Source organism: Trichosurus vulpecula, chromosome 5 (assembly GCF_011100635.1).
Source record: "Trichosurus vulpecula isolate mTriVul1 chromosome 5, mTriVul1.pri, whole genome shotgun sequence".
Lineage (NCBI taxonomy): Eukaryota > Metazoa > Chordata > Mammalia > Diprotodontia > Phalangeridae > Trichosurus > Trichosurus vulpecula.
Window position 1 is genome coordinate 16,671,313 of NC_050577.1, and position 144,179 is coordinate 16,815,491.

At 44.3% G+C, this 144,179-nt stretch overlaps 3 protein-coding genes and 1 non-coding gene across 5 annotated transcripts; 1 reads left to right on the top strand and 3 right to left on the bottom strand.

Annotated features, from left to right (window-relative positions):
* Window positions 1-55,463: 55,463 nt before the first annotated feature.
* Window positions 55,464-57,507, bottom strand: LOC118852051 (cytochrome c). Of its 2 annotated transcripts, none has more exons than XM_036761685.1 (3): window positions 57,370-57,507; window positions 56,501-56,691; window positions 55,464-56,392 (listed from the first exon to the last, which is right to left on the bottom strand). In XM_036761685.1, the coding sequence occupies exons 2-3, from the start codon at window positions 56,667-56,669 to the stop codon at window positions 56,244-56,246; spliced, it is 318 nt and encodes a 105-aa protein (XP_036617580.1). In that variant the 5' UTR covers window positions 56,670-56,691; window positions 57,370-57,507; the 3' UTR covers window positions 55,464-56,243. The 2 variants fall into 2 exon arrangements, with proteins under 2 accessions (XP_036617580.1, XP_036617581.1); XM_036761686.1 differs by having other exon boundaries at window positions 56,501-56,677; window positions 57,370-57,484.
* A 10,786-nt stretch (window positions 57,508-68,293) lies between these two features.
* C5H7orf31 (chromosome 5 C7orf31 homolog) lies at window positions 68,294-111,263 on the bottom strand. The gene is made up of 10 exons (XM_036758748.1): window positions 111,085-111,263; window positions 109,059-109,212; window positions 100,967-101,143; window positions 96,722-96,793; window positions 92,456-92,485; window positions 89,023-89,207; window positions 84,634-84,722; window positions 74,006-74,180; window positions 73,272-73,363; window positions 68,294-69,204 (listed from the first exon to the last, which is right to left on the bottom strand). The coding sequence occupies exons 2-10, from the start codon at window positions 109,190-109,192 to the stop codon at window positions 68,362-68,364; spliced, it is 1,797 nt and encodes a 598-aa protein (XP_036614643.1). The 5' UTR covers window positions 109,193-109,212; window positions 111,085-111,263; the 3' UTR covers window positions 68,294-68,361.
* LOC118852521 lies at window positions 71,604-71,711 on the top strand. The gene has a single exon (XR_005010593.1). It is a non-coding gene; the product is annotated as a U6 spliceosomal RNA (small nuclear RNA).
* Window positions 111,264-128,822: 17,559 nt separating the features above from the next.
* On the bottom strand, window positions 128,823-132,162 carry NPVF (neuropeptide VF precursor). Its single transcript, XM_036760472.1, has 3 exons — window positions 132,025-132,162; window positions 129,674-130,077; window positions 128,823-128,886 (listed from the first exon to the last, which is right to left on the bottom strand). Exons 1-3 carry the CDS (start codon window positions 132,160-132,162, stop codon window positions 128,823-128,825), a joined length of 606 nt encoding a protein of 201 aa, XP_036616367.1.
* Window positions 132,163-144,179: the final 12,017 nt, after the last annotated feature.

Here is a 144,179-nt window from a genome sequence, read left to right on the forward strand (position 1 = left end):
TCTGTTCAAATCCAAGGCAAAGTGTATAACATCACAAACGTAAGTCTACACTCCAACCACTGATGGTGAAGAAGCCAGAGTCGACCAGTTCTATGAAGACCTATAATGTCTTCTAGAAATAACACACACACACACACAGATGTCACATGCATCATAGGGGATTGGAAGGCTAAAGTAGGAAAACAGGCAAGTTTGGCCTTGGAGTACATAATGAAGCAGGGGAGGAACTAATAGAGTTTTGTGAAGATAACTCGCTGGTCATAGCGAACACTGTTTTTGGACAACCTAAAAGGTGACTCTACACCCTACACTAAAAGGTGACATCATCACATGGTTAACGTGGAAAGCAGATTGATCAAATACTTTGCAGCCAAAGGTGAAGAAGCTCTACAATTATTTAAAACAAGACCTGGAGCTGCCTGTGGCTCAAATCATGTGCTTCTTATTGCAAAATTCAGGTTTAAATAATTGAAGGTAGGGAAAACTAAGAGACCACACAGGTATGACTCGAATAACATCTCTTATGAATATGAAGTGGAAGTGAGGAATAGATTTAAGAAATTAGATCTGGTAGATAATACACCTGATGACCTACGGACAGGTGTTCACGATATTGTACATAAGGCAGTAACAGAAAGCATTTCAAAGAAAAAGAAGAGCAGGAAAGCAAAATGGCTCTCTGATGAGGCTTGATAGATACATAGCTCATGAAAGAAGGAAAGGGAAAGGAAAAGAGGAAAGGGAAAGGCACACCCAAAGGGATGCAGAAATCGAAAGAATAGCAAGGAGAGATAAGGTTTTCTTAAATAAGCAATGCAAAGTAAAAGAACGAAACAGCAGAATGGGAAAGACCAGAGATCTCTTCAAGAAAATTAAGATATCAAGGGAAATTTTGTGTAAAAATAGGCATGATAAAAGACAAAAATACTAGGGCCTTAAGAGGAGAAGAGATAAAGGAGAGGTGGCAAGAATACACAAAAGAACTATACAAGAGAGATCTTAACATCACTAATCACCATGCCAGTATGGTTACTAACCTAGAGCCAGGCATCCTGGGAAATGAAGTCAAGTGGGCCTTAGGGATCATTGCTAACAATATGATTAGTGGAGGTGATGGAATTCCAGCTGAGCTATTTAAAATCCTAAAAGATGATGCTGTTAAAGTGCTGCACTCAGTATGACAGCAAATTTAGAAAACTCTGTAGTGGCTACTGGATTGGAAAACTTCAGTTTACATCCCAGTCCCAAAGAAGGGCAATGCCAAGGAATGTTCAAATTACCTAATAATTGTATACATTTCCCATGCCAGCAAGTTTATGCTTAAATTTCAGCAATATGTGAATTTAGAATTACCAAAAGAGCAGGCTGGTTTTCAAAGAGTAAGAGGAACTAGAGACCAAATTGCCACCATTTGCTGGATTATGGAGAAAGTGGGAGATTTCCAGAAAAAAAATCTACTATTGCTTCATTTACTACATTAAAGTCTTTGACTGTGTGGATCACAACAAAATGTGGCAAGTCCTCAAAGAGTTGAGAGTACCAGATCATCTTACTTACCTCCTGAGGAACCCATATGTGGGTCAAGAAGCAACAGTTAGAACATGAACATGGAATAACTGATTGGTTTTAGATTGGAAAAGGTGTATGACAAGGCTAAATGTTGTCACTTTATTGATTTAACTTATATACAGAGTACATCACGTGAAATTCCAGGCTGGATGAATCAAAAGCCAGAATTAAGGTTGCCAGGAGAAATATCAACAATCTCAGATACACAGATACATCAAATTCCACTCTGATGGCAAAAAAATGAAAAATAATTAAGAAGCCTCTTGATGAAGGTGAAAGACGAGACTGTAAAAGTTTGTTTCAAGCTTGACAAAAAAAAAAAAAAAACTAAGATTTTGGCAGCTGGTCCAATCACTTCCTGGTAAATAGAAGAAGAAATGGAAGCATTGTCAGATTTTATATCCTTGGGCTCAAAGATCATTGCAGATAGTGACTGCAGCCATGAAATTAAAAGATGCTTGCTCCCTAGAAGGAAAATTATGGCAAATCTGGACAGCATACTAAAAACAAGAGACATCACCTAGCTGACAAAGGTCTGTGTACTCCAAGCTATGGTTTTTTTCCAATAACAATGTATGGCTGTGAGAGTTGCACTATAAGGAAAGCTGAGAGCCACAGAATTAACACTTTCAAATTTTGCTGGAGAAGACTTTTGAGAGTCCTTTGGACAGTAAGGAGATCAAATCAGTCCATACTTAAAGAAATTAATTCAGGTTATTCATTGGAAGGTCAAATACTGAAGCTGAAGCTTAAATACTTGGGCCACATAATGAGAAGATGGGACTCATTGGAAAAGACTCTGATATTGGGAAAGATTGAAGGTAAAAGGTAAAGGGGATGGAAGAGGATGATGAATAGATAGTATCATGAGAAAAATGAACATATTCATGGACAAACTCTGGGAGATAGTAGTGGATAGAAGGGACTGGCATACTATCATCTATAGGGTCATGAAGAGTTGGACACATTTGAACATCTGAACAACAGGATCATTGTGGGGACAAGATGAGATAACATGTATAGTGCTTTGCAAACCTCAAAGTGCAATATAAATGCTAGCTGTTACTCTGATCAAAACAATGATCCAAGACAATTCCAAAGGACACATGATAAAAAAAAAAAAACTCTTTACCCCCAGATAGAGAACTGATGATTCTGCACAGATTGAAGTATACTTTTTTAAACTTTCTTAATTTTTCTTGTTTTTTTGTCTGTGTTCTCTTTTACAATATGGCTAGGTACGGAAATATGTTTTCCTTAACTTCACATGTATAATTCACATCAAATTGCTTGCCTTCTTGAGGAGGGAAGGTTAGATGGGAGAAAGAATTTGGAGCTCAAAGTTTTTAAAATAAATGTTAATTTTTTTACATGTGAATAGGAAGTATTTAACAAAATAAATAAAAATAAATGCTAGCTATTGCACTTAAAAAAACAGATTGTTGTAGTCATTGTGTATATCATTTTCCTGGCTCTACTGACTTCACTCTGCATCAGTTTCTATAAGTCTTCTCATACGTCTCTGAATTCTTGATGTTCATTGTTTCAAATGGCACAATAGCATTCCATTACACTCATGGGCTATAATTTGTAGGCACCATATTCATTTCCAAAAGAGTTTCTGTGCATATTGTGACCTCTCTATCATTAAACTCCTTGGGACATACTCTTTGGAGTAGAGTCTTTGGGTCAAAGAGAATAGACACCTTAATCACTTTTTTTTAAAAACACATAGCCCTACTTTCCAGCACTAAATCTGTAATTAAGACTATTAATTAGCCTCTCAGTGCCGCGATCAACTCTAAACCTGTAAATCATATACAAATTGCCAATCCACATTGGTGGAAGGATTTTCTGTACTGGGAATGACCCACATCAATGCAACCACTAGTTCAGACCAAACAAACAAATAAACAAACAAAAACCCTCCAAGTTCAAGCTATTGGGCCGAATGCTGGAGATTCAAAGGCAAAGAAAAAAGAAACACCTCAGTGCCTGACTTCAGGGAGTTGCCATGGGGGGAGGGGAGGGGCACACAATAATACATAGATAATAATAGCTAGCAGTTATAAGAGAACTTTAAGGTTTGCAAAGCAACTCACAAATGTTCCCATTGCATCCTCACCATATCCCTGTGTGGTAGGTGCTGTAGAGTCGCATAGCTAAGTGTCTGAAGAAAGATTTGAACTCAGATCCTCCCGACTCCTAGTGCAGCATGCAATCTAGCTGCCTCATAGATGATTAAGTGAGAGGAAGGAGAGAGTTAAGGGGTGGGGGAGGGGCAGGGAGAGTGATTAGTCCCTGAATAGAGCCTTGGGGGAGGGGAAGGATTCCAAGAGTTGTGTAGGGGCTGAATTCTAGGCATGGAGATAAGCCGAGATAGGAGATTGAATGCCACCTTTGGGGAGCAGCTGGTAAGCTGGTTTGGCTGGAAGTGAGAGTTCCCAGAGCAGAGTAAAGGGGGAAAGGGCTAGAGAGATGGGTTGGAGCCAGATGTTAGGGGGCTTCAAAACACAATGACCTGCCTAGGGAGGTAGTGAGTCCCCCATCCCTGGAATTCTTCAAGCAAGAGGCTGGATGACAGACAAGTGCTATGGTTGCTGTTCACTCATGTTTGGACTAGATTGCCCCATCCAGCTCTAGGATGCTATGATACTTCTATGATTCTTTAGGGGGTATCTCACACTGACTTTTACTCTCAAACATTGCCCATTCAAACAATTGGTGCGAAACCATTGGATCTCAGAAGCCCTGGATTCGAGTCTTGTCTTTGCCTCTGACATTCCCTTGCCTTTGACAAGTCACTTTAAGGTTTGTAATGCCTTAAAGACCCTCCCCTGTAAAATGAGGGACTTGGGGTGAATGACTAAAGACCTTTCCAGACCTCAGCCTCTGATCTTGCATCTAACTCTCATAAATCAGATGAGCTCTTGTGGTTACAGCACCAGACCAATGGGGCCAAGGTCATGAATTTGATTACTTTGTGGGGACTGGGAAGAGCACATACCCACAGCCCAGACAGTTATCAGCATTACTGGGAAACCAATTCGAAGGGCATGTCAACCGTGTTCTCAAACAGAGGACAGGAGGCTGTTAATGTTGTTTCTCCTGACAACATGGCTCTGACAAATGAACAATCTCGTTAAGGTCCATAAATCCCAGGGAAACCAAAGATGAAAAAGAAAGGAAGAGAAAAGATATGCAGCATCTGTCTCTAGGAACTCACAGTTGGTCAGCACACGTTTATGAAGTGCCTACTATGTGTCAGGCACTGTCCTGAGCACAAGAACTTCCCCTCAATGAAACTGAATATTAGATAATTTATAATGACCAAGCTTAGCCCCAGAGAAGAGAAGTGAGAAGGCACCTCCCCGTGAATCTTTGAAGGGTTAGGGATTTAGGAATGCGGGAACGATGAATGAAATGTCAGACTTTTTTGATACATTGGCTGCTTTTGATGATCTGCCTTTCCTCTCTTTTTAATTTTTTTCTTGTAGGAGGGTTCACTGGGGAGAAGACGGAGACATACATTAAGAAATATAGCTGACAATATTTGTTAAAAAAATTTTTTAAGTCACTAAACTATTCATACCCTTTAACTAAGCAATCTTATTTCTGGGTATATAGCCCAAGGAGGTCAAAGGCAGAAAGAAAGGTCCAATATATACCAAAATATTAATAGTAGTCTTTTGTGGTAGCAAAAAGCTAGAAATAAAATAGGTGCCCATTGATTTGGAAGCCAATGGAATATCACGGCGTTGTAAGGACTTGTATGTCCTGATGCAGAGCAAAAGAGGCAGAGTCAGGAGAAAAAGTTACACTATGACTACGATAATGGAAAAGAAAACAATTCCAAATGGCTACCATTTGAAAGAAATGTAATTCTCAATATTAAATCCAGAGACTAAACGACTGTGGATGCTGAATGTATTATATATATATATATATATATATATATATATATATATATATATATATGCAAATGGAGACATCTGCGCAATCAGGCAGCTTTGTGTGACTGCTCTTCTTTGTTATGAGGGTGGGTTCCAGGGAGCTCGGAGTATGATGTATAGGGAAATGATGATGATATTTAAAAAAACAAACCAACATAAATCCCAGATCCCAGAACTTGGGTTGGAAGGGACCTCAGTGACCATCTTGTCCAAACCACACATGAAAGGAATTAAAATTATTACAAACTGAACAAGCGATTGCCCAGCCTTAGCTTGAAGACCTCCTCTCACGGTCTCTTAAGATGGCCCATTCCACTGTTGAACGCCTCTTAGTTGTTAGGGAGTTTTTCAGAATATTAAGCCTAAAGTTATCTCTTTGTAGCTTCTGTTCGTTGCTCCTGGATTCTGTTCTCTGAAGCTGAGAAAAACAAGCCTGCTTCTCCCTTCCCACGACAGCCTTTTGTGTCCTTGAAGACAGCTCTCATGTACCCTGAATCTTCTCATCTCCAGGATGGATAACCCTAGTTGCTTAACCCAAGTCCCATAAGACGTGGACTCAAAGACATTAATAAAGACATTGCTGGAAAAATCTTAAACTAACTGCTTCTTAGAGACAAAAGATTTCTCTTTTCTTGAAGAAGAGAACAGAAAGTTTATTCTTGATTGGAAAGATGAAAAAACAGCCTCTTGAGTGCTAAACTTAGAAACCTCCATTTATAAGGGAATGGGAAACATCACTGAGAAAAACACCAGCAGATTTGTGATAAGGATGCAAGAAAAATGGGAAGTGAAAGAGGTTTGCTTGCAAGCCTCAGGATTTCTGATGTCCAGAAGATCAGAGGATTACAGACGTCGAGCTGAAAGGGACCTCAGAAGTCATCACATCTACAACGCATCCACAACAGATCAGGAAACTGAGGACTAGAGGAGATAAAGTGACTGACCCAAGGTCACATACATAGTACGTGAGAGCCAGGATTCAAACTCAGGTCCTGTGATTCAACATTCAGGGCTCTTCCCTCCCCCACACTATGCTTCCAGATTTCAATTTTTTGATTCACTAGCTATCTTGTTGTCTTACCCCATGTGTTTTGTACTCTGATGAGCAGGACAAATCTCTTTATTGTATCAGGCCAATTGGTTACAGCAGCTCCATAACCAGGCTAAGAGCAAAGAGAAGTTTGCTTCGGGCACCAAAATTAAGAGGGTGCTAACCATGTTTAACTGAGCTTAGCACCCAGTTAATAAGAATAACTAGTTTGGAAAGGATGCTCCCAGATGACAAGCCCTGCTGCCTTGTGGTCGGACACTCCAGGCTTTTCTCCCTCCAATGCCGGCAGCAGCCTCACATTGGCTTGGGGTCTTAACTCGAACAGAGGAGTTTTCTGGCAGCAAAGTCTCAGAATCCCTCTCAGGTTGGTGCCTTGGGGCATCTCACCCGTAGTGGATTTTCTGCCAAGGTTGGAACCCAGGTGTCTCCCTGTCTCTGACAGCTTGACTTTGTCAAAATGTCCAGTTACAGTGCTAAGTTACAACAGGGTGTTAATAGGACATATGACTAAGGTTTAACTCCAGGTGGGCCAGGTGTTTATTTATTTATTTTTTTGCTGCTGTTGTTGTCTTTTTGCCTCAGGGAAACAAATTCATCCTTACTCAGCCGAATCGAAAGCATACACTATTGGTTTGCCAGGAAGCCATAGCCAGAGCCTGGATTATTAGCATGTAGGAAGTAGCAAAAGCCCTGCCATACCATGTACTCCATGGAAAATCTCATCACAGACACTAACTGTGTGACCTTAACAAAGTCACTCATCGCTCTGTGCCTCAGTTTTTCTATCTGTAAAATGAAGATAATAGCACATATTGCTCAGAGTTATTGCAAGGATCAAATGAGGTAACATTTGTAAAGTGTGTTGTAGATTTTAAAAGCACAATATAAATGCAATTTTTTTTAAATAAAAGAACTCAGGATCACCTCCATGTCATTATGGCCATGAGACTCTTGGTGGAAGAAGATAAATACTCATAATTAGATATATTAAGCTTTGTATCACTTTAAAATGTACAGGCTGCTTTCCTTGCAAAAACCCTGCAAAACAGAAAGTACACATTTCATTAACCTTATTTTGTTTTTGTTTGGTCTTTTTCCAAAATCATATTGGTGTAAGGAATGTCCAATGTAGAATTGCCTCCCATTGGTTCAGCATGGCAGCTCAACTGTAACTTATAATCTATATCTATACAATTTTGAACATTCATTTTTTTAAATTTTGAGTTCCAGATTCTTTCTCTCCCTTTAGCCCATCCCCCACCCAATGAGGATGCAAGTAGGGTGTTGTCAATTATACAGGTGAAGTCCAGCAAAACCTATTTCCATATTAGCCACATGTACCTTCTAGTCTTGAAGAAAGTTATCAAGAACACCAGGAGACTGGCTTCTGAGGTTACAAAGCCAGTCTGTGAAAAAGGCAGGCTTTCCTGACATGGGGATAGCCCCTCCATTTCTTATGCCACAGTGCCTATCATCTCTCCAATGATCACACAGCAATTACATGTAGGAGCTGGGGTTAGGATTCCATGTTTAGGGTTCTTTTCTCCTAACCTAAATGATTAGGAGTGTTGTTTCCCACCACTACTATTTTTGATAAAAATGACTCCAAAGATAGGCTTGTCTTATAGAGGTATACCCAGGAAAGATGGTGCCACTATCCTGGTTTTTAGAACAGCTGCTTTTCAGTGACAGCATCATGCCCTGAGTGTGACATAGAAGAAGATGCAGCTGTTGCTTCGTGATTACAATGAACACAAGAGTGAAATCCCAAATGAGGATTCAACTAGACTGACCTAATTAGGACTAGGTTGTGTACATCGAGGAAGTGCTTGGGACTTTTGGAACTAGAGACCCTATCTTTGTGGCTTCTACATCACTGAGATAAGTCCTTGTGGGCTGCAGTGATAGGACTGAATGGTCATACTCCTAACACACTAGGGGCTCTTCCATCTTTACCCCAGCTCTGGGCTGAGGGTCAAGGTAATAATAACCACAACTATAGTATATAAGTGTGTGTGTGTTTACACATGCACACACATAGATATTTATAGATCACCTTACGTTTTCCAAATCACTTTACATATGTTACTTTCGTTGATCCTAACCATGCTGCTCATGGGTATAAGTTGATAAAAATGGACAATGGAGAGAAGACAAAATTACTCAACTGTCATTTTGCTTCTGTTTTTATTTTTCTGCCAAGGACCCAGGGATAGCACAAAAATTACCAACACGGATTTCAGAGCCAAGATTCATGAGGAGATGGAAAGAGAAAACCTAGTAGCCCTTGACAGATTCATAACATGTGTCATGAATAAACTACATCTCAGGGACCAAAAGAGGTGGCAGATGGGATTGGTCAGCTCCCAGCCCTGATCTTGGAAAGACTGTGGAAAATAGGAAAAGGACCACAGGATTGGACAAAGGCAAAAAGGGAAAGTAAGATCATGAGTGCTGTGCCTGTAGCCCAGAGCGCTTGACTTTGATTCCTGGCAAAAATTTAAGATGTATTATTAGTGAAAGAATGGTTAGGGAATGTCTAGAAAAGGAGGCAATGATTCTAAAGAATCAGAATGACTTCATTAAGAAATAGACTGACTTAATTTCCATTTTTGCCGGGAGTGACTAGGCTGGTAGGTGAGGAACAACCCTGTAGATGCAGTTTACCTCAGTTTCAGCCAAGCATTTAACCAAGTCTCTCATATAGTACATATTGACAAGATGGAGGGAAGTAGCTGGAAAATACAATGATTGAATAGACTTGAAATAGCATGAGTGGCCAGACCTAAAGATGTCAACTAAAAAGAAGCTTCCAGTGGATTATTCCAGTGATGTGTCCTTAGCCTGGTGGTGTCTCTTTTCTATTCTTTCTTCTTTCTTCCTTCTCTCTTTCCCTCCCTGCCCTTCCTTCCTTTCCCTCCTTCCTTCCTTTCTCTCTCTCTCTCTTTTTTTCTTTCCCTCCTTCTTTTCCTCTGTTTTTCTTCCTTCTTTCCTTCCTTCCTCTCTCTCTTTCTTTCCTTCCCTCCTTCCTTTCTCTGTCTTTCTTCATTTCTTCCTTCCTTCCTTCCTTCCTTCCTCTCTGTCTCTCTATCTCTATCTCTGTCTCTGTCTCTCTCTCATAGCCATCATGCTTATCTAATTTACAGACAGCACAAAGCTGGGAGGGGATAACTAACACATTAGGTGAGGATGGATGGGTACAAAAATATCTCAATTAGGAGAGCTTGTTGGGCCTAATCTAATAAGACCAGATTTCAGTGGGAATAGATGTAAAATCCTATATTTGGATTAAAATGAGTCAATGCCACAGTCACAAAATGGCGGTGCAGAAGAAAGGCAGCAGGCATCTGAAGAGGCCACAGGCATGGGAGTGGCCCGCAAGGTCAATGGGAGTCCAGTGCTATATGGCAGCCCCAATGCTGATACCATCTTAGGCTCCATTAGGACAGCCACAGTGTTTAGAGAATAGCATTCTATAGCGGTCAGATCATACCCCAGGTTTGCACTCAGTTCTAGGCACCAAATCCTTGTAAGGACATTGATAAGCTGGGTAAGTATTCAGGAAAAGGCATCCTGGACAGTGAGGGCTCAGAGGAGGATTGGCTGCAGGCATCAGATTGACTTAAACTGAAGAAGTGATGACTTAGTGAGGACAGAGTAGCTTTCTTCAAGTATGTGAAGGGCTGTCAGGAGGAAAGAAATGAGACTTTTCCTGCTTGATCCAGAGAGCAGAACCATGAGTAATGGAGGAAAGTGGTATGATTTGAGTCACTGGAGCCTCCCCCAAGCAGAATGGGCTGCCCAAGGAGGCAGGGGGCTCCTCTTTAAGCTGAGGGGTGGGCACTCGAGCAGAGCACAGAGCACAGAGCAGAACCTGCTCAGGTCTGACCTCTGAGGCCCCTTCCAGCTCAGACACTCTTCGAGGTCCCTTTCCCTTTCCATTAAACCAAGGGGAGGAAGAAGAGATCACCTTTAAGGTTCCCTCTGAGATCAAACTGTCATGATCCATTTCTACATCCAAGTACTTTGGAAGCCCTGGCTTGAAGTGAGTCATCCAAAATTTGCAAACGCGGACTGGTTTTAGGGATGGAGAAGCCTAGGATTTTTCCCATTGTCCCATGTTGGTCTCCTCTATCAGAGTAAAAAGAACTGACATCTCTAAGCTTTACAAATCACCTCACTCACACTATCCCCTTAGAGGGTCACAATAATCCTGTGAGGTAGGCACTATGGATAGGTTACTGCCATTTTACAGATCAGAAAACTGAAGATCAGGGTCATGCACCCAGTCCTTACATATAATATAATATTATATATGTATATATATGCAGAAGCCCTTCATGACTCCCTCTCTCACTACATCATACTGTTTCTTTGACCTGGTTTTGATATGATACCCTGACCCTATCAGACTCCTCATTCTAATTCCTACCTCTGTTACCACCTACATGACCTTCACCTCTCTGGGCCTCAGTTTCTACATCTGTAAAAATGCAATCACTGGACTAGATGGCCTCTGAGGCCCCTTCTGGTTCTTAAAGCTATGATTCTATCATCAGTTTATTTCTTTTCAGGGCCCACAAGACAGCTCAGGGTGCCAGGTGAGTTTTCCAAGCCATTGAAAAAAGACTCATATCTTATTGCCTTTTAATTCCCCTTCCTCCCCCACTTTAGCTTCCTAGGTCAGAGCTGCAGGGGTGAGTGTTGGGGCCCAGGCTTCTGAGGCGCTGGCCTTGGGCTCCCATATCCTGCCATGCTTCTCCAATGACCTTGATACGTTGAAGGTCGTTGTAAGCCAGGCTTTGCGTAACTGGTAGTTTTCCTTCTCTCATTATTAAGGGATATTTTGAAACAAGAGAACTCTGCATATTTACTTATTTAAGTGTAGAGGAGGCCTGGGGGTGGGGAGGAAGGGATCCCATTTCAGGACTGTGGATTCTGATGTGGTTCTTTCACCAACACGGCTGAAATCTCTGGCTCAAATTTTCTAGCTGGTCTCATTGTACAGGTCCCCATGAGTACTGGCCATCCAGAATATTTGATTTAGGTTGCTGAAGGTTATCAAGCGTCTTTTGTTACGGGGCTCAGAGTGAACATTTTATTCTGTCTTCATTTTTGTTGGGATATAGAGAAATTGTATTGAGGCCCATCTCCCAGCTCAAAGGAGACACTAGTGTGGGCAAATAGTTCAGGGAAACGGATGCCTGGGTGCTGCCACCAAAAGGGGAAACCCGATCATTTTTTGAGCTATCAGATGTTTTGTCGTGACTCCATCCAACCCAGCGAGGCGGGCAGTGAGTGGGGCTTGGGACCAGGGAGACCTCTGAGTTCAAATCCCACATCTGGCATTGAGTATCTGTGAGCCCCTCCTGAGCCTCAGTTTCTTCAATCAATTTATTATTAATCAATAATTTCTAAAGTACCTACTGTGTGCCAGGTACTATGCTAAGTGCTGGGATACAACGACAAAAGTGAGAGTTGCTACAATCGAAAGGTGAAACATTTCCTGAGCCTGAGGAGGGAGAGGGGGAGGACAACATAAATCCATATGTCTTTATAGGTATATATATATATATATATATATATATATATATATATATATATGCATATATATATGTATGTCTATATATGTACATGTGTGTGTGTGTGTGTTTAGCCATGCGTATGTGGCTATTCTTGTGGGTTGTCATTAATAATAATAGCTAACGTTTATGTAGCTTTTACTAAGTGCTTTAAAATCACAGCCCCATTTGATCTTTACAACAATCCTGGAAAATAGGTGCTATTATTATCCCCGTTTACAGATGAGAAAACTGAGGCAAACAGAAGTCACATGACTTGCCCAGGGTCATACAGCCAGTAGGCAACTGAGGCTGAATCTGAACTTGGGCCTTCCTGGCTCTAGGCCTGGCGCTTTATCCACTGTACCCCCAGGTGTCCTAGGGCTCCTACACGATACCCTAGTCACAGGTCCAGTCCTTATCCCTTTATAAAACATGATATGCAAGCACAAGACAACCTTAAATGGGAAGACAGCTGTCTCACCTGTAAAATGGGGCTGATATCCATAGGGAGAGACAGGAAGGATAGAGAGCTGGCCAAGGAACCGAAGACCTGGGTTGATTCTCACTTCTGACACATAGTGGATGTATGATTTGTCACATGTTCTCAATGCCCTTAAGCAATTCTCTAAAGACTAGAGATCACTTAAGCAGGTGTGGATCTGCATTGGTGGAGGGACTTTCCTTCTCAGGAGTGCCCTCCATAAATGCCACCAGAAACAACCCCAGCCCCATGGAACCCACTTTCCAGGGCTTTTCTGAGGTTCAAATGAAACGTGTGTGAAGCACCAGGTCAGTTATCATTACTCTTGTCACATTCCCAACAAGAGCTGGAAGAATGGGAGACTAGAGAACCTCCCACCTGCCAGTAGCCCCAGCTCTTCTCATGCAAGCAGCTCCGCCGAGGCTCCTAAACACACACGGATGCTTCTTGAAGACGGATTTGGGGGCCCATTTCTGATGCGATGCATAATCATGAAATGTGGCGTGCCTGTCAGCTTCCCTGAGAAGGGGTTTGGGAGAGGTTATAACTTGGAAACAAAGCTAATTAAGTATAGCTCGGTGATGAAGATGGAACACTTTCTCTCCTCATTAGCCATCCCAATGGTCTTTTCTTCCTTTTTATGGAGACTAATTTAAACTGCTGCTGATGTGTTGACACCAGTGCACCCTGAGAAGACCATTTGGAAAGGTTGTGGGGAGAGTTAGGGGTGGGGTAAAGATCAAGGACTTCCTCCTTTGGGCTTCAGAAGGCTATGGCTAACCATTCCCATCCTAGAGGCCTTGAAGGTGACAGGAGCAGAGACATACAGCAAGAAGAGACTTCAGAGACTGTCCAGCACAGCCACTTAATTTTGCAGATGAGGAAACTGAAGACCAAAGAGAGGTTGAGTAATTTAAGGTCATATACCTAGAGCAGAAAAGGACCTGAGAAGCCATCTGGTTCAACATTTACAGTGGCAGAAAATGAGGCTTAGGGAAGCTGTGACTTGTTCAAACTTGTGCAAGCATCGGAGGCAGAATTTGAATCCAAGTCCTCTGACCCCAGAGCCAGGAATCTTTCCCGTCAACCACACTGCTACCTTTACAAAGTGCCCTCCACACAGCTTAATGTTGTTAAGTATGATCATCCTCACTTTGTAGATGAGGTAACCAAGTCTCCAGTGGATTGCTCTGGTCACCTAGTACCCAAAGGCTAGTGCTGGGATTTGAATTCCCAGTCTCATCAAGGCTTGAAGCCCTGCAGGGATAGGAGCTCCCAAGGCTCCACCCAATCCCCAGTGGGCTCCCTCCACCTTTGGACAGCTCCCATTGCTAGGAAAGTTTTCCTGAACTCGAGGCTGAAATCTCTACAACTTCTCCCTATTTTTCTGAGCTCTGCCCCATTGAGGACTGGCAGAACAATCGTCATCCAGCTTCTAGGGGACAACGACCGCTCTCAGGTCTCCCTCTAAATCATCTGTTCTCCAGACTCAATGAGGAACCAAAGATTGTAACTGGGACATTAGAGGGCATAGAGTGTGACTTTAGGGATCACATAATCCAACTCCCTCTAATTACCGGTGGAGAAACTGAGGCCCAGAGAGGACGGCATGAACTGCCTAAGGTCAAGCAGATAGGGAGTGGTGGAGACGGGAAGGAATCTCAGAGCAAGAACAGTCTAGGAGGTGGGAACCGTGGCCTCCCTGGTGAGCCCTCTCTCCCCTATTAGATGATTATATTGCATCTTCTTTGTTGTGTTCCTAGTTCATGCTTGTTAAATTGAATTATGAGGTCAATGAGAGTGAAGGTACCTGGTGCACAGAGCAGAGACACACCCACAATTGTTTTCTGTGCCCCATACCTCCCTGAGGTCATGTTGATGGTATCCACCCCAAGCCTTGGTCACAGAGGGGTAGCCAGCATGCCCAGGCCTGCACTAGGAGAAGGAAGCCCCTCCTCCTTCCACTGGCCTTTTACAAGGAAGGGCTCTCCTTGTCCTGAGTCGCTGTGACTCTGCCACTTGGCATGGATTCAAGTTCACACCTTCATTCCTGACTTTTCAAAAGAAGACCAGCCTTCTTTTTTTCTGTCCAAATGTTGGACACAAAAATACCTAGAGAGATCAGAGGATTGTTTGACCCCTTGAGAACCCTCTCTGCTCCCCCTCATTCCTCCTAAGAGGCTCCCCAGTCCCGCAGTGGCATTACACATCAGATTTTCTGGAAAGCCCCAAAGGATCATCTATTTAGCCATGGTGGAGACCTTTGGGATCAGCTGGTACAGGCCCTCAAGTTATTCTGGGTGTTTATAAGATCAGTTATGAGCTCTCTGGGTTTTATGTCAGGCTAAATAAAGTGTCTGATAATATCTTATTTACCTGAGTGCTTGCATGGGACTTGTGGGTCTTTTAGGAAATATATATGTGCATCATATTTTCATGTTCTGTTTTCAATGGAAACCCAAGACAATTAGAAGTCAGAAGTCAGAGCCCAGTGGGCATGTGGGTTACATATATCTACAGAATGTATTTTAAAATAGAGAAGTATACAAAATACAGCTTACTCAGATGCCCGTCAACTGTGTGACCCTGGGCAAGTCACTTAACCACCATTGCCCTCAGTTTACTCATCTATAAAATGCGGATAATAGCAGCACCTGCCTCCCAGAGTTGTTGGGAGACTCAAATGAGACATCTGTAAAGCACTTAGCATGGTGACTGGTACAGAGTAGGTGCTTAATAAATGCTTATTTCCTTACTGCCCCTCCTCCCCAAATATATATGTCTGTATGTATATATGTATGTGTGTATATATGTGTGTATGTGTGTGTGTGTGTGTGTGTGTGTGTGTGTGTGTAAAATTACCTTCCCTCATTCTGGACACAAGACACTCTTAAAAAGCAAGTCAATAAAATGGATTTTTGTAAAGTTGACCACTTTTTCCTATGAGAACTGGCTTATGAATTGGGGCTGGTGTATCTGTCAGAGGGCTCACCATCAAATAAATCACAGTCATTTCCAACAACAGGCTATGAAAACAGATACAGCAGCTACAATCTCAACAATCCTTCAAAATCAGGTTATTGAAATGAACCAAGCCATGGGCATTTAGAACTAAGAGAGACCTTCAGGATCTTATTCAATTCTTTCATTCTATGGAGGGGAAACTGAGGCTCAAAGAGGGGGGTCACTTCCCCAGGGGTTATTTTGGGACAGAGCTAGGATTAGAATTAACCAATTAATCAAAAAACATTTGTGAAGCACCTACTATGTGTCAGGCACGATACTAAGCATTGGGGATACAGAGAAAGGCAAAAACACATCCCTCCAGGGGCTCTAATGGGGAGGGGGAGGGACAACATGCCAACCGCTCAGTAAAAAGAAGCTCTAGACAGGATAAAGTGGAGAGTCTCGGCAGAGGGAAGGCGCCAGCATTAAGGGGGATGAGAAAAGACTTCTGACAGAAGATGAGATCTTAGCTGGGACTGGAAGGCGCCAGGGAGCTAACAAAACATTGGAGGCATACTTTAGAAACTCAAGAGCCATGTGACAGAGAGAACTGTTCCTTATGTGGGGACATGTTCAAGTTCACTGATGTCTGTCAAGTTCATAATAACATAAAAGGACAATTTAATTTAGGAAAAGAAGGTGCCAAGAAGAGTTTGGCCAGGTACATTTTCCCTCCAACATTTCCACCTTCAAGCAGTAGGATCATGCTTAGCCAGGACAGCCTTACTGAGAGCCTTGGTGCAGAGAGAGTTGGAAGAGCAGGAGCCTCTGATTCTAGTCTCTGGCTCTCTCCAGGTCTTGCTTTTGGCTTTTTTCTCTTCTTCATTGACAACATCAAAGACAGCCACGAAGGAGAAGGAGGTCTCGGAGGAGCCCTGGAGAGATGCCTCCAGAAGGGAAGAGGCTGGCCTATCACCTTTTTTTTTTTTTTGCCAGTCGCCAGCTAGCAGGTACCCTCTTCCTCCTCCCCTCCTGCTCAGATTGGGGACTAGCAACTGAACAGTATTTCTGAGAAGTGGAATACAGAAAAGAGGTGATTAGACTGAGCTGGAAGGATAGAATAGTGAATGGAGAGATACATGGAAACAGAAATTGCAGGTACTTATGTAGGAGAAAGAGATTCAGATAGTAGAGACAGATAAAACATTTAATAATTAATTAGCATACGCCAAGCACAGTGCTGGGTGCTGAGGATGCAAATACAAGCTGGCAAGAGAACCCCTGCTTTCTTTGGCGAGTCCCCCAAAATGTACTGGATGAGATCGCCTGAAGCAGACCGTTGTCAGAGGGGTGCACATCTCAGGGGTGTGCTGGTTGGCCCTTTGTCAAGAGGGGGTGGGGAGCTCCTCTCATTGGCCAGTGGGGACTGAGGCTGCATTGAAGGTGACTGGTAACTGAGACAGTTCTAGACAGTTCTGAGACAGTTTTCTCTACCACGGTGACCACAGCAGAAGCACATGGCAGTGAGGGACATGTGCTTGCCTGCTGGAGTCTCCAAATTTCCTAATTCCCATTGTCTTCTTTCTTCCTGTTTCCCACTCCACCACATTGACCACCATCTCCGTTCAGACCCAAGCATTTATTAAACACCTACCATCCCTCACTCTAGTCTAATCTCTGTCTCAGTCACTTGTTTTATAGATGAAGAAACTGGGACCTAGAGAGAGAGGTTAAGTGACATGTCTAAGTAAGAATCCAGATCGCTGAGCCCAGGCTACCTTCATCTACTCTGGATACATCTTCTATCACTCAGTTGTTTACATGTTTTCTCCCCACCCCCTCCAACTTGAATGTAAGCTGATTGAGAGCAGGAGCTATTTTTTTGTTCTACTTTCTATCCCAGGACAGTACCTGACACGCAGTAGCCACTTAACAAAGGCTTGTTGATTGACTTACAAATCCACTGCTCTCTCTGTTTTATCATGCTCTGGCTTAATTCTGCCACCTAGAGTGAAGAACAAGTCTAAATTCTTTTAAGTATGTAGGATCATCTATCTGGAGCTAGAAAAGATATCTTAGAGATGAAGAAACTGAGGGCTAGGAAAATTAAGAGACTTGGTCAGGGTTATACAGATTGTAAGCAGCTCCAGCAGGATTTGTACTCAGGTCCTTTGAATATCCCTTCAATGCTCTCATGTCCTACAAAGTCTCCTGGTCTCCAGATTAAATGTCACCCATTCTTCTAACTGATTTTCATATGACGTGATCCCAAGAGTCTCTACCCCCCCCCCATTGCCCTTTGGATACTCTCTTAGCTCATAAATGTGCCCCCATCTCTCTCTTCCCTAATGTTTCAATTATTCTGTCAAGTGGTGACAAAAATAATAACCACAATGCCCTACTTTTAGCAGGACTGTCTACTTTTCAAAGCCTTTCATATACATGAAGTCATCTGGGGCTCATATGACTTCCCCCATTGGGGAATGGAGGAGCAGTCAATAAAAAGATCATAGAGCATTTGGTAACTTATTAAAGGTTTATTAGCGACAGCAAGCAACAATAATCCATTGTGGAGATGACCCTCCAGCCAAATAGCCCTGGCCAATTTTAAGAAGTTCCACCTGAAAGAAACTGTAATGACAATTTGTTAACACCCCCTTTCCTCCCTCTCTCCAGTTGTGTTTGATCTTTTCAAAGACCCTTGTTCTGGAACGGCAGAAAGGCAAGAGGTGCTGGAGCCTGCACAGGGGCAGCCACCGTCTCCCCACTCTGCTTATGCAGAAGGAGACACAAGAGTTTATTAAAATTTCATTGCCTTAGGTCTCCCGCAGGAAGCAGTGACATTCAGCATGTTGTTAACTACTTCTTGACCTTGCAGGGTATTTGCTGAGCCGATTTCTCTTGAAGAGACCTCCATCTCTCTTACTGCCTCCCCATAAGGGAGGAAATAGTCCCTCCCTAAGGGGGCTCCCATCCGTGTAACAGCCCTAAGTGGAGTCCACAAGGTAAGAGGTTGATAACCCCCAAAACAAAACAACCAGCTCTCTGTGGAGGTGCCCTTGTTCTCAATGAGATGGCCATGCTCTTATATCATCTCTCTTCATACTATAAGAGCCAACAACCTCTCCTTTCTGGTGGCCTGGCTTGTCAGTGGGTCAGTCAATAAACATTTATTGAGTGCCTGCTATGAGCCAGACACTGTGCTAGGTGCTGGATTTTTGCCTGTCACCTACCCCTAGGTTGAGTTTGCATCCCGACCTAATGAGGTTCACCAGGATTTAGGCCAGGTTGTTGGTCAGTCATTTTTTCAGTCATTTCTGATTTTTCATGACCCCATTTGGGATTTTCTTGTCAAAGATACCAAAGTGGTTTGCCATTTCCTTCTTCAGCTTATTTTACAGATGAGGAAACTGAGGCATATAGGATGAAGTGACTTGTTCAGAGTCACATGGCTAGTAAGTGTCTGAAGCCAGATTTGATCTCATGAAGGGGAGTCTCTCTGACTCCAGGCCCAGTACTCTATCCATTGTACCACTCATCCACCTTTGGGTCCAACAGGTCCCTAAAATTGCCTCTCCCTGTGATGATCCATCCTTCAAAGAGCTGTCAAGTTGGTATTCCCAAAGCACTGATCTGACCACTGCTAGTCCCCTGGTAGGATCCAATACAGCCTCCTGGTTGGTTTGGAAAGCACTTCCCAATCTGGCCTCACTGACCTCCTGTGCTCCAGCCAAGCTAGCCCGATGGCCATGCTCTTTGCCTCAGTCTCTTGGAGGCTCCTGCTTCTTTCCAGATTCAGCTCAAAGGCCACTAGATATAGGAGGCCCACCTTGACCGCTCCCCATGTGCCAGCGGCAGTCCCCTTCTACCAGCTCACACACACACACACACACACACACACACACCTGTGTACATATTATTTCCACCAATAGAACATAAGCTTCTTGAGGATGGGGCTGTTTTGTTTTGGTTAAAAGGGTGAAAACAAACAAACAAACAAAAAAGAAAGCCCATAGTTGGAGAATATTGTAGAAAACCATCACCATGCAGAATTACTTACTATATCTGACTTGAAATAAAATGTTCTTCTCATAGTATGAAGGCTTAAAATATAGCTCATGCCATGTACACATGCCAGAGTAGCCCCCACTGGACACTTTTCTCACCTTCAGGGATGTTGCTAAACATAGGTCACCTTTTCAGTGTGAGGGCAAGGAGGAGACTGATTCTTGAATTCCCCATAAATGCAGAATTTTGTGAGTAATGAGGTCAAAGGTGAGTTTCTAGTTCCACATATCCTTGGGAGGAAAAAAAAAAGCATGATGATCTGAAGCATCTTGGCAGGGTGGGTAGGGCATCATTCTTCAGTCAGGAAGATGTGGTTCAAATCCTCAGACACTAGCTATGTGACCTGAGGCAAATCACTTAACCTCTCTGGGTCTCAGTTTCCACATCTGCAAAATGAGGGGGTTGGACTAGATGACCTCTGAGGCCCCTTCCAACTCTGCCTCTATGATATTTGCTTTTCTCACTGCCCTAGTCATGGCCTACAGTGGGATTGCTTCCAGTTGAGTCTTTCACAGAACATGATAGACAGAAAGGACCTGCGAGACCAGTCACCCCAGAATGCCTTCTATCATAAAGGAAACAAATATTCATGCCCATTCCCTGGAAGACCTTCAAGGAAGAGGGAGCTAGGAACCCCTGGGACAATATGTTGCTCCTTTTCCTTTAAAAAATAAACCATTTTAAAATTAAACAATGACTTTTTTGAGACAGGTATTCCTAACTCAGCCGGGCTGGGAGATCAGGGGCCACTCATGACCCAACCTCACTGCTGATCAGCAGGAGACCTTTGCTCCGTTCCTGACTTTGGCCTGTTTACCCCTTCTTAGGCAGCCCTATGCCTCCCCCCTACCCCCACCCCATGCTGGACTTGGGGCAGACACCCCACAGGCTTCAGCCTTTACTGCAACTGAAGAGATCCATGAACCTCAGCCTCCCCTAAGAGCGGAGATTACAGGTGGGCTCCCCCATGCCCTGCTCTCCTTTTTCTTAAGGGAAAAAAGACTACATTCTGTTCTGAGACAGCAGATACTTCCAAATAAACACCTAGACAGTTCCTCTCCATGAAGTACATTCTTCCAAAACAGTTACGCGAAATTGTCTATCAGCCATTAAAAATTAATGTGTGATGGTAGCTGATGGGACTTAACACGTTCCATTTTTGTAGATCCTTTCTTGTTAAGAGAAAGGAAGGATGTGTGCTTTGACATCATCACCTATTGGCCACAGTGGGCCTGGGCATGGTTCCTTCGCCATGTTTATTCCTCTCTGGGCTCTGCAGACTCCTCATACAACCTGCCACTGTTTCCATGGATGATAATTCTTTGTGGCCATTTCTCAGGGTTTGAGAATATTCCATGTCATTCACAGACTGTGTCTTGTTCAGCCATGCCCCAAGCTCAGCAGCCCATCCCACCTTGGAATGGCTCTGACTGGGAACAAGTTAGACTCATCCTCCCATTAATCTGCTGTCCCTTTGCTCTCTAGACTTTCCTCTCCCCCAACCTCCTTCACCATCCATCTCATCCCCAACATTTACAAATGGCAACCACAGCATTTGGACCAAGAGAACCACGAAAGGCATTTGTGGTCACAGAAGATGCAAAAGCACCAGAAGACAAAGAATGAGGACTGCAGATGGGCAGGGGGCCATTGGCTTGGGACACACGGTAACCTTTAATACTGGAAAACAGGAAGCAGAGAGTGAGAGGTGGGGCTCCTTTAAATATGTGCTGTGGTCCATTTGGGGGAGCCTCTGCCTCGCAGAATCATAGATGTAAAACAGAAAGCGATGTCAGAGGCTATCGTCTACCCCCCTCATTTTAGGAGAAACTGAGGCCCAGGTAGGGGCTAAGTGACTCACCCAGGGTGACACATATAAGATAATAGAATCATATGGTCCTAGACTTTGGAGCTAGAAGGAATTCTAGAGGCCATTGAGTCCAACTTCCTCATTTTACAGATGAGGTACACAGAGGTAAAGTGATTTTCCCAGAATGGCACAGCTAGGAAATATCTTAGGCAGGATTGGAACCCAGGTTCTCTGGTTACATAGCCAGTGCTTGTCCCATTGTACTAATAGGAAACTAGATACACTTTCATCTGGTTGTTGTTCAGTCATTTCTGTTTTGTCCAACTCTTCATGACTCCATTTAGGGTTTTCTTGGCAAAGATGCTGGAGTGGTTTGCCATTTCCTTCTCTAGCTCATTTTACAGATGAGGAAACTGAGGCAAACAGGGTGAAGTGACTTGCCCAGCTAGGAAGTGTCTGAAGCCAAATTTGAACTCAGATCTTTCTGTTTCCAGGCCCGGTGCTTTATCCGCTATGAATCACTAAATAAGTCCTCCCTAAATTTAAAGAAGACAAGAGGGGTGGAGAAGTAGGTAGACATTTGACCTCTGTGTCACATATTGGCTGTGTGACCCCGGAAAATTTCAAGCTCTCAGTGCTTCAGACAAGTCTCTAAAGCCTATGGGTTTTGAAGACGGTACAGACCTGCATTGGCAAAAGGAATTTTCTCACTGGAATTTCCCTATGCCAATGATATCACAGGTTCAGTAAAAAAAAAAAAGTCAAAATTGAAAATAAAATTGTTTAGAAATGCACTTAGGACCATTAAAAATTAATATGGGTGTCAACACAGTATGAGAGAGAAGGTACTGGAAGTATCCCAAGTTCTTAGCTTAATCTCCCACTTGAGTTATGCAGAATAAACAGAAGACTAAGCCTTGAGGAAGATGCAGGGGAAACACGAGAACTTGGAGGAATTTGCTTTGTTGATGCCAGGACCAGCCTCTTTCTCCAAACAGAAAACAAGATGGAGGGACTTGGTCTTACTGTGTAGTGTAAAGTTTTTGTTTGGTTTGGTTTTTTCCTGTTTGAATTGAGTCAGAGATAATAGTTCTGGTGTTTTCAAGAGGCTCCAAAGGTCTCCTGATTTTGAGTACCTGGCAATACTTGATGCTTGTTGAATGAGTGGATGGATGGATGGATGGATGGATGGATGCATAGATGGATGGATGGATGGATGGATGCGTGGATGTGGTGGTTAACTTCCTGCTAGACTAATGGGTATAGACAAGTAAGGTGGCTTCAAGGATTCTACCAAAGCTTATGTGAGATATCTCCATAGGTTTGGGACTACTGATAACTTGGACCAATCTGACCCAAAGGCACATATGACTTTTGTCCCCCATATTTTTGCTTAGAATTTTCTTCTTCAACAAGTATTTATTAAGCACTTATTATGTGTTAAGCATTCTGCTTGGCACGAGGGATACAGACAAAAGTGAAGCTTACATTCTAATGAGAGAGAGAACATACACGTAAATAGGTACATACCAGATACATACAGCACAGATAGAAGGTTGCCTTCGAGGGGAGGCATTAGTAACTAGGGGCACTGGAGAAGGTCCTCGCAGAAGGCAGGATCTAAGCCAAATCTTGAAGGAAACCAGGGGTTTTAAGGGGCAGAGGAGAAGAAGGGAGGCTAGCCTGTAAAAAGACATAGAGATGGGAGGTGGACCCTCACATTCAGACTCTGAACACAATACAACAATGGTTCGTCTTTCCAGTGAAGGCTGTTAACATTCATCATCTCATAATGCAGTGTGGTGTCCTGGTTCTGCTTACTCCACTGTACGACTGTCCATGAGTCTTCCTATGTTTCTCTGAATCCATCTTCATTGATTCTTAGAATACAGTAAGAGCACATCATGTCTGTGGTTTGGACTGATACTCCCTGGATCTGCAGGTGTTTGTCTCCAATATTCTCCTTATCCTTAGTAGCTGGCCCTTGTTCCCTTTCCTAAGGGACCAGCTCCCTGATAACTGACTTATGGGGGAAAACTCTGCAGCCTCCCTCTTCTGAGTAGCAACCATTTTATAACACTTTAAAGTTTACAAAATACTTTGTATATTGTCTCATTCGATTCTCAAAACAAACCTGAGAAGTAGGTGGTATTATAATCTCCATTTTACAGACTAGAAACCTGAGGTTCAGAATAAATGTCTCACCTAAGGTCAAACACCAAGTTAAGTGTCTGAGACAGGATTCAAATTCAGACCTTTGTCACCCAAAATCCAGCATTCTATACAATATGCCACCTAGATACCCTAAAGAGTTCTTTTGTATGCCGGTACTCCAGCTCGTTTCTTCATTTATTTCTCTTTGTCTCTGTGTCTCTCTGTGTCTTCTGCATCTCTGCCTTCCTCTATCTCTTTCTATCTACCTGTCTCTCTCTTTGTCTCTGTCTCTGTCACACACACACACACACACACACACACACACACACACACACACACCACAATTTCCCCTGGGGGAGGGAATTAGCTCCACTTTCACTTTACAAGCACTTCTCTCTCTTCCATTCCACACAGACTGATGGCAAATTATAATCCTTTACATTTGAGCTCCCCTCCAGAAGGGCCAGTGTGTTTTTTGCTGGCATCAGCACTTCCTGATGGGTCTAGGGGCTCCAGGGTTTAAACACTCCACTCTCTCTAATAGTTCCTTCATTCCCCCACCCTTCCTGCTGGGTAGCTGGGTAGAATTAATGCAATTACAAAGGCCTATGTCTTGAAACACCTAGGGAAAAAAGGGGAGAAGCTTGCCTTCTTCATGGTGATGCTAATGGCTTCTTCGAGAAAGTTATAATTCCTACTGCAGTTTCTAGAGCACTGAATAGAAAACAAATCATTTTTAGCTTATTAGATTAAAGAGCTCAAGATCAGGGAGGAATGTACCTTTATCTTAGAGTATTCTTACTGCTAAGCAAAATTCTTCCTTTTGACATTTTCTCAAGCCTTACCATTGTTAATGACGCAAAATATCACTTGCCAGGAGCCAGTCAAAGGAATAGATTCATGAAATATTGGGACTGGAAGAGGCCTTAGAAACCACCTATTTCAACACTGTGCACCTCTCTCTCTTCCATTTTATTCATTTTCATGAACCTGAAGCCTAAAAGGGTTAATTGATTTGAGTAAGTGAACAGTGCGAATTAGGGGGCCAAGAGGCAGCATGGAGTAATGGTTAGGACAATGGGCTTCCAGTAAGACCTGGTTCCAATCCTGCCTCTGATACTTACTTGCGATATGCTAGACTTAGCTGGAAAAGTCATTATCCCTCCCTAAGTCTCAGTTATAAAATAAGGAGGTTAGATTTTATAGCCTCTACAAGCTCTAAATCTCCCATCTTAGGATTCCAGTGACTCAACAGTCACAGCGCCTTTGGGGAGTGTGTGACAGCCCCAAAAGTAACAGGGATCTGTAAAACAGAAAGTATCCCATGCCCTGCAGTGTCCTGTAAAAGTAGAGTATTTGGAGGCTGAAGCAGCTTTCTTGGAGGAGAAGGGAATTGATCCTACACGGACTTAGTGAACTCAGTAACAGATGTTAGCCACTTTATGAACTGACCCTGCAGAGAAGGGAAAGTGGAGAGATCAAATGAGTCTTGAGAGGAAGAGATCTGAGAATTGATTAATCAGTTGATAAGCATTTATAAGTGCCTACTATGTGCCCAAGCAGAGTCTGGTGCATGTTGTTGAGTCATTTCGGTCCTGTTCAACATGACCCCATTTGAGGTTTTCTTGGCAAAGATACTAGAGCACTTTGCCATTTTCTTCTCCAGCTCATTTTACAGATGAGAAAACTGAGGCCAACAGGGTGAAGTGATTTGCCCAGGTCACACAGCTAATAAGGGTCTGAGGCTGGATTTGAACTCAGGAAGTCGAGTCTTCCTGACTCTAGGCTGGGCTCTGCTGTGCCACCTGACTGCCATAGTAGGTGCTTAATAAATGTTGATTGGCTGACTGATTGGGGATACAAAGATAGAAGTGAGAGAGTCCTTGTCCTCACGGGGCTTAAATTCTATCAGGAAAGACAACATCTGTGTAATGGAGGGACTGACCCATGGGTCTCTGTCTTCACACTATGCTCAGATTTGCCAGAGCATACACTATCTTCTTGGTCAGCTGCCAATGCAGCATGTGGAACTTCAGAAACTGGTTCTGGCCATGATGACTCGAGGTTAGTACTAGGGTGTGATGAATAGCCTTCTCACTGGCTTCAGAGCCAGAAGGTCTGGTGACTCAGGAGGCACCGAGCCAGAACTGAGCTTGCTTACACAAAGATCGATGAACCCCTCCCTCCGCTCTTTTTGGGCTCTTCCTTCCCGGCAGAAAGCAAGGCAGGGTCTGCTGGGAGCTTCCCCATTTGGGAGGGGGGCAGCTGCCTAATCGCCCACCCAGCCACCACCTATCTGGCAACGCGTGGCATCTCTTGTGTGTTTATCCCTTCTTGATCTTAGGTGATCTTAGGAGAGATGAGTGGTCAGGGTACGAGTGGGACCAGAGGACCCCATAAGCCATTAGATGTCCGGCCTTAGCTAGGGGCAGAGCAGCAGTTGATGACGTAGCCGAGTGACCTGCTTGACCCAGCCCAGCAGTGGCTTGACCCCTCTGCTGAGATGTGGAGCCCTCCAAGAGCCAGCCCAGAGGAGCAAGGGAGCAATTCACCTACTGCCAACCCCTTACCCTGAAGTAAATTTTAATAATAATAATAATAATAATAATAATACAAAATAATAGCTTGGATATACACATACATACACACACACACACACACATATATATATACACATATATATATATACATATATATATATACATCCTATATACATACTGTATATGTCTATGTTGCTTTAAGGTTTACAAATATTATCTCACATTATCCTCACAACAACCCTGGCAGGTGAGTGTCATCATTGTCCCCATTTTACTGATGAGGAAAGAGGCAAATGAGAGACTAAGTGACTTGCCCAGAGTCACATGGCCAGTAGGTGTCTGAGGGCTTTCTGACTCCAGGTCCAGTGCTCCAGATGCCTCTAGTTTTGTCAACTTAAGACTCAATGACTCCCAGAGCCAGGAGCATTGAGAAACCTTTCAGAGCCTGGTATTCTATGTTTGTGCTTGCCAGCCTTTGTACTTCAAGTTTGAGCTCATTCTTTCCAGTAGTGTGTGTGTGTGTGTGTGTGTGTGTGTGTGTGTGTGTGTGTGTGTAAGGGGAGAGGGTAGCTCCAGCTTTGGAAGACTGTTTTTTAACTACTGCTCTTGCTCTCCCTTCTTAGTAACCACCTTTCTCTAAAAGCTACTTGATATCAACTGGCTGATCAATATCAAGGGAGATAATGGATGGGGGCTTGTGAACAAAAGAACTAGTGATCTCAATCTCTCAGGGTTGCTTCCTCATACTTTAAAGGGAGAAGCAGTTGGCTGTCCTCTGGTATTGAGCTGGGAGAGTCATCTCAGAGGGATGTTACATGTACGGATACAAATACATGTGGAATATATATATAAAGGGAGTATGGGAGGAGATGTATGTCTCAGTGAGGTGTGTCTCAGTGAGTGTGTCTCAGCAGCAAAAGTTGAACATGTGCGGAGGCAGATACTAAAAGGTAAAGGGCTGAGCCTGAAAATGCAAAATGACATTTTCTCCCCTGGAAAGACTGGAGGCTAAAAGCCTTTAATTGCCTATGAAGAGCCCAGAATGTCCTTGATGGCTTCCAGGGCACACAGGTTGCATTCTCACTTTCACCCTCGTCACTCATCCACACGAGATTCCCAAAGGCACATGGGCAATGAAAATGACTGAACCGGAGCGAATCACCCTAAGGCAGCATGGAGGGATATACAGAGCGAAGAGGCTTTTAAGCTAGGAAAAGTTTGTCCTTTCAGCTCCTGCCTGGAGGTGACAAATAGCTTGAGGACTGAGGCTCTGGGGGATCAAACAGAAGAAAAGTCTGTGGTTCCTAAGCTGAACATCTCTGCTCCAGCTGAAAAGGCTCAGCACCACTCTGGCCAAAGACAGAGCAGTAACTCCTCCCAGACAATGGCCAAAGCTGGGAAGGAGATGGCAGCTGTCCCTCTCAGAGGATCAGCCCCTCCAGTGGAGGCAGCCCGGGTGATAGCAAAGTGTGCCCTAGACCCCCGACATCCAGGACCTGTAGTGCCATTTGATGGGAGATGGAGGAACAGAGAAAGCTGGCTTGATTAACGTGAGGTGGTCATCCAGTGATGTATATAACGAGTACAAACAATGGCCTCATTAGCCATTACTTTACAAAATTACATTTTAAAATATGGTTTTATTTAAAAAACATTCTTAGCTCATGGGCCTATAGGCCCCCTGTAATTTGCCAACCCCCGATTTAAGTCCAATCTCCTCATTTTACAGTAGAGGAAACAGGCTCTGAGTCTTCTGTGAATTAGAAGAAAGGAGGGAAGGGAGTGTTTAGATAGACCTACTATGTGCCTGGCACTGTGCTAAGTGCTTTACAAGTATTGTCTCATTTAATCCTAACAACAAGCCTGGGAGGTCGATGTGATTGTCATACAGACGAGGAAACCTAAGAAGTCAGTGGTTACAAGACTTACCCTGAGTCACACTAATAAGCCCAGAGTCTCTAACAAGTAAATGAGGCTTTGAATCTGCATGAGGTCTTCTCGACTTCAGGCCCAGGGCTCTAACCACTGTGCCACCGACAAGCCAACCGCACTCTCGGTAAATTCCTAGGAATCACATTCCCAAAGAGACAAAGAAAACCAAAAATCAAGAGTGGTAGAAACACCATGAGAACGATCTTCCTGCCTTGATTCAAACTTTACATGGCAAACAAAAATCAATCGATATCTTTAAGCACCTACTATGTGCCAGGTACCGTGCCAAGCGACAGGGATACAAAAAGAGGCAAACGACACAGTTCACCATTGTCTATGGGATTAAGTCCAAACTCCTGACAGGGGAGGCCCTCCACAGCCAGGCTCCACCTCAGGCTCCTCCTCCAAGCCATCCCCCACCCTCCTCACTGGACCCATCGCTGGCCAAGATGGCGCCAGTCTCTGGGCCTTTCCTTGTGCTACTCACTAGTGTTGCCCGTCATTAGCACTTTCATTTTCTTCTTCAAGACTTGATTTTTCGAGATTTTACAGGCCCCGAGTCATCACGGCTGAAACCAGCTTCTTAAATTAGAGTTTAATTGGCCACAGACAGGGAATATTGTGCATGCACTAGACCACCAGGAAGGGCAAATCTAAGCATGCTACATGGTCACTTTTAATATGTAATTTATCTAATCATGTATATGTAACTGTAAATTAACTTTTTAAATATATAATTTTATAGATTTTTATCATCGCATGACCTGGAATAATGTTTCCTGATACAACATGTTCTGAGTAGAAAAGAGAGCCAGGCTTGGCATTCAGGGAACTCTTCTGCTGCTCTTTAGCCCCGGCAGAGGGGATCCTGCTGGACTTTGTGGCTGGGGTCCCCGATAAAGGGCTCCACAGGCTTCTCCCTAATTGTGATCTTGGCCAAGTCATCCTTCCCGGGATTCAATGTCTAACAAGGGAAGGGAGGAGGCGGCTGCATCAGGTTATCTCATGGCCCCTTCTTGTTCTAAATCTCCTGCTGAAAACCACCTAGCCACCACTAATCTGTTAACTAATTGTGACTCTAAGTCTCTTAACCTTGAGTTTTAATTTCCTACTCTGTAAAAGAAGGAGGAGGAGGGTCTTCTGGCGCTGAGATCCTGAGAGATTCTAACTTTAGCTCTCTCCCTAATCAGCTCTGACCTTAAATAAATCACCCGAGCCTCAGTTTCCCCTCTGTAAAATGAGAAGAGATGAATTTTAAGGGACTGAGTCATTTAACCCCTGAGTCTGTTTTCTACTCTGGAAAATGGCCATAAAGATACATTCCCTTTTTGCAGGACAAGATTGTCGGGAGGAGAGGAGAGCATAGAGCAAGATGGAAATGTACAAATGTGGTACATAAAATCAGCAGCCTCCCGTCTGAATGAGCTGCTGCATGGCAGCTCCAAGAATACCAGTGGAAACCTAGAGCAAAGCAGGCCTCTGTTCACAGCTTTGAGCCCTAATATATGGAATATGAGTTGTCCTTCAGCAATTGACTGCGGTTAAGTATCAAACTTATGTTTGTTGTGTGTTTGCCTTGGGTCTTCAAAATGCCATCTCCACCCTCAGTGCCTTTGCATAGGCTGTGCCTCATGCCAGGGATGCACCCTCTCCTCACCTCCACTACTTAGAATCTCTTCCTTCCAGTCTCCCCTTAGTCTTTCCCCCTAGTGTGGTCTATTCATTTATAGCAAACACTCTCTGGGAAAAATCAGTTTGTCTTTTCCCCACCAACTTACCTTTCTCTGAAGACAAAATCCAAGATGAGAATACAGAGAGCAAACAATCAAGAATGCAGCATTGCCTTGTGCCCTCTCCCTGCTGATCACACTCTCTTCCTGGTCACTGTCCCCTCTCCCCTCTCTGTGTGAGAACTTCTCAGCCCCCTTCACTGTTTCTTCCTTTGATCATGCCCACTACCCAGGGGGGTCTCCAAGGCTCTTTCCTGTGGCCTCTTTTCTCCCCCTCTATCTCTTTAGCTGATCTCCTCAGCTCCGTGGTTCATTATCATTTCTATGCAGAGATGTCTCAAACTCGACAAGTCCAAACCACATTTCATTATCAGTCCCTCCAAAAACATGCCCATTCTTTGAACTTCCCCATTACTACCAGGGACGCCCCCCCCCCCACCTTCTTCCAGTTACCCAAGCTGGCAATCTCCCTGTGACTCTGGCCTTCATATTCCCACGCAGCCACACAGCCAAGCCATTGCGCAATGTTCTTTCTACCTCTTGTGGGTAAATCCCCTCCTCTCCACTCCCACAGACACCACCTTGTACAGTTCTCATCACCTCTCACTTAGACTACTGCAATAGCCTTCTAATTAATCTCCTTGACTTAGACCTTGCCTCAGCCCTATCTATCCTCCACCAGCTGCCAAGACGATTTTTCTAAAGTATAAGTCTGACCATGTCCCCACCCCCCCTTCCCTCCGTAAGAGCTCCAGGGGCTCCCTATTGCTTCCAGGATCAAATATAAAATCATCTGTTTGGATTTTTAAAGCCCTTAATAACCTGGCCTTTTTCTGCCTTTCCAGGCTTCTTAAATTTGACTTTTACCTCCATACACTCTCTGATCCAGTGACAATGGCCTATTTGAAGTTTCTCAAGCATGACAGAACATCACTTATCGGCAAGCCTTTGTACCAGCTGTTCCCATGCCTAGAAGCCTTTTACCCTTCACCTCTACCTCTAACTTTCCTTGGTTTCCTTCTAGATTCAGCCTAGACCCCCCCAGCTACTAATGGCTTCGTTTCCCTAATGACCTTCCATCTAATCTGGATATATCCTTTACATTTCTATTTATTTACATAGGGCCTCTCACAGTTGATTAGGAGCTCCTTCAGGGTAGAAACTATTTTGGCCTTCCTTTGTACCCCTAGTACTTTGCATAAAGCCTGGCACACAGTAATTCCTTAATGAATAACAAATACTTGTTGACTGACTGGCTGACTAAAGAGAAATAGAAACTACCAAAAAGCAGAAGAAAGTGAAGTGGGGATAATTTCACCAGGTCCCAGCACAGCAGCAATTTCTGTCCAGGGAGATAATTCCTCAAGTGAGTCAGGGAGCCTTGTATACAAGGTTCCAACAGCTCAGAATTATCTTCACTTTAGGGTGGCAGTGACAGGGCAGCAGCAGTATTTCAACTGATTGGCTGATGACAAAGCATATGGCCATACCTCAGGGCTCCACAGTTTCAAGGCTTACCCCATTCCCTGTAGCTTCCACTTCCCACAGTCCTTTAGTCTCTTCTTCTTCCTGGGAAAACTACATTTTCCATCAAACCCCGCTGAAAAGAGGTTATACAGTAAATTGAACTAGTGTAGTGCATAGCACACTGGCCCTGAAATTATAAAGACTAATTTAAATCCTGCCTCAGACGCTCACTAGCTGTGTGAGGTAGGCATTGGATTTGTGATTTTGCTGGTAAAGGGAATGCCTACATCAGGTGAAGAAACGCTACCAGGGCAAGCTGGCACCTTGTCTGCAACACATAGTCTTAGAGAGTTGTCCGGGGGGCACTTAGAAGTTAAGTGATTTGCCGAAGGTGACACCATGTCAGATGGGAGACTTGAGTCCAGACCCGGATTCAAGGCCAGCTCTCTGGCCACTACTCCATACTGTCAGTAAATCACTTAAATTTCTCTGGGCTTTAGCTTCCTCATCTGTAAAATCAGGGGATTGGATTCAATGACTTTCAAGTCCCCTTCTAGTTCAAAACTGATGATCCTATAGTTTCAGCAAATGGTGCTGATTTTCCTTGAAGCATCCACAAGGTTTAAGATCAAAGCAGAGCCAAGGAAATTAACTTCAACAGTCAAAACATCAAGTTAGCAAAGCAGGCAGCCTCAATTTCCTTCCCAAACCTGCTTATCAGAAGTCTATTTATCTTTCTAAAAATTCATCTAGAATAGCATTCAATATTTCAAGTGAAAAATATATTTTCCACCAAATGATGGATGATTGAGAAATAGATAGATCAAAACAGTCTTTCTTCATCAATCATCTGGTGATGGACTTTTTGACATGTGGGTTGGTCCTTGGATGATAAGTCTAAGATCTGTCCCCAAGTCTGGGCCGGAAGCGTTTCTGTCTTGGGAGGCCCAAGCAGAGCTGGCATAGCCTTCTAGACCCCAGGGCCACTCCCACCCCGCAGTGGGGCCTCAGAGTCTAGACTGATATCAAGGTTGAAGAAGGGCCTTCTAAGTGGGAGGACAGGATGTGCAAAGACATCTTGATGTGAGTGTGAGAGTAGGCAAATCTTGTGGTTTCGAATACTGGAAATCAGGTGACCCTACATTCTGTCCCCAACACCAGCACTGACTGACTCACCGCTTGACTTGGGGTCAGTTGCCTCTCTTTCTGCTTTATTATCTCTCTAAGTGGAGGTAAGAATATGATATAGGAGGTCCCATTCACTTCTAAAATCTAAGATTCTATGGCCCCCTTAATTCTTGATGAACTAAAAAAATGGCTTCAGATCCTTTTGGCCAACACATATCTTCTAATGAAGTCTCCTTACATAAACTTATGGATGAGGGTTTGGGGTGGGGTGGGGAACAAGGACCAGGCCTGAGCTACTGTGAGCTAAGTTCTAGTGCTTACTTAGACACCTCATAGGAAAAGATAAGCCATTATGTAGAAAGCACTTAGAAGTCTCCAGGGGGGGAAAGGAGACACAATTTCAAAAGATTATGATTAGAAAATAATACATTCTAGAAATTACGGATGGTGGAAGCAGGGAGGAGGTTAAGGGAATCTGCAAACATCTTAGAATCAGAAGATCATAGATTTAGCACATATTACAGTCGAGGAAACTGAGGCAAGTGATTTGTCCAAGATCACCTAGGAACTAAGTGACAGGGTCTCTGGCACCCGATCCAACACTCTCTCCTCCATTGCCTCTATGCATTGATTAAGCACATACAACAAACAGCAAAAGTCAAACACAATCCTTGTTCTCTTGGGGAGATGAAACATGTTACCAAAGAACCAGACACCTAAGTGGAGCACATAAAGTTCCATGAGGTCCTGGGGAAGGGAGAAATGGGGGTGAGGGGTGAGGGGGTGGGGCAGAAGAGATTTGTCAAGGCTCAAGAAAGGGGGTGAGGCTTCAGCTGAGCCTTAATGGACAAACGGCACCAAGAGGCCTCTCCCAGCCTCCCTTGCCTGTTTTCACATAAGCGAAAGAAGGATTGAGCATCCAGGGAGGGCCAGTCTCAGCATACCAGCCAGATTCCAAACCTCTTTGGAACCTACACTGCCTCATTTGAGGTTTTTTTTTCTTCCCTACTTGTTTACTCTATTATTGGATAAAAAAAATGGGACAATTAACTCTTCTGTCTCACGTAGTTTTATTTATGATTTCTTGAAATAGAACTCTGAAAAACCAGACTTTGATGAAGCCCATGGGCTTTCAAATGGAGCTGCTTGACCATGCCTTTAAACCCAGCTCCCTCTGGCCCTCACTGATTGGCCAGTAATGGGCCCCAGCTCAGACCTTCGGGTTTTGATGGCTCGGAGTGAGTGTAAACAGCAATTTTTTCTGTTCTGGCCAGAAGCTCAGAGGGTCTTCCTCTCCCAGAGTGATTCTTTTGTAAAGACAAACTAGGTTTGTTTGTTTATTTTTCAATTTTTTTGTTTTAATTTTTTTAAATTACTGATCGGGCGTTGCCTCAGACAAACTGAGACCCAGGAAAGACCTCAGCTCAAAAAGGCCAAGGTCTGCCACTGCAATGGGGACCATCCCCAGAGACTTTGACCTATGTCTTGCCACTGGACTCCAATGGCTCTGAAGGAGAGAGTGCAGCTGATGACTGCACAGCTTTGCCTCACTTAAATCCAATTCACTTGTGGGTCAAGACGTTACCCTGCTGATGCCATTGGTCCTCTTCAAGAATGAAAGATGAGTAACAGGAACATCTCATTTGAATAGGGAGCCGTTGACACTTCCTGAGTAGGGGAGTGACAGCTCTGTTTATTAGGAAGTCAAGTCAAATTGAAAAGCATTTGTTAAGTAATTACTATTTGTAAGGCACTGCGCTATTCTCAGGGGATACAAATACAGGGAGGGGGGGAGATAGTCCCTGCCTTCAAAAAGCTTACATTTTAATGGAGGAAGATAATATATAAAGGGTAGCTAGGTGGCACATTGGATAGAGTGCTAGGTCAGGAGTCAGGAGGATCTGAGTGCAAATCCAGCCTCAGACCCTTCCTAGCTATGTGACCTTGGGCAAGTCACTTAACCTTGTTTGCTTCAGTTTCTTCATCTGTAAAATGAGCTGGAGAAGGAAATGTCCAACCACTCCAGTATCTTTGCTAAGAAAATCCCAAATGCGGTCATGAAGGACAGGACCAAAATGAATGAACAACCTAAAACATACCAAAGGGATCTGGAAATTGGTGTTGGGGGAAGGGACTGGCAGAGTACATGGTGGCAGAGTCTGGAGCATGAGGCTCTTCCTCCAGATGGAGATTCAGGGAAGAACTCACCAGTGGAAGGAAGATAATTTTATCAATTAGGTGAAGTATTGACTGGAGATTCTGAAGTCAGTAAGACCAGTGAGAAGATGACAATTGACCAGACCAGAGGCCACGAGGGACTCAACCATGGTAGGAGCCATGTGAGCGAGATGGATGTGAAAGATAACTGTCGAGACAGAGCCAATAAGACTTGGAAATCGCTTGGATATGGTGGCGAGAAAGAGGCAAGAGCTGAGGATGACTCCAACACTGGCAACCTATGGTGGTCACCTCAACAGAAATGGAGCAGGTGGGAAGGATAGGGTTAGGGAAAGCTGATGAATTGTTTGGAAGAGTTGAATTTGGGATACTAACAAAACACTCAGGTAGGAGTGTCTAGCACGAAGTGTGTTGTTTCTTTCTTAGATAAATATCTCTCCAGCTATAACATTTTACGGATGAATCCACTTAATTAAAACATGAAGATCCCAGACCTTCTTGCTCTTCCTCCCTCACTCCACCCCCAGTTCCATGCCTTTGCCTTGCCTGTCCCCCATGCCTAGAATTCTGTCCTTCTTCACCGCCTACTTTCTAGCTTTCTGGGCTTCTTGTAAGACTCGGCTCAAGTCCCATTTCCCGCAGGAGCCCTTTCCCAGAGGTCCCCCTCCCCCACTTCCCACTGCTGGTGCCTTTCCTCTGAGATATCCTTCCACTCACATTATATGCACCTAGTGACTGAAATGTTTTCCTCATTAGAATGTAAGCTTTTTGAGGGCAGGCACTTGCCACCATACTTCATCCACTGCGCCATCTAGCTGCCCGTATTAATAAGCATTCAATTTCTCTCCCTCCCATCTCTTCCAGAATAAGTGATTAGTAAATGCTTGTTGAGTGACGGACTGGTCTTTCTCTGCCATCTTCAGTTCTTATAAAGAGCTCTACCCAGGCTCAAGCCAGAAATGCAGTTCCCGGGGGACCATCCAGCTTCTTGCCTCCCCCACAAATTGTTCATCTGGGTGACCAATAGTTACCTCTCTGTCGGGATGAGGATTTCTGCCTCTGGCGATTGCAGGAGAAAGTACTGAGGTAGCTTAAAAGGCAGAAGAATGTGAAGACAGGCAAGTCTTTCATCCCTTCAGGGTTCAGCCAGGGACTGCGCCATCCAGGGCTATTTATAATACCTGTGAGAGAGGCCAGGTGCTTTGGGACTTTGAGATCAGAATGAAAGCCACAAACACAAAGATGCAGTCTCTCAACTGCGCAGAGAGGAGGTTAGAGGAAATTGAAATGTGCCGTGGTTTTAGTCACAAAAGTCAGATGATGGAATGTATGAACCTATTTAGAAACCTCAGGAGGCAAGTGGATTTTGTGGGTTCTATATGTCATTTTTAAAATACTTTTTTTTTTCTATCCTTCAGGTCACTGTTTTTCTGTAATTACCAGGAACCACAGAATGTCATTGACTTCAATTCATCATTCAGGGCTCGGTCCCTAAGGGAAATCTCACCTGGATTATGAGCTGGAGGGCAGTTCAGGGAGCTGCCAGGTATAGTGGACATCAAGGGTCCTTACTTTGCCACTTTGTAGTTGCATGACCGTGGACAAGTCCTTTACCTTCTCTCAGCTTCAGCTTCCTCATCTGACAAATGAAGGAGCTGTACCAGAGGTTCTCTGAGGTGACTTCCAGCTCCAAACCCTCTGGGAGCAAAGAAGGCAGCTGTACTTTTTATAGGATGACTCCTGGGAATTGTAAGCTGTCAGAGTTGGGGGCGGGGGGCCTTAGTGGTGAGCCATGGGAAACATTGGAGCTGAGGGGAAGGATGATGCAGCCATTGGCTGGGGGAAGGAATAAGGGAGTGAAGCCCCCACCTCCCCCCGCCCCCAGCCCCACTGCCCAGAGAATGCTGGGAGGGAGCATGCAATGCAAGGAAGGCTGGAAGGCAAGGTCAAGGGGAACACAGGGAGACACAAGCAAGATGGCACTCAGTAGCAGAGTTGGCAGTCTTGTGCACACAGGCTGGGCCCACCACCTGTTGGTCAAGGCTCATCATAACTAAACCACAGTGGTAAACCAGGAAAGTCAGAATCCTAATGGCTCACATTTGTATGGATTCTTAGGGTTTGTGAAGCCCCAGGCTGGGGTTCCTGGTTCTAGTAGGTGAGTCTTTGTATGATCTCGCTGGGACTTCCAGCTTTAAGCCATATCCTGGATGTCTCTTCACTATGTCCCATGATGGGTCCATGTGCCCGTCCCTCTCTCCCCCACTTCTGGCATCCCTCTGTGTGCTGCTTTCCCTTATTAGATATAAGTTGTCTGAAGGTAGAGACTGTCTTGTTTGTGTATAATTGTATCCCTAGTGCTTAGCACTGGCACATAGTAAATGTTTAGTAAATGTTCTGTCTCTCTCTCTATCTTATCTATCTACCTGTTTCTCTTTCTCCCTGTCTCTCTACCTACCTAGCTGTCAGTCTGTCTCTATCTTATCTGTTTATCTATCTAAAGTGTGTTATGTATATTATTTTGTTTCATCATCACTACACTTCTGTGAGGCAGGTGCTATTTTTACTCCATTTTACAGATGGGGAAACTGAGACACATAATGGATAAGTGATTTTTCCAGAGTCACACAACTAGTAAGCACCTGAGGTGAGATTCTAATCTAGACCTTCCTGACTCCAAGTCCTGCGGTTTGCGTGCTCTGGGAGGGAGCATGGACAGGGAGCTGGACCTGAAATCCAGATGGGGGTTTGAATCTTGCCTCAGACACTTGCTGGGCCAGTCACTTCACCTACCTCTGCCTCGGTTTTCTCATCCATGAAGTGGGGATTAACAGTAACACCTGCCTCACAGAGTTGTCTCGAGGATCAAAGGAAATAACAAACCCAAGCTGTTGTTGTCATGTCAGTGGCACGGTCTGAGACATGTCATTCGCTTAAGTCCACTCCGTGTTCCGTAGCAAGTGAATAGGACGTGTGTAAATATGTGAGGTGTGGAGGCTTGGGGGTCATAGTAAGCCGTCACTGTAATCAGAGGCAGGGCAGCGTCGTGGATGGAGTTGGCTTCGGAGTTGGAGCGACCAGGGTTCAAGTCCAGTCTCCCACACATGCCGGCTGTAATGAGCCGGGGCAGGTCCCTGCTCTCGATGCTCCAGGCTGCTCTCTGAGGGGCGGAGTCAGTGCAGATCAGCGATATGAAGTGCTTCCAGGAAAGCTAATGGGATTCTAGGCAGCTTTACGGGAGGCCAGGCTTCCAGGAGTAGGGAGGTGATTGTCTTGTTCCCCTCCACCCTGACACACATCTGGAGTCTGATGATCGTCCAGTGTGGGGAGCCACGGTTTAGAAGGACTCCGGTACCCTGGAGGGTGGCAATCAAAACAGTGAAGGGTCACAAGGTGGTCCTAGGAGGAGCGATGGAAGGACCTGGGAATGTTTTAACTGGAGAAGACCCAGGGGCCTAAGAGAGCTGAAGGGCCTCCATGAAGAGAAAGGATGGATCTTGTTCTGTTGGGGCCCAGAGTGCGGGAAGCAGCACAGAGGCCAACCGAGGCTGGACTGAGTGTGAGTCCTCCCTGCCTCCTTGGAAACCCCGAAGCAGAGAACGAGCGACCCCTTGTCAGGTATGTTCTTATTGGGGATGCCTTTGGGGAATGGGTGGGAGGAGACGGTCCCAGAGGACCCCTGGGTCAAACACCGGGACTCTGTGGTCTTCACTGGCAGAAGGGTGGCCTTATCACTGGTTCCCTACACTAATGAAAGCGTACATCCAGCATGGGGCGCTAGCGAGAGAGCTAGCTTCAGTGTCGAGAGGAGCAGATCTGCCCTGGGTGTGCATGCGTATGGGCACTATGTGTATGTGCGTGTACACACACATGTATGGATATGAACACATGCACACACACACCATGGTGCATATATGTATATGCATTATATGTCTGTGTATATGTAGCATGCCTGCTGGTGTGTGCATGCATTGTGAATTGCATCTGCATATGTACACGCACAAACACATGTACACACATGCACAGTGCACACACACGCATGTATACATTCTGCTGTTCTTCAGTCGTGTCCAACTCTTCATTACCCTGTGGACTATAGCATGCCACTACTCTGCATGGGGTTTTCTTGGCAGAGATCCCGGAGTGGTTTGCCATTTTCTTCTTCGGCTAATTTTATGGATGAGAAAACTGAGGCAAACAGGGTGAAATGACTTGTTTGTCTAGTAAGTGTCTGGGGCTGAGGCAGGAACTGAACTCAGGAAGTTGAGTCTTCCTGACTCCAGGCCTGGCACTCTTCGCACTGAGCCACCCAGCTGTCTCCTGTGCCTACACACACACACACACACACGTACACACGTGCGTGTTCCAGGGAAGTCCCCAGGTAACCCTACTGGCTCTTGCTCAGAAGGAGAAGCAGCTGGTTCTGGCGGTAGCAGAAGGGGGCAAATCAGGCCTGAGATCTTACTGAAGCCTCAAGTGCCCCCCAAGGCTGGAGAAAGCCCTTTGTCTCTCCTGAGAGGCAGCTCAGTGGATAGAGTACTGACCCTGGAATCAGGAAGAGCTGAGATCAAATCTAGGTGTGTGACCCTGGACAAGTCACTTAACCACTGTTAGCCTCAGTTTCCTCATCTGTAAAATTGGGATAAGAAGACCTCCCTCCCAGGGACATTGTGAGGACCAAGTGAGATGATGTTTGGAAAGTTTTACAAAACTTAAAGTGCCATGTAAGTGAGAGCTATTTGTTATCATTGTTACGGATGTTTATTATTATTATTATTATTAAAAGGTTGGAAAGGTGAGGCAGAGTCCTTGCCCTAGAGCTATTTTTACAGCTCCGGTGAATTGGCTTCCTCCATCCCCTTACCTCCAGTGTGACTTTTTGTGGACTTGCTTGTGGAATCAGGGCCACGGAGGGTGGTATGACCTCCAAGTCACCTTTGATGTCTCTTCTCCTTTTGGCCCTCATGTCAAATTAACCCCATACCCCGTGGATTCTTTCTTAGAAATATTTACCACATCTCTGCCTTCCTTCCTATTCCCGAAGCCCACACTGGAGTCCAGGCCCTTATTTTTAGCTGCCTAATTTTTTTTGCAAATTGCCCAATTCTGCTTGCAATTTCTCCCTTCAGTTCATCTTGTATTCAGTTCACCACATTGATGTCCCTAAAGCTTTGCTTTGATGGTATCACTCCCCTGATTAAAATGTTTCAACTTCTCTGCTTGGCATTCAAGGCCTTCTGCCATCTGACCCCACCTATCTGTCCAGCCTTATCTCTCACTACTTCCCGATATGCATCCTTATACTCTAGCTAGCACTCTTCACAGCTCTTGGCACATGGTAGGAGCTTAATAAAGGCTTGTTGACTGACGAGACCACCTGGAAGCTGACTCACCTCACACCCATCAGATCAGCAAAGACAATGACAAAAGAAAATGATGAACGCTAGGATCTGTGGGAAAACAGGAACATCACTATTGGTGGAGCTGGGAATGGGTCCAGCCACTCTAGGAAGCAACTAGGAATGATGCCCTTTGACCCAGCTATACACTGCTAGGCTTCTACCCTCAGAAGGTCACAGAAAGAGGGGGAAAAGTCAGCTCTTTTGTGTCACCAGGAAACTGGAAAGTAAGGAGATGCCCATCAACTGAGGAATGATCAAAGCAGTTGTGGTATATAAATGTGATAGGGACTAGTGTGCTGTGAGAAAAGAGGAAATGGATGATTTCAGAGAGACATGGAAAAGCTTGTATGAACTTATGGACAGAGAAAGAGAACTGGAAAAAACATTTATCCTCTAATATCCATATTATGAAAACAAACAATTCTGAAAGGTCTGAGAACTTAGATCAATTAAATGGTCAATCATGATCCCAATTGGTAAAGAAGAATGTTGCCCACCTCATGACAGAGAAGATGGATTAATATGCAGAATAAAAATGCATTTTTGGATGTGACCAATGTGGGAAAATGTTATACTTGACCATGCTTATGTGATGCAAAGGTCCTTCCTTCCTCCCTCCTTCCCTCCTCTCTCACCCTCCCTCCTACTCTCCTTCCTTCCTTTCCTTCTGTTCCTTTCCCTTTCTTTCCTTTCTTCTTTACTTCCTTACTCCCTCCCTTTCTTCTGTCCCTTTCCCTCTCCTCTTCTTTCTTTCCTTCCCTCCCTCCCTTCCTCTCTTTCTTCCTTCCATCCTTCTTTCCTTCCTTTTCAGTGGTTAAGAGATAGGAAGAAAAAAAATAAATGTTCAAAACAGATTGCCTTTCCCACTTCCATCTATCGAAATCTCAGCCAGCCTTTAAGTCCAAATTGAAATGCCTTATTCTCCATAAAGTCTTCTCCGACTGCCCCAGCTATAAGTGATCTCAATTTCTTCTGAACATCTACAGGATGCGTTTTAGACTTCTTTCTGGGACTTACCCCAGACTTTGAGCTACCCATTAGAAGCCCCCACTTAGATTCTCCACCCAAATCTCAAATTCAACATGTTTCTAAACAAAGTTTCTTGTCCTCTAGCCACGAATGCCTGATCTCTTGGCTATGTTGTGGAGGGAGCTGGGCTTGGAGTCAGAGACACCTGGCTTCAAATTCTCCCCTGTCCTAGGTTAGCTTTGTGATTGTGATTAATTCACTCCTCTGTGCCAAGGGCAGCTATAAGCTACTGATACATTATTGATTTTCATTGGTGATGGAATTCACACACTGGAAGTTACCCTCAAGGATACAATTACAGATCTGCTAAAATAAATTCAGAAGAATTCTTGTCCCTTCTCGTCGTCCTGTAATACCACCGATGGCCACAAGGGGGGAGAGCCCTGCTCAACAATCATCCCCTCATCTCTGGAGTCTCCATGGTTCAGTCTCAGGTCAGTGGCCATCCCTAGTCACCTTTCCCAACAAAGGCCTCTCCATATCTGCAGTTAGAGGAGCTGGGTTCAAGTCCTGGATCTGACACTTACCTTCTGTGTGACTTTGGGCTGGTCACTTCATTTGTCCAGGCGTCAGCTTCCTCGACAGCAGACGAAAGGGCTGCACGAGATGCCTCCAAGTCCCTTCCAGCTCTTGAGCTGTGACTCTGATTCTCTGACTCTGCGCTTCTTCCTGGAACAGCGGGTGCCAAGAGCCTGCCTTGGCCACCTGGGCACAGTTAGAGCGTAATGAGAAACAGTCCTGATTGGACTTCCAGCGGCTTCATTAAGCACTTTCAAAAACTGCCCCTTTGCCACTAGATCCAGTAAAAGCTTATTCATCATGTGCAGCTATCCATCAGATGCCAGGGCCTACTTTGGTACCTTACCACTCCTTGCTTTCGGTGCAATAACTAAATTAGTGCTATCATTGCTACTGGAAAGGGTGTGACAACTGGCTGCCCTACAACCCCCTCACAATTCCACTAATCCCAGTCCCAAATCCCTTCCCTGGCCACCACTCTATTGTCTCACCCAATTAGAATGCAGGGCAGCTGAGTGGAATGGTGAACAGAGCTCAGGGCCTGAAAGGACCTGAAATCAGGAAGACGCATCTTCCCCAGTTCAAATCTGGCCTCTGACACTTACTAGCTCTGTGATCCTGGCCAGGTCACTTCACCCTGTTTGCCTCAGTTTCCTCATATGTTAAAAAAAAAAGCTGCAGAAGGAAATGGCAAAGCTACACCATGATCTTTGCCGAGAAAACCCCAAATGGGGTCACAGAGAGTCAGACACAACCAAACAACAACAACATTATAACATAAGCTCCTTGAGGGAAGGGACTATCTTTCTTTCAGCTTATTTGTGCATCCTCAGTGCTTAGCACAGGGCCTGGCACAAAGTTAGCCCTTAATAAATGCCTGCTGACTTGACTTGACCATTCTAGAAAACAGGTTTTACATTAAGGTGCAGCTAAGTACAGTCTACCACTTGCCAAAGTTGATTCATCCTTTGAAAAATATGACATCGCCTGAAATATCTAAACCTATTTTGGTTAAATGTCTAAAATTTGGGCTTCAGTCATTTATAGCCTGGCTGAAGGAGACTGCTGTACAGCAAAAGGGAAAGGAGACCAGATTGGCCTCGAGAAGACTTCAAGTCCGGCCTTCGCCTGTGTCGTCTTGGGCCAGTCACTCGACCTCTTTTGGTCTTAGTTTCCCTTCTGCACAATGAGGAATCTGGACTAGATGAGCAGCTCCCAACCCAGAAGCCATGGCTCCCAAGGAGGCAGGTTGATGTAAGGAATCCACAAATCCAGCTGGGCACCGGCCTTGTTGGTAAGGTCTCTCCTTAGCTCTTGCAAAATCTGTAGGGTGTTCAGCATTATTCATGTAGTAGAGTATGGATTTTACACACATACACACACACACTGCTGAATGTATGTAGAAACATCTGAGATTAATTACATGTAAATTCAATCTAAAGCATTACTGGATTCATACTGGCTTTGGTCATCATCATTTTTCTCAATCATGTGATCATAGACTTTGGGTCAGAAGGGACCTTAGAGACCATCTGGACCAGCTCCTTTATTTTATTTTATTTTGAGGTAACATTTATAAGACTTTTGAACAAGGAAAAATCAAGTGTGTAAATTACAGCTTGGGGATTAACATTCTAAAATTTTGTTGTTCAGTTGTATTTGATTCTCCATGACTCCATTTGGGGTTTTCTTGACAGGGCCAATGGACTGGTTTGCCATTTGCTTCTCCAGCCTATTTTACAGAAGAGGAAACTGAAGGAGACAGGGTTAAATGACTTGTCCATGGTCACATGGAAGTGTCTGAGGCTGGATTTGAACTCAGGAAGATGAGTACTCCATCCACTGTGCCATCTAGCTGCCCCAACATTCCAGAATAGTTGAGTGAAAAAGTCATCATCCCATTCCCTCCATTTCCCCTCCAGGAGTAAACAAATGGACTTGATTACTTTGGTGGCTATCAAGATCCTTTCTCAATGGGAGAAGGTTGGCGCTGGAGTCAATCACTTCAGGTGATTGGGGAGGCTTTTGATATAAACAAGATAAGAGTTACTCTTTGTTAAAAGGTTGGGTACCATCTTTAATCCCATCTTTCTTTTTTGTTTCCTTCCTTCCCTCCCCCTCCCTTTCTTCCCCTTCCTCTCTCTCTCTCTCTCTCTCTCTCTCTCTCTCTCTCTCTCTCTCTCTCTCTCTCTCTCTCTCTCCAATAGCTGTCATTTCTTTTCCAACTTTTTTCTCACTCTTATTCCATTTACAAAAACATTTTAACTCTCTCCCCCCTCTCTTGATTCATCTTTCCCAGGAATTCTATTAGAGTTTCTCCCTAAACTATGTTTTCCCCAAGGAATTGCTTATGGGTGTTTTGGAGTCATTCTTTTTATTCTGCGTTTGTGTCTTGAGCATCCCTGCCAACATGCTCACTATGGTTGGTGTTTTTTTTTGTTTGCTCATTCTTCCAGCTCACTTTTTGACTTTGGATGTGATATTGTTGCTATTCTTCAGTCATTTTAACTCATTCAGTCATATCTGACTCTTTGTGACTCCATGGACCACACAGCACACCAGTCCTTTCTATCCTCCTCTATCTCCCCAAATCTGTCCAAGTTCATGTTCATTGCTTCCATGACACTAACTCTCCATTTCATTCTCTGCCATACCCTTCTTCTCTTGTCTTCCATCTTTCCCAACTTCAGGGTCTTTTCCAGCGAGTCCTGTCTTCTCATTATGTGACCAAAGTATCTGAGCTTCAGCTGCAATATCTGTCCTTCCAATTGAGTACTATGAATTAATTTCTTTAGGTATCAACTGATTTGATCTCCTTGCTGTCCAAGGTACTCTCAAAAGTCTTCTCTGGCACCACAATTCTGAATCGTCAATTTTGTAGCACTCTGCTTTCTTTATAATCCAATTCTCATAGCCATTGTTACTGGAAAAACCATGGCTTGGACTCTACAGACTTTTGTCAGCAAGGTGATGTCTTTTTTTTTTTTTTTTTTTAGTATGCTGTCCAGATTTGCCATAGCTTTCCTTCTAGGAAGCAAACATCTTTTAATTTCATGGCTGCAGTCACCATCTGTGGTGACCTATGAGCCCAAGAATGTAAAATCTGGTAATGCTTCCATTTTTTCTCCTTCTATTTGACAACAATGATTGAACCAGTTGCCAAGATCTCAGTTTTTGTTTTTGAGTTTAGGCTTCAAACAAGCTTTTACACTCTCTTCTTTCTTCCTCATCAAGAGGCTTCTTAATTCTTTTTCATTTTTTGCCATCAGAGTGATATCGTTTGTGTATCTGAGATTGTTAATATTTCTCCTGGCAACCTTAATTCTGGCTTTTGATTCATCCGCCTGGCATTTCACACGATGTACTCTGCACACAAGTTAAATCAATAAAGTGACAACATAAAGCCTTGTCATACTCCTTTTCCAATATTAAACCAATCAGTTGTTCCACGTTCAGTTCTGTTTGCTTCTTGACCCACATATGGGTTCCTTAGGAGACAAGTAAGATGATCTACTACTGCCATCTCTTTGAGGACTTGCCACATTTTGTTGTGATCCACACAAAGGCTTTAGTGTAGTCAGTGAAGCAATAGTAGGTGTTTTTCTAGAAATCCCTTGCCTTCTCCATAATCCAGCAAATGATGGCAATTTGGTCTCTAGTTCCTCTGACTCTTTGAAAATCAGCCTGCTCTTTTGATAATTCTCAATTCACACATTGCTGAAGCATGGCCTGCAGAATTTAAGCCTAACTTTGCTGGCATGGGAAATGAATACAATTGTTAGGTAATTTGACCATTCCTTGGCATTGCCCTTCTTTAGGACTGGGATGTAAACTGAACTTTTCCAATCCAGTAGCCACTATAGAGTTTTCTAAATTTGCTGTCATATTGAGTGCAGCACTTTAATGTCATCATCTTTTATGGTTTTAAATAGCTCAGCTGGAATTCCGTCACCTCCACTAGCCATATTGCTAGCAATGCTTCCTAAGGCCCACTTGACTTCATTCTACAGGATGTTTGGCTCTAGGTCAATAACCACGCTAGCATGGTGATCAGTGATGTTAAGAACTTTCTTTCATGGTTATTTTGTGTATTCTTGCCTTCTCTTCTTTATCTCTTCTCCTCCTCTTAAATCCCTAACATTCTTGTCTTTTATCATGCCCATTTTTGCATGAAACTTTCCCTTGATATCTCTAATTTTCTTGAAGAGATCTCTTGTCTTTCCCATTCTATTGTTTTCTTCAATTTCTTTGCATTTCTCATTTAAGAAAACCTTATTTATCCTCGCTGTTCTTTGAAATTCTATATTCAGTTGGGCATATTGTTCCTTTTCTCCTTTACCTTTCACTTTCATTCCTTCATCAGCTATCTATCTGTAAAGCCTCATTAGGCAGCCATTTTGCTTTCTTGCTCTTCATTTTCTTTGGATTTTTTTTTTTTTTGTTGCTCTCTCCTGCACAATGTCGTGAATCTCTCTTCATAGTTTTTCAGACACACTATCTACCAGACTTAATCCCTTAAATCTATCTCCTCCATTTCATATACATAAGGGATGCCATTTAGGTCATAAGCATACAATCTGATGGCTTTCTCTACTTTCTTCAATTTAAGTCTAAATTTTGCAGCAAGAAGCTCATGATCTGAGCCACAGTCAGCTTCAGTAACTTACTTCTCCACCTTTGGCTACAACATATGTAAGCAATCTGATTTCCACATTGACCATGTAGTGATGTTCCTATGCAAAGTGGCCTTTTTGTTGTTAAACAAAGAGTGTTTGCTATGACCAGTGAGTTATCTTCATAAAACTCTTTTGATCTCTGCCCTGCTTCATTTTATGCTCCAAGACCAAACTTGCCTGTTACTCCAATTACCTCTTTTTTCCCTACTTTAGCATTCCAATCCACTATGATGAATGTGACATCTTTTTTTTGGTGTTATTTCCAGAAGTTGTAGGTCTTTATAGACCTGATCACTTTGGCCTCTCTGATATCAGTGGTTGGAGCACAGACTTGTATTACTGTGATATTGAATGGTTTGCCTTGGATCCTAATGGATAACCTGTCATTTTTGAGATTCTACCCCAGTACTGCTTTTCTCACCCTTTTATTGAGGGCTACTCCAGTTCTTCTGAGGGACTCTTGCCTACGGTGGTATATGCCATGATCATTTGAGTTAAATTCACCCATTCCCATTCATTTACGTTAACTGACAGCCGATGTTTAAACTTTGCATCTGCTGTTTGACCACACCCAGCTCACCTTTGTTCACAGATCTTAAATTCCAGATTCCATACTGATCTTTATAGCATTGGACTTTTTCTGGTCACCAGACACATCCACAGCTGAGCTTCCTTTTGGCTTTGGTCCAGCTGGCCAATTCCTTCTGAAGCCACTCTTCCCCAGTAATGGGCTGGACACCTAACTTGAGGGATTTATCTTCTGGTGTCATATCTTTTATCACGTGAGGGCTGGGCTACACCTCACTTCTGGAGGGAAGGTCTTGGTTGCTGCTTCCTTGGAGTATTGAGTGTCATGTTATTCCAGGATCTCAGGGACAGGCTGGAGACTTGCAAGTTTTCAGTGCCCCCAAAGGGGTCTGACCCAGGGCAGGTCTGCCCCCTGGTCTGAGCTCTGCAAATTCCTGTACTGGTTTTGGTTCTGAGTAAGAGTGGATTGCTGTTGGATTTTGCTCCTATCAGGCAGCTAGAAAACTGTTGGTTCATAGAGGCATAATTGTAGGTTCCCTTTTGACCTGGGATTCCTGCCCTGGTGATTCTTCTATAGGCTGAGCTAGATTCTGGAAGTGAGACCCTGCTCTGACCTTGGGGTCTGAGTCACATCACTACCCCAGTGGCTTCTGAACTTCCTACTTCCCCATACACAGTTCTGAGCCTCCCTACTGAGGAATACCACTCCTTAAACAAGGCCCCTCCCAGTCCAGGCTGGATCTGTAACCCAGAACTGGGTAGTGGGGAGCAAAACTGCTAGTTAGCACCTGACCCATCACAGTACTTGGTACGGGTCTGATGGAGCCCCAGGAGGCCTCTGGGACCCTCCTTTCACCTCAGTGCACAGGTTCTCCCTAGACTGGTGGGTACTCCTGTTCTGACCCTGTTCCCAGTGTCCCAGTGTCTACAGAGCTCTCTGGCTGTCTGAAATGGCCCAGAGAAGGGCTCACTGCGACTTTTACTGGATTTCCTCAGCAGGGTTTGGTCTGGTGCACTTTCTGGATCTGTTTGGAGAAGTTGGTGGAAGGGAGTTCACTGCACTACTTCCTGACACTCTGCCACCTTGGCTCTGCCTCTCTCATCTATCTTTTTTCTAGTCCAGCTCCCTTATTTTACAAAGGAGTAAACTGAGTCCTAGAGAAGAGACCTGCCTGAGGCTATCTAGGTAGAGACTCCAGTCTTGCTGACTTCACTAAATTATGCCGCCTTTCTGAGGGATGGATACTAATCACAGTTACCATTCGGTTGGATGACTGTGAAATGGTTTGATGTTAAAAGGATAGGACCTCATTACTCGGAGATCATTCAATGACTCATAGGATGGTAGAGATGGAAGGAGCCTCAGAGGCCAGTTAGAACAACCTTTCACTTCGCAGATGAGCAAGCTGAGTCCCAGAGAGATTATTCAGTGACTATCTGAGGTCACACAGTGTGGCTTCACACACAGTATTTGAATCCGGGATCCCAGAACCGCCGCACCATGCTTGTATTTTTAAGCACCTGTCATGTCAAGTAAAGGCTGGGAACCTGGAGGAGACACGAGCTGAGGTCCCCCCTAACTCTGAGCCCTAGGAAGCCGCAAGGCAGAAAGAGCATCATTAACGGTTGCCGCAGGTGAGAAAATGAAATACAGCGGTGACCGAGCGCCCTCTGCTGTCCGCTTGGTGCTAGAACGAGGACGAACGGTGGGATGCCTAGCGAGGTCGGAGGACTGAAAACGTATATTGGGGTTCATGGCTCAGAGATCTTTGTGCCTGTTCTTAAAGGAACCACGGCCCAGGGAAGGATGCCCGGAACAGGCCCAATGAAGACGACAAAGTCAGCCTTCGAAGAGCTTCACTCTCTCCCGTTCTGTCCCCTTATTACCTCCTCCATTCATTGCCCCTTCCCCTTGCTCATCCCATCAGGCAGTCAGTCAATAAGCATTTCGTTGGCACCTACTATGTGCCAGCAGCCGTGCTAAGGTCTGGGAATATGAAGAAAGGCAAAAACAGCCCCTGCCTTCATGCAGCTCATAGTCTAAAGGCGGAGAGAATGTTCAAACAACTCTGTGACAACAGGATTTACACTGGGACATTGGAGGTAACCCCCTCCTCTTCCCAAAAGCTTGCTGATTCTTTGATTGAACTCAGATCTGGATTTGGAAATAACTTCTTTCTTTAAAAGTATATTTTATTTTTTCCCAATTACATGTTAAAATAATTCTTTTAACTTTTTTTTTTAAGTTTTGAGTTCCAAATTCTATCCCTCCCTACATCCCTCCCCTCTGCCCTCCCTGGGATGGTAAGCAATCAGATATAGGTCATACACGTGCAATCATGTAAAATAGAGAAATAATTTCTCCAGTCATTTTTCAGTTACATCTGACTTTGGGTGACTAGATTTGGGTTTTCTGCTTTTTGTTTTGGCAAAGATCCTGCAGTGGTTAGCCATTTCCTTCTTCCATCCATTTTACAGATGAGGGAACTGAGGCAAACAGGATTAAGTGACTTGCCCAGGGTCACACAGAAAGTAAATAAGCTTATATTATAAATTTCATATTTATAAATTGTACATAAAATATACATTTCACAGTTATGAATTTTATATAAAATATACATTTCGTATTTATAAATGTTACATAAATATAAGTTTATATTTATAAATGTATATATGTATAAATTTTACATAAAATATAAGTTCTATGTTTATATTTTATATAAAATATAAAATTTACATCAAATTGATTTAAATAATGATTAACATAGTGTTTGGTGGTTTGGGAAGGCCTTCCCAATCATTATCTTACTGAGTCTGCTATAATCCCATGAGGATTCAGACCAGGCTCTTCTTACAGCATTGCATCATAATATCCTGTCCTCTTCGGGCAATAAGTAACTGGATTGGTGCTAGATATTAATCTCCCCATTTTACAGATGCCAAAGATGAGGCTCAGAGAGGATGAGGCACAGGGTCCCAGGGCTAGTAAGTGTAACAGGGTGGGTCTGAACCCAGATTCTCCTGACAGAAAAAGCATCAAGTGCTTGAGGTGGAGGGGAGAAAAAGCAGACTCCCCAATCCAAGTCCAGGACTCTATCCACTGCCTTTCTTCCCTAATGTGAGTTTGTTTGGTGTGTTAGCTCTCCTACAGGATCTGCCTTTTAAAAGAAGAGCTCAGGAGAAACTGAACGGATGACTCTCTAAGGGTGGAATTCTAGGCACTGTGGTATCTGGGTGGAGGCAATACTGGACCTCCGTGTCCTTCACATCATTCCCTGTAGGAGAGACATTGTGCTAGGGTGGAAAGAGCCCAGGTCGTCAAGGGGTCAGGATTCTGCCCTAGAGCTGGGAAGGACCGCAGGCCGTCTAGTCCATCCCCACCCCATTTTACAGAGTCAGAAACTAAGGCCCCGAATTACACAAATGACTCCACCCACTTAGGGCAGAGCACACCCTCTGCTCTGGAGCCACACATTCTGCCCTGACCCAGAGGAAGAGCTTGCCTTAGGATAAGAGCCCTGAGACGAGCCTTGAAGGAAGCAAGGGGGCTCCATGAAGTGTCCTGAGCTGGAGCAGCTTCTCAGATAGCCCGAGACCCCAACAACGGCGGGAAGACTGGAGAGTGTGGGTTAAGTTCAGGAACAGTTAGGAAGCTGACTTGTTCAGAAGGGTTTGGAAAAGGAAGTGAAATGAAATAAATCTGGAAAGGTAAACCAAGGCCAGATTAGGGAGGGCTTCTGGTGGGGGTCTGTTTTATCCTAGAGACAACAGGGAGCAGTGAAAGATTGCTGATCAGGAGAGTGATGTAGTCACACTTGGGCTTTCAGAAGAGTGTGTGGTCCACCAGGTGAATCAGAGGGGATTGGGGTAGGGGTGGAGAATGGAGACCAGGAGTCAAAAGAAGCTAATCATCTAGGCTAGAGGTTATTAAGTAATAGGGCTTAACCAATGTGTACAAAGAAGGGGACAGATAAGGAGAATTGTCAAGATTTGACAACTGATTACATATAGAAAGCAGGGTGGAGCTGAGAATGAATCCAAAGGCGAGGACCTCCAATTTTATGACTGGGGCTTTCTTTCTCTCTCTCTCTCTCTATGTGTCTCTCTTTCTCTCTGTATCTCTCTCTGTGTTTCCGTCTCGCTTTGTCTCTGTCTTTATCTCTGTCTCTCTCTCTGTCTTTCTGTCTGTTGTGTCTCTGTGTGTCTCTCTGTCTTTCTCTGTGTCTCTGTCTCTCTCTCTCTCTCTCTCTCCCTCTCCTCTCTCTCTCTCTCTCTCTCTCTCTCTCTCTCCCGGTCTCTCTCTCCCTCCCTCTGTCTCTCTCTCTCCTTCTCTCTCTAACTCCCTCTCCCTCCCTCTCTCTGTCCCTCTCTCTCAGTCTCTCTACCTCTCTCTCTCTCTCTCTCCCTCTCTCTCAATCTCTCTCTCTCTCTCTCTCTCTCCCCTCTCTCAATCTCTCTCTCTCTCTCTCTCTCTCTCCATTCCTTTCTTTCTCTTCCTTACTGATGCTCTCTTTTTTTTTTTAAATTGCTTTTATTTTCCAGAGCCTCACAGGGTTGTGAAAATCAAGCAAAATTATGTACGTGCAGCCACTTTTTGTGCAGCGAGGGGCTTTCTGGAGAAGTCTAAAGTGACTGGACTTAGTTTCCCAATTGACCTTTGCTCTCTTGCATGGTCTACTCCTTTGAAGCTCTGAATGAAACAAAATCAGCTTATTTTTATCTGTAGAAAGAACTCCTCTTAAAACGCAGGCAGCCAAATGAAAAGAGGCTTTAATAGAGCGAGGATAGTCCTGAGGGTAGCGATGCCAGTTGGCCCGGCAATGACAACATAAGGGCGAGAGACTGGAGAGGAGATAATTTTACCACATCCCACAGCATGATGGACAGGTCTGTCTAAGCAAACAGCACATGCTCTGAAGGTTGATCAATCAGTAAGTGGGTCAGTGACCCAGACACCGTTCCAACTGCCCGTGATTTCATTCATCTCGAGCCCGTCCTTGCCATTGGCTCACCCCTGACCTGCACCACCGTTCTCTTCGTAGAACCGAAATTCCCAGACTTCCCTTGTCCCCAGAGGCTTTTCCTCTAACTATCTTTCAAGTCCTTCTTCTGGCCTGGAAAGACTCTACTTCTCCTCAGTCCCCTTGGACTTTGTAAACTGTGTCATAGGCTCCATGCTAATGCAGAGCAGGGATTCCTAATGTTTTTTCTGTGTTACTGACCCTTTAGGAATCTAGTCAAACCTATGAATTCTTTGGAATGTTCTTAAATTTTCATAATTGAAGAAATGCAAAATTTTAGTTAGTAATTAGTAAAAGTAAAGATGAATTTTCCCATCCAAGTTCATGGGCCCCCTACAATCTATCCAGGAGCCTTCTAAGAACCCCGGAGAACTTTCATCTGATGCATTTGCTGGACTGGAGGGAGAGCTACCTAAATTGCTTTAGCTGTCACAAACATTCCAAATAATTAAGCCCTGGGAAGGCATTTCTTTGTTCTTTAATATGCCATTTTGGGCTAGAATGTCAACAAAGCTTTCTTAATAAAATGGTTACACCAAAATAATCCAATCAAATCCAGCAAAACTGTGTGCCCATTTGTGTGCTAGCTGCAGGACTTCAAGGATGAAAAGATCGCTGCCTTCAGGGTATCCACAGGATTGGATTAATTTGGTGGTAACTGTTTTATTAAGAAATCTTTGTCATTTCAGTGCCTTCCCTCAGTTAATTATCCCCTATTTATTCTGTATAACTTGCTTTGCGTTGGTTGGTTTTGCATCTTGTTTCTAGTTAGATTGTAAGCTTCTTGAAGGCAGGGTTGTCTTTTGCCTTTTTGTATCCCTAGGCACATAGTAGGTGCTTATCTTAGGGACAGCTAGGGGGCACAGTGAGTAGAGCACCAGCCCTGGAGTCAGGAGGACCTGAGTTCAAATCCATCCTCAGACACTTGACACACTGTGTGTGACCTTGGGCAAGTTACTTAGCCTCAATTGCCTTGCCTTCCCCCTTCCAAAAAAAGAAAAAAAAATCCACTCTGCATTATTCACTGTAAAGAAGTGCCCTACTTTGTAGCAATGGACTTTACCACTTTAGCTTTCCAAGTGACCCGGTAGTGACCCCCAAAGAGGATTCATCCCTACCTCATTTCCTCCTCTTTTCTGCTCACTCACTTGGTGACCTCATTAGCGCCCACAGGGCCAATGACTGCAGCTCTATGCAGATGACTCCCTGAATTTTTCTCCAGCCCTGCATCTTCACCCCACCTGCTGCACAACTTCACCTGGATGTCCTGTTGGCTTCTCAAACTCAGTGTCTCCAAAGCAGAACTCCTCTCTCCTCCTAAACCTGCCTCGCCCCGACCAAGGCGCCCACATCCCTCCAGGTCCTCAGCATCCTCCTCCTCTGTGCTGCCCCTTCCCCCACACCCAAACTCCTCAGCCATCTGCCCCTCTCTCCACTCACATGGCCAATACCCTCCTCAGTTGGTCTCCCTGCTTCCCGTTCCGCTCCTCTGCCTCCAGTTCCCAGCAAAATCTGAAAGCACAGGTTGGTCTTGTTATTCCCTTACTCAAAAATCTTCAGTGACCCCCACTGCCTCAAGGATAAAGTGCAAACTCCTCAAAATTTGGCAAATTCCACTTTACTTTTCCAGATTTCCAGCCAAACCGGCGTCCTTGGGGTTCTTGGGGCTCAGGATACTGTTCCCAAGGCTGGGGCACACTTCCTCCTCCGGTCTCCTAGAATCCTTGGCTCCGGTCCCTCCTTCCACGGGAAACCTTGCTGATCTCGATCATTAAGTTCTCTCCCTCCTAAATTTACTTTATATTTGAGTACCTGTGTATGTGCTGTGGAATCCAAGCTGCTTTAGGGCTGAAGCCTGTCTTCTGGTTTTCAACAATATTCCTAGCACTGGTGTTTAATCAGCATTGGCTCCAGCAGAGCTACCTTCCTAGAAGTTACTAGGAGACAGTCAAATGAAAATCTAACTTGGTTAAATTAAGTAGAAAACCTGGGGAGGGATATGAATCTAGGTTTGAATGAGAAGTGAAGGTCAATTGAATCTAGCAAAGGGAGGGACAATGTCAGTCTTTCTCCAGGCCAGTCTTGAAGAGGCCGATTTAACTTCCAGACAAGTGACCTGTTCTATAAAAAGAAATAGCCCAGAGTAAAGTTAGGCATTTATCAGGCCACTATCACTTGATACTCCCCTTAAAAATATCCAATTCCCTCTGTTCCGGTCCTATGTCCAATGAGCAATCTGTAAATCTGACTTGATTTCAAGGGATCTATTCAAGGATGAAGAGGAAAACGGCTTGGGGTCCGGGGCTCTTTCCCCAACTGGCTCTATAACCCCAGATTGATCAACTAATGTCCCTGCTTCAGCTTACCTACTTGTAAAATGGGGGATGGGCTATCCTTCAGGACTGGCACTTTGTGTGACTCACAGCTAACACGTGGGCATATCTCTTTATCATCTATATATAATTGATAGAAGACTAGACATGATTAATAAACAAGGTTCATGTGGTTTAAAGTGCTATACAAACCGGAAGCCCAATCTCCATTCAAAGAACGCTTTCACTCCATGAGGGTGTGTCTGGTTAGTAGTGGAATTCCTCAGCTGGGCTGCCCCAACACCAGCCTCGAGCAGGTCTCAAGCCCCTCCCACTCCACGAGGTAATTTGTTCTAAAGCTTAGATCTGACCTCACTCAAGGAGACTGACTGGCTCCCACCACCTCCAGGGCGGAAACAAACTTCTCTGGCATGGTAAGTTCTTCCTAACCCGGGCCCTTCCAGTGTTTCCTGAGATTACTCTTTGAACTGGACTGCTCACTGTTCTTCATTCCTGACACTTCACTTCTCAAGCTCAGTCCAAGCCCCTTTTGCAGATCAGAAAACTGAGGCCCGAAGAGGTTGATTTGTCTCTTCCAAGGTCACATGCCTCTAGCGGAGGCAAGATTCCTGCCCTGAATCACCGGCAGCACCTGCTCTGTGACCTAGACTAGACAATCAGGACCTCAAAACTCATATGCTCTCCCTGAGATTAAGGATACACCCAACGTAAACATGAGCTCACTAGCAGCCTTTGTACATTGATTCAAACCCACATCACGAGTTGGGGTGTCTCTACGTCTACCCTCCACACCCCCAGCTCCTGCACCATCTGGTCCACCAAGGCATTAACAAGTCTCCAAGATGGTAACCCTCTATCCATTTTCTTACAGTGTGAGATTAACTTTCCTTTAAACACATTTAAAGTCCTGATGCTGACTCTTCCAGAGCACCAGCTGGTCTAATTGAAGTTTCACCCTAGGTATGCAGAGTCTGAACGATTCTTTTTCCCAGATTCCTGAGGCAAGTCTTTATATTTTAGCCCTGGTCCAACTCATCCCAGAATAGTAACTATTAAGTGAAGGGCATAAACTTTGTTTCCTCTTTCTAGACAAGTGAGCCAACTTTTGGGCTAATGATGCTAAGAGGTAAACCCAAGGGAAGCAAGGCTTTGCTCAAGATTAGTGGGCACCAAGGAGGACTCTGGGAATGAAAATGCTTGGAGCTGATTTTCCCGAGAATTTCAGTGTTTGTTTCTCTGATTACAGCCATTGAAAACCAAACCGGGTTCCCGGGGTGTTCTATTTCCTGTTGCCCAAAAGATCAATTTAGCTAAGCACAATAGACAACTTACCAAGGTCACTTCTGTAAAAATTCAGAGAATGAACCAATCGAGAGCATTCAGGTAAAGTATTCACAAGTGTTTAATTCTTATGACCACATTATTTACCAGAGGTACTAACGTTACATCTTTTACAACTGAACCCTCAAAGTGAGTATTAACACTACTATAATATAGGACACATCTGCAAACTTTAAATCCAACAGTCTTAAAAGGTGAATCCTAAGGTACAACTGAGCTTGAAGCAGGTACTTAACTCAGCAGAAGGTCCTATCTCTAGCTCAACTCCTGTGTGCCTCTTCACAGTTCCAATTCAAAGATCACTCATGCACTGTGATGGGATGGTCTTTACTCAGGATTGTTAGACAAAATACACTGAATGTCTTTGACCATTTAAAAGGAGTATTTAATCAAATCACCGTAATTAAGCCGTTAATGCATGGAAAGTTAGGGGCACAACTTTTTCCAAAAGATAACCCCCCACACCTAAACATACCACAGGTAAAAAGTTCTTATGAAAGTTTCTTTCAAGCAGGCTTTCCCTATTGTTTAGTAAAAGCAGCCAGATTCAATCAAAACTTTCCAAGACAGAGGTGGAGCACACTGCCTGATAAAAAGTCCCTAATGTTTTAAAAGAAACAGAAAAGTGATAGCTTGGTTGTGGCTGTAATCATGACCATTCCTTTATTAGGACTGCTGAACAAGATTTTTAAACAGCCATTCATGATCAAAATTCTCTGTTTGAAAACAATTTAAATAGGGTTGTTATGATACATGTAAAAAAGACAAGAAATCTCCTCCGGAGACCTCTCCTTTTCATAATAAATAAGGCGGCAGGCAGCCATCACTCATTGGTGGCCTGTTTCAGGTAGGCTATCAAGTCTGCCCTCTCTCCCTTCTTCTTGATACCCGCGAAGATCATCTTGGTTCCGGGGATGTACTTCTTGGGGTTCTCCAGGTACTCCATCAGCGTGTCCTCTCCCCAGACGATACCTACAAGAGGCACAGGGCACGGACTCATTATTGGCGCTGCTTGGCCCCTTGCCCCCCATCCACGCGCTTTTCCATCCGACCCCGATGCCGGGTCCCCCCGCCCCCTACCTTTGTTTTTGTTGGCATCTGTGTAGGAGAAGCCCGGGGCCTGGCCGGTCTTGCGGCCTATGAGCCCGTGGAGGTTGGGGCCGGTCTTGTGCTTGCCCCCCTTCTCGACCGTGTGGCACTGGGCGCACTTCTGCACGAAGATCTTCTTGCCCTTCTCCACGTCACCCATGCTGAATCCTGGAAACGTGCACCTGGTGAGGGACGAGATGCTCTGGCCTGCTGGACGAGGGTCATCACCCCTGCTTTCACCCGAGTGACCCCCGGCCTGACCCCCCTTTATCTGCGGGCCTCGTTCCTCACGGGCCGGAGCTGGGGGGCCCCCAGGCTGGGTGATCTTGGCCGTGTCGGCTCACCCCGGCTCACTCATGGAGGGCCAGAGCAGGCGTGGCTGGAGCCCGGTCCGGAGAGAGCCCGGGGTCACTGCGGGTCGCTGGCCGCGATCTTGGCTGAACCCCGAACGGGCTCCCAGCCTCAGTTTCCCCCTCTGACGATGCCGGAGGGGGGTGGGAGGTAGGGGCGGGGACGGCACCCCGTGCTGGTCCTGGGGGCTGCATTGGGGAGACCCTGAGGACAGGAGGGGGCTGCCCCTCTCCCTAGGCCAGTCCTGGGGGGCCGGAGAGGGGACTTCTCCTAACCCTCCCCATCCCTGCGTAGGTACACCGCGGCGGGGGAGGGGCGAGCCGGACCCATCCTAGGGAGAAGTAAACTGAGACCCGAGGTCGCCCTCCCAGCCAAGGTCACGTCCACGTCCTGTCACGCGCCCCCGTCCCCGGCCCAGCCCCCGCGCGGCCCCAGGTCCCAGGGATCGCGCCAGGCCCGCCCAGAGCGTGCGCCCCGGCTCCGAGCTCCACCCCCGCGGCCCCGCTCACCGACTCGGCCCGCAGCCCCGCGCTCGGTCAATCACTCGCTCTCCGCCGTCGGCTGGACTCGCGCTGCCTCTGCCCAAGGACACGCCGTACCCGCTCCTATGTAACCGGCATCCGTGCAACCGAACCCGCCGCCCCCGCCCTCTCTGTGACGTCACAGAGCGCCAGCCAATCCGCGAGTCGGACGGGCCCGGCGCGTGACCCGGCTCCGGCGGGCGGCCCTGCCAGCAGGGTAGGCTGCGCTCCCAGGATGCCTTCTCCCACCCTATCCCGCGGCTTTCGCTAACCGGTAGTGACGCCATGACGTACGACCGGACTTGTTGAGAAAGTACTGAAAGCTTGGGGCGCGCTGGGGGCAAGGGGGGTCGCGCACGCGCATTCTGCACCCGGCGAAGCCGAGACTGCGGCTCCCGCTCGTCTTCGTCCCGTTCGCTTCGCAGGCTGCGCATGCGTCTTCTCTGACGGGAGAGGCGCGCAGCGGGGTAAAGGGAATCCTCACGTGTTCGTGCGTGTTGGGATTAGAACCCAGGTCCTCTGACTCCGAACCTAGGGCCGCTGGCTGGGAAATCAGGACGCTCTGGGTTCAAATGCGAATCCTGACAGTCACGTGCACTGTGTTACCCTTCAGGTCATGTAAAGTCTCCCTGGGCCTCAGTTTCCCCATCTGTAAAGAGGGCATAAACTAGATGCCTCAGAGGTCCGTTCCAGTCCCAAACTCTGGGATCCCCCTTCCATGCCCTGGGGTGCCCGGGGCGCCCCGGGATGACCGTCAGATAATAATTAGTAATAATAATGATAATTAGTGACCACATCCAGACGGCTCCGGGCTCTGTCCTGGCCGTTCCCCAGGGCTGTGAGCTTCCTGAGCGCCAGACAGACTTTCTTCTTTTCTGTGCGCTTACCGTGGGTCCTGGTACACAGCAGGTGCATAATGCATGCTTATTGATTGCTGGATTATGTATATGTTCCATTTGCTTTACAAACATTGTCTCATTTGAGCCTCGCTGCAACCCCGGAAAAGTTGGTGCTTATTTTACAGCTGAGGAAACTGAGGCAGAATGCGGTCAAATGACTTAGCCAAGGTCCCAGCCAGTAAGGGCCTGAGAAGGATTGGAACTCAGGTCTTCCTGCTCCCAGGTCCAGTGCCCTGGCCAGAGGAGCACTTGCGTTGGCTGCCATTTTCAGACTGCATCCTCTCCATGCCTAAAAATAATGATTGAGGGCTTGTGTAAAGTGCCCACTGTGTGCTAAGCACTTGACAGGATTTCATTTGCTCTCACAACATTTCTGGGAAGGAGGTGCTGTGGAGATCCCCACTTTACAGAGGAGGAAATAGAGGTTATGCGTCCAGGGTCACACAGCTGGGCAGTTTCTGAGGCTGAATGGGAACTCTGGTCTCCCTGACTCCAGGCCTGGGGCTCTAGCCGCTGCCCCACTTAGCTGCTTACCCACCTTGGGAGACTTCCTGGAGGTGAAGGAGACAGGCTCAAATACCCCTCCCTAATTAGTTACACCAAGATTCGAACCCCAGACCTGTGCCTTCAGAGCACTTGTTGCAACCTCCGTATCCTGCTACTCCCCCAATTACCCAACAGGATCAATATGCTAACCTGGGCTTTAAGTTGGGAGGAAAAATGTCATGGGGGGTGGGGGATCAAAAATGCCCCCCAATCCCTAAAGCTGTTCAAAGAATAACGTTCACCTTAAAATTGACTCCTACTAAATGGACTTGTGTGACAATCATTTCTGTATCCTTCCCCTCTTCAGATAATTTTTAAGAATTGAGTTTTTTCGTAACTATTGCTGGGGCAAACGTACTTCAAAGTAGAGAACTCTTGACCCCCTGACTCCAGACACGCCTGCATAGCCCCCATCCTAGAAAGTTACTCCTGTGGAGAAGGGAGTGGCCTTCCCAGCCATCCCTGCCACCCACAGGGCAGGCAAGCCAGCCTGGCACCCTGAGGCAAAGGCGGGAGGCAGCAGGCCAGGCACGGCAAACCACCTGCCCCTTGCCCACCATCTCCTCTCAGCCCCTGATGAGACAGCCCAAGACCCTTGGGAATGGCGAGGCTTCCAGCCCCATGTCCTCAGCATAGTCTGGAGAAACAGCCATCTGTGGGGATGCAGCCAGGGGACCAATGTCCCAACTAAACACCCACAAAATTAAGTCCTTGTCACCAAAGTCCTGGGCCCTGTCAAATCCTATCAGAAACTGCTAGGATATCATTGGTGGGAATGCCATTAAAGCTGATGCACTAGGGCCTGCTTTGCCTCCACACCTTAAGGACCTGCCTGCAGGCGTTACCTTCCCCTGGTGTTATATAAGAATAAGAACTGGATTACAGTAGGGATATCCCCATTCTTAGCACAGTGTTTTTGTACACACTGTGTGCTTAATCAATGCTTCATTGACTGATCTTGGTGGGCAGACGGGAAAGAAATTGTTTCTCGTATTTCATGGGAGGAGATTCGAATTGGCATCACGCTGACCTGTTCCTCGCATGTGACACCCCCCCTTTCTGTCTCAATTCCTTTGTTTCCAGTCTCCTAAACTGAGCGCATAGGCCGCCCTCACCTCTGCCTCTCAGGATCTCTAGTGTCCTTCAAAACTCAAGTCATGCTTCCTCCAAACCCCGGGCTCACCTGGAGTGCCTCTTCTCACCTCAAACTATCCCATATTTGTTTTGTATATATATATATATATATTTATATGTGAAAGTGGGGTCATGATTATTGCACGCGCGCACACACACACACACACACACACATCACACACACACAGCCCTTATATGCATATCTGGGGAGAGCACACCTTGGATTGTTCACTGAGGACCAACAAGACCTTGACACCTCTCTAGGAAGAGCAGGAAGTCTGTTTGAATTGGCTGTATGGCATCAGAAAATCAAGCGAGGAACGAGCCAGGATAGAGTTTCTCAACAACCCCCCAGAGGAGTTGTTAAGGTATACTATGTACTACACTATAGGGGAAGGGTGTCTTGGCTTGGTCTTCTTCCCACCTTGTAAGTTCCAAAGGGAAGGGTCTGGAGGATGTGGACTTCCCATTTCTGCAACATGTCTCAGCAGTATCCCAGGATCAGTGGATGGCAGGGTCTGTGGCAGGAGTTAAAGATAGATTGGCCATAGATTCAAGGCTCCACAAAGAGCCCAGCAAGGGGAAAACCAAAACTACACCACGCCTCATAGGGACATCCCTTCCAGGGACTGAGTTTCTCTTCTGCTACATGTTCTTCCTCAGCTCGAGCCATTTCCCCCTGGATTTTGTATTTACTCATAGAACAGTGTGTCACAGATTTCAACTATGCCATTTTAGTAAAATACCAATTTCTAAAAGTTAATGAACTCTGGATAACTAATTGACATTAATGATCATGGTAGAAAGAAGCGCATGGGTGGGGGCTCGTGAGTTATAGCACTAGAAAGGCAATCCCCAAATGTCCAGGGCTTACCCTAGAGCGCTGAGGCTTGTAGCATCTATCCTCTGAGGACCAGCTGGTCACTGGGCAAGGGAGCTGGGAAAAGAGCTCCAGAGCTGGCCCTACACACGTGTAGACGTCCTTTTTTCCTCATCGATAGAATGTAAACTTCCTGAGGGCAGGGGCTATTTTTTTTTTCCTTTACATCTTGGCACATAGTAATCACTTAACAAATGTTTGTCAGTTGGTTAAAGCTACAGATTGCAGAAGCATTCTAATGTACCCATATTCAAAAATTGCAGAAGCGTTCTAGAACGAGGCCTTTAGTAGGAAGGACAAGCTCTCTGCAGGCCTCTCAGCCTTAGGCCTCCCTCCTCTATCCCTGTCTATAAATTAAATGTTTTTTAAGGACCTATTCTAGTCTCTTTCCTTAGGGAGCTCATTCACTCTGTGTGTGTGTGTGTGTGTGTGTGTGTGTGTGTGTCTATAAACTCAGAACTTCCATTGGACTCATAGAACTATATACCCAGCCTAAATCTCTCTGGTCCAGTGGATAGAGCACTGGGCCTGGAGTCAGGCCCAGTCAGTCTTCCTGAATTCAAATCTGACCTCAGACACTTGCTAGTTGTATGACCCTGGGCTAGTCACTTAACCCTGTTTGCCTCAGTTTCCTCATCTGTAAAATGAGCTGGAGAAGGAAGTGGAAAACCACTCCAGTGTCTCTACCAAGAAAAAAACCCCACATGGAGTCATGAGGAGTCAAACATGATTGAAAACATCTGAACAACAAACCTCCCCTCAGAACACCACCCCTACTCCAGCATATTCCATGGGCCTCTCAAATTCAACATGTCCAGAATAGAACCCGTTACCTTCTCTCCGTCTCACAAACTTGTTCCCTGCTCCCAGATTTCCTTATTTCTAGTTGCCTCCTCTAATCACTTACTACGTCTTGTCCATTCTTTCTCAAGTACATCTTTTGTCTCTGCCCCTACCCCTCCACCCTCACACCCCCACTCCCGTTCCTAGCTTCACCCCCTCTTGCCTCTGTACTGGGATGAAGCTGTGACCTTATCCACTCGGGCACTCTACCCCACGCTGCAAACTGCAACCCATTTGTGACTTAGTATCTGAAGCTTCCAGCCAAGGTCTTCCTCACTCCAAGCCCGGTTGTCTCTTGGCTACAACAATGATTTTCCTTTGCAGGTGGTAAAAGGTTGGACGTGACCTGCATTTTGTCCCTTTTGCTGATGTTCATAGTGTTTGGAGCTTAAGGGGACCTCAGACGTCAAGTCCAATCCATTTTATAGGCCCAAAGCAATGAAGGGATTCACCCAAGGGCCCACACTAGGCAGGATTTGAACCCATTTCCTCCGCCTCTCATCCCAGCCGTGGTGCTCCAAGGCTAGAATCGAGGATAGTCACTATTGGTCTCTTTGCTTCATGATTTAAAGATGGTGCCAGCATACCAGCATGGGTAGGAGAGCATTCCATTAAGCCTGGTACATGACTTAAATTTTCATTTCATGCTTTGCTTCTTTATTTTTTATAGTCATTTTAATGTTGTTAATTAGACAGCAATAACCATTGAACACACCCATTTTGTCATATGAGAGTGCCATTTAATTGCTATGTGATACAGCAGTAGGCTTTAAGCTAGACATCTTGAGTGTTTCTTAGGTGCTTTGTTGATTCACATGCTTGTGAACATCCATATTTGAGGCTGAGAAGCATTTATTGAGTCAATAAAAGAATTTTCCCTTCAAGGCAAAATGTTCTGGAAGAGACAGTTGTATGGCTGTTTTTTCATAATCTAATTAACATTGTCTACACATTAAGTAAAAGGTAGGAAACGTAACAGTACTGCATAGCAAGGCTTTTTATGTGAGGTTTTTTTTTTTTTTGTGTTGTCGCTCTTTTTAAGAGACCCAACCCTTTTACTCTGGGGAGGCCTTGGAAGCCTCTAATCTTCAACACCAGAGACAGCGTGAAAATGTCAAATGTCAAATGCGAGCCAGCATGAAAAGGACGTACCTGGATCTATGTGACAAATGCACAAGTCTTTCATACATAGTGATTCCATCCAATAGGTGCTGACTTTGGGAAAGCGCCGTCCATTGCTGGGCCCTGGAGTGACAAAGAGGGCTGTGGCACAGGGCCTGTTTGCAGGCGCTTCCCATTGAGCGGGGCTCAGGGGAGATGGAGATGGAAATCCCCGATATAAGGCAGGTGGAGGTATGTGTGAGGAGGGAGCCTTGGAAAGAGCCAGGAAAACTCTGAGGCTGGAGAAATCCCTCTTACCTGAGGGAGTCAGGGCAGAAGCGGAATGCATGGGCCTTGAAGAAGGTTGGAGCAGCGAGGAGAGGAGGTGGGGATGAAGCGACTTTCGATGATAGAGGATGGCATAATAATAGTGGTAGTCGTCATGACTACCATGTGTGCAGCACCTACTATGTGTCAGGCACTATACTGAGCACTTTACAATCATTACCTTCTTTGATCCTCACACCACCCTGAGAGGGGGGTGCTATTGTTATCCCCAGTTTACAGATCAGGAAACTGAGGCAAAAAGCAGTTAAGTGACTTGCCAGAGTCACATAGCCAGTAACAGGCAGAGGCAGAGGAAGCGGCATGGAAAAGAGGATAGACGGGGTGAGATCAGGGGAGGGAGAATGATTCAGATTGTATGAAGCACAGACCACGTGGAAGGGAGTCGTATGAAATAAGACAGACTGAGGCTATGCCCATTTAATGACTGAGGGCTAGTTAAGAGTTAAGACAAAAGATGGGTCAATTTATCACCACAAAGATGTCCCTCTGGAAGGTGAAGACACTCAGAGCTTCTGGCCTGGACAGAAAACAATTGTTATTTATATTCATTCTAAACTATCAAAATCTAAACAATGAGCCACTGAGGCTTTTAGTGAGGCTTTTTAGTTTGATTGGCTCTTAGTGGCCAATCAAAGAAAGGCAGAGTGATTTGGCTTTAAAGATTAGATGAAGAAGAGTCAGTTAAGTCAAGTGCTTTTTAAGCACCTACTATGTGCCAAGGACTATGCTAAGTGCTGGGGATACAAAACCCTCCAGGAACTCACAGTTAAATGGCAAAGATGACAGGCAGATAACTTCGTACATACAAGATGTGTGTGTGTGTGTGTGTGTGTGTGTGTGTGTGTGTGTGAGAGAGAGAGAGAGAGAGAGAGAGAGAGAGAGAGAGAGAGTTCTGTTCTTTATCAGACTATTACAATAATCTGGACAAGAAGAGATATAACTTTAGGGTGGCTTTAGTAGGAGTGGGAAGGAAAAGTCAGACCTAATAGCTGTGACAGAGGTGGAAATGATAGGATTTGGAAGCTGAACGAATGCAGGGAGTGAGAAGAAGCAGAGGCACATGAAGAATCTCTAAAGCACTTTGCAAACCTTAAAGGTGTTATCATCACCACTATCATCCTCACCATCATCATCATCATCACCATCATCATCGTCATCAGCTGACAAGTGGTAGGATCATAGAACAAGGGATCTCAAGCTGGAACTACTACCTAGGAAACACTTTCCTAATTTTACAGAAGAGGAAGCTGGTGTCCTGAAAACTGAAGTGCCTGACCCGAAGTCATACAGATCACAAGAGCCAGGGCTAAGATTTGATCCTAGATCTTCTGAGGCCAAATCTACTGCTTTTTCTATTATGTTATTTTGCCTTCTTGACATTTTCTACTTTTCAACCAGCTCCAAATAGCTTTGATGGTTGCTTTGTTTTATACTAGAGTTAAGGCACAGAAGTGCTATTCTCTTCTTATCATTATGTTTTTCATGATTCCCCTTGAGATTCTGGTAGAACTTTGGTTCCTCCAAATTAATTTTGTTCTCATAAGCTCTATAAAGCATCCTCTTGGTAGTTTGGTATAGTATTAAAGCTGGAAACCAATTTAGGTGACATCAATTTTATTACATCAGAGTGTGAAAGAAATTGATTTTTGATGGAAGAAGAAAAACACTATGAAATTAAGTATATACTCCCCCCCCACCCCTTCCTGCCTGTACTGCTTTATAGAGTGAGAGGGTTAAGATCAGAAATGACTGCTAAAAGCATTTGTTGTACAGAATTGATTTAATAAAGAATCTGTTGTAATTAGATCAACAAAGGATTCTTCACTTGACCATCTCACAATATGTTGAAATAAGTATTCTTCTATGGGATCTTTCTTTGTATAAGGATGGGGATAATTAGATGAGTGGTGGGCTGTCCCATGCTAGTTAAAGTGATAAAATACTAGGCTCGGATACGTTAATGAAGTGATAATGTATCTCAATTAGTAATCAACTTTAGAGCGAGGATGAAAAAGTCCTTGATATCTGTTAGTGAGGTAGAGGAAAGTGTTCAGGTTGGCTAAGGTGTGACCTATGGGTCTTCTATAAAAATAGCAGAACAGTTTGGAACCAGAAAAATTTGAATGAGCAATAAAGAGAGAGTGTTCTAGATAGCTTCCCAAAAAGGCATTGCTTCTTTGCTTGGAGCAGAATCCTGGGCCTTGGGTATAGTTTTATTTTCAATCTCCTCCCTCTTGAACAGAAAAGTACCTCATGAATCGTAGAAGCCTGGAGGACTTCCCAACTTCCCATAATTGTCCTTGGATCAGCTGAAGGCAGTCTATATCAGGAGCCAAGGATGGACTGGATGCAGAGTCAAAGCTCTCCAAAGAGCCCAACAGAAAAGCTATACCATATTTAAGGAGAACATCTTGAGGTGTCCAACAAAATGGCTCCCAGTAGCTGTGAATTATTCCTTTGTCACACATGCTGTCTGAGCTTGAGTCCACTAATCATGCTCTCTCTCTCTCTCTCTCTCTCTCTCTCTGTCTCTCTCTCTGTCTCTCTCTCTATCTTCCCATATATATTTAATGTATGTATATATTAGAGAGTGTGTATCACAGACTGGGGGGGGGCTGTTTTGTACTATTTTTTTTACTATGTCTCCTTACTAAATACCCCTTCCTAAAAGCTAATCTAATCTGGCTAACTAATAATTATTAAGAAGCACACTGGTGGGGGCTCATGAGCTATACTACCAGAAAGACAATCACCAACCCCTCAAGGATAACTTTAGAGAGGCCTGACTCACCAGTGGGAGTGGGAGCTGGGATGATCCAGGCTATGATACACATGGGACCTTCTTTTTAGGCCCTTTGCATTTTGGGGGACCTACTGGAAAAATTCTCCAAAAGGAACCTTTATTGTTGGTTACCCTAATTTTTAGGTTGTTTTCCTTTTCTTTTGTTTTCAACTGTAATTGAAGTGTGTTTTCCAATGTAATTCCTTAAAAATACCACTGCTTTCTTTATAATAACTTTTGCCCTTTGAATGATTAAGTGCTAATATCTATGGTTACTAAATCTTTTTTTAGAGTACTGATATCCATGCTGATATGAGAAGAGCAGATTTTGGATTCCTAAAATACTCCTAGCTTTTTTCTTTTATTGTTAGGCTGTCCTAGGCCGATCATTTTATTGTGACTCCTCCAGACAACTTGTCTGGAGCCTGGAGGGCCATAGAAAAGGCTCACAGGAGACAGTTTTATTAGTTTTATTTCTCACCTGAAAGGTCAGGAGTTAGATCTGGTTGACCCCCGATTCCTAATCATTAGGGAGCTCTACAAGTTCTGGTATCTTTGTAAGGACTAAGCTTTCCTTCTGTGCTAGGAACCTACTTTCCTTTTACTTTTTAAGTAGGTCACTCTTAGACTTTTTAAGAGGCAGCTAGGAATTAATTTATTTTTTAAAAAAAGAGGTAGCTAGGTGGCGCTAGCCTGAAGTCAGAGAGACCTGAGTTCAAATTTGACCTTTGACACTTGAAGTGTGAATCTGGGCAAGTCACTTGATATCTGTTTGCCTCAGTTTCCTCAACTGTAAAATGGGGTGATAATAATAATATCTACCTCCCCTAGTTGTTGTAAGTATCAAATGAGTCAATAATTGTAAAGTGTTTAACCCAGTAAGATATTTGTAGTGTGTATGTGTGTGTGTATATATCTGTGTGTATGTGTGTACATGTATATGTGTGTGTATGTATGTGTGTATGTGTGTGCATTTGTGTGTGTGTATATGTGTCTGTATATCTGTGTGTGTGTGTGTGTGTGTGTCTGCGTTATGAGTAGAGGGGTCTTTTAATGGGAAAGGGAGAGGGTGAGTCACCAGGACTTTCTGGAGCAAGTACTAATTTGATTGCAGTGACAGAGCCCAGAATAAAGGGGCCCTTCCATGAGAGTGGGAGAGAGTGAGGAGCCCCGCCTCCCTGGAGCAAGCTGATTAAAGTCTTTAAAAGTGCCCAGCCAAATTGGTTTGGTTTCCTCATGTGAAAGGTGAGGTGGTGGCTTCTAGTCAATCTCAGGTCCCCAAGTCCTATGGGCAGTGCCCCAATATTAGGGGTCAATCCTTCCCCCTGAGAAAAAGACTTGATTTTCTTTTCCTAAAAATTGTTTTTGGGTCTGGGAAGGCATTTTGCCACTAACTGATCAGAAATTTGCAAAATGATACTTGTGTTATTAAATTGTATCACGGTGTATTTGGAAGTGTGTAAGAATGTTAATTAACAAGAGTTGATTAGAAACTGTATGACATAAGACTTTTCCTAATACTCATTCATACGAGTCCCTTCTGCTGGAGAGGCGGAAGTTCTGAGCTGCAGTTGGACTAAAGCTGATTGGGTATTGGTACCAAGCCCACTGCCGATACGGAGAGCCCCTGTATGCAGAGGGTCACTAGGCTACCAGCTCAAAGACGCAGCAGGTGAAAGGTTTTCCATGACGATTGGCAATGAGGTTAGGCTTGAGTGAGGCTGCCGTACTTCTAGCTGGTTGAGACGCGAAGACTCATGAAAGGGGGGGGGGGGAGAGGAAGAGAGAGAGAGAGAGAGAGAGAGAGAGAGAGAGAGAGAGAGAGAGAGAGAGAGAGAGAGAGAGAGAGAGAGAGGAAGCAAAGATGGAAGGAAGGAAGAAGGAAGGGAAGGAAGAAAGAAGGAAAGGAAGGAAAAGAAAGGGGAAAGGAAGGAAAGAAACTAAGGAAGGAAGAGAGAGAGAAAGAAAGCTTATTTAGAACAAGGCAATGTGACCTTGAGGTTTTTGTATATCTAATGCTTAAGCATAGCACTTGCTCCACAGTGAGCAATGAATGAATGAATGAGAGAAAAAGCATTTATTAAGCCCTTACTGTGTGCAAAGTGAAATGCTGGGCACTGGAAATACAAATAGAAACGCTTAGCAATAAAGTACCTTTCATTCAATCCATTTGCTTCTGAGCCTCAGTTTCTTTGTCTGTAAAATGAGGTTAATAATAACTGATATAGTCTCTCCTCCCAGGACTCTCAAAAGGTTCAAATGAGCTAATGCATCTAGAGCCCCTCTGCCACCTTGAAGTAGGACAAATATGTGGATTGTTCTTGCTAGTAACAAAGCTATTGAGACATCACATAGAAGGCAAAGTAAAGCCACAAGGAGAGGATTCTTATATATATTTTCTAATGTTCTTGCCAGATGCTAGGTTTCCACGGGAATGAAGAAATATATCAGTTAAAGAAATAATAGGCATTATAGTTATAGAAATTGTGTCGCATTCCTAAGTGTTCGTTATCCCGGAGGTCTTTCTGGTGTTCTGTGACTGATTCCTGAAACCGTCTTCGTGCATCTGTCTTGGAGAAAGAATCTTGGAGTTCCAGGAGGCAGGTCTGTGGCCGAGCCACCCTAACATTGGGGTGGGGATCTTTTTCTTCCTGACTCCCCGAGTCAGGAATCTGTGGATACTCCTGTGACTTGTTGATGAAACGGTGACAGGGAGAAAAGGGAGGTTTTTGTTCTGCCAGCTCTGGTAGAATACTGGGCTTGCTGAGGCCAATGGGGTTACGCCACACTATATACTGGTCTAGCGGGCTGCGTTTCATGTTGTCATAGTAGAGAAAATCCTCAGGCTCAACACACATTGGGAAGGTAGGCCTGATCGATAGCTGCCTCCAGTACAAAGCATCATTCCTGTAAGTATCTGTGATTTTGGGGCATGGGTTTGGTTCATAAATCTTATAGAAATCATCCATGTCTTCTTTTGTCTTGCAGTGAGGTGGGAAAGCATATGGAGATGGTGGCATTACCCTATCTCTGATCATCTCTTCAATTTCAGAAATTTGGATCTTGCGGGCCACAGGTCCTGTTGGAGTACTCCCCTTAACGAGCATCATCTCAGCATGACTGGGCACCACAGAATGTACCCTGCACAGGACGCTAGGGGTGCATTCGGGACACAAAGGTAACCTCTGTTCGATAACTATGGAGTCTCGGGGTCTGCGGCCGTGCAAAATACGTGCAATACGGCCTTCCAGAGGTCTGGTGGGAAGAAATGCTGGGTGGGATTGTTCTTGCTGTGGGTAAGGAGAAGACAAAGAAGGGAAGAGATTGGCATCACAAGTCACTGGCACTCAACTGCTATCACTCAGTTTTTATAAACTATTTGGGGCTTCTAGTTTCAAGAGCTTTATATAAACTTTATTAAAATTGTACCACTTAAAATAACATATCCAAGGACATTTAAATACCTGAATGGGCCCCCTTCTCATTTATGGGATTTTGATGGTCTCTTCAACTATAAGAGATTATTTTTATCCATCGCCAAGTATTTCTTTAGAACCTACAATGTTCTAGGCTTTGTGCTAGGCAGTGGGTGCGATTGCCCAGACCAAAAGGAACCATCCCATGCTCTCAAGGAGCTCTCCCTTCTATTAGGATGACAAGAGAAGGCCAACGAACCAATAAATTGAGAAGAATTTCTTAGGGATTTGCCCTTTCACCAGGCACAGTGTTAGGTTTCTGGGGATACAAAACCAAATACGGGAAGAGTCCTGCCCTCAAGTATTGACATTCTTAGAATTTGTTGAAATGCGAGCTTTTCCTAATTTGGTCCCAACTTATCCTTCCAGCCTCATTATACATGTTATTATATATTACTCCACTTCTCATCCTTTGTGGTGCAGCCAAATTGTCCCTCTATTCCTCGCTTAGGATACTCCATCTCCTGCCTCCAGGCCTTTGCCTGTGAATGGTCTCTTCTTACCTCTTTCTCAGGAAATCACCTCTTCCTTCATAATGAAGTTCAAGCATCATATTTTATAAAGTCTTTTCTGATTCCCTCCATTGCTAGCTAGCCTCCTCCCTCTCTGACAGCCTTATGCTTCTTCTAGTCATATTTTTTCTTTATATAATTATACCTCTATCTCTGGCGTCCCTGGTTGAATATGTTACTCAATGGTAGGGCTTAATTCATAGCCTCAGTTCCACAGAACCTGTACAGTAGGCTGCATACTGCATATTTGGTGGTCGAGTAGGCTAATTCCTGTTTCAATTATTAATTAGGTCTGGATAGATAAAACGTAGAGAGAAAGAGGGACAAAAATCCAGATATTTGAGTTATTTAGCTCAGTGAGTCCAGTTTTACTTCCAAACACACAAAAAAGCACTGGACTTAAGAGCTAGGGGGCCTGGGTTCAAATCCCAGCACTGCCTCTTTGCTAATGGCATTGCAGTGGGCACTTTGCCTTTCCTGTCAGACTCAGTTTCCTCTTCCAAAGTTTTCTTGCACGTCCCAGAGTGGTCGTGAGGAAGGTTGCTACATACATATGAACGATCACTATGATTACTGGTGGATTTTAAGGCTGAAGGGAACACTAGAGACACTGGTTCAAACCCTCACTCTTTTGAGAGCCCAAGAGGTCAAGTGGCTGATTTGGGGTCACACAGGTCACAAGGGACTGAAGCCAGGATTTGAACCCAGGTCTTCTGACTATAAACTTAGCATCTCTCCCACCATATAACAACAGCCTTTGCCTTTAAATGAAGAGGGATTATTTTGGTCTGCTTTTGTTTTTCTAAACCATAGTATTCAAATGCACCTTTAAAAATAGCATAATTAGAGCAAGCCTGTCCCAAGACCGAGGTGTTCCATAGGAAACCCAGCAGTCCCCAAGCTCACCAGGCTTTCCTATCTCCCATCCCCTCCTCCAATAAATGTAATGCCAAGATTATGAAAAACAATGCTTTAGAGATTTTGCTCTCTCAGCAATAAATACTTATTTAATGTTAACTCATCTCTGTAATTATTGTATATACGCTCTTTAGGTAAAATTTGTATAATTGCACATTTCTTTCTTGAATAAAATAAGACTACTTCCTGGATGGTCACAGCACTCTATATGGTAGGGTGGGGTGGGGTTGGGATGAGGTTGGGGGAAGCTGTGGTCCAAATCCCCAGTGTCATCGTGAGATACAGAAAAGTGAAACCGTCAATTTGGCCTTCGATTTCACTGGATGAAGTTGCCTGAGCTGTTCAAGCTTTGTTTAGAAAGATCACTCACTCGCTCACTCACCCACTCAATCGACACTTGTAAGATAGTGACAATTTGCTGGCCAGTCACTGGGCTGGTGCTATTAGTCAAGGACCATATGCTTCTGCATTACATTGAGGAAGGCTGGGGTGGGAGTAAAGTCAACATAAGCTCAGGTTTTATGAATCATGAAAGTCTCTGTCAATTTCCATCGTAATGAACGAGAATTCAGACCAGCCTCGATTTCATTTTCCCAAGGATGCATCGTATAGAAACGGGGGTCTCACTGTAGTGAAAACTACATGAAAACATTAGCTTTCTTTAGAGTCTTCTGCAGGTATACAGGGATCCCAATTTGCGATCCCCACTTTTTATTAAAATCCTTGGCGAAAACATAAGCCACAGATGGTTACGTTGTTTACTTCACTAAGAATTCAATTAGAGTGCTTGCTTCGGCAGCACATACACTAAAATTGGAACGATACAGAGAAGATTAGCATGGCCCCTTGCGCAGGGATGACATGCAAATTCGTGAAGCGTTCCTTATTTTTTGAACTGTTTTGTTTACATTCTTACATGGAAAGATGACTTGTATGATTCATGAGACCTCAGTATTAGGGTAGCTGAAGGGAATATGCATATGTATATATATGTTTATGTATATATATATATGTGAATGTGTATGTATGTATATATGTACGTATGTATATATATATATAGAGAGAGAGAGAGAGAGCGGGCACAGGGTGAGTTGAAGATGAAGGGAAGATATCTAAAAGAAATAAAATCAAATTAAGGGATGAGAGAGGAATATATTGAGAGAAGGAGATAGGGAGAGATAGAATGGGGTGGATTATCTTGCATAAAGGTGGCAAGAGGAAGCAGTTCTGTGGGAGGAGGGGAGAGGGCAGGTGAGGGGGGAATGAGTGAATCTTGCTCTCATCAGATTTGGCCTGAGGAGGGAATACCATACATACTCAATTGGGTACCTTACCCCACAGGAAAGAAGGAGGAAGAAGATAAAAAAAGGGGGGGGATGATGGAGGGGAGGGCAGATGGGGGTGGAGGTAATCAAAAATAAACGCTTTCGAAAGGGGACAGGGTCAAGGGAGAAAATTCAATAAAGGGGGATGGGTTGGGAAGGAGCAAAATATAGTTAGTCTTTCACAACATGAGTATTGCGGAAGGGTTATACATAATGATACGCATGTGGCCTACGTTGAATTGCTTGACTTCTTAGGGAGGGTGGGTAGGAAGGGAAGAGGGGAGAGAATTTGGAACTCAAAGTTTTAAAAACAGATGTTCAAAAACAAAAAAAAAAGTTTTTGCATGCAACTAGAAAATAAGGGAAAAGGGGATGGGAGGAGAGTGGGGTGACAGAAGGGAGGGCTGAATGGGGAACAGGGCAACCAGAATATACGTCATCTTGGAGTGGGGGGGGAGGGTAGAAATGGGGAGAAAATTTGTAATTCAAACTCTTGTGAAAATCAATGCTGAAAACTAAATATATTAAATAAATAAATAAAAATGGAAAAAAAAACAAACAAAAAAAGGAAAAAAAAGAATTCAATTAGACAACACGTAACTGCTGTCTTTGAAGTCTTTGATGATCTCTCTTCGTATTTTTCTTGTTGTCAAACAACAAATATTTATTCAGGTCTGCTCCATGCTGTAATACAGCCAACTCTCAATTATTAAGGCTAATGGGAGGAAGCCATGGTCTGTTTTATCCAAGAGTAAGATAATGTAACAAAATATGCAAATATGCACCAATTCAAAGGATTTGTGAACATCTTCATTCAAATTAAATGCCCTATGCCCCATATAAATCAATGCCTCTGTTAATAGTTTCAACAGAGCTCTGGCAGAGTAGAACTGGCCTACAGTAATGATGAGCAAAGGAACTGGGTTTTCCACCATGTTGTCAACATAGCCTAATAATGTGGTGATGGGGTCAAGGTAAAAGGTGAGAGCCAATATCCCTTGACCACTAACAACAGTGAATGGGCTAGAGGGAGGCAAAGCCTGAGGAAGTAGCCAAGTGCCTCAAGAATCCACCAACTGGATCACCCCTCCCCCAGAATAAGTGAGAGTTGACTGTAATTACTTACAGGTGGTGGGTCAAATCCTATCTGGCCAGTTAAAGTGGCCACCTCCTTTTCATGAAAATCATCCAGCTCGAGGGGGTTCACGGGGCCTGAACCTTAATGGAAATGTTACGGATCTTATTATTTGGTTAGAGAATAGGGTGATTGGCATCACATTACTCATTGGGGGTTACTTCCCCAATTTAAATGTCCCAAGGGCGATGGGACTGGGCCTGTGATTTTTATTGGTTCATAGGGAACTCTCAGTGAGAAAATTCCTTCTTCCCAATGCAGATCAATTATACTCTAAAACATATAGTTTTGGAAGATTCACCTAGGGCAATGAGAGGTCAAGTGCCTAGCCTAGGGACACAAAGTCTGTGTCAAAGGTGGGACTTGAACCCAGGGTTTTCTGACTTTGAGGCTGGCTTTCTATCTACTAAGCCAAGCTGTCTCACAAATATGCCATCTGATAAGATGAAACCATTCTGCACAGTGGGCAAGGCAATGTGGAAGTCAATTCTAACCTCTGTTCCCCAGGAAAAAATGTACCTCCAAAACATTACCAAAATAAAAACCCATCTTTTACCTCCTCCCAAACCACCCAAAACTATTACTACCCCACCAATATCCATTCAGTGCTTTGATGGAGAAATGGGGGTGAGGACTGTGAATAAGCAGGGAATGAGACCACCCAGCATTGCCTCCTACCAAACACATAATTTCTCCTCATTGCTCACACTAAAGATAATCCATACCTGTGAAATCATGTGTGTAGCTTGTTATCCAATGGGACCGCTCCAGATTTCTTCGTATGTTGGCTTCTTTTAGAGAGAGTAAAGGATCCAGTGTGGTTAAGGTGGTGTTTGGTGCCAAGAGTTTTGGAGGTTTGGGGTAGAATATCTGCGTATTCTTGTGAATACGTCTAGGAAACTAGGATATAAACATAGTGATTATGATTATTAGTAATTTCCAATAGTGTCGGGACCCTCAAAGCTTACCCATTCTCTTATCAGTCCTTTTTCTGTTTCACTGTGACCAGGTAGGCTCTGTACTTGCACAAGGACTTCCTCAAATGTACCTTTGTGACAGGGAAGAGACCACAGGGCCTCTTGAAGGTCAATGCTGGCAGAGAACGACCTCTGATAGGTTCTCCCATGCCAGGAAAGCCATCAAGTAAGGTCTTGGCAAGAGACTGAGTCTCTGTTGTAAGGCCCTGGCTAAGATTCGCCTAGCTCAGGATAGAGAGACTCACTTACCAGAAGGCTTGTCACCAGGGGATGAAGTCTCTGACCTTGCCGACCAATGAAACAATGAGTTATACTAAATGGCCCTCAGTCCTAGGTGGCCCCTTCTGCTATGGCAGTGATTATGACAGAGCAGGGGAAAGGGGACTGAGAGGGCTAAGAAGCACAGATTTTAGGTTTTTTACCAAGATTAATTTTACCATTGATAATCTGTTAGCTCTTTACTTAGCAACCAATGACTGATATATTATTAAATATATGGAGTTACATCTGTGATTCTCATGGTTCAGAGCCCCAGCACCGGGCCTTACACAAACTGGGGTGCTATTTAACCACTCATAATATGCTTATGAAGTTGCTTTTTTGAATACAAGTACAAAGGATAAATAAAGTCATGGGATTAGATGATGTAGGCAGTGAGGTGGTCAGGAGGACCTGTATTCAAATCCTGCCTCAGGCACTTACTAGCTGTGTGACTCTGGGCAAGTCACATACCTGATTGTCTCAAAGAAAAGAAAAAGAAATCATCTAGTCTGAGCCCCCCATTTTACAGGTAAGTAAACCAAGGCCCAGAAAAATCAAGTAACTTCTCTAGGGTCACAAAAAATAAGCAGCAGAGGCAGAGTTTGAATTCAGGTTCTGTGACTCCAAGGTTGGTATATTTTTCATCTTGGGTCCAAAAAGGTGACTTTGTAGGTAGAAGGTGAGGGAAGCGCTGCTCCACAGTTTGGGTGATGTGGCTATTCTCACCATCTCATACAGGTGGTGATATCTGGAGCAGTGATCTGCACATCCTCCAAACCTCCTCCCACCCAGGCAGAGTCAGCCCTCGAGGGGAGCATGTGGACTCTCCCTCATTCCCTGGGCTGGCTTGGTCACAGACCGATGGGTCTAGGCCCACACTGCAAGGCTACTCTCAGCACGTCTCAGGGCCTGAGGAATGGTCCTGTTCAACAGAAATATACGTCCCCTCCTCACCGTTCTGGTCCACATGCCTCCATTTACGCGTTTCTATTTATATAGACCAGCTACTCACAATAATGACCCGCGGAGAGCTTAAACGCAACCATTTACTTGGAGATGAAGCCAAAGAAATAGTAGCTGTATCACAGGTACTTATTATATATTGAAACAAGTTGTTGTTCGCCTCTGTTCTTGAAGAGGACCAATGACATCACAAGCGATGTCTCTATTGGCTCTTGAATTAGATTTAAGTGAGGCTGAGCTACACCAAGTTGTCAACCTCACTCTCTCCTCCAGAGTCATCAAAGTCCAGTGGCAAGACAAAAGTCAAGATGCCTGGCAGTGGCCCAGGATGAGTAAGTGACCTCGGCCTCTCAAAATTAAGGTCTTTCCCAGGTTTCAGTTGTCTGAGGCAATACCCATTCAGTGACTAAGGGGTAGGTAAGAATTCAGACAAAAGAGCACCCAATTTAATTGCAGAACTATCCCTTTGGGAAGGGAAGACCCTTAGAGTTTCTGGCCAGAACAGAAAACAATTGCTATTTACACATTCTCAGCCATCAAAACCTAAACAATGAACCACAAAAATTTTTATTGGGGGGGACATAATTATTGGCCATTCAATGAGAGCCAGCCAGAGTGATTTGGGTTTAATGAGCTTTTATAAGCCTGTTTTTTCAGAGCTATACTTCAAGAAATAATAAATGAAAACTGAGCAGGACAAACAAGGAAATTGTCCCAATTTTTTTTGAAAAATAAAAAAAGTAAAAATTTTTAAAAAACAAAGAAATTTTTTAAAATTTTAAAAATTCTAGATCCCAAACACCCAAAAGTCTTATAAATATGTATATGATAAAATATAATAGAGTCTACACAATAAGACTGGATCCCACTCTTCCACCAATGTACTCAGTATCTATTAGGGGAGAGTAAGCACACAATGGTAGGAAATTGAAAAGGAAGATTGTGAGAAGAAAAACCGATGTGTTCAGGGTAACTTGCAACTCTTGGAGTTATAGATTGTAGGTTTTGATGTTATCAGTCTATTCAGGAACATCCGTACCACTCAAAGCTGTTTCTTTGTGAAATACTCATCCATTGGTACTCACTCTATTCTCCAGGTGGACAAAACCTCTAATTCTTCCATACTGTGCTTGGGAGTTGGAGGCTGACATCATTATCTCTCAAGTGAAACATGAAATGTGTGTCCATTATTGGGAGCACAATCATGTTTAAATTGGAAAAATTCCTAAATAACTTATACAATTATTTTTACAGCCAAGTGTCAGAGGTGCATGTGAGGTGGAGGTGAATATAATATTCAAGGCAATGAGCCCACCCTTCACATGTACCTCTGGCCATCCTAGTCTGAAAGGACCTGAAAATCAACCAGGGTCTTTTGTAGTAGAAGAGTCTCCCAACACAAGAAGAGACAAATGCAATATCCAGACTACTCTCAGTCTGAATCTGATAGAACTCTTGGCTGTAAAATAATGCAGTCTGACCCGAGCAGCAGGAATACTACCTTCTTGTTTTCCTGGAGGAATGATAATGTTCTTCACGTTTGCATTTGGGTAAAGAAAAGGTAAGTTCATAAACAAACACAGAAAAAAGCTTTGAGAATATTGGGTGGGTTTGTCACTTTCCCTTCCCATACGCTCCTTCCCCCCAATCAGGCTGGGGAGGGGGAGCAGTCACAGAGCATACTTCTCAAAAAGTGCCAGGCATGGGCAAAAGCACCTAAAGCAGGAAACTTGTCATTTGAAAAGAAAATTAAAAACCTCTGCTCTGTGGACCTGATGGACATTTTCTAGGACTCTTTTTCTCTGCCCTTCAGTGAATCAATTAAACTGAAAAATTAACATTTGGAAGCAACTCTTAGGACTCAAACAAGCAATAGCAATCTCTGTGGACACTCGGGGAGCAAGAGTGAAACCAATTTGATGTCGATCGAAAGAGACCAAAGAGCTGGTCTTAGGGAGGAATTCTCTTGGGTTTTGAAACTCATGCTTAGTCCTGCCCACCAGGCTCAGTCATTTTCAGCATGAGGTTGGAAACTCCAGGGTGCCAGAATCATCCAGGTAGGAGACTTAGCACCAAGAGAATTGTCTGTTTTTTTTTTTCCCTAAGGTGTGTTTCCAATAACCATGATCCTCTGTGAAAAACTTCTCTGGAAGTTACCAAATCAGCCAGTCTCCAGTCTCTGGGCTTTTGTAAAGCTGTGTAGCTTTAAGTTAGAGAGTCAAAAAGCCGTCTTCTCTCTCTCATCACAGAGTCTAGTGAGAGCTTTTCAAGTTCATTGAATGAGGGTCAGTAAAGTTTGGGTTTGCAATATTCTCAATGTTTGTCTAGTGAGTCTGTAGTGGAGGTGCCCAAAACATTCAAATATTCAAGTGGCGTAGTGTAAGAATTCCACTCAAGCACATTCCCTCCACCCTCCACTGGTCTACCCTGATTGGTCCAGTCCTATCAATCAATCGTTCAGTCAAGAAGCACCCACTATGTGCCAGAAATGGAACTAGGCACTGGGGATGCCTCCTCCACAAACACCTTCTGGCCTGCCTTCTTACTGCCCACACTAAAGACTCGGTCCTGGCAGAACTTCTGGTGAGAGGTGACCCAGAACACTACTTCAGGAAACTCCCTCACCATCCCTCATTTTATCTTTCACTCCTCTCCTGGTTACCTCCTTGCTAAGCCACCTTTCGTCGTCCCTTCCATTCATCATAGAATGATTAACCATCACCAAGTCATTGCCACCATTGTTCCCGCATAGGATGTGCCACTCTTCCTGGACTGTGGTCCTACTCACCATCCCTGTAACTTTCCGACTAAAGTCCCCATCTCTGGCCACTATGCCTCCATATGTGCTGCTTCCCCTATTCAAAAGTAAGCCTCTTGAGCGTGGGGACTGTTCTGACTTTTGTATCTGTATCCCCAGTTCTTTGCACAGTCCCGGGCACATAGTATGTCCTCAATATATGCCGTTTCATACATTCATTCTTTCAAGGAGTTTATGTCCTCTAGGGCTGCACAACAATCACAATATATACTTGACTCCATTGATGGGCCTGTGTGAATTGGACCAACTAGGGGCCTGACATGGCCTCCGGGACCAATCCGAAGACTCGGGTGCACCATGGTTCAGCCTGCTCTCAGTAACCTGTGGGATGCCTGTCCTCTAATCCCAATCAGTGCAAAACTTCCTGGCTGTTAGAAGGCAGGTAAGCTGGTTCCTGGGATGGCTACACTGGAATTCTCCAGTGATAATCAGAGAGGCCTTTGAGCCAGGTGCAAGAAAGACAGGCAATGATTTTCATCTTTGCTCTTGCCTCTATCTGCCTATCTATCCATCTAGCTAGCAACCTCTCTAGAAAAGTACTATACCCTCTCCACCCACCCACCCATCCATCCATCCATCCATTCATCTATTATCTATCTGAAAGATAAATACAAAATACAAAATTTATCTAATAGATAAAGATAAAATCTATTTATCTACCTAAATATAAAAGCTATCTACATGAAAGATACATGTAAAATACTAACACAACTTATTTATAGTAATAGACCAATAAAAACATGAATGTTATTTATGCATGCAGAATTTGAAAGTCTACAAAAGTCCTCTCCGCCATGTGTCTTGGTGGCAGAGAGGTGAGCCTGGGCTCTCAGGCTGTCTACCAGCAGAGCTGGCACAGGCAGGTCACCCACCCCACTGGAAGGGCTCGGAGGACAGCCCTAGTGAGACTGTGTAGGTGTTGTCTGAGGACCAGCCAAGTCAAGTTAGCTGGGGTCCCAGACCAATATGTTGCCTGCTGGATTATTACTTATTCACTCCTTAACCTTAGCCATCAATTCATTTTTCTCTCTTAAGCTTTCCAAGATTATGAGTTAAGAGAATACTCATATTGTGATACTCAGCACACCTAATTAAAATCAGGAAAAGCGACTATGCAGCAAGCCAAAGGCTCGTTTCCAGGGGGTGGTTACCCATGAGCAGCCTAACATCCATTCCTGGGAAAGCTTGTGCAGGAACTGGTGAGTCTAACTCCCACACCCTTGTCCCACCCTCCCCTTCTGCTCAGGGCACAAGAAAGTGCCTCTGCAGCCTTGTCCCTGTGTTTGAAGGATTAGCCTCCTTTTCTAAGCTGCAAATACCCCTGGGAAAGGTAACTCCTGAATCCTTGTCATCTTTGGACGTCTCAGGATGAATTAGTTATCAGGTTCCTTCCCACAGGACAGCTACATGGAGAGCAACATGCTAACAAAGAAAGGGCTGCTGGGTAAGATAGGAAAGAATCAGAGCATTGTAGAAAACTGTTTCCTGTTGGCTTGGGGAAGCTGCCTTGTAGTGGGTGTTTAATGAAAGTTTGTTTGATTTTTGTAGAATTAGAATTGGGATAGAGAGATAAAGCATTTATTAAGCATCTGCTGTGTGCCAGGTAATGGAATACGTATATGAGCAAGACAGCCCCTGCCCTCAAGAAACTTACGTTCGAGTGGGAGAAGACAATGCCTAAAGGGAAGCTGGGGAGGGGTCTGCAGTCCCAGTGAGCAGACATTGGGTGCAGTTGGTAAGTGTCCTGAGTGTGGAAGCCTGGATACAGATGAGATATGGGAGGCTGAAAGGCTGTGGAAGTTAAGCTTTGCCTAGTAAACAATTTTTCCCAGGGCTGCCCTGATGACCTGGGTACTGGACCAGCAGATTCTTTCTATTGGATTTATAGAGGTCACCAAGATGGGGGCAGTGAGGGTGGCTCTCACCTTGGAGTCAGAGGTCGAAGAAGTCCAAGGGCCCTTGACCAAGAAGTAATCCAGAGCAAATAAGCAAAGTCCACTGACGACAAGTGCAGGTAATATTCATGGGAGGAGGAAAAGCAAAGTGCAGGCAGTGGGGGATGCCTTGTTCTGTGTGAGGGTGGGTCCAGCTAAGGATCCCAGTGCGTGATGGGTCAGCCATGAGTCAGCAGGGCTGGGACTCTGGTAGAAACCAAAAGGAAACAGTGACAGGGGATGGAAACCATAATGTATTATTTCTAATGTGTCGTGTCCAGTGGAGGGGTTCGGTGGAGGCCTCATAGTGCACCCAATATTGCAATGGAAAGACAGCCCTGGGCCTGGAGTCAGGAGGACCTGGACTGAAATCTGACCTCAGGCACTTCCTAGCTGTGTGACCCCGGGCAAGTCACTTAACCTCTGTCTGCCTCAGTTTCCTTATCTGTAAAGTGGAGACAATTATGTCGCCTATCTCCCAGGGTTGTTGTAAGGATCAAATGGATCATATTTGTAGAGGGCTTAGTGGAGTGCCTGGCACATGGGAGGGGGCTATACAAATGTTAGTTGTTATATTAATATTAATAACGACAATAATTATTCACATTAGATTTGGCCAGGAGGAAGTGCTGAGCATGGGAACAGTATAAGCCAAGTCATGATGGTTGGACAGGGAGATGGTGAGCAGACCCAGTTGGCAAGAGCACGGGACTGGGAAATTAGAAAGCTGAAGCCTAAATGGGGAACAGTGAGAGGTCTGGGCTTCAGAGGATCCCAGATTTAGCACTAGAATGGACCTTAGAGGCTGTAGAAACCTACCCTCCCATTTTACAGATAAGGAAACTGAGGCAGACAGCGATTAAGTGACTTGCCTGGGGTCACATAGCCAGGTATTTAAGGCTCCAGGTCAAGCACTCTATCCACAACCTGCCACTGCCTCTTTGGGCTTCCGGAGGTTTGATCCTTTAAGGACTAGGGAGGTATTGAGAATTTCAGAACAGGTATGTGGGCATGATTGATTGATTGACGGAGATGATAAAAGAAGCATTGTAATCAGCACCTTGGAGAATATGAAGGATTTCCAAGAGAGAAATGCAATGAAGAGGGACCCTCATAGGCGAGCCTTTGCCTTATTCTTTGCCCCAAACCCCCTTTCCCATCTGAATCTAAGCTCACTGAGGGCAGGATTTGCTTGGCTTTCTTGTACTTACATCCCCAATGCTTAGCACACAGTGCCTGGCACACAGTATGTACTTAATACATGTTGTTCATTTATCCTTTCAACAGGTTGGAACTAGAGGAAATGCAAATGTAACGTTAGGAGACTTGCCTTAGACAGGAGTGGAATGGGTCCCAGGGTTTTTTTAATAGCATGAATTCTCATTATTTCTAGAATGACTGAGGCATGCTCTTGCTGGGACATATGGAAGGGATAAGGGAGCCTAGAAGGTCTTGGTTTTTGGCTTTGTGTCCCCAGCCCTTATCTCAGTGCTTGGCTCATGGCAACCACTCAATGACTGTTCTTTCATCCACTCGTGATAATATTTAAGTTACAGGATATTAATATTTATATTATCTAATAACACTGATAATTGAGTTGATAAAATAAACAATGCTTAATCACAATATATCCCTGGCCAAATTTTCATGGTGCCTGTAGGTCCATGGGGTACTCACTGTCTTTCTCCATCCCACAAACCCAAACTGTCCTGTCTTCTTCCCTAGCTGTTTTCATTTCCTCATCTTGCCTCACCCCTATAAACAGATACTCCCCCTAATCAAAGGCCATTCTGCTGCCTTTCCAGACTGTATGGCAGCTCTCCTCTCCCAGTCATCTCCAGTGGGATGGAAAGAAAAGGGGACCTCCAATCAATCCTGCTTGTTGGAGCACATGACCTCTGACAGGATTGCATTCCAACTCTGAGCTTTTACCCCCTAAGCCACGACAGTACTATTTCTCTTTCCTGTTTAGGTGAACATTTCTCCATTATTTCTGGTCTCATTGGCAACAAAGTTGAATTGGAGGTAGTTTTATGCTGTTTGCCTCTGGCTGTGGGTGCCCTGGGCACCGCCAAATTTCTAGTTACAGCTTCCCTTCTTCAACCATAAATGTTCTCACCATTGAGAATGAGAAATCAGGAAATGGTAGCTGACTATATTTAACTGGGAGAGGAACTGGGGCTGAGCCAGTGGAGTCATGTGGGGCAAAGGTCAGAATGCGGGTCTCTGGTTTCCGTGTTTGACTGAACTTTACTAATTGCCACGGAATAACCGCTTACAAGGGGAGCATTTTAGAGAGGAAAATTGTGGGAGAAAAATGTAAAACAAATGTAAAGTTAAAAGTGTCCATGCGAGGAAGTAGCCCTTGAAAATCCTCCATGGACATTTGGGTTTTCAAGGCTATGCTCAGGTTCACAGGAATAACACAAGTCTTCTTTCCACTTAGTTGAGTAACCAAAACACCTCCCCAATGGAAAAAAAGCATGGGCCTGTGGAAAATGGGCTTGATCTCAAAATCAGAGGAAATGGGTTAAAATCCCGATTTTGCTATTCAATAGCTATGTGGCCTTGGGCAACTCACTTAACCTATGGGGCCTCAGTTTCTTTATAAAATGAGAGGGCTTGGATTTGGTCTCTGAGGTCCCTTGCAATTCTGAATCTATGATGCTATGATCTTTGGGTCACCCCTAGTGGTGTGACTCAGTAATTTTTCATTCTTACCAAGATGAAGAAAAGTAGGATGGAACTATGGTTAAAGAACCAGCTTGAACCCTGACTAGCTGCATGACCCTGAGGAAGTCACTTAACTCTGTTTACCTCAGGTTCCTCATCTATAAAGTGACCTGGAGAAGGAAATGGCAAACCACTCCAGCATATCTGCAAAGAAAGCCCCAAAGGGGGTCATGAATAGGTGGACATGACTGAGAAAAACTGAACAACAAGCCAGCATGGAAGTCAGGAAGAACTGCGTTTCAGTCCCACTTCTGATATAGCCTGGTGATGTTTGTGCTGGTTATGGACTTTGGATGGGTAGGTCACCCAACTCCTCAGCATCCCCAGGTGACTCTATGAAGGGAAGAAGGCAGATTTATAGCTGGAAGGGAATTCAAAGACCCTCTTATAGTCCAATCTCTCATTTTACAGGTGAGGAAACTGAAGCTCATAAAAGTAAGGTGACTTAGCCAAGGCCATACTGTAGCTGCTTACACGCGCTGTTGGAGACAGTTATACGGATGAAATCTTATGTCCAAATACAAGACAAAAAGATAAAGAATATTAGTTCAGTGTAGAGAAGACAGTGTAGGCTTTCAGGTCAATGAGCCCCGAAGAGACAGCAGCTCTGGGGCTGCGAGAAAAGCACTGAAGGTGAAGTCTCAAGACCTTGGTTCAAATCTTGGCTTTACTATGTGCAAGCTTGGGTGACTTGGGATGAGTTAATCATCTTCCTGTGCCTCGGTTTCCCTCATTGTAAAATGAGGGAGTTGGACTAAGCAGCCTCTGAGGTTCTTTCCTGCTCCCAAGTCCACTCTAGGAATAATAAATTTGCTCTCTATATGGCAAGCAGCTTTGGTCTGAGGAGCTCAAAGCATGCTGGGTAATACACTCTCACATGGAATAATGCATTTGCTCATCACAGAGGACTTTCTGAGATGATGCAGAGCAGCATGATGAATTCCTGAAAATATTAAAACCTAAAGGAAAAAGAACCCCGGGGGTGAAAACCCACTCTCTGTTCAATACACTCCTGGATGTACTGAGAATCGCTCTTCTCTCCTGCCTTGGAGTCCACTACCGGAATGACACCTCTAATTGTTTGGTTTCCTTCAAGTCTGAGTCTCCAGTGCTTTTATTCTTTCTTTCTTTGCTAATAGTCTGAGTCTCCCCATCCTGCATCCTTAAAGCACTATAGAAATGTGAGTCATTCAATATGGTGGCTGCCTACTGCAAGGATATGATGACAACAGGAGGGATGATGACTGATCTTTACATCATGGGAGTGAATGGCTTGCCCAGGGTCATGTAGAACTTACCCCTAGCCCTCAGTATCCTTAGTCCTCACCCTCTCTCCTTTGCTCCTGTATTATTGGAGCCAGCCTGGCCTGCTGGGACTGGAGTCAGGCCTTCACACCAGGGTCTTTCCAACTCTGAATCAGCAAACACTACTTTACTGGAAGAGACCCCAGAAATCATCTAGTCCAGCCCTCTCATTTTACAGATAAGGGAACCAAGGCCCAGAGAACTGAACTGACTTGAGATGACATGGTTCACCCAAGGTCACACAGGTAGAAAGTATCAGAGGGGAATTTGAACCCAGGTCCTCTGACTTCAGAGCCATGGCCCTTCCCACATTACCCAGATATGCTTGGCTTTATTTCAGAAGAAATATAAGAGCCACTTACGTCGTAATACATGTGCTGCCCAGGCCAATGCAAGGCTTTCTTTCGGGAGTCAGAGGGAAAGTCCAGGATTTCATGTCGATACGGATTACCTGAAAATCCCAGGGAAAAAAAAAACAAAACCCAACACTCAGGTGCCAGTGTAGACAGAGGCTGTGGGATTTTAAAGTCAGAAACAATCAGGTAGAATGGGGGAAGTTCATAAAGTTCATAAGCTGGATAAGTCACTTTACCTTTATGTCAATCTTCCAGTGAAGATTGACGTGATACCTGTTTGTAGAGTGTTTTACGGACATGATCACATTTGGTCCTCACAACAACCTCTGAGGTAAGTGTTGTGATTATCCCCACTTCACACATGGGGAAACTGAGGCTGGTGGGAAAGGGCTTCACAAACCTTAAAGAATCATAGAAATGTCAGCTCTGCAGTGTGGTAGGACTGTCCATGAGAAAGAGAGAGCACACAGTGGCAATGGGAGTGATAACGGTTGACCTTTATCTCACGAGAGGTGAGGTTCTATGATAAAGCACACATCCAAAAGAAGTTGGGACATCCTGCTCACCTCCTGATACAGAGGTGATGAAACTTAAAATGCTGAAAGAGAGGAACATTTTCAGAGAGGGCTAATGTGACAGCTTGGTTTGGTGAATCATGTGGTTATATATTGAAGATCTTATTTCTCAGGGTTTTTTATTTGCTCAATGGGAGGATGGGTATTGGAAGGACAGGTTAATTAAAATGCTTGTTAATTGAAAATATGAAATAATAATGATAAACTTTTATTTTTACAAAAAAAGTTTTTGGCCTCATGGAATTTTATAGTTACTTTTTCCACCTGAGAAACTTTTATCCATTCTTCTTAAAAGAGAAAAATAAATACCAAGCTTTCGCTCTTTCTACTGATCACTCAAAGAGAATGGGGTGGGTAGGAGTCTGTTTAGATACTCTTTCTTACACTCAAGCTTTCTTTTCAGAAGGAATCAATTTTCCCTTTCTTCATGCATCACTCTTATAAGCTTTTATTAGAATGAACCAGATCCTTGACCTTCCCCACATTTTCATTACTTCTAGAGACAAAACCAACTGCTTTGTCCTTTCCTAATGGAAATCTTTCCTAACTTCTTTAAAGCCTTTTGTGCCCATCACGAGCTCTGTCTCTTGACATGATTTCTTCTCCAAAAGTTTCTTGGAACATGTTAAATGTCTCAATTGCAGATATTAAAGTTTCAAAAGAAAACTCCCCTGGTTATTAGTCCTTTGTCCCAAATAAAGGCTATTCATGTTCAGCCAGCACAAACACCACACTTGTACTGAATACAGTGGTGATAGAAAGACTGGAGGCCAGCTCTAAGAGCGTGGCTGCTGATATCCTATTTCCTCTTCTGCTTATTCAAGTCACAGAGAAGAATTAGGCTCATTATTTTGAAGTCAATTCTCCTACCTCTTGAGCCCAGCAGTAGTGAGTACATAGCAAACACTCAATAAACATTTGTTGGTAGATGGGCTGATGAGAAAAATACTTCCTAGAACTTGGAAGGGAGGTCAAGGCTGGTCACATCAACGTGAGATAGGTTTCTGAAAAGTAGTCCACGTGGAGATGACAACTAGGACAATGAGAACATGAACAATGTGGGGCTAAGCCTTGGGGAATAAGCAAAGTTCAGGGGCAGGTAGAAGACAAAGGAGGCTGATTTACGGAGGAGAAGGATAGTAAGATCAGAAGATCAGAGGCTTCCAGCCAGCCTTACATGGCCTCTGGTCCGAACCCCTGAATTTTACAGATGGTGATACTGCACCTCAGAGAAATTAGGCGATTTACTGAAGATCTCAGGGATTATAAGTGACCAAGGCAAGTTATTCAAGACCAAACAATTTGACTCCAACTCTGGGGCTTTTTTTCCCCTATGGCAGGAGAGGTTTAAAGAGGAAATGATGGACAGAGAAGTCAAAGAGAATGAAGACTGAGAAAAGACCATGTTGCTCCTTATTTGGTAATTAAGAGGTCACTGGTGACTTTTGAGAGAGTATATCTGAGGAGCAGGCAGAATGGGTAGCTGTGGGGAGATGAGTCAGACAGCACCATGGACAGTGCCAAAAGGGTGGGCTGTAGGGAACCAGTCAAGGAAACTCTGAAAGCGCCCTTGGAGCATTGAGAGGAGCCAGATAGAAGGGAAGAGAGGCAGCTTGGTGAAGTGAATAAAGAGCTGATCTTGGAGCCAAGATGACCCAGGTTCAAGTAAGTCCTGCCTCTGACACATACTGGCTTGTGTGACCTTGGAAAGTTTCTTAAGCTCCTCTCTGTGCTCTGTCTAGACAACAGGGCAGGTACTAATCTGCATTGGTAGAGGAAGTGTCTACCTTGAGAACTCCCTATGCCAATGCAATCACATTCCAGTCCCTATATCTATAGATAGTGGGGAGGGGTCTGGAGTGCTTTGGGATCAGGCTGGTCCATAGATAGTGGCAAGAAGAGGATGTGGAAAGAATGAGGAAAACTTCACCTGCCAGGTGGGCTACATCTACATTTCCTTTATTAAGCATACCACCACCTCAGAGCCTCTTGTTACACCAGAGAGACAACAAAAGATATTTTTAAGAATCCATGTTGTAGAAAGGATTCTGGGTCAGGCCCAATGAATATTTGGAGTAGACAGCCTTCAGAGGTTCCTTCTAACTCTGAGATTCTGGGAATCTGTGACAGTCTTGCCTCTACCACTAGGTTGCTGTGTGATCTTCAGCAAGCCACTTTCCTTCTCTGAACCTTAGCATCCTTAGCAGCAAAACATAGTGTTGGACTCAATGATTTTCAAAGTCCTTTCCATGTATGACTGATTCCATGAGTCTATTTATCGGACAACTAAGTCTATCCTCAGCACCACAGGGTGCAGTTGATGTGGTCTCTGCCCTCAAGGATGAGTGGAGTGGGGGTGGGGGTGGGAGGAACATGTATGGAAAAATGAGAGAACAAGGTTGATCCTAAATTCAATGTATGTTGTTGGACAGAAATGCAAATTAGACAGCGAAGAGCACTTTCCCTAGATGTCAGCAAAGAAATCTTTACAGAGAAGGTGGGCTAAGCCCCAGGCTTTCATACCTCAAGGTGGCTTATGTGTTTGGAAGCAGGCAAGGCGGGCCACTGAACTCAAGATGTATGACCCATGGAAAGGGTCCCACTCTGACAACTCACCCCAGCCAGGCTTTTAGGGATATAAAGCAACTCATAGGACAACAGAGTCCATGGAATACTGTTTTATAATGAACATCTTCCTGAATGTTTCAAGGATCAGCACTTTTGTCTGTGTGTATCCTCCCTGTCCCAATCCAGTGCTGACTCTTCCCTGTTCTGGATGCACTGCAGAGGCCAAACAGCCCATCACTTTTTGCTGAAGCTGGTGATAAGGCTCCTTGGGGTTAGCCTCATCCTTAGAGAAGATTTCGAGAGGCAACCTGGTATATTGGATAGGGACAGGACCTGGAGTCAGAAAGATGTGGGTTCAAACCTTGCTTCAGACATTTGCTGTGACTTGGTGCAAATCATTTTTCTGGTCTGAATTTTGCTCATCTGTATGATGAAGGGCTTAGACCAGATAACGTCTGAGGCTCCTTCCAGCTTTGGATGTGTGATACTAGGGGACCTCACATGTCTCCATCCCCTCTCTGGGATTCAGTTTTATAATAAAAATAAAAATACTAATGACATTTATATAATACTTTAAGGTTTGCAATCACTTTACAAATGATATTTCATTTTTATCCCCACAACCCTAGGAGGGAGGTGCCCTTATCGTCTCCATATTTCAGATGAGCAAACTGAAGCAGACAGAAATTAAGCATCTAGGGTCACACAACTGGCTAGTGTCTCAAGCTGGATTTGAACTCAGGTCTTCCTGACTTTAGGTCCAGCACTCTGTCTACCGCAGAACCCGACTGCCTCATTGGTAAAAGGAGGTTGAACTTGTTGGCTCCTGAGGTCCCTTTCAGGTCTAGAACTAGGATGAAGTCATCGAACACATCAGAGCCACAGTTTGCTCATGTATAAAATTAAACGAGTCAGACTAGGTGGCCTCTGGGGGCCAGCTTTGGATCTGGGATCCTTTCAAAATGGACCGCAGTCTCTCAAAGCCGGTCCCGTGCCTTTCTAGTCTGGCGTAGGACCTATCAGAAGCTACATCCTGCTGGCATGGCCCTTGGCAGCCCAGGTCCAAGGCCACACCATGAGGAACCATGAGAGTGGAGGGATGGGCTTCTGATCCAAGTGACTGGACAGGGAGGACTGGGTCCAGCTCAGCCCACGCCAATCCATACATGCTAGGAGCTTCCTTCTTTCAATGCTGAGTCAAAAACAACAACCCCAGATTAAAGCAATAAGACCATGCTCAACATTCTTTTACCTTTTGTTTCCTTCAGAACGATTGTTTCATACGGCCCCGTGGGCATGGAAGCAGGAAAAGGCTGCTTGGCGCTCACAGCCAGGCCGGTGTTCATGTCCTTTGGGGAGGTGAAGCTTGGGAACATGGCGCACCGAGAGATGTGGGTCTGATAGGGGTGTCCAATTGGAAACCCCATGTTCAGTGGCCTTAGGGTTAGTTTCAGCAAAAAGAAGAGGAGGGAGATCAAAACAGAATGGAAATGAATACATCGATAGCATTAAGTCTGCTGTTGTCCTTGAATGGCCTGGCCTTCATAGGCATGGGTTCTAGTAACTTCAGCATAAATTAAGGAAAAATCATTTGTTTTTGAACTAGGCTGTGTTTACTAGTAGACCCCATTCTGTTCAACACAATTCAACAAACATTGATGAAGCCCATGTTGGATGCAAGGGTCTGTAGCCAGGCAATGAGGACAAAGACAAAAAAGGGAGCAGGGGCAATGCCTGTCCTCCAGGACCTTACATTTGCATGTGTGTGTGTGTGTGTGTGTGTGTGTGTGTGTGTGTGTGTGTGTGTGGTGGGGGGAGATTTACAACAGGTACACAGGTAACTAAATCTAGATTCTAGTATGTAGTATACTAGTATAGTATGTAGTATACTAGTACGGTATCTAGTAACTCAAAGCTACCTCAAGGGAGAAAGCGTGCATAACTGGGGAGAGATCAAGACAAATCTCAAGGCAAAAATCACCTCATTTTATTTAACAAGAATGCTGTAGATTTTTGGCTGCTACAACATAGGCAGTGGTACATGGGAAGAAAATGAAATGGTAGCCCCGGGGGAGGGGGCCACCCTTTTTTTTCTTTCGAAAAATGCCAATCATTAGTGGAAATGGAAGTAAATAAAAGGGAGAAAAGCCTTTGTTCCAACAGCCTTAACATTCTTCCCAGCTTTTCCCTTAGCTGTGGGCAAGGTTGGCTACAGCAGAAAATGGAGGCCATTTGCTGTGAGCTTCCTCGGGTGCCTCCTGCCCCTCTTTCTTCCTTCATCTCTGTCTCTCATGACAAGGTGGCTTTACCCCTGACCAAAGCCAACCCTTCCACCTGCTCAAGCCGTTCTATTCTTCCTGTGTCAATTCCTCTGCCATTCCCCAAATTGTCATTCATTTTCCGTCTCTCCCTTTGTACTGGTTCATTTCTTCCTGCCTACAAAGATGCCTATGTCTCTTATATCCTGAGAAAACCCTCCCTTGAGCCTTTCATCCCCATTAGGCATCAATATACCTATGTCTATCTATCTATCTATCTATCTATCTATCTATCTATCTGTCTGTCTGTCTATCTATCTATCTATCTATCTATCTATCTATCTATCTATCTATCTGCCGTTTGTAGCGAAACTCCTTGAAAAGAGGTCTACCACTGGTGCCTCCACATCCCGTCTTCTCACTCTCTTCTTAAGCCTTTACAATCTGGCTTCTGAATTCATCCTTCTACTGAAACTGCTCTCTCCAAAGTTACCACTAATCTCATAATTGCCAAATCCAATGGCCTTTTCTCAACGCTCATTCTCCTCAACCTCTCTGCACCCTTGGCCACTGATGATCTCCCTCTCCTCCTTAAAAATCTCTTCCCTCTAGGTCTTCAGGACACCCCTCCATGCTGGCTCTCCTCCTCTCTCTCTGATGGCTCCTTCTCTGTCTCCTTTGCTGGATCCTCCTCCAGATCACACCCTCTAGTCATAGGTGTCCCTCAGAGTTCTGTCCTGGGCCCTTTTCTCTTCTCTCTCCATATTACTTCACTTGGTGATCTCATCAGCTCCCATGAAAATGACCATCTCTTGCTGATGACTTAGATTCACTTTTCATGTCTTAACCTGCTAACCTCCCATCTCCCATCTCCCATCTCCAACTGCTCTTCAGACATTTTGAACTGGATGTCCAGTGGAATCTTAAACTCAATGTGTCTAAAACAGAGCTCATTATCTTTCCCCTAAATGCTCCCTGCCCCCTACCTTCTCTGTTACTGGAGAGGGCACCACTATCCTCCCAGTCCGCAATGCTCACAACCCGGACTCCTCACTCTCTCTCACCGCCATCTCCAACCTATTGCCAAGGCTGATTATTTCTACCACGGCAGCATCTCTCGAATATGCCTCCTTCTTTCCTCTGACACAGCCACCCCTCTGATGAAGGCCCTTATCACCTCCTACCTGCACTACTGCACTAGCCATCTGGCAGGGGCATCTGCCCATTTTGAATCTCTCCCCACTCCAGGCCATCCTCCATTCATCTACCCAAGTGATTTTTTCTAAAGTGCTGATCCAATTATGTCACCACCACCCCTTACTCAATGAACTCCTATCACCTGGAAGATCAAACAAAAAAGTTCTGTTTGGCATTCAAAGTCCTTCCCAACCTAACCCCCTCCTCCCTTTCCAGTCTTTTACAAACTTACTCCCTGATAGATACTCTTTGATCCAGTGACACTGGCCTCCTGGCTGTTCCATGAACAAGACACTACAGTGCTCCATCTTATGAAAATCCTCAGATCTCTTTGTCTAACGGTCCCCCATGCCTGGAACTCTCCCTTTTCTGCTCTGACTACTGGTCTCCCTGGATTCCTTTAAGTCCCAACTAAAATCTCACCTTCCACAGGAAGATTTTCCTAGCCCCTCATCATTCTAGGGCCCTCCCTCTGTTAATTATTTCCTATTTATCCTGTATATAATTGGCTCTGTGTTTACCTGTTGTGTCCCTCACTATATTACAAACTCCTTGAGGGAAGGGATTGTCTTTCACCCCTTTTTATATCCCCAGCACTTAGCACAGTGCCTGGCACACAGTAGGCAACCAATACAAGTTGAATGATTGATTGGGAATGAAGGGAAGCCCCCTGCCTCCCAAGGCCTCCACTGGCTAGCCCCTAGCCTTAGCCTGCCCTGTGAGCTTTTTAGAGATATTGCCATTCTATTAAAAAGAAATTGGAAAAGCTTCTAGCAGGGAAATGTCTGTGGAACCTGTCAGCACTACGTGCAGAATGCTAAAAAGAAGAGCTGTCTGCCTGAAAAACAGTCCCATTTTTCCATGTTGATGCTCTTCATTCTGTTAATTGCAGATAAGAAGAGGCTTGGAAATATTATGATTGGCTGCTCAAAATGATTTTTTTAACCCTGCAGACCTTAATTTTCAGGCTCTTTAAAATATGCTCTGTGTCAAGAAACACTTTACCAAAAAGGGAAAATTCAATTTTCATTTGCCGTTGGTTGGGTACTTAATGGGAGGAAAATCACTTAGAGTGGTAAATAAAGACTTTCTTAAAAAAGAGCCCCCTACCCCCTCCATGCACATAACTGCCCCCCCCACCAGCCTGCCCCCACCCCCACCCCCGTAGGGCAGGGGCTGCCTGGCAAGCCACCCAACATTCTGGATTGGGGTGAGCAGAAGAATACTCACTCTGCTATGGTATTGGGTGGTTTAGGAAGCCTGGGAGAGAAAAAAAGGGAAACAGAACAAAATGACATTAAGGAAATGAGGTTAAAGGGAAGCTTTTTAAGAAACAAATCAATCTTTAAAAATCAAAGAACAAAAAACAGCCAAGCACTGACCACACCAAACAGTCGGCGTCACGTCTATTTGCAGGTGGCTCAGAGGCCAAGCTTTGCCCTTCCTCTCTTCTTCCCCTGGCTTCCATTCTAACTGGAACAATCCACTACCCACTCTGAAGGGAGAGTTTGGCAGCTACCTTCTGTCCCTGAGATAATCACACTCTGGCTTCTGGCTATCTCTGGTCTTACTATCAGCCAGGGCTCACACTGTGCCAGGGACTTGGAAATCCTGTGATTGTGTGGGCCTGGCTTAGGTTCATGACCTCAAAGGAACCTGTGTAAGCCTTTGCCCTACTGGACAGGAACTGTGAAGGCACCTACGTCATCACATGATTTCCCTCATCTCCAGATGATGTAATGGCTGTCATTAGTACATGCTGATCTGGGAGGCTCTGCCCCCAAGCCTTCACTCCCCCTTCCCAAGCCCAACCAGCTGAGCCCAAAGTTGGTCCAGCCAAAGGTTCTGGAGCTGTGTTTATATTCTAGGAAATCTGGCATGGTTCAAGATCTGACCAATATAGCTCTCATTTAGAGGAGGCTTTATTTAAGGTTTGTAAATTTGATTGGCAAGACAGCCCTGGGAGGTAGGCCCTCTTCTTACTCTCTGGAGGAAGGAAGTGGCTTGCCCGGGGTCACCCAGTTAGTAAACCCAGGAGTCCTTTCCTAACTCCAAGCCTAGGACTCAGCCCACTACAGCTACAGCCTGCCTCCTTTGGACTTTAGCTCAACAACAAGAATGAGTCTGTGTAAATATCGGTAGGATAGGGTACGTGGAAACAGGGGTTAAGGTTTATTTTTCTGTTTCCAGATTTTAAAATGATTTGAGCTCTTTTTTTCTTAAACATACAGACACAGACAGACGCAGACACAGAAACACAGATACAGAGTTTCTTTAAAAAAAAAACCTCAAAATAACACCCTCCCCCTAAATTTGATTTTAAAGGTTGTAGCATGGAAAATGCACTTTGAACTTGGGGTCAGAAGATTTGGATTCGAATCATCAGCTTTACCCCCTAATACCTTCATGAGCTCAGGCCAGTCACACGCCCAATAATGCCACCCCCTTCCTGTCCCCTCCATCTCCTGACTCTGCTGGCTGGATGTCCCCCATGCTTGGAAATCTGTCTCTCTTCTCTTCTTTACCTTCTGGCTCTTTTCAAGTCTCAGCTAAATTCCTGCCTTTCACAAGAAGCCTTTTTCAGCCCTCCTTAACCTTACTGCCTTCACTCCAAGACTACTCTTAATATATCCTATATATAGCTGGTTGGACATAGTTCTTTGCATATTGACTTCCCCACTCAGGGTGTGCTGGTATAAATATTTAACAACCAGCTGCATGACATACTGTTAAGTTTAATCTGTACCACTTTCTTAAGTCTAGACAATCAATAAAACAATAAATCAAGCGCTGATTTGTAGTATTTGTCAATTTCTGTGGTGTAAATGCTCATGCTGAAAATTTAACAATTGGCTCTCTGGCTCCAGCTGGCTCTGGAACACCCTTGTCACCATTAGACCATGAGTTCCCTGAGGGCAGAGGCTTATTTTATTTCATTTTTGTCTTTCCTTGTATCCTGAGTGCTTGGTGCAATGTCTGGCACAATAGCTCGATAATGCTACCTGACTGTATCTTCCATATTCTCTCTTGGGGCCTCAGTTTCCTCAGTTGTAAAATGAGGAGAATCAGACTTGATGACCTTCCAAGTCCCTTTCATCTCTAAATCCACATGATCTTATGACAGTCATTGCAGTGGCTTATTAAGATTAAACATGGTCTGGACCGGTTTTTGTGGTGACGGGAAGCTATGATGAAGGAAATGCTCCTTCAGGGTATAATAAAAAACTGTTTCGCCACTTATTTTAGAGTAACCTAGAGAAGTAAGAGGTCAAGTGACTTGACCAGGGTGACACAGTCAGGACACATTAATGATAGAGCTGGAACCTGGGTCTTTCTAACCTCACTATCCAGTATACCACACTGCCTCTTAAGGTTCGATTCATATTCTCTAACAACAGCAGAAGAAATGCACCCGAATTTAGGTGTAAATAATACCAACTGACATTCATATGGCAATTCAACATGCAGAGGGCTTTAAATACAGGCTCCCACTGAGCTTCTCTCAAGGTCATTACTACAGGGCTTGTTTTTCTTATTTTACAGATCAGGAAACTGAGGACCAGAGACTGGTCTGTGGTCACACAGGTACTAAGTGTCAAAGATGGGATCTGAATCCAGGTCCTCTAGCACTCTCTCACTAAACCACAGAGCATTCTTCCATTTATAAATGGACTATATTCTCATCCTGTTGGGCGTTCAAACGACAAGTGTATCTTGGCGCTGGGTTAATTTTCTATTCCATCTGTGACTGGGATGTAAAGAGCTCCCGGTAAGGAAACTCCCTCTAGCTATGTTACTATCCAAGAAAGTCTCTTTAAAATACTTGGGCCAGGCTGGCAAATCAAACTGAAAATAAATTGGATGCCGTCAGTCAGCTAAATACCCAAAGCACACTGCAAACTCCCCAAATGATGGACTGCAGCCCGCAGAGGCTCAGACAGCCCATTTCCTGAACCTAAACCAGCTCATCAATTTTCCTGTCCTGCTGAAAGATTATACATCTGCTTTGCAAGGACCAGACTCAGGCAGCCCAGCATCCCTGAAAAAAGTAGCAGGACCAGTTGCTCATTGCATGTGCTTCTGGTGCCCTCCAGTGGCCAATGTCGATATTGACATTTCAATTTCTCAAAAAAGTTACAAAAGATGTTTCAAATAAAAAAAAGAAACAGACACTTTACCCTAGAACTTTAGAATATTCAAGGTGGAAGGGCCTTTGGACAACTCTGAGAGATTCTAGATTTAAAAAGTGTGCAAATGCTAACACTACACATTGGTTTTGGAAGAAGGTAGAAGGCAAGGTGTGTATCTATAAATATGCATGCATTTAAGCTGTGAAAGCTTAAAACCACACTAAGATTTCTGGGACACCCTGCATATTAAAAGTGATAACAAAAATAATAATCTATTTATTTACTAGCGTGGAGCAGCAACCTATGGAATTTGCTAACCCATGAAATCACAATTTAGCTAACCCCCCAAAAAGGAACCCCATAATAATTTTATTTCTATTTCTGTGTTCACTTAAGTCTTCCTGTAAGAATGATGAGCTTTTCTACCTAATTAACAATAAAATAGCTTACTTTTATTTGGGATATGCATATGGCATGCCACACACACCCTAAATAGTTGTGTATAAAAATAGAAAATAATATCTACAAGAGAAGGCTAAAAGAAGCCAGAATATTTGGGCTGGACAACTGGGGGCTTTTAGCATAAAATGAAGCAGTTAGTCAGCAAGCATTTATAAGGCCTTTGGTCCCTGAGATAATCACTCTCTGGCTTGTTGATGTTTGCCAGGGCTCCTCCTGTGCTGGGGACTTGGAAATCCTGTGACATTTTGGGTCTGGCCCAACCTCATGACCTTAAAGGAGCCTCTCTGAGCAGGCACTTGTCTACTGTGCCACGTGATACAAAGAAAAGGGAAAACCCTGATCTCACCCTCAGGGAGCTTGCAGGCTAATTGGAGAGACAACTCATAAATAACTGGGCTCATGCAAGATAAATTAGGGGCTCTTAGGCCAGACACAAGGAAGGACTTTCTACCAGCAGAATCATGCTATATTGGAATTCCAGCTTGTTTGTTCCACAGTCAATCTTCTGTCTGAGATGGATTCAATAGACGTCTACAAAAGAAAGGTAGGAAGCAGATGGAGAATCATGAAGTTATCACCTGCTTCCTCAGGTCTCACAAGAAGAGACGATAGAACAAGGCCTAGAATCCAGGATCCCTGACCCCAGTTTGGTTCTCTTGTTCCTGTACCAGAAATGACCGGGATAAAAGCCCTCTGACCAGGAATCAGAGCTCCTAACATGCCACTCCCAAGCTATTTTCTGATGACTATAAATGATCTGACATTCTGCTTATCAACTTACAAATTCCCTTTTTTAGTCGTCACTTTTTAATCTCCTAGAAGAACATGAAACGTTTGTGCTACACAGCGATCTCCCTCCACCCCAGAAAAGCTTCCAGCATCCTCACAGCCGACTAAAACTTACAAGGAGTCATTGTTATAAAGGTTACTCTTCTTGTTCTGGGTCACATGATAGAACTGTTGGATGGGAACACCTCTGAAAGAAAAGAAAAACGTTTGTTTAGTTTTAGAGTCCAACCCACAAGGAGCCCTTTTCTCAGTCCTCGGAGAAGAAAGTTGTCGGAACCTCACCAAACACATGAAAATGTTCATTTCAATCCATCCAACATGAGGCATCTTAGTACATGCCAGAGACGGTGCTAAGGCCCTAAGGTCCAAAGACAAAAGAGTTCCTCCTGCCCTCGAGGAGGTTACATTCTCCTGGGCGGTGGTATATGCCATGAAGACAAAGGTTCCTGGGAATTCGAGCAGTGATAAGTCATTTTAGAGCAGGGCACGGTATCTGCCAAGTACCATTTTCTATCGCTTTGTCTGCTCTGGGTTTTCCATTTTCTCAGGGATTCTATATTTGCAGGATAAAAGCTAACGGGTAAATGATTTTTTATTGTGCTGATGTCGCCTTCATTTCCAAATGTGCAAGTGAATTGTTTTTAAAGTAATGATTTTTTTTAGTTATTTTTTTCAGCAATTTGGCAATGTGGCACCTAAACTCACAAAATCATAGGGTCATAGGTCTAAAGATGGAAGGGATCTTGGAGGTCTTATCTTATCCAACCTTTAATTTTGACAGATGAAGAAGCTGAGACCCAGAGAAGGTTCAGTGACTTGCCCCAGGTCACTTGCCCAAGGAAGTAAGCAGTAGAGTTGCCACTTGAACCAAGGTCCTTTGCCTCCAGATCCAAAGTTCTTTCCATGTACCACGTACCACATGCCACGTACCATGCTGACTTCATTGCATCGTGCTTAAGTCCTTCTTCTCTTCAAGGATTTTTGCTCATTAGGAATAAAATATGGCAGGACCCACCAGGAGCCAATTCCCTTAAGGGGGCTGTGTTTGACATCCAGCAGGGCTGGGTAATGAGATTTTCTTTAGCTGGCAACCCCCTCAGTGAGCAGAAGCTCTCTCAGAGATACTGCCCATGCTCTGTCATGGTTTCCCCAGCCTGACCATAAAGATGGAGGAGGACTTTGGGTCTCTGAAGTCTTGGGGGTAAGAGGGGCCAGGGGGAATTCATTGCTGCAGTCCTCATGACTTCATTGTATAAAAGGGGACTCAGCTACTGCATCCCATCCACTATCTGTGGCTCATTCCATGAGGATGGAAGCTTCTTCAGAGAAGAGATGATTTCATTCTTTGTATCTTCAGTGCCTGGCCCAGGGCTGGGCACACAGTAGGCATCTAACAATTCTTGTTAACAGATCCACCCCTTGAACAATAAAGTCTATTCTGTGCATGCCCAAACACAAGGTGGAGAATGTGGATTCAATGCCTTTAAGCTCCCAAAGCTGAGAATGAAACAAGTGCTTTCCTTTGGAGAATAAAGACCAGGAAGAACAGCATTTATCATTCACTTCCTTCTTTCTTTGAGAAGCTTCCAGGCCCTGATTATAGCCCAGGCATCCCCAGTGCTCAGGATTTTGCAGTTATTTGTGGGTGATGGAAGAGTCAGATTTTTTCATCCCTCTTTACAATGGGCCACATTCCATCCCCTCACATGGAAGGACATTTCAACGGGCATTTTTATTCTTTGAATACAATGATGAGTGAATTGCCAAAGCACCAGGGATTCAACGGGGTTTTCATATGGGGACAATTCATTCAGTTCAGTGGTTAAAAAACAAAACAAAACAAAAAAGCCCCCAAAGCCCCCAAACCGCCTAACCCCCCAAACCAGCCTCTTCTGTGCTATGTTTCCTAATCACCAATGAGCCTGAGAGAGCACCATTGTGCCCAGGCTATAGCAGCCACCCCTGCAGTAGCTCATGCCTGAAACTGGGCCCCTCCTAGTTCCCCGGGAGTGAGGCAGGGCGGTTCTGGGCATACTTCCCCCACTAAGGGACGGCCACTGCCACATATGTATCACTATCTGCCATTTTGCAGATGGAGAAACTGAGACTCAGAACTGGAAGAGGCATAAGCTGTGTTGGAGTCAGCTCACTCTGGCTCCGGGAAACTGGTTGTTAAATGTTTAGTGTAAACATTTACACCTTGGAAATAGGCAGATGTTACAAATCAGGGCTTGATTTATTGTTTTGGCAACTGTTCAGACTTAAGAAAGTGATAGAGAGAAATAATGTGCATCGAACTTCACAGTGTCTCCTTTTGGAGAGGTGGTTGTGAAACATTTCCCAGCATAGCCCTGGATATAGAGCTAGTAGGTGCCAGGCCTCCTGCCTCTCACTATGAGCAGGGATGATCCCTTTTAAAAAATATTATTTATTTATTTCTAACACTCTTTTAAAACATTTTCTTGAGTTCCAAATTCTCTTCTTCCCTCCACTCGCTGAGAAGGCAAGCAACAGGATATCAATTATGCATGTGAAATCATGCAAAACATATTAGGGAAGATGTTTTTTAATAAACTAATTAAGATGCAGAGAATATGATTTCTTTTTTTTTAAGTTACCATCATTTCCATTCTCAAGAACATGAAGGCCCTGGAAAGGAAAAAAGCTGATTATAGGGTTAGGGTCAAGGGGAACAGAGAGACAGGACATCCGTTTCACTGGATCCCATGAATAGGGAAGACCTCTCCCTCCAGTGTTCAAAGGATCCTCTGAGAAGGCTTGAAGGGGAGATATGGAAAGGAGGGTGGGTACACCTCGGGGAGCTCCTGGGAAGTGCTGATGGTTAACTCATCAATACTGTTCTCAACCACCCATTGAAAAAACCGCTTATGGCTGTTCTGAATGGGTTACCACCTAATGGTACATTAGGGAAGCCAGCATAGGTCTGCATCTCGATCTAGGTTTACCTGACCTTCAGGCTTGGAGCATGGTCCCCTGAGGAGCACACCACGACTTTAGGCCACACTAGGACAGATGAAACCACCTTAGTCCAAAGTTGAATCACTGATATTTTTATCATAAAACACTTATTCTATTCAGCACTAAAAAGTCTAATAAACGGAGGTGGAAGCATCCAGATCGATGAAGTTTGTTTTTGGTTTTACATACTGATCACACAAAGACATGAATCTGCTTTACAGATGACTCCGCTTTCTGGTGCCCAGAACTGGGGACTTTTCTTAGTCACCGGGAGACCCCATTTTGGACAATATGGGAGGGTTTTAAATTTAGGGCTATACATAATACTACCGGAGCCAGCTCCCCATTAGTTGCATAGCTTTTTCCAGTCTGTAGGAACTGGAATATTAAACTTTCATTGCAGAAATAAGACACTTAATAGTTCCCAGTCACAGAGAATAAATGTGTCTGTCTCCTTAAAGATGAGAACATGACAGTGAGTCATTCTGGAGAAAAGTATTGAGGTCAACCCTGGCTTTTAGAGAGGTTAGACCTGCCTGGAGGGTGCCAGGAGCACCAGAAGCGGGCATCACCTGGGATGCAGCTTGGTGGGGGAATGAAGGGGACCCGGGGACACCTGACAGGCATCTATACTGATCTATACATCTATACATTAAGGGGGACAATTGGGACTTCCTGGGGAGGGGCTGGACAGAGGAGGAAAGAGGCAAGGCTCATTCAGCTCATTCAGCTGCTTGCAGTAGGAATGCTTTGCACTTATATAGGGGACACATGATCTCTTTGGGGACTCCATCCCCCATCAGCCTATGTCGATTATACTGGATGATGCTGTGTGCTGCAGATGCATTTGCTGTTCATTTGTTTCTGTTGTGTCTGACTCTCCATGATCCCACTTGGAGTTTTCTCGGCAGAGATACTGGAGCAGTTTGCTATTTCCTTCCCCAGCTTATTTTACAAATGAGGAAGCTGAGGCAAACAGGGTTAAATGACTTGCCTGGAGTCACATATCTATTAAGTGTCTGAGGCCAGATTTGAACTCAGGAAGATGAGTCATCCTGACTCCAGGCTTAGTGTTCTGTGCACTATAGCACCACCTAGGGGACCCATGCTAAGGTAAGTGTCAGTACCTCCTGGGCTTCACACAGGCTTATGGGGGATGGAATTCTTAGGAGACTAGATTCTGTCTATATCATTACTTAAATATCAAATATGTCATATCACAATTACACCAAGCTTGGTCCTTTCCCCTCTTTGTTCCAGTCATTTCTTATATTCTGTATGATTTTATTTAATGAGATGGGTTTTGGGGGGAGGGTAAAGAAGGGAGGACACAATTAACTAGGACCAAAGGGAAAACAAACCCCATAAAAACCCCATGTACCTTGGCCATGGGTCTCCACCAAAGCCATAATGCTTGTGTCCTTTGCTGAATAAGCGAGGAGGCTCCGATTTTGGTCTGTGCTCTTCTGGCAGTGAAATTGGTACCATGGCGCCATATTCCCGTTCTGTTCCCCATGGGAGTTGAGGTACTCGGTGTGATTGCCTGAATTCCTGATATCTATATATAAAGAAAGCATGATTGATTTCACCAAAGCTGTTATTATTTAAACTTCTCAATGTCTAGAAGTCTGGGTCACTGTTGGGGGTGAGGCAGGTGGCCTGGTTGTCATGGACAGAAGCTGTAGAAGTAGGGGGGGAATGCAATGCTAGGAGGATGTCAGGAATTAGGCAGATGGCTGGAGTGCACGGCAAAGGGGATGTATGGAAACCACCCTGGGGGGACAAGTACTAGAATGTAATAGGGGATTGAATAGAAGTGACAGGTTGGGTATTATTTGGTGAGGTTGGTGGGTGAATGAAAATGTGGGCAAGTGGAGAGCGGGGGAACAACGTGCTCCCAATGGCTTTCCTTCCTCAGCATGATCCTCATGGTGTAGATGGTATGTGGGGGAGGAGAGTAAGAGAGGTCCCTTCAGTGGGGGCTTGTGGTCTCATGGCTAACTCCTTTCCTCTTTCTCCTCTCTCCCCAACAAGCATACACACATACACACTAGAGACAAATATATATATATATGTGTATACACACACACATGCACATGCATATACATATACAAGCAACACAGAAAGTACATACACACATACGTGGACATACATGGAGCATCTACCCCAGGGGTGTTCAATGACAACCTTTTTAAAAGAACAACTAACCGGAATTAAGGCTGAGGCTCGGCTCTTGGGTTTCCCGTTTCCCAGAGCGCCGGGTTTAGGAGACGGGCGGCCCGCAGACTAAGAAGGAACTTGAATAGAATTTTCAGAGCAGCGGAGAGGAGAGCGCTATTTGTACCTCCACTGTTGGCCCAGTGGGAAGGGAAGAAATTCCCAATGGCTTATAAGAGTCTGCTATGCTTTTGGAGAGAACGATAGTTACCTGCCATTGAGATCTGCCTATGACTCAACCCCTTGATGTCTTGTGAAACATTCCTGCCTCCAGAGATGTCCCCTTCCCCAGAAGGCCCCAGCCTCATAGTATATTGCTCAAAGGACACTTTGCCAGTATAGAATGTTGGAAAATCCAGCACCTTTCAGAGATGCCTGGGACACTGAAAAGTCAAGTGTTTAACCCAGAGTCACACAACTAGCCTGTCTCAGAGGCAGGACTTGAATCCAGGCCTTCTTGACACAAAGACAGACCTTTAACCCAATAGCTCCTCCTCTCCCTCCCCTCCCCTCCTCTCCTCTACTTTCCTCTCCATCTCTCTTGCCTCCTCCTCCTCCTCTTCCTCTCCCCTCCCCCTCCCCCTCCGCCTCCTCCTCCTCTTTGCATGAATCTCATGCAAATCAAAGGGAGCATCAATAGATTGATTGCCACAGGAAATAAGAAGTCCTACTTCATTCTGTACTGGGCAGGCCCCCCATGAGAAACGTGCGGGTCCAGCCAAATGGCCACACCTGGAAGACCTGGAGAAAGGACAAACCTAGGACTCGGAGGAATGGGGGAAGCTTGTTTCACAGGCATGGTCAGAGAAGGCAGGCTGATTTCCCTTCCTCTGGGAGGCTCAGGGAGGGAGTGGGTTAGCTGGGCTTAAAAATCAAAGAAGTTGGGGTACTTGCTCTGGTCTGTGGGAACCCAAACTGCTGGAAATGAGCCCAGCCTGACAGAAAGCTACCAGCATGGGGGGGGTGGGGGTAGGAGCAGAAAGTATGTGCCTGAGTAGGAGTCAGGAGATTTGAGTTCAAATTATGGCCTTGACAGTTAACTCTTTTTGTGACCATGGGCTTTATGAGAAGTAGAAAGGCACAGCAGAATAGGTGTTGAGTTTGGAAGCAAAATGCCTGGGTTTGATTCCTGTCTCACCACTGACCAACCAATGAGCATTTATTAAGCACCTATGTGCCCAAGACTGTGCTAGATTCTGGGGAAACTGAAACCCCATGTAAGAAGTGACTGTCCCAAGGTCCCATAGGCTAGCAGTAAGTGTGATCGTGACATTTGGTTGAATGTTGGTCTTCAGTCCTTGAGGGTAGAGACCATCTCATTTCTGTGTTTGTGTACCCAGCACCCAGTCCGGTGCCTGGCATATCATAAGCAATGGGAAAATCTTAAAGCATTACATGAATGTCACTGTCATCACCTTCATCATCATCATAATCTTCATTGTTATCATTTTATCTGGAATTGTGATGGACAGTTTCCTACTTACATAGTGTGTCTTGTATGTACAGTTAACCCCCCATTAGAACTTGAGCTTCTCACAGACAGGGACCGAGTTCTTTTGCCTTTCTTTGTATCACAAAGGCTTGGCACAGTGCCTGGCACGGAGCTGGTATTCACTGACTTCTATAGTTGGTGTAGACAGCTCCCAGTGAGGGAACAGCCTTTACCATTGGAGATCTGCTGCTGTTTGTTCCAGAGAGTCTCAAGGAGTCACTTAGGGTCCCTGAGAGGTAAAAGGACATGTCCAGGGTCACCCAGTCAGGATGGGGCAGAGCTGGGGACTTGACTGGGGGAGCTGAATAGCTGTTTTCAAGTATTTGCAGGAATCTCTTGTGTGTTGGAGGGATGAGACTGGAGTGTTTATATTGCCTCGTTCTGTTCGGTCTCAGAGGACATGGCTAGGAGGAATGGGTGAATTCCTAACAATAAGAGTTATCCAAGTGGGATGGGTGGCTGCCTCAGCAGGAAATAGGTTCTTCCTTCACCTTGGGTCTTTAACAAAGACTAGAGGACTTGTTTTCCCTCAAAGACTGAGTCTCTCCATCTTACCCAGGCTACAAGTGTGGGACCTACTCCCAGGGCTGATTCCACTCTGACTGTCAGAGGGCCTTTGACCTTCACCACCATTTTGGGACCCTGGCTGGTTTGCCCCTGTTTAGGCAACCTGGTGGATGCCCAGTCCAGGAGGCTTACCATGTTAATGCCAAAGTTGGAGCAGACACCTGATTGGTACAGCAGCTTAAAGCTCCCTACCTTAAGGAAGGATCTACCAGCTCCAGCCTGCCTGGTAGCTGAGATAATGACCCAATGCACCCCTGTGCCTGGCTTAGAGGATTGTATTAATATTAATAACAATTACTGACATTTCTGTAACACTTTGTAGCTCCCAAAGTATTTTACACCCATCATCTCATTTGAGCATCACAATGAGGTAGCTATTAGAAGTATTACTATCTCCACTTTACAAGATGAGGAAACTGAGGATCAGAATAGTCAAGAGAATAGCCCTGTGGTGTCAGAGGCTGTCTTGAAACCCAGCTTCTCCTGGCTCCAGGTCCAGACCTTTCCCTCTGCTCATGCTACTTCACTCATCAGGTCCATTGTCGAATGGACTGGAGGACCTCTGAGACCAACACAGAGCTAGAATTTCTGAGGGGTGAAGGGTACCTAATCTAATCATCATTTTACAGACTGAGGATCAGGGAAGTTAAGGTTTAATGACTTGCCCAGAGTCATGCCAGTCTCAAGTGACCAAAGCAGGATCTGATATTTAGGTACAGTGGAATAGAGCCTGGAGTCAGGAACACTCATCTTCCTGAGTTCAAATCTGGCCTCAGACACTTAATTAGCTGTGTGACCCGGGGTAAGTCACTTTACCCTGTTTGTCTCAGTTTCTTCATCTGTAAAATGAGTTGGAGAAGGAAATGGCAAACTACTGCAGTGTCTTCCCAAGAAAACCCCAAATGGGGTCACAGAGAGTCGAACATGATTGGAAAACGACTGAACAACAAAAACTTCTGACTCTAAAATCCTGCCTTCTTTTCTTCGGACTGCAATGTAGGGATTCCATAAAGAAAAAGAAACAAGGCTGATGAGCACGTAATTGAAGTCAAAGGACCTGGATTTGACAGCCAGCTCTGCTACTTACTACTCCAGTCTGATCCAGTGAGCATTTATTAGGGGCCCACTATATAGGTAAGGCATCGTACCACCAACTGAGATCCATATACAAACCGAAAAATAGTCCTCCTGATGTTCCCCTTTGCCCCCTGGGTGAGTCTGGGCCGGCAGCTCTCCCTCTCTGGGCTTGGCCTTCCACGCGGGCGAAATGAAGGGGGTTGGACCAGAGCCCCCGGGGCGTTCGACCAGAGCCCCCGGGGCGTTCTTAACCTATTTTCCACGGACTCCTCCCCCTCCTTCCAGCCATCTAGTGAAGCTCATGCACCCTTTTTCAAGAAAGTAGTTTTTAAAAGTAGTATTTTAAAACTTATTTTTTTAAATCTAGATAATTGTTTATCTATTTTTAAATGGAAGGAAACGCTGGATTTCAGTTAGAGAACAAGGATAATAAAGATGGAACTTGTTCCCCGTCAACAAGTTCATGGACGCCCCCTCCCCAGCCCCGCCAGGATCGCGGACCCCTGTTAAGAAGTCCCGCAGAACAATCCGACTCCTCATCTGATGCTTGACTCGACACCACGCTGCGTTCTGGCTGCAAACACTCTCTTCTCTAATTGCTTTGATGGAGTTTTATTTCTCTTAATTTCTTCAAATTGTACAAAAACACCATTTTTCTAAAAGGGACCCACATCTGTCAGACGTCTCACCACCCGACGAGCAACAGTGGCACCTAGTGGCCGATGAGCCCAATTACAAGCGGGAGCCGCGGAGCGCTTAAGGGAACATGGCTGAGCGATTCGGTCCTGGGATGTGAGTTCAACCACAGACACTAAGAGATGATGGACGCCTACGGAGTCATCTAGCCCCCAAGCCCCACCCCCACCTACAGTAAAGAGGCCCAGGAGTGACCAGTAGGGAGAGTGGAGGTGATTTCTGGTGTGCCTCCGTGTCACCTGCTGTCCAAGAACAGGGTCTAAAAGTGCTAGAAAGCGGAAAGACTCCCTCCACCAGGCTGGCATGGATGTTATCAGCGCTCAATGAAATTAGGCAGACTTAAGCTTCCCAGAAATACGCACTACTGTGTGAGCAACATTGCCAGCATGTTAATAAGCAGAGCTGACTTTCATAGCAGGCTTTGTGGACAGAGAGCCAGCCTCAGAGTCCAGAAGACCTGCATTCAAATCCCACCTGCGATATCCTCATTTTGTGACCCTGAACAAGTGGTTGAACTCCTAAGTGCATTGGGGGACTCTTCAAGCCTGAAAAATGTCAGTTACAGATCCACATGGGTGGGGAGAGTTCTGTCATCCTGAGTTCCCTGGCTGTAGTGACTAGTCCTGATATACACGTCTGTCTCTCTATGCATTTATCTGTCTGCCCAACCATCTGTCCATCCAGCTATCATCCATCTGTCTGCCTGCCTGTCTCTATCCCTCTATCTGTCCATCCATCTATCATCTATCTATCCATTTATCTGCCTGTCTCTATCCCACTATCTGTCCATCCATCATCTATTTATCCATCTATCTGTCTCTATGCACTGTCTGTCCATCCATCATCTATTTATCCATCTAGCTGTCTGTCTTTATGCACTGTCTGTCCATTCATCTATCATCTATTTATCCATCTGTCTGCCTCCCTGTCTCTGCAGTAATAATAGTGATAATAACAGTTAATATTTATATAACACTTACTGTGTGCCAGGCACTGTGCTAAGTGTTTTACAATTATCTCATTTGATCCTCACAATAACTCTGGGATGTAGATACTATTATTACCCATATTTAACAGATGGGGAAACTGAGGTAAACAGGGATTCAGCGACTTCCCCAGGGTCACACAGCTGGTAAGTGTCTGAGATTTGATTTGAACTCAGGTTTTTCTGACCCCGGGCCCAGTAATCTTTTCATAGTACCACCTAGCTGCTCTCTCTCTTTCTCTCTCTCTCTCATCTACATATCTACCAATCTATCTGTCTAGCTATCATTTACACCTATCGATCTACCACTATATCATCTGCTTGTCCATCCATCCATCCATCCATCCATCCATCCATCCATCCATCCCTCCCTCCCTCCATCCATCCATCCATCCATCCATCCATCCCTCCATCCATCCATCCATCCCTCCATCCGTCCACCCATCTGTCCGCCCATTCATCCATCCATCCATCTATCTATCTATCTATCTATCTATCTATCTATCTATCTGTCTGTCTACCTCTCATACTCGTAACTTCTTTATAATGGGGAAGTGCCACAGGAGGAAATACCCTCCCCTGATGCAGCTTGGTCATCTTCTCTGTAACTTCTAGCCTTGAGAGTTGCTTGGCACCTGGACAAGTTAAGTGACCTACATATGGTTGATCACATAGCCAGGATATGTCAGAATTGGACTTGAACCCAGCTATTCCTGGCTTCCAGGTGAGCTTCCTAATGATGCTTCCCTTTCCCTTCCTCTCCCCCTCCACACACATACATATACATACAAACATAGATACACACACATGTACAATATAGCCCTTTAGATATTCAAATCACTTTTTAAAACAGATTGTATTGTGATCTCATTGGCATAGGGAACTCCTAGTGAGAAACTTTCTTCCTAATTTCTCAGTTTCCTCATCTGTAAAATGGGCAGGGGTGGGAGTCGATGGTCTCTGAGGTCCTTCCCACTATATCCAAGATCATGGAACCCGGATCTGTCATTGCTAGTTGCGTGACCCTGACCAAGTCCCTTCTCTAAGGGGCCCTGGTTTCCTCATCTGTCAAATCGGAGGTTGCACTAGATTTCATCATGGGTTCCTTCCAGTTCTAGCTATGGGATCCTACTTATGGATTTTGCTTGACCACCTGAAAACTTCCGAGTAAATCACAACTGGGGCCAAATGAAATCAAAGATGAAAGAAAAATGCTAATCAGATGGAGTGACCCTCTGTGGTGGGGAGCTGAGACCACAGCTATTAGCAACAGTCTCAGAATTCTTTAGCAGAATGTTACTCCTGGTGAAACATTGTACTTGTTTCCTATATCTCTAAAATAACCCTCCCTTTTCTCCCCTTCCCACCAAAAAGTTGCTTAACAGATCAATTTATAAAGGGAGGCACTAAATGCATTATATACAGCTAGAATTCATCAGTGGGTATATTTTCTGGCACCTGTGCCAGGTTTGCATGATAACCCAATGAATGCTGTATTCTCATAGTATTTTTAAGGTGACAGATGCAGGATTTCTTCAGCCTTCTCACTGGAAGCAGATTTTTTTTTTTTGTCACTCATTCTTTCTCCTGTGACAGATGCATTGTGTTTCCTCATTTTTTATTTTAAGAGGCATCTTTCTAAAAGTTCCTAATGGCTGTAGATGCTACAAGAATTATTCTGAATGCTTAGATACCCAGTTGCAGAATAAAGACAAAACATTTTATTATTATCATTATTATTATTGTTATTAAACTTGTGGTCTCAACTAGAACATAGCCATGGCTTTGACTGTGATGTACACAGAATCAGAAAATGTTAGAGCTGGAGGGGACTGATTTGACACCCCCTCCCCATTTTACAGATGAGGAAACTGAGTCTCAGGTAGGGCAAATGGTTTGTCCAGGGTCACAAAAGGCATACACAGTAGAATCAGTATTTGAACTTATGTTCCAAACTAGCGCTTTTTCTGCCTCCCCATACTTGTTACCCCATCTGTTGGTGTCTTTCCCTCCTTGAATTTGTTTTAGGTATATTTATTTTTCCTGTGTGTACAATAGCACATGTTGTCTCCAGCTAGAGAATACATGTTCCTTGAGGGCAGGGTTTATCAATGGTACCTCCCCACCTCCTTCAACTCATGCCACTCCCGCCCCGCCCCCAGCTTCTAGTACAATGCCTGCCACCTAGCAAGCACTTAATAAATTTGCATATTGGTTAATTGACCCATACTGATCCCTTGCTTGCATCCTTGCTAAGTTCATTAATTTTTTCCTCATTTTTAGTGAAAGTTTTAATTTCTTAGCCAAGCTGTTGCAGGTAAATAGCAGAACCAGACCTAAACCCAGGTCTTAGACAGCCATTATCTCCAGACTTCTTCCAGAGATGGTCGTGTGCCTCAGACTCTTCCCAAGGGGATAGAGGCTTTCTTTTTGCCTTACCTGTCCTCTGATGCAGTTGCCCGTGGTGGGATTTGCAGTGGCGTGTGGATTTTATTGGAAGCTAAAGTGTTGGACAAAATGTCAGTGCCTTCCAGTTGTCTATAATAGTGGGATAAGTCATGACACGGCTCCATAGCTCCTCAGTTAAAAATGTCTAATAAAGGGGAAAGGAAGATCAAGTTGACATGAGGTTCACAGGTCAATTAATTAATAATTAATTAATAATTAATCCAGTGGAACCATCCCCACACACATGTTCCACAAGCTACACGCATACTGATCAGTTTCGTCACCATTGAGGGCACCACATGTCTATATGTTCTTTGCTAAAGGAATGGAGGGTAGAGGGCACAGGAGATAGAGCCCTGCACTTGGAGGAAGATCAGACCTTGGAATCCCCAGCTCCCACACTTACTAGCTGTGTGAGCCTGGGCAAGTCACTCACCTCTACGGGTTGTTTTCCTGATGTGTAAAATGAGGGGATCAGACTCAGCCCAGTGGCCTCTAAGGACCCTCTCATCTCTAAATCTATGATGGTCTGTGGGGGGTGACTTTTAACAGGAAACAATCCCCAGAGTGGAACACATTCTCAAGTGAAGTAATAATATTTCTGTAGACAGCAGAAACCTCTCAATAGAATCCCTCTTAATTACCACACTTCAGAAAAAAAGAAGGAAAGGGAAGGGAAGGGAAGGGAAGGGAAGGGAAGGGAAGGGAAGGGAAGGGAAGGGAAGGGAAGGGAAGGGAAGGGAATGGAAGGGAAGGGAAGGGAAGGGAAGGGCTGGGGAGGGGGGGGCTGGGGAGGGGAGGGAAGTGAAGGGAAGGGAAGGGGAGGGGAGGGGAGGGAAGGGAAGGGAAGAAAAACCTCTGGAAGTCAATGAATGGAAAGAAGCTTCAGACTTGAAAAGACACCTGTTCAAAACCTGCCTCTTCTGCCATGCTCTGTTTGACCTTAGTCACCAGTCACATCCTTCCTGGGCCTCTGAGGTTCCTTCTAGCTTTGGATGTGTGGTCCTAGGATTTCCCGAAGAAAATACTCAAGTCCTGATCTCAAGCATTTTGCCAAAGGATCCTTCGAACATTCACGTTATAGTCAAATAAAAGAGTTGGTTGGAGACTTTTCCACTGCACCCCCCCCCCATTCTCCTTTAGGCCTCACAATAACCAGTGTGGCTCCTACAGGTCATGTGATCTTCATTTTACAGGACTGGGGTCACACAGCTGAGTCAGTCATAAAATGTGAACAAATCCAGGTCTGCTTCCTTAGACTCTTGCTCTTTCCAAATGAGATCTGGAGAACGGGGATCCCAGTTCTATAATCTAGGATCCTGTGAATCTCTCTAGCTCAGAGGATGTACCTATGTGTGTGTGTGTGTTTACTTGTGTCTGTGTATGTATACATATATGTATATTTTGTTGTTCAGCCATTTCAGTCATATCCTACTCTCCATGACCCCATGTGGGGTTTTCTTGGCAAAGATCCTGGAGTGATTTGTCATTTCCTTCTCCAGCTCATTTTACAGATGAAGAAACCGAGGCAAACAAGGTTAAGTGACTTGCCCAGGGTCACACAGCTAATAAGTGTCTGAGGTCAGAGACTTTCTGTCCATCTGTCTGTCTCTCTCTGCAATAACTATAAATGTAACAAATTATCCATCCAGTGGGGTGGACATAGAAAGGACCTCAGAGGCCAATTAGTCCAACCCCTTCATTTTAGAGAAGAGAAAGCTGCAAAGGAAGCGAAGGGACCAAGGTCACACAGACCTCCCATGACTTTGAGAAGGAAGCACTAAGCAAATCTCAGGTAGGCTTCCCTGGGACTCTGGTGAGTTGGTCCCTCAAGTGACCTGCCCACCTTTCGGGACCCTATCTCCTCCTTCTGCTGCGGGGCGGGTGCAGGGAGCCCCAGAAGAGTTGGCTGACCATCAGTGGCCAGGGAAATGGGGAAGCAAAGCCTGGCCCCTCCATCCACACCCAGGCGAACTTCCCCCGACCCACGAGTTTGGCAGACGAGCTTCCCACGCACCTCACACATCAGGACAGGACGAAGAGGCTTTCCTTCCCCTCCCTCCACCCCGCAGAGGAGCCCCACGCGCGAACGCGCGCAGGATTCGGTCCTGGAGCTGCTGCAGTCTGTGACTCCAGAGAGTTCGCAAGCAGCGTGCGTGGGGAGGTGCGGGGGGTGTTCATGGGTGTGAAGTGAGCACAGGGTGCAGCTGCTAAATAAACTTTGTACTGGGGCCCGCCTGTGACTGTGACCGTGACCGTAACTGTGACAACTGTTTGATGCGCTCAGTGGAGGGGGCTAGACAGGCTCAATGAACGTCTTATGGCTGAACGCGGAGGTTAGACTGGGGTCTTGCCTAGACGGGACGGGCAACTTGCCACGGAGCTAGGCGAAGGGACTGGCCGAGAGGGAACCCTACCTCTGGCTGAGCTCGAAAATACTCGTGGGCAAGGGGCACAGTGGGCAGGAGGCAGTGGGTGTGGCTGGCTGGCAGGGGGGAGGGATCCTGAGAGCCCAGATTCTGGTAAAGCACTAGAAAGACTTCAGCTACTTAGACCGGGAGGACAGTCCACTAGGTTACCCGCTTTCCAGGGAGAGGGAAATGTGTGTAAGGAGAAGAGCAGCTGAGTCTGAGGAAAGAGTGCAGACCAGGCGGGCAGCCCACCAAGTTACACGCTTTCCAGGGAGAGGGGAATATGTGTAAGAGGCGTCTGGGGGGAGCGGCTAGGTCTGAGGGGAGGGTGTTGATGGGGAGAGCAGCCCACTAAGTTAGTTACACGATTTGCAGGGAGAAAGCAACGTGCTTAAGGGGGCGGCGCTGGTATGAGGAGAAGATGTAGACGGGTTGGGCTGCTCTTAACGGAGATTCAATTGTGAAGTACTCACGTTGGTTCAGGAGAGAATCGACGGGGCGGGCGCGGGCGCTCTTTACACCTCACTTGTGCTGAGCTCAGTGGATGGGCACCCAAAGACCCTAGATGAGGTTCTGTGGTAAAGCCCAAACAGAACCGGGCCTGAGACTGGGGCAAATTGGGTGGGGGGAGAAGGACCCTAGACAAAGCTCAGCCCTTCTCTGAGATAGACGATGGGACCCTGAAAAGAAGTGTCGCATTCAGGGGGAGTCTGCCTGCGTGGCCCTGGTGAAATAGTCTTTGTTAGAGCTTGCGTTAGATGGTCAGCACCGCCGAGGTGAAGCGGGGCCCAGAGCATGCCCAGAGAGGGCTGGCAGCTGGTGCCCCCTCAGCATTGCTGGGGTTAGAGCGCGGCTTCAGGTGGGACATCATGCCTGCTGCCATTACCTAGCAGATGCGTCATTTGTCACCAACTGGCGCCACTTTGGGCCTGCGTTTCCCTGAAAGGTTCAGTAAATAATCGTTTCGGGGTTAATGTTTGCACTCACACGCTGTTGACTGTGCTGGAGATTTCTCAAACGTAAAACAAAGTCTCAGGAGTTTTCATTTCTGTCCTATCTTTATTTATTGTCTCGTCTCGTGCGTAGTAGGCCCTTAATCAATGGCTCATTGGGTTAGTGAAGGAAAGCACTGATAGTGTATTCATGTCAGAAGCTTCGTGCTGCTCCGCATTGTTTTTGCAAATTAAATCGGCCGTCCCGGCGCCTCATCAGTATTGATTGGCAGATTTAAAGCATTCCTAAGACTCAAAAGAATCAAAGAAATGAAGATCTCGCAGGGCCTGAGCGCCAGCAAGCGGATGGGCTGCCCAGCAGGAGGGCAATTAAAAAAAAACAACATTCTTTCTGTTGGCTTCGGCAATTGCAGAATTAAACCTTTCGATCAAAATGAGGAAATTTTTTTTTGCTTAGTGATGGGGCTAGCGTCCTGCTGGGAGGCCCTTGGCGGTGAGCCTGGAGGTGACAGCTGGCCAGATTGGGGTAATTCAGTGACTGGAGGACAGCTCAGCCATCACCGAGTGGTCAGAGGTTCTTAACCTGAGCAGACCCTCCCTAGGATAGACTTCAGGGGATCCACGAACTTGGATGAGGGAAACCTTTGACATTTAAACGCCTTTCCTTCAACTATGGAGAAATATTTAGAGAAGGGATCCAGAAGCTTCCCCATTCCACCAAAGGGGTCCAGGACATAGAACGGATTGAGAGCCCCTGGCTGAGTCAGACCCACTCTGATATACAGAGAAGGACGGTTCAGAGTTGCTAAGGCCATGGTTGGAAAAAAATAGGTGAGACCTATAGAAATCAGTTTGTGAGAAAGGAATTGACAGTGAGAACTCCAATCTGAGTGCCTCCACTGGTCACATCTCCTTCCCCCCAAACTAGGAGGCCCAGACTATCTTTTCTGTTCTTATTAGCAATGACTTTCTCATAACCTCATTTCTTTGTTGTTGTTTAGTTGTGTCCGATTCTCCAGGACCCCATTTGAGGTTTCCTTGGCAAAGATCCTGGAGTGCTTTGCCATTTTCTTCTCTGGCTCATTTTACAGATGAGGAAACTGAGGCAAACAGGGTGATGTGACTTGTCCAGGTGCACACATCTAATAAGTGTCTGAGGCTGGATTTGAACTCAGGAACAGTAGTCTTCCAGGCTCCAGGCCAGGCACTCTGTCCTCTAGCTGCCCCCTAATTTCTTTAGGTCTCACCTAATTTTTTTCTTTTGATTGTGGCATCCCTGGGCCTTCCCTCTCTGGACCTAGATTTTCTCTTGTCTGAGATGAAAGGGTCTAACTAAATGTTTCCTAAGTTCCGTCTGGACCCTGAGAGTCTTCTGTTCTCCAAATCTGCAGAGCCGGGAATCCACAGAGCCAGGTCACTGCAGTGCTCATTGGTAGGAAGTCCACTGGAGGAAGCTGGGTTGAGTCAGTTAGACTGCAGGACTCGATGCTAGCTGGCAGCCTCACTTCCAACACAGCTGAGAATCAGGAAGTAACAAGTCAGGCTCTCTGATTGGCCAAAGTGGCTCTCAGTCCCTGCACTAGATAGCTAATGCTCTTTACTCCTGGGAGAATCCCTCAAAGCCTATTGACTCACAGTTTAGGTACAGTTCTAACAAACTTGATTTCCCACACTTCTACAGATTAGAAGCAGTGAATTACAAGGGGATTACCACCCCATGCACTTATACTAAAGTCACAGTGGTGATTCTGGGTCACATGGGCCTTCCCCCGAATGGAACAAATTTCCTTTTCTTGGCGTCTGATGCATCCAAGTTAGCCTTTACCCAGAACAATGAAAGGGACTATCTACGGATAGAATTAATTCTACCCTTCAGAAAAAAAACTCCGGTTTCTGAGAAATGACTTCCTTGGTCAGCATCTCTTTGGGGGAGAAGGCCCACAACTGACCCATCTTTTGAAGAATGATTATCAGGCAGCAGTTTTAGAAAAAGACAATCATTTACCTCGAAGTCATGGAGCCAGCCCCAAAGACAAAGAACTGTCTTTTTCAGAGACAAGCACAAAGCCATTCTTCGCTGGGCTTACTTCTTGCTATCATCGGGACATGCAGGCAGGAAAATGAAAGGCTTTCTCATGGGAGCAGGGAAGTTTTTTTTTTTCACACTCCCCCTTCCCCCTTTATACCATCCACTAAGAAACTGGGCTGGGGGCTGTCCTGGGAAATTTCGTGTGCCTATTGATGCTAATCGATGGTGAAGCCCAGAAGTAATGAATTTGGCCTCCCGGGCTAGGAGAGCATGAGAGCTATGGCTTCCTCTGGACCCACGTAAATGTGACCAATGCTATCATTCGTTGGCCAGAGAAAACCGGAATAAATGAGCCCTAGAAACCCACGGCAACCTTTGAAGCATCTTGGTAGCTTTCAAGATCACAGAACAAAGCTCAGCCCCTCTGGCCTCCCCCCATCGCACCCCGCCCTGTCTGAGGAAGAGCCCACTGCCCCTGGCTGCTGGGGGTGGACCTCCCCAGGATGCAGGACATATTAACGGCCACGGGGTCCAGGAGCTTAGAGGCCAGTGAGCTCAACTTACTTCAATCTGCCGATGAGGAAATCGAAACTCATAAAGGGATCGTGGAATTAGAGCTGAAAGGGATGAAAAATCTTCTACTGAGCCAGCTGGGAGAGACTTGGACCCAAAGTCAGAAAGGCTTGAGTTCAAATCCTACCTCAGATTTTTACTGAATAGGTCACCCTGGGCAAGTTCCTCAGCCTCTCTCAGCCCTCCCTTCCTCATCCATGAGGTAAGATAACATATTAGTATATCATGAAAAAGCAGCACAGTAATATTGGCATTAATTAATACGGTATATTAAGTAGTGCAACATACTAGTATATTAGTCTGTTATAGAGCCAGTGTGTGTTATAATTACATAGTGGCATGTATTACAGTATAATACATTAATATAATAATAATAATATAATAATAATATATGCCACTGGAAAATAATAATAATAATAAAAATAAAATAACAATATAATATATATATATATATATTAATATAATACAATAGCACCTCCCTCCTAGGCAGCTGGGACCACCAAACGGACTTTAAAATACCACGCAGATGTTGTTTAATATTATTATTTTACAGATTAGGAAACTGAGACCCAGGTAGGGAACATATGATCTTAGACTGAGAGCAGGAAGATTTCAGCCAAGAACTCTGTAACCTTAAAGCTTTATATAAATGCTAGCAATTATTGTAATAGTTAATGTCGTAGCAGCAGCTAGGTGGTTCAGTGGAGAGAGCCCTGGACCTGGGTTCAAATCCAGCCTCAGATGCTCTTTAGCTGTGTGACCCTGGGCAAGTCAATAGCACCTACCTCCTGAGGGGGCTGTGAGGAACAAATGAGATAATCACTGTAAAGCGCTTAGCACAAGGTCTGGCACTATGTGAAGGATGGCTATTGTTATTACTGTTACTGCTGTTATAAAAGACTTTAGGGATTGCCTAGGACACCTCAACTTCCATTTCACAGATAAGAAAACTGAGGCCCTGGCAAGGGAACACAGGACTATAGATTTAGACTTTGGGGGTCTTTTAGGCTGCCCTATCCCCATTTAACAGATGAGGAAGTTGAGACCCAGAAAAGGCGATTTGCTTAAGGTCCCAAAGTAGAAAAACCAGAACTCAAACCCAGGTCCTTTGACTCCAAATCCAGTGCTTTTTATATTCCCTCTTGCTGCTTTGACCGAGGTAACCCAGCTAGCGTTTAAAGGACCATATAATACAAATATATCCACAAAAGAGGGAGTGTAGTGTAGTGGAAAGAAAGCTGGCTTTGGAGTCAGGAAGATCTAGGTTCAGGTTTTGCCTGGGATTGCCAAAAGCTCAGCATTACAGAGGATTCCTTTATCTCCATCGGTGGGGAGACTTTCTACACTAGGAGTTCAAGGCACTAAATCAAATATCAAAAAAAGTCCACATTTAAAACACACACACACACACACACACACACACACACACACACACACAAAATGTGTATTTCACAATTCTTCTCCTCCAGAAGCTTAAGCTCTTTAAAACAATGTCTTGTTACACACTTTTATTTGTCATTGTCTCATCATGGCAATGGAGAATTCCCTGTTGCCAGGTGCTCTTGGTAGTGTGCCGGGCACTGGGAATTCAGACGAAAGTGAAACATCCCCCACCCTAAGGTAGCTTATATTTGTCAGGGAGATAGCATGTTCAGGGCTAAGTCTAGGGGCAGCTAGGTGGTGCAGTGAGTAGTGAACCAGCCCTGGAGTCAGGAGGACCTGAGTTCAAATACGGCCTCAGATACTTGACACACTTTTATTGGCTGTGTGACCTTGGGCAAGTCACTTAACCCCAATTGCCCTGCTTCCCTCCCGTAAAAAAAAGAAGTAAGTCTAAACAAAATAAATGCAACATAAGTTTGTTAGGTGGAGTATTAGCTGCTGAGCAGGAAGAATTGGGAAAGGACTCATGTAGAAGCAGATAGTGTTTGAGACGAGATCTTTTTTCAAAATTTTTATTCATTTTGAGCTTAAATACAAAAAGACCAAAAAAAATTTCCATGTACACAGCGGAACACAAAAAAATGATTCAACATGAAACCATGAATTTCCATTTCACATGGTTTACTTAAAAAAAACTAATAAAATTATGCATAGTTTTCAAAGCTACCCCGCTTTCCTGTGCTTCCTTCTAAGTTTTCTTTTGTTCTCTGCTGTGGCCTTTTTATTTTTTTTTCCTCCCTTCTCACTTGGCCCTAGAGAAGGCTACCATCAGGCACAAATATATACGTATACATGTAAAACTATACTATACCTCATTGTACTCATCAGTTCTTTCTCTGGATGTGGATAACATCTTCCTTCATAGGTGCTTTGTGGTTGATTCGAGTATTTATAATACTCAGAATGACTTAAGTCATTCAAAGCTGTTCTTAGAACACTACTGCTGCTCCAGTGTACAACTGTCTCTTGGTTCTGCTCATTTCACTCTGCTTTATTGCATGCAAGTCTTTCCACATTTTCTAAAACCTACCAACTCATTTCTTTTTTCCTCCACTTAAAGAATTTTATTTTTTCCAGTGGCATATAAAGATAGTTTTCAACATTCACTTTTATAAGATTTTGACTTCAAATTTTTTTCTCCTTCTCTCCCTCCCCTCCCCTCAAGACAGCAAACAACCTTATATAGACTATACATGTACAATTGTAATAAACGTATTTCCACATTAGTCATGTTGTGAAAGAAGAATCAGAACAAAAGGGAAAAACCACACAGCTCGTCATTTCTTATAGCGTGGCAAAATTCCATCACGTTCATATACCACAACTTGTTCAGCCATTCCTTGATTGATGGGGTGTGTGCCACCACAAAGAGAGCTGCTATAAATAGTTTAGAACATATAGGTTATTTTCCTTTTTCCTTAATCACCTTGGGAAACAGACTTGATAGTAGTATTGCTGGGTCAAAGGATATACACAGTTTTATAACTCTTTGGGTCTATTTCCAGATTGCTCTCCAAAATAGTTGCATAAGTTCACAGTTCCACTAACAATGAATTGAAGTCCCAATTTTTCCACATCCCCTCCAGCGTTCATTGTTTTCTCTTTCTATCATTTTAGTCAGTCTGAGAGGTGTGAGGTGCGACCTCAGAGTTGTTTTAATTTTCATTTCTCTAATGAATTGTGATTTAGAGCATTTTTTCATATGCACATATATAGCTTTGTTATCTTCCTGCCTGTTCATACCCTTTGACCATTTATCAATTGGGGAATGACTCATATTTTTATAGATTTGACAGAGTTCTTTAAATATGTGAAATGAGACCTTCATCCAGGAAACTGTCTATAAAATTTTTCTCCCAGCTTTCTGTTTTCCTTCTAATTTTGGCTGCATTCGTCTTACTTGTACAAAACCTTTTAATTTAATGTAATTGAAATGATCCATTTTACATCTCACAATGCTCTATCTCTTTTCGCACATTGTTCTCCTATTTGAGACGAGATCTTAAGGAAACTAGAGGCAGCTAGGTGGCACCATAGTGCACAGAGAACCAGGCCTGGAGTCAGGAAGATTCATCTTCCTGAGTTCAAATCCAGCCTCAGACACTAACTAGCTGTGTGACCCTGGGCAAGTCACTTAACCCTGTTTGCCTCAGTTTCCTCATCTGTCAAATGGAGACAGTAACAGCACCTACCTCACAGAGGTGTTGTGAGGACCAACTGAAATATGTAGGTAGAGTGCTTTGCAAATCTTGAGCGCATTAACATTATTATAACGTAGATCTCCAAAGGATCCCGGATTATGTCCTCTCATACAGCGCAAAAAATTCTTTCTACTGTACCTCTGACGATTAATCTTTCAAGTTTTGTAAGTATACCTCAAATCAAATTTATTTTATTCCAAAAACATTCATTAAATTTCCCTAGCATGCACATCACATGCACTGAAAGATTCAGAGAACACACAAGATCGACTTTTTGTTGACTATTAAAACAAGCATTTTGGTTCAGCTGAACAAGACACTATTTTAAAAACCCTTCTTCAAGGCACATGTGCTTTTGCTTAAATTACAAAAGATTCCTTGAAATACCATTGTTGTTGCTCAGTCACGTTCGACTCTTCATGGCTCCATTTGGGATTTTCTTGGCAGAGTTACTGGAGATGTTTGCCATTTCCTTCTCCAGTTCATTTTACAGATGAGGAAACTGAGTCAACTAGGGTGAAATGACTTGCCCAGGGTCACACAGGTAGTAAGTGTCTGAAGTTGGATTTGAACTCAGGAACAGGAGTCTTCCTGATTTCAGGACTGCTCTTATCCATTTTGCCACAAGTAATATTTATGTGTGTGTGTGTATACATATATATGTATATATATATATATGTATATATATATATATATATATATATATATATGGTAGATTGTTTTAATACATACTACTTGCTCTGACTCTCCTATTGATTGTGTGACCTTAGGCAAGTTTCTTGAAAAGAGAGACTTCCATCATAGTATTTTGAGATAAGCATATTGGAAAGGTCCAAAACTAAGTGTTGGCAGAATGATCCAATAGAAAGAATTCTGGATCTGACACCAGAGCACTTGGGTTTGAAAGCTGTCTTTGCTATGGATTCCTCATTGCTTATTGGAAAATCTTTTCACCTTTCTTGGACTCAGTTTCCCCAAAGGCTCTAAGTCATCAGATCCTATGGATAGTGTCCACAGAGCATGAAAACTCTAGTGCCTGGATTTGCTTTGCTAGGAACCAGACTTCAGGAGTGATTTACTGTCCTGGGTAAGGTCATCCATAATCCACCAAGGGAAAAGCCCTAGCAGCTTTGATTGGCAAGGTAAAGAGTTATCCATCTCCCAGAAGTCTCCTCCTTGGTGATAAATAACTCCTGGCGTAGTGCCTGCCGAATACTGGAGCAAGCTAAAGCCGTTGGTGATGTAGGAAACAACCCCGATTGACAAAGGAAGGAGGGTGAAGAGGCAGCCATTAAAATGTCACCTGCCCAGGCTGAAATTCAAGCAGTTTAATTTAGAATTATGTGCTTCAATCAAAGAAAATGAAAAAGGGAAGAGGTGAGGGTTTCTCATCAAATTAAATTCCTGGGATGAAAATGCTTTAATTGGGCATGGGGAGAGGACAAGAATGAATTAGACCCAGAAGTTAAGTCAGGAGAAAATTAGAGCCAGATGTATTTGGTACAATGTAATCTCCAATTTGGGGGAACATTTGATGAAGGACAGGGAGATTTGAAGATTTCAGACATTGGACCAATTAACTAACCAATAAACATTTATTAAGTGCCTACAATGTGCCAGGCACTTAGTAGATTTCAAGGCCAAAGTTTCAGTCTGAGTCTTTTGTATTTTCTCCCATTTCTGCTACAAGTAATTTAAAATGAAAATAATCGTGCTGATTCTTGCTTTAAAATCTAGAGGAGCACCTTTCTTGAAGTCAGGAACACCTGGATTTGAATCCTTCCTTCAACATTCATTGGTTTTGTGATTTTGAGCCAGGATAGGGAGATGAGAGCCCCCCTGCCTTTGTCAGAGCTCCCCTGCGACATGGGTTTCTGTCCTGGATGTCATGATTTAAGGATGTTCATTAGCTGGAGAGGGTCCCGGAGGAGCACACCGGGGTGACAAACAGCCTCGAGGGTGTGTGATGAGACACGAGAGCTGTGTTCAAAGATCTGGAGACTCCTCTGTTCTGTTTGGCCCCAGAACAGCACCAGAAGCAAAGGGGAGAAGCTGCGAAGAGGGTGGAAGGAAGAATCCCCCTCACGTGCAGCTGCCCAACCGTGAAGGAGCTGCTTCGGGAGGTGGGAGCTTCCCTCCTTCGAGGTCTGGGAGCAAAGGTCGGACGGTCACTTGTCTAAAACACAGATTAGTGAATGTCAACGAGGCGGCCAGATTGGGTCTCTTCCAACTTATAAATTCTATGACCTCGTGAGACCAGACAGTTTTTGTTAAGTCTTTGCTACCTCTGGATCTCAGCCAGGTCACTGACTCCTCAAGGCTGTTGGACGGATGCTGTTGGCCACCCTCCCCCAGAGCTAGCCCACTCCTGCCTCCTTCCATCTCTAAATCCATCGTTTACCATGGTTAAAAATCCACGAGTGCTGAGCAGGTCCAGCTTATGCTGGGAATGCGAGACACTTAATTTAACCCAGTATTTATTTATCCTTAAAATGGTAAAACCTACAATGCCTGACTCCTCGGGCTGCTTGTGATGCAGAGATCCTTCCTCTGCCCTCTAGTGGTGAAGAGTAGATTTACAGCCTCCTCATTTTTCTTGGCCACACTGTTAACTTAATAAATTCAGTTATTCGGTCAATTAGCATGGATGAAGGACTTACTATGTGTTACATATTGTAAAAAGAGCAATGAAAAGATGTATTTATAAAGCTCTAATTTGTTAAGATTTGCAAGGTTGTGTTAATAACTATTGTAAAGATCCTGGTTTAGCCCATGACTACCAGTTTGGATACTAACATGTTAAAAAGCAACAAGACTTTACAAGGCACATATGCCAGGAAATGGATTTGGATTCAGAGGAACCATTCGACCACTCTCCTTTTGTTAGGTACTCAGTCAGCAGCTTCCCCAGGTCCACCCTGGAGCAACCCAGCCAGGGGTAGCTTTATATGGGTGTTCTGGGGTCTCTGTCTCCCACCCTCACTTCAGCCGAGGCCATACTTTGTGCTCCTTGCCCCAGGTGCGTAAATTCCTGGTGATGGCTCTGATGCTCATAAGTTTACCCAAAGGATTTAGAGTGGTTAGAATGGTTAGAGAGCCAGAGAAAGAGGAGAAATTCTTGAGAAAGAAGAAAGTCCAGCAGAGTCAGAAATGGTCTCTAGAAAATCCCAGGGAGCCCTTCTCCAATGCTAGGATCTCCATGGGTAAAGTAGTGTGGGGTGTGGAGATGTTGGGGTTAGGAGAGGGTTTAAGCTCATGGTGAACATCAGAAGGGCCAAGAGGGCTTGGGTACTAAGAAAGCCCTCTGTGAGATTCTTGGGCCTCTGTTTCTGACTTTTTCTTTGTGCTCCTGACACCAGACTTTCTATACCATGGATCCTAATATAATTCCTCTGCTCTGCCTTGAAAAACCTCCAGACCTGGTCATTTAATAAATGTTAAATGTTTCTTATAACGAGGAGAGGCAGGTGCCCACTCACCAGGTGGCACCTCTCATCCTTGGGAAGATTCCAAGGAACTCAGAAAATCCTCTCCTCTTCCTTGCCCTCCCTCCTTCACACACACACACACACACACACACACACACACACACACACACACACGTGTGCTCACAGAAGCAAGCTTAATAACATATAAGTAGTAGGACACTAGAAGGGAAATGCTAGGACGTGCTAGCTAGGGTCCAGGTCTGTGGACTTTCTTTTCTCATTTCTTTAACCCTTTTGCTGTTTTCCTCTTATTTCATGATTAATACCTGTTTACAGATTACAAATAAAGCAGCGAGTAACAGGCCCTGATCTGGGCCTGAATGTTCCCTGCCCTCCACCAGTTCAGAATTGTATTTTCATGGCTGTCTTGGTTCTTTCCCCTGCCTGAGAAGAATTTGTCTAGTATACTATAATTTTTTAAGCTTGATTTTTTGTGGTCATAGCTTTTCATGTACTACAGGGGAATAAAGAAGTAATTATAAATTACATTTTTTCTCGTAAAGTTTTTGGGCCCATAATTAGAGCACGTTCTGCGCCCGTGTGGTATGGCTTTCCTTCTGTGGCTTTTTCATACATCTCTGTTGCTCATGAGAGGTAGGGTGGTCACCTGCTAGCTCTCTCCCTCCTGTTTAATTGAGAGATGTGCCTGAATCTGGAAACTGCTTGCTGCTACCCAAGGATCCCTGATTACTCCGTTTAACATCTTCCTTGGGTCTATTGTTTTAGTAAATACAATTGAAAAACACTGGAGATTTATTCTTGAGAGGACAAAAAAAAGGTAATGAGAAGCACAACACCCTCTCTGCTCTGCTCCTTTGACTGGCCCAGGATGGGTCCTCAGAGGGTGGCTGATAACTGCTTGCTTCAAGCTTTTTGGGGTAACCCTGAGGATTAGATGGTGAGTCTAATGCCGTAACTGCTGGCCCCCACTGGTGTGATCCCCATTGTCAATCTGCCAGCTGAATTCTATTAGGTTTTACAAGAGGAATTTACAGAGAAGATACAGCAAAAGCAATGGTTATCAAAATAATCCCTTCCACTTGGGAGTGCATTCTCCCCTTATAAATACAAGGTCCCCGGGCGAGGAGACTCAACCTTGCAGAAAAATGACAGTAAGGCACATGTGTAGAAAGTACACGTGGCTAGGGGTCCCTTTGTCTCCCTGTGTGGAGTCCTAATGTTCCCTATTAAGGGGAGCTTTCTGTTGTGCCCTGAGGAGCTGTACCTTTCTAAGGTACATGGCTGGCACCATTCTATGTTATGAGGGGAAATGATCCCTGAAGCTGCCATAGATGACTCTCCTACTCCATGGAATTCTACCACCCATTCTGGCTTCTGATGGGACCTCTGGTGTCCAGACTGAATCTCTCAAACTCACAAGAGTGCCTGGGCGCACCACTTTTGACTATTCGTTTACCTAAGATCAGGAAAGAATGACCATAAAGGAAACAGAGTTTCCATATCTCACAAACACACAGTGGCCAGGTGGGAGATGGGTCAGCAGTCTTCCTCCCACCCTGTGGCTCATAAGAGTTCTTGTCTTACTTGTTAACAGGAACTAAATGAGACTGGCAGATTGGAAGGGCATCCCATCAGTTCCAGCTCAGCATACCCTGGGTCATTGGTTCTTCTGGCTGGGCAACCAATTGTAAGACTTTGTCATCACGTGGCTTTGTTGTTCAGTCATTTTTCAGTCATGTCTGACTCTTTGTGACCACATTCAGGGTTCTCAGCAAAGATCCTGGAGCAGTTTGCCATTTCCTTCTCCAGCTAATTTTACAGATGAGGAAACTGAGGTTAACAAGGTAAAGTTACTTGCCCAAGGTCACGTAGCTAGGAAGTGTCTGAGGTTGGATTTGAAATCAGGTCTTCCTGACTCCAGCCCGGTGTAGCTGCCCCTGGCACATAGAAAATGCTTAATAAATAGATATTGAATGAAGCGTACTTGAAGTTATTTAAATCTAGTGTATGCTGTGATTCTGTGAAGACATATGAATCATATTTCAATTAATTAATTAATTAATATTTTAGTTTTCAACATTGATTTCCACAAGATTTTGAGTTACAAATTTTCTCCCCATTTCTACCCTCCACCCCACTCCAAGATGGCATATATTCTGATTGCTCAGTTCCCCAGTCAACCCTCCCTTCTGTCATCCCACTCCCTACCCAATCTTCTTTCCCCTTACTTTCTTGTAGGGCAGGATAGATTTCTATGTCCCATTCCCTATATATCTTATTTCTCAGTTGCATGCAAAAACAACTTTTTCTTTTGAGCATCTGATTTTAAAACTTTGAGTTCCAAATTCTCTCCCCTCTTCCCTTCCCACCCACCCTCCCTAAGAAGGCAAGCAATTCAACACAGGCCACACACATATCATTATGTAAAATACTTCCACAATACTCATGTTGTGAAAGACTATGTTTCCCTCCATCCTATCCTGTCCCCCTTTATTCAATTTTCTCCCTTGACCCTGTCCCTTTTCAAAAACGTTTCCTTTTGATTACCTCCTCCCCAATCTGTCCTCCCTTCTATCATCCCCCCTTATTTATCCCCTTCTCCCTACTTTCCTATGGGGTAAGATACCCAATTGAGTGTGTATGTTATTTTCTCCTCAAGTCAAATCCTATGAGAGGAAGATTCATTCATTCCCCCTCACCTGCCCCCTCTTCCCTTCCTATAGAACTGCTTTTTCTTGCCACTTTTATGTGAGATAATTTACCCCATGCTATCTCTCCCTTTCTCTCTCTCTCAATATATTCCTCTCATCCCTTAATTTGATTTTTTTTTTAGATGTCATCCCTTCATATTCAACTCACCCTGTGCCCTCTGTCTATATATATGTATATTCCCTTCAACTACTCTAATACTGAGAAAGGTCTCATTAATTACACACACCATCTTTCCATGTAGGAATGTAAACAAAACAGTTCAACTTTAGTAAGTCCCTTATGATTTCTCTTTCTTGTTCACCTTTTCATGCTTCTCTTGATTCTTGTGCTTGAAAGTCAAATTTTCTATTCAGCTCTGGTCTTTTTACTGAGAAAGCTTGAAAGTCCTCTATTTTATTGAAAAATTCATATTTTTTCTTGCAGCATTATACTCAGTTTTGCTGGGTAGGTGATTCTTGGTTTTAATCCTAGCTCCTTTAACCTCCGGAATATCATATTCCAAGCCCTTCAATCCCTTAATGTAGAAACTGCTAGATCTTGTGTTATTCTGATTGTGTTTCCACAATACTCAAATTGTTTCCTTCTGGCTGATTACATTATTTTTTCCTTGACCTGGGAACTCTGGAATTTGGTGACAATATTCCTAGGAGTTTCTTTTTGGGATCTTTTTCAAGAGGTGATCAGTGGATTCTTTCAATTTCTATTTTACCCTCTGGCTCTAGAGTATCAGGCAGCTTTCCTTGATAATTTCTTGAAAGATGATGTCTAGGCTCTTTTTTTGATCATGGCTTTCAGGTAGTCCAATAATTTTAAAATTATCTCTCCTGGATCTATTCTCCAGGTCAGTGATTTTTCCAATGAGATATTTCACATTGTCTTCCATTTTTTCTTCCTTTGGTTCTGTTTTATAATTTCTTAATTTCTCATAAAGTCACTAGCTTCCACTTGTTCCTATCTAATTTTTAAGATGGTATTTTCTTCAGTGGTCTTTTGGACCTCCTTTTCCATTTGGCTAACTCTGCCTTTCCAGGCATTCTTCTCTTCATTGGCTTTTTGGAGCTCTTTTGCCATTTGGGTTAGTCTATTTTTTTAAGGTGTTATTTTCTTCAGTATCTTTTTGAGTCTCCTTTAGCAAGTCATTTACTTGTTTTTCACGGGTTCCTTGCATCATTCTCATTTCTCTTCCCAATTTTTCCTCTACTCCTCTTACTTGCTTTTCCAAATCCTTTTTGAGATCTTCCATGACCTGAGACCAATTCATATTTTTCTTGGAGGCTTTTGATGTAGGCTCTTTGACTTTGTTGACTTCTTCTGGCTGTATGTTTTATCTTCTTCGTCACCAAAAAAAGACTGTAGAGTCTGAGTCTGAGTCTGCTTCCTTTTTCACTGCCTGGCCATGTTCCCAACCAACTAGCTGACCCTTGAGCTTTTTGTCAGGATGTGACTGCTTGTAGAGTAGAGAGTGCTTTGTCCCAAGCTTTAGGGTCTGTGCTGCTGCGCTACTTCTACTCCACTGTCACAGCAAGCTCTGCCATAGCAGTGCTCCTCCTCCCCCCAAAACTGCCAACCAGGACCGTGACCCAGATCCAAGCAGGTCAAAGCAAGCCCTGCACTCCTGTTCTGGTCCGCCACTTGATTCCTCTCACTGTGTGAGCCAGGGACTCTGGAAGCAGCTGACACTGGAGCTCTGGAAGCAGCCGCAGGAGCTTCCTGCTGCTGCTGCCACCACTGCCGCACCACCTCCACCACCCCCAGGGCTGGGGCCGGACCGCTTTCTAACCTGATCTAGCAGTTTTCCCACCAACCTGCTCCATGGTCTTTGGTGTTTGTTGGTTGAGAAGTCTGGTAACTGTCACAGCTCAATGATTCATGGCCTCCAGGCCTGCTCTGGGCCAACTCCTGATCAGGTCTGTCCTGGCACGACCCACTCTGGCCTGCGCTCCACTCCTAGCACTGTGAGATAGACCCTTCCCAGTGATCATCCAGGCCATCCTGGGCTGGAGCCCTGCTCCCTCCTGCTATTTTGTGGGTTCCACAGCTCTAGAATTTGTTCAGAGCCATTTTTACAGGTGTTTGGAGGGATTTGGGGGAGAGCTTAAGCTGCCATCTTGGCTATGGCCCCCACCCATTTATTTTATTTTAATTTTAAATAATTCTAGAATAAGCAATTTTCTCTAAGATAAAAATCTCCTTTGTGCAGAGCAGCATCATACAATGGAAAGAATTCTGTATTTGGAGTTCGAGGACCTGGGCTCAAATCCCCTTTAATTACTGTATAACTCTGGTAAAGTTTCTCGACCTCACTGGATCTCAGTTTCCTCATCTGTAAAGTGAGGAAATTGGACTAGATGAACTTGAAGGTCCTTTGCAACCCTAGATTCATGACCTTGTTGTGCTAGGTCCTCACATAATGTGAAGGGAATGTTAATTGGACAAGGCTTCTTTGGGATGAGGAGGGCAGCAGCAGAAGTACAGGTCATTTCTGTCAACTAGACTTTATGGTAGTGTGGAGGTGTTTTATTGATGGAGCTATGATTTCATGAGGATGAGTTAACTTCTGGTATGGAGAGTACCTCCATCTGCTAAGGCAGGTTCCCTTTCTTTTTATGGCCCTAAAAAGTTGTTCAGGCACTAAGAGGTTAAACGATTTGCCCAGGATGCATCAGAGGCAAGGACTTGAAACCTAATTATCCTAACTCCAAGCCCAGCTTGCTATCTGCTGTCCCATGCTGCCTCTCTCTATGTACACATGTTATAGCATATTTATCAGATGCTATATTAAGAATGACACACAGTTGCTTTGCTAAGAATTAAAAACTGGTAATAAAAAACGGGGACAAAATTAATGAAATTAGTAGAGATGTAATTATCCCAACAGGAGGCCAATTTGTCAGTGTGGCACAGGATGGGTGTGGGAAGAGAGAGCTAGGAGGCTGGGCTTTGGATTCTGACTCCCGGCCAAATCACTTCATTTCCTCGTGCTTCTGTTCCCTCATTTATAAAATGAGGGGACTGGAGTTGGCCACCTCTCAAATCCCTTGCTGTTCTAAGTCCTGGGATCAGGAGACCTGGGTCCAAATCCTGGCTTTGCTGCTTGTTGGCTATGTATTCTAGGGCAAGATCCTGCCCCTCTCTGGGCTTTACTTTCGTCTTTGTAAAGTGAAGGAGTTGGGCTAGCTGACCCGAAGGCCCCTCCCAGCTAGAAATCTATTCTCGTGAACACAAAGAACAACGTTCCCATTTACCCGCCTCTAGAAACCCAAGAGACTAGGGTTTTTTTTTTCTTTCCCTCCCTTCCTCCCTATCTAGCTTTGGGACACTGGACAATGCATAGAACTTCTCTGAAGTTTCTTTATCCCTAAAACAGGGCTAACAATAAGCTGCTCCTCCACAGGGTTGTTGTGTTGCTCAAATGAACCAATGTGTATAAAGTGTTTCACAAACCTCGAAGTAATAATTACCTTTGAATGATTCTTATAAATTGTCTGTTTTTTAAAGAGGCAGAGAAAACCATCTTTTGGAATGCTTTATTATCCATTACATGCATTGAGGTCTATGACAAAGCTGCCTTGAACTTTTGAGTCATGTTCTTCTGAGAGTGTCACTTAATTTTCAGCAACACATGGACCAAGTCACTAGTCAAAACTTTACCAATTTTTTTTTCTGAAAAATGGCAAACATTTTGGCTGTTTTCACTGGGAGAAGCAAAGCCGTGTCCCAATTTTTTGGGGGGGATATCAGGGGCCTATCATACAGCCCTGGCAATGCCCTTTCTACTTAGATGAAGAGTATTTCAGGGGCATTGCAACTGTTCTTGGAAAGTGTGGTTTGGAAGTGGCAGAAGTCAGTGTCGATGTCTTCATCAATGGCCAAGCGAACAATGTGGCAGCCACTGATGGCTTCTTATCCTCCCCCGGCTACTCGCAGCCAAAACCCACTCTATCACATGACCTTGGGGTCAGAGCCTTCTCTCCACGTCTCCCACTACTCTGGACTAGCTTCCTTATCATCAGCTTTCTTAGCGAAGTAATCATTGAAGTCCAGGGTTCTGAAATGGAAGCAACAGGAAATAATGAAATTGACTGGAACCAGGGACATCCCAAGAGGGCTCAGAGATGGCTGTGGTAATCCTTTCTAGCTGGACTTCTGTGGAAGTATGGAGGAGAAGCTAGATCAGAGGGCAGGGATCTAGAGTTGGAAGGAAACTTAGAGACCATATACTCCAAGGGTTCTTACGTTGGGGTCTATGGATTTGTTATTTTTGTTTTTAAAGAAGTATCTTGATAACTGTGTTTCAGTATCATTGGTTTCCTTTGCAATTCTCTGCATTTTATTTTATGTATTTAAAACGCTTGCTTCTGAGACAGGTGGATGAGAAAGGTAAAGAGAAAGGTAAATAGAAAGCTGGGCCAGGAGCCAGGAAGACCTGAGTTCGAATCTGCCCTTCAACACTTACTAGCTGTGTGACCCTGGGCAAGTCACTTAACCTGTATTCTTCAGCATCTATCCCTCAGATAAGCTGTAAAGCACTTTGTAAAACTAAAGGGCTGCATACATGCGTGATTGTTGCTATTATTGATTGTAGCCATGTAATTTCATTGCTCTGTGCCTCAGTTTTCTCATCTGTAAAATCAGGATAATAATGATAATAATAATTGCCCAGTCTATGCTGGTGTCATTGATTGGGCAGTTATTATTATTAATTATTATTATGAAAAGGAACCTCAGGGCTGATCAGCTTTAACATCCTCATTTTAAAAGATGATCATTCTGAGGTCCAGAGAGGTTAAGTCATATTTTTCTGCGAATCCTGCCTTACTGTGTCTGCCATTTACCTGGACTCCCCTTCATCAGCAGCCTGGAGCTCCCGAGGTTGGCTGCTCACGGGGTAGCTTGGCTGCTCTGCAGGTGGAGACCCCAGCAACCTTTGTGGCAAATGGATGATGGATTCCTTGACGCTCTTGACAGCTGCTCTTCCAAATCTTTGTGGCAAGTTTGGGATGCGCCTTGAGATACCACCATTGAAATTCTTTCCAAACCTAAGGGGCGAATTGGCCACAGGCTCAACACTCCTTTCTTCCTCAAAGGACCTTCCAAATCTCAAGGGGAGGCGAGGCATCAGCTGGGGGATCTTGTATGTTATCGGGGTTTGCACTTTGTGGATGGTGTTGGAGCCCCATTGCCAGAGCTCTGCAGGGTTGAGGCTCTTTTGCTTCTTCTCCTTGGGGTATCCTATGGGCTGTGATTAAAAATGAGATAAACCGTTTTTCTTCCTCTTACCTGGAAGATTTGAGTCACCAAATTAACTTGAATTCTCATTTTAACCTCAAGAAATGTCAGGCATATGAATAATTCTATTCAGCAAACATTAAGCACCTATTATATGCTAGCCAATACTGGAGTTTACAAAGACTGGAATCGAGAAGTCCCTCTCCTTGAGGTGGCTGTAATCTTTTGGAGTATATAACAGGTCCAAAGAGAAATAAATAGAAAATACATACAAAGTAACTTTCTAATGAGATTTGTCAGTGCTTTTTGTTTCTATATCACTGTCATCTCTAGGTATATCACTTCCTCCCCCCTCCCCCATCTCCTACCCCACTCCTCTGAATTGAACCCTTTTTCTACAGAGCATTTTTGAGAAGTAGAGGTGCTAGATGACTCAGTGGACTGGAGTCAGTAAGACCTGACTTCAAATCCACCCTCAGACATTAGCAGTGTGACTTTGAGCAAGTCATCTGACCTCTACAGATTTGCCTCAGTTTCCTCAATTCAAAATGGGGATAATACTAGTGCCTATCTCCCAGGATTGCTGTGGTGATCAAATGAGACAGTAATTATAATGCACCTAGTGCCGTGTCTGGCATGGAGTAGGCATTATATAAATGTTACTTATTATTATTATCTAACAACTGGAAGAAAAACTGGAATGAATCTCATGCAGAAGGTGCCCCCTAAGCTGGGCTTTGAAGGCAGCTAGGGGCTATTAGGAGTGAGGGGTGGGAGATTAACTGCTGACCTACTGTGTGAAATGGTAGAAAGAACCCTGAATTTGGAATCAGAAATCCTGAGTTCACATCCTGGGGCTGTCACTTACTACCTGGGTGATCTTAGGCAAACAACTGCCCTTCTCTGTGCCTCAGTTTCCACATCTGTAAAATGTGGAGGTCAGACTCAATCGCTTCTGAGGTCCCTCTGGCTCTGGTGTTCTGATTCTAATAATGCAGAAGCTTGAATGAGAAGGGATCAGAGGTCATTGAACCTAAGCTCTTTATTGTACAGGTGAGGAAACTGAGACCTAAGCAGGGAAGGTGAGTTTGCCCAAGCTCACATAGGTACTACAAATACCATTATTCTTTTTTTGCTATTTTTGTTCATGGTATCAATAGTAGCTGGAATTATAGAATTTGGAGAAAGAGAACCAACGTTGCGTTTCTGGGGAGACCTCTCCCCACTTTTTTTCTTTCCATACATTTTATCTCCTCTATTCTCCCTCTCCTTATCTTCACCAACGGTGAGACATCAAAATGGTGAGTGAATGGCTCTAATGTGTGGGAGATGATGGTGGAGTCTTAGGGAAAAATTAGGAGGGGAAGCACTCCCAAAATCATTCTCTGTCCCCAAGTCCATTATGAACCCAGTTATATTTAATTAATCCAAATAGCAAATGTTTAATTACATTTTTGTCTTACCCTAAAAATTTTGCCCATCCATTGACATTTGTTAAGTTATTAAATTTCTGTGCATATTTACCAACTGGTTCCTACTAAGCAGAAAACCATAACCGCCTCATTATATTTGCATTCATCGTTAAGAATACTTAAATCACTCCTCTTTAAAATGCATCCAGCCTTTTTGGAGTCTCTGGCAGTTTATTACAAACATGTTTTCCTACGTTAATTGCAGCTCAGTAATGCGCCTTCTGCTTGCTAAGTATCCCATTACATGCTATCTATTTAATCTGCGATTACGGATGCCAGGCTGGCTACCACTGTGCCAGCGGGAGCCGCCAACCCACGGATGTCACCGCAGACCTGATGGGGAAAGCAAAGTATATTATTAAGTCGTACGTTTCGGGGAACAACTTTTTACTAAAGTTGTTCCCGTTATTAGTCAATTACCAGAACTCCTTGGTATCAACATTCTAGTTAATGCCAGGCACGTTTGTGTAAATTTAAAGAGTTACCTTTAAATATTCATCATAACGTTCCCAGTCGTGGAGATTGGACATCATGGATTCATCGGCACAGACAGACTTCGAAGCTAACAGGATTGAAGTGGCCAGAGTCAATATGACAAATGGCTTTAATGAGATGATTTCCATTGTCCATAAAAACTCAAATGAAGCTTCTATGTGCTGCCCGGGTGACACAAGGGACATGGAGGCCTTTTTATACTGACAAACAACAAAGAAAGATGCCTTAAATTGGGACCTCCATTCCACATGGCCGAATTTCTAATATTAATTATAGCCAGCAACTGCAATATGCATTTGAAGAATGCCGGTAATTTGTTCTGCGAAGGCAGCAGGTTCCACTCACAAATTAATTAACTTTGAAAACAATTCCCCTTATTATGAAAACATTTCTAATTAGGTAAGATTGAGGGTCCAGGTAATTAGAATTTTAAGGGAACTGTATTCTATAGCTCCCCACTCTTGCAAATGGAATTCTGTTTGGGGGTCTTTGCGTCAATCTCATACCATTTCTCAGAAAAGAAGACAAGCATTGTAAAAAAGCCTGTTTTGATTTTAATCAACACCGGAGAATTAGGCATTGTGTTTTCAAAATGTCAGGTGAAATTTGAAATGTGAACCACATGCAACAAAGGCTAATATGTCATTAATTAGTTTTCTGTTGTATCCAGTTTGTTTATTACCAAGTTTCCAAAGTTAGCATCAGCTTAATCATAATATTTCTGTGTGTGCATTATTAGCATTGTTCACAAGAAAGTTCAAGAAGCATCTTGGAGAGAGCAGCCATGTCAGGGTTGGCTTGAATCCTTTCAGGATTTTCATGTGTTTGCCCAATGGGCCTTGCTTGGCAGAACTGTGGAAGTCAACAAAATTTTAAGTGAATGAAGCTGCTGATCCCATGCCCTGGAAGAGCGCAGCAGAGCTTTGGGAAGTACATGTGCATGCTGCTTTTCTTACTCCCTTGGCTCCTATTATTCCAGTAATAGTACATGACCATAAACCTACTGACAGTACCCAAGAACTGAATTTGCTCCAAACAAATGCTTAATTTTTATTGAGAGCTGCAGTTCACAGAATCTCCGAGTTGGGAGGACCTTTAGAGGCACCTAATTCAACCAACACCACCTGGACAAGAATTTCTACATTGGCACACCCAACATGAGTTCACCCACCATTCTTGGAAGATATCTAGTCAGTGGATAGAGCACTGGGCTTATAAAACAGGAAGACTCATCTTCCTGAGTTCAAATTCAGCCTCAGATACTTACTAGCTGTGTGACCCTGGGCAAGTCACCTCATTTTGCCTCAGTTTCCTCATCTGTAAAATGAACTGGAGAAAGAAATGGCAAACCACCCCAGTGTCTTTGTCAAGAAAACCCCAAATGGAATCACAAAGAGTTGACAGGACAAGAAATGACTGAATTGGGTCAGGGAGGAGGCTCTCACCGTCTTTTGAAGTGGCCCATTTCACTTTGGAAGAATTCTCATTGTTAAGACATTTTCCCTTCCATCAAGCTGGAACTGGTCCCTCTGCAACTTCTAACCCAACGCTCCTACTTCTCTCTGTGGTTAAGCAGAAGACACAGCTCCTTAAATAGCTAAGGTAGCTACCATGGCCTCCCTCCACCTTCTTTTCTCCAGCCTCAGTTCCATCACCTTCTTCTCATTCTGCTTGTCCTCCTATGGATGTTCATCCCTCTGAAAATGTGCTGCCCAGAATATCCTACGTGTGGTCTGACCAAGGCAGAGGAGAAAAGGACCCACTCTCTCAGCTGCAACGTGGTGCCTTTCACTACAGCAGGTTTTTTTTTTGGCTGCCATGTCCGACTTTTGACCTTAATTGAGCTCACCAGAAGCCCCAGAATTCTTCCCACATGTATGGGTCTTTCTCTATTTTCTATGTGAACCTAAGACTAAGACTTTGGTTTATCCCTATTAAATTTGGAATGAAATTCACAATTGGGAGCAGCTGACTGTGATTCTAATTTATAAATGAGATGCCCAAGCACATTATCTCATTAGAACCTTATAACTAACACAATGAGAGGGTTGTCTGCCTTTCATTGGCTTTATTGGTGACAAGTATCCTCTTTCTAGTGAGCTTATTTTTAATTCTGAACTTAGCAAACACCAAATAAAATGAGCGTTTATATAGAGAGAGTAGACAAGAAAAAGATTGTATGTGAAGCTGGCCATATCTATTAGGCACAACTTGCTTTGCTTTTAAGATAATAGTAACAACTAGCATAAATAGGCACCTTGAGGTTTGCAAAATATTTTCTATATGGTGTCTCATTTCATCCTCATAATAACGCCGTGAGATGGGTGCTACTATTAAATATAATTGTATAGAAATAATAAAATAAATGTGTAAGGTATGCTACATTATGTGATGATACACGTGATGTGTTAACATATCATGAATTCACCATGTACCTTCCAGAGTTGTCTTGCTTGTCTGATTCTTCCTGGCTTGTTTTCTCTTCTGTGCATTTTAGAAAAATGCTTCAATGCCTCAAACCCTTTTTTTATTCTCAACTATTTTATTGTTTTTGGCTATCCTATCCCATCTTTTACCCGAGTCCTTGTACCCCACCAGTTAAAAAGGAAAGAAAAAACACCCTTTTGTAACACAGAGATGGTGACTCAAGGCAAACAATTCAGCTACTGACATTGTATGAAATTGTATGTCTTACTGTATGGCATCTTGTGTATTTTGATCTGTGACAGATCCAGGCCCATGGTAGGAAGGTGTGGCTCTTAGGGATGGACTCAAAGGGCCAGACCAGTCTGTTGTATTGGTGTGGGGGCTGAGCAGGTTGTTTTTTTTTTAAGATTCAAACTAACCAGTAATGCATAAAACAAGAGGGTTTTATTAGGCATACTTAACTTACTTAATTCACAATTGACTGAAAGATATTGAGATCTCAATGTAGTTATTCTTTATTGGTTATTTAAAAAAAACATTTATTGTTCTAGAGCAAATCACCACTTCCAAGGCTCTTTTCCAATAAGGAGGCTTTCATCCCTACTATTCCTACATCCAGACAACCAATTTTTTATTCCATTTTTTTTCTTACCTTGAAAATCTTGCCCCTATACAGAAGTTATTAAGTTTTTCACCTTTTAACCAACTTCCTTCCACTGAGCAGAAAATACTGCCTTATAACCTTTTCATTCTTCGTTATCAATAGTTAAATCACTTAGAGGCCATCTGGTCCAAACCTTAATTTTATAGATGGGGAAACCAAGACTGAGGGTGGTGAAGGGGCTGGCCTGACCTCACAAACAAAAATTGCGTTAGGCACTTGGTGCTGGGCCAGGCTTGTTTGGCTTTTCAGCCTCCTGTGATTGAATACCTTTGACTTTCAAATAATTTCTTGATAAGCTGCTAAAGGAACTTTGAGATGTGTGAAGTGAGGGATGTGCCATATACCCTGGGCTCACCACCCTTGAGATGGCGAAGGGAAGGGAAAGAAGGGGTTGGGGGGGTCTGTTTAAACATGGTTTGCTATCAGATGTTGTCTGTCCTTCCATACAAGTTGGACAATCCACCTGATTTCCCAGCTTTCAGCACTGCTGTGATTTAATATCTTGCTTCCCATCCTCAGCTAGTCTGATGACTCTGAGCATGCCCAAGAACCATCCTGACTCAGGGTTCCTTGGTCTTTGTCATTTTTGCACTTCCAGGTTGCCATGGCTGAGTAGAGTGGACGCCATGCTCCCTTCCCTTAGCATTGACTCACATTTCTTTTGTAGCTTCTAGATACAAAGCTCCTTCCTCACCATACCCTTAGGAGGCAGGTAGAGCACAGGCTGTAGGGCCCCTAGGTGGCGCCATAGTACACAGAGTGCCAGACCTGGAGTCAGGAAGACTCATCTTTCCAAGTTCAAATCTGGCCTCAGATACTTACTAACAGTGTGACCCTGCCCCAGTCACTTCATTCTGCTAGCCTCAGTTTCCTCATCTGTAAAAATGAGCTGGAGAAGGAAATAGCAAACCACTCCGATATCTTTGACAAGAAAACCCCAAATGGGGTCACAGAGAGTCAGACACAACTGAAAAATGACTAAGTAGCAACACATTGCCATCCTCATTTTACAGATAAGGCACCTCAGGGCCAGTGATTTATCATGCTCCTGTGACTGGTCAGTGACAGAGCCAGAATCTAAGTCCAGTGTGCTTTCCACTAAACCATGCCACTTCTGTCTTTGTCTAATTTTAAGATTTAATGGAGTCTCCTTTTAGGAATAAATGAATCAATAATCAACAAGCATTTATTAAATGCCTACTGTGCACCAGGCAATTTGTTAGGAACTGGGGTCATAAAGACAAAAATGAAATATCCCCTGACCCAGATGGTGAGGTGTAACCATGCCACATAAGAATGGACCAAAGGAAATGGGTTTGTTTAGCTTGGAGAAAACTAGAGGAAGTATGGCAGCATCCTTTGGTATTTGAAGGGCTATCATATGGACTAGGGTTTAGCTTTCTTCTGTTTGTTCTCATAGGGCAGAACCAGCAGCAATGTGAGAGTGTACAGAGAGGCAGATTGGGATTTAACTGGAGAGGAAACTTTCTAACAATTAGAGATGCTCATAAATGAACTGGGTGGGCTGCCTTGGGTAGGAGCAAGTTCCCTGTCACTACTGTAGATGCTTAAGTGGAAGCTGCAGGGCCACTTGTTGGCATTCAGGATTTGGATGGCCATTGGAATCGATGAACTTGGAAGCTCCTTCCAATGTCGCAGTTCTATAATTCCATGAAAGATGCCCAAAGAGAGAACAAGAAGAGCTCTGAAGATACTAAGAAAAAACATTAAAATCTGTGAGCTCAATATAACATTATGGGAGATGATGCTCCATGGCAACTGTACCTGGAGACTTTATCAACAGGAAGTTGCAAAAGAGGATGAAAACCAAGAGCCAAAATCCAGAACTTCACTTTCATTTGGAATTAGCTGGTTTCAGACTGACCTCATTAGAACATGTGAATCAAGAACCGATCAGCCAGTCAGTCAATGAGCCAGTCTTTCCTAAGCATCTCCTCTCTTCTCAACACTGGGCAAAGCACAGTGCAGTGCCAGTCCTCCAAACCAGTCACCATCCAAATTCATGGAAAGGACACACTCATGACAAGAGCTAGATAATTTAATGGATTGAGATAGAAAAAAGGATATTCAACACATTGGAGGTCTTGTTCTTTAGAGACCTACATCAGCATATCCCTCAAACTGTCCACCTATCACCCCTTGTTCTTGCTATGTGACTGGTCTACCTGCTTTGGTCCTCATAAATACTCTCTCTAATGGACTCTGTGGACCAACTCTTGCATGCACATTGTCAGTAACACTGCAGACAAGGTGGCCCCATCACATATCTTTCCACTGCATTCGGGACTTTAATTTATCATTTTAATTCTTCTTAGACAATGGTACTGCAAGATTTACAACCTCTTGGAATTACCAGGAAGCATATGATGGTGAAGAGATGGGCTTTGGTAGCAGTGAGCAATTTGGGAAACATTCCAACCTTTGCTAAGCTTCTGAAATGTGATTCAACCCAACCTTATCTATTTCTCTTGTGCAATTTGGACTCGAACTTATTGCCCATCTGTGGCTCTTGTCCAAGAAACATATCTCAATACATCCATGTAAAGAGTATGTCATACTACAGTCAAGATGTTGCTTTTCATCCACTTTGTTTTTATTTGTGGATGGCTGGATGAAATGATAGTGAGATGAGCCATATTGTGAAGGGCGGTAAATACCAAAAAGAAAAGAGGATTTCACTGAAGATTTTGAGCAGAGGAGTGACATGTTCAGTCTTGTACTTTAGGAATATGTGTTTGTTGGTTGTATGGAGGATGGATTGGAGAGAGGAGACACTGGAGGCAGGGGAATCGAGTAGGAGAACTATTACACAACTGTAGATGAGGGGTGAGGGGGCCTGAGAGCAGGTGGTGGCTGGTGAGCTGAGAGAAAGGATGGACAGAGGCTCTGTTGTGAGTCTGAGGTGTCTGTGGGGCATCTAGTGAGAAATGTTAAAGAGGCAGGTGGTGATGCAGATCTAGAGCTCAGGAGAAAGGCCAGGGCTAGATACAAAGATCTGCTAGGAATCTTGTGACCTAGAGAGAAAGAGAGAGACACGCAGAGAGAGACACAGAAAAAGAGACAGAGAATGAGAGAGGGGTAGATGGTGAGGGAGGGAGGGAAGGAGAGGGAGACATAGAGAGACAGAGAGATGGAGAGAGAGGGAGGGAGAGACAGGGAGAGACAGAGAGATAGAGAGACAGAGAGGGAGATGGAGAGGGAAGGAGAGGAAGAGGGAGAAGGAGAGAGAGAGGGGTAAGAGAGGGAAGGAGGGAGGGAGATGGAGAAGGAGACAGAGAGAGAGAGACAGAGAGAGAGAAAGACAGAGAGACAGAGAGAGAGAGAGAGAGAGAGAGAGAGAGAGAGAGAGAGAGAAAGACAGAGAGACAGAGAGAGACAGAGACAGAGAAAGAGAGAGACAGAGAGACAGAGACAGAGGCAGAAGCAGAGACAGAGGCAGAGGCAGAGACAGAGAGACTGAGAGAGACAGACAGATGGAAAGAGAGAGAGGGAAAGAGAGGGAGGGAAAGGGAGAGACAGAGAGATAGAGAGAGCTCAGGAAAGAGTCTGGGGGGACGTGCATGGTTAAGGACATGGAAGATGGTCTAATAAAAATGACAGAATGGTTAGACAGGTAGGAAGAGAATCAAGAAAGGAGGCATCAGGAATACTTAGGGAGGAGACAGCATGGAGGAGAAAGGAGTGGTCGGTGGTGTCAAATGCTTCAGAAAGGACACAAAACATGGGGACCAAGAAAAGGTCAGAAATGAGATCACTGGTAACTTTGGGTGAGACTTTGGTGGAATGGTGAGGTTTGGAGGCTGGATTGGAAGGGTTCTAAAATTGAGTGAGCAGAAGTGGGTGCAAGTTTAACCAGCATTAATTCATTCATTCATTCATTGATTCATAAAGTTCTATTGATGTCTTTTGCTTTTCTCTCAGTCATTTTCAGATATATCCTCACTCCTCTACACATCTTCTCCTGTGAGCCTCCTTTTGTAACAAGGAAAAGCTCCCAGTTAAACAAAATCAGTGGACAGATTTATGGAGGAAGTTAGTTTTGTTCTGTTCCACACCCCACCCCCACCCCTGCCCCATCATTTTGTTGAGAAAAGGCAAGATATAGCTTGGGGAGATAGGCTCGAATGAAGGCTTTTGAAGGATGAGGGAGATGTGAATATGTGTCTCTCCCTCTGTGCACCTCTCCGAGGACTGATTTGCTCTGGATAAGAATTATTGCATGTCTCGAGCTCTTTTTACATATAAAGTGTTTTGAAGTCATTTACTTGCTAATTTCAGAGTAATCCTTTGAGACAGGTGAGTGGTGAGAATGACTATTTTCTAATCTATTTCAGCACAATGTACCACGAAGAAAAAGGAATAAGCTGCTTTTGCTAAGTAAAATGAAAAATAAAACACGATCTTATGCAAATTGGCCCAAGTCAATATTTTTAGGAGCACGGTGCCTTTGTTTGCAGATTTATGAATGCTTTGTTATAATTAGTTTGTCCTATTTTGATAATTGTCCTGTATTTACTTCTCTGCTCTTTACCACGGTAGATGATGATGCAGTGCATTGGAATGGTGCCCACATGGCTCATGGGAAGGAGATAATATTGCTGGGTAGTAAAAGCTGCTGAAATTTAATACACTTTGAAGTAACTTTAGAAATCAGTTTCTATAACACCGGGAAAAGGATTAAATATTTATAAACATCAAACTTATTTCCCAGGATTTTTTTCTAGGTTTGATTAAGTGGTAAGTGCCTTATGCCTAAGGAATATATTTCAAGGCTCTGTCTCTAATAAACCTTCAATTCTAAGTTTTCAGGACAATATATTAGTTAAAAAAAGAAATTGAGCGAGGCAGGTTAGGAAGCCGCCATCCTAAAGGACCATTCTTTGGTTCAAGGTTTTCCTTTTTTATATATATTCCATTTTTATTGACTTTTTTTCTACATGCGGGAAGAATGTGTGAGTTTTATGAGCCTGGCAGAGGGTCATGGTGTCTCTTGCCAAAGTGTTGAGAAAATTCAGAATTCTGTACATGAGGGACAAATACCAGATGTTTCATTCAAACAATGCATAGATTTTGCACAAATATGGGTAATGGAAACCGAGTCTTGGGCTGGGATTTCTTGGCCAGTCTTGCTTTTTATGTTTTCATAATAAGCAAGCAAGCGGCCAGCGTGTTATTCCAACTGGGATGGAATGATTTCATCTTTTTAGAAAGTCTGGGCTGTTTGTGTGTCTTGGTTTTTGTTTTGAGGGTCTTGGCTCCTAGGTGATGGGTGCTGTGGGGACTAATTTTTGTATGATTTTTTTTTAAGAAATAGAAAGTTCAAGACCTCTCCTAACTCAGAGATGCCAGATCCCCTCTCTTCTGTCTTTAGTGAGGAAGAGTTCTGTTTCTGTCAAATTACACAAGTAGGTCACTGACAGGTTGGCAAGAAGAATGCCTTACCCACCACTCCAAATGTGAGAGTTGAGGCTGTGTTCCTGCATGTAGCCCCCAGGCTCATCCAGGACACAGCCAGGAGAGGCAGATATGCTCTTTGAACCCAGAGTGCCATCATAAACACAAACTCATGGCAAACAAAACAGTTACTGGGTCCAGGGAAGCATCCTTAGAGATGAGCCATTTTAGAGTCAGAGGGAATTGAAAGGATCATAGCTCTAGTGGGAGAAGGGGCCTCAGAAGTCATCAAATATGAGGAAACTAAGCTTCAGAGAGGTTATGAGATCTATCAAAGGTCCTGTCAATAATAAATGTCTGAGGTGGGATTCAACCCAGGTCCTCTGAGTCCAGATCCAGTCCTCTGGGCACAGAGTTTGTAATTCCCTGGATCCCAAGGATGAATGTCAGGTCTGGGTTTGGAAGTTTCAGGACTAGTTCCTATTACAATCAGATAGATGAGGAAGTTAGCTAATTCATTGAGCCATCCAGAAGTAAGCTTGCTGGATATTCCTTTCCCTGCTATAGCTAAATGAATGTCATTTTGTTCACCTGAAGGTAGTCTATGAACTTGTCATTTTGTTTCAATCTTGAACCTGAACTATCATATCAGGCCTGGTCAGGCCTGGCTTACCACAGCACATATGGTTTGGTCCTTGAGGTTCCTGCCATCTTGAAAATCTGTGATTCTGGAAGATTTAAAGCTGAGAGACCATAGGGTCTATCTAGTCTAACTCTTTAATTTTAGAAAGGAGGAAAGGGAAAGTCCTTACATTTCCCAGCCACTCTGAGAGATGTTATAGGACTTTCTGAGGTTACATGGATAGCAAGTAGGGCTGGGTTCTTTGCCATCCCCATTCCAGGTTCCCTTCCCTCTGTACCACATTGCCTTTTGAATCAGAAGTGGGTGTTCTCTTCCAGATTTTCCTTTACCCCTGGACATCCCAAAACACGTTCAGGGGAAGGTTTTCTGCTGCCAAAGGAAAACTTGGCTTTCTGTCATTGGGTATTGTATAGGCCGGGGTGAAGGGGAGGAGCCAGGAGAACCCACTGGTATCCCCTCCCCACCCCAAACCCTCAGGGTGTTCAGCAGCCAGTCACTGATTTTCTAATGTAAAGAGAAAGATCCTGCTCCTTTCTTGGCCAAAAAAATTAAGCCTAAGATTGAGAAGAAATTTATCAAGACAATACAATCGCTACATCAACTTTCATATAACTCTCCCTGAAGGAGTGAGGACTAGTGTCTGTCCTGGTCACCTGTAGGAGCAGATGGTACATTTTTCCATCACTTGTCTCTATGTCTTTGTATTTATACATCATTGTTTGATAGCTCAGGCAAGGCTTTTTGATGGCAAACACACACACACACACACACATACACACACACACACACACACAGAAGCCTTGGATCTTCCTTCCCCAATCTTAGTGTGAAAGGCACAGTTCCCAGCCTGAGTGGAAATGAAAAAAATAAAACGAGGGTTTGTAAGATCGGTCTTCCTCCTGCCCCCCACCCCCCACTCCTGCCCTTGCCCCATTGATGAAAGAACTTTTTTTTTTGGCATTTGCTGTTCCTTTTGTTTCTAATAGTCAGCTTAGCACCAGATATGAAACCCTGCCCTGAGATTTACAGGGCCAGATGGTTAAATCCCCAAACAATCCTTAACTTCCTTCACTCAGTCCCCTTGTCTTGACCATTTCATCACAATGGTGAGAGCTGGAGATGATGGCTTTGCCTCATTTCTCCCCACAGGGTCTTCTGAGGGACTAGGCGAGGCCCCGGCTCTGCAGGAGAGGGGCTCATTCGCTTTTGGAGAAGAAAAGTTTGTTCTTCTATTCACTTGGAAGATTTACCAACTTTGTACCACTTTTGGGTCCCCCTTCTCCAGAAATATAGTGCAAAGTTTTCTTTTCCTACCTAATAAGGCTCTTGGCAGGGAGTGTTTATTTTGGAGATAGGAAAAAATAAGGCTCTTTTGTGTCTTATTTCAGATGTAAGCACTGTATATTTTCTTTGGTAATTAACTTCATTGGTCTATGTCAATTTTGACAGTATTTACATTAAAATGTAATTAGTAATAATAACTTTTATGATTTCCATCCTCAAAGCATATTAGTCTACAATAAGATATTTGCTCTCGGTGACAGAAAGTGTTTTAAAAGCCTTCATTATCCCATAATTTGATAACTGCATATTCATTATTGATAACACAGTACATGAAGATTACATGCAGCATCACTCATGTGACCAATAAGAATCCTCCTATTTCCATAACAATAAAGAATTCATGCCCCGTTCATTCCACTCTACTGCGTACCATGACCCATTTAAAACTCATTGCAAAAGCATCAGGTTTAAAAATTTATAAAGTTTTAAAAAAACATATTTTTACTGATATCTTTTGTTGTTAACATCACCTACATTTCCCGATGTAACCCTCTCCTCTCCCTCTCCCCGAGGGCTATCCCTCTGAACCAGGAATAAAACAGAAAGATGAACAAATGGAAACCTAACCAATGCATTGTAAAAGTCCAACATTCTCCGGAGCGTCCACAGCCAGAGTCCCTCGACTCTACGAAGAAGCAGAGAGTGGTTTCTCTTTGGAGGTCAGTCTGGTCATCGTGATGTCAACTTTTTGTAGTTTTTCTTCTTTCTATTGCAGTCATTTGCTTTCTCCATTCGGTATCTCTTCATAGGAGTCCGTGGATCTCTGTATTTATCACATGCATAATTTCTTACAACATAGAGATGTCCCTTTGCATTCATTCACTTGCAATCATTCCCCAGTTCATGCGCTCTGCTTTGTTTCCAGTTCTTAGCCACTATAAAAAAGTGTTTGGGTGTCTATAGGGCATCACTTTCTGTCTTTGAGCTCCTTAACTTACTTAACCAACTCCAGTGGCTTCCTCAAGTCTTTACGACAAAATGTGAATTCCTCTGGTTAATTTTTAAAGTGCTTAACAATCTGGTCCCAACTTATCTTTTCAGCCTCATTGGATGTTCCTCTCCCTTCCCAACCTCTGTGCACACCCAAATTGCCCATTTCTCTGTTCCTTATGGGAGGGTCTCTCTTCTACTTCTGTGACTTTGTGCTGGCGATCGCCCATGCACACCTTCCTTATCTTCACTTCATAGAGTCCTTCTCTTCCTTTAAGAAGAAGTTCAGGCACCATCTTCTAAATGAAGCCCTTTCTGACTCCCCCAAATGGATACCTTCTTCCCAAACTACTTTATTTTTAACATATAGTAGGTGCTTAATAAATACTCATTAATTGGCTGATTGGGACATATGCCTAACAGTGGATATGAAGTTTTGGGAAAGATAATTATTCCATGGCTTTGCTCACAATACACATCTTCAAGTCAAAACATCCAGACCCCATCATCCACTGATCTTGTTAAAACTGAGGCCAGCACTCAGAGTGCTGAGAATAGCAGAATGTAAGCTCCCCCAGGTGAATGTAAACTCCTTGCAATCAGACTGCATTTATATTTTCAGTGTGCTTTGGACAGTTTGGGAGTGTGGAGGTGTGGGGGGGACACAGATCTGGGTTTTCATAGGCGAGGAAATGGCAGATATGAAATCTGTCTCTGTCCAT

Bases quoted from the DNA above. Each gene is read 5' to 3' on its own strand.
- NPVF (XM_036760472.1), bottom strand. From the start codon at position 132,162: ATGGAAATCATCTCATTAAAGCCATTTGTCATATTGACTCTGGCCACT. The intron at 130,078-132,024 runs GTAACTCTTTAA...TTTTAATCACAG, and splicing joins GTTATGATGAATATTTAAAG to CCCATAGGATACCCCAAGGA. The intron at 128,887-129,673 runs GTAAATGGCAGA...CTTCCATTTCAG, and splicing joins GCTGATGAAGGGGAGTCCAG to AACCCTGGACTTCAATGATT.
- C5H7orf31 (XM_036758748.1), bottom strand. From the start codon at position 109,192: ATGGAGCCGTGTCATGACTTATCCCACTATTATAGACAACTGGAAGGC. The intron at 92,486-96,721 runs GTAAGTTTTAGT...TTTCTCTCCCAG, and splicing joins CTTTATAACAATGACTCCTT to GCTTCCTAAACCACCCAATA. The intron at 74,181-84,633 runs GTAAGTGGCTCT...TTTATATCCTAG, and splicing joins GGCAGCACATGTATTACGAC to TTTCCTAGACGTATTCACAA.
- LOC118852051 (XM_036761685.1), bottom strand. From the start codon at position 56,669: ATGGGTGACGTGGAGAAGGGCAAGAAGATCTTCGTGCAGAAGTGCGCC. The intron at 56,393-56,500 runs GTAGGGGGCGGG...TGCCTCTTGTAG, and splicing joins AGATGCCAACAAAAACAAAG to GTATCGTCTGGGGAGAGGAC.